Genomic DNA, 116,674 nt, shown 5'->3' on the forward strand with positions numbered 1-116,674 from the left:
ACCGTATAACGTTCGATTACTCGTAATGAAATTGGCTAGTAATCGCACCGAGCCCGTTTCGAATTCGACACATCCACACGTGCAACACTGATCATCGTCACTCCTGCATCACAACAGCATAAACGCGAATACGAGTGACAAGGGTGTCTACATCGCCGCCTCGGAGGGTGCGTTTCTCGCGTTAATACGTGTTTTATGTAAAGGAAGCGATGCACGTGTGCAGTGGAGGACCGAGGGTGTGGAAACCCCCTACTTTCCACCCTCCACATCCCAGGGTGGTAGTTGATAGCGGACTCGCAACGCGCTGCCGTCTGTTCTGTCACTGAGAAGTTACACAAGCCGCACAGACCGTAAGAGTTAAGACGAGCGATCCAGCGACTCCCTGACTCGAGCCATGCACCCTCCTCAAACCCCGTTAAGATCAGAGCCAAAAAGCCGCGCCGTCCTGAAACGTTCATATTATTCTCACGAGAAATCCTCCCACAGCTAGACGAGCGATTCAATGTTTACACAATGCTCAGAAACGCGACGGTTTATTTTTATCTTAGCAATTTACGCCGCGTCTCATGTCCTCTCTCTCTCTCTTTCTCTCTTACTTTCTCTCCAGCCACGTCTTCCCTAATTTTCGAAATGCATTTATTTTACTTGGTTTTTTTTTTTTTTTTTTTAATTTTTTGTTTTCCGTTACTTCATTTATTTTATTTTCTTTCTCTTCTTCTCCTTCTTCTCTCTTATCTTTCACTCGCACATGTCGTATTGTTTTTCTTCTCGCGAAAAAAATTAACTTGCCAACGTACGAACGGTTCGATGCGCATGCGCGAAACTCGGATAACGAAAGAGCAGTTGTTTCGTCAGGGTGACCAACATTCGTGAATTCATATTACGCGTCGCCGCTATTGTACGCGTATAACCTCAAAAATCTTTGCAATACTTACGAAACAACTACTCTTTTGTTTCGAATTTTTAGCGCATGCGCATTAAACCGTTACTCAGTCGTTAGCGATTCACTTTGTACATGTACGTATAACACATATTCCTACGTACCTGCTCACTGCATTGCGGCTATGTGACGGCTCACAATATTCACATTTCTTTCGACGCAAATAGTTATACACATATATATGTGTATAATATACGATATAATTCGGGAAGCCGGAAAAGTTGTCGGATAAATTTCACCTTGTTCCTAATCTCTTATTTTATTATTATTATTATTATTATTATTAATATTATTCTCTTTGTTGTTTTCTTTTTGTTTGTTTGTTTTTTTTTTTATTTTTTTTTTTTATTCGTATTTATTACACGAGAAGCGTAACTTTGGCGTAATCATGACCCGGGCATCAAACTCTCTTGGGAATCGCTGACGTTGGTCGGATATATGTGTGTATATATATGTATACATACGTGTATGTATGGAAGATATGACAAAGGTAAAATCGCGTGAATAAGTTATTACAAGATGACACGGATAAGGTGAAATTTGTACGGGATATGCAGGGAGTCGGTGTAACCTATAACGCGTGTAGCTCCTCGTATAATGGATGTGTGTTGTACGTGCGGGAATTTATATGTGATGTATATATTCTTATATAGATATATATATATATACACAATAGACTGTTTCAAAATAAATCGATAATTTTTTTTTTTTTGCTTTACACAATCTTAAACTATACTTGGACATCAAAAAATAATCCTCGCGAGAGGAGGGGCCGGTCCTTCAAGATTTAGAGGTGTCTCATCGGACTTTTGTCTTTTTTTATTTCGTTAATACGTGAATAATTAATTTGCATGGATGGAACAAACGTTTTTCTAATCCTAAAACGATGAATATATTCCAAACTTATATACAAATACTGAATATACTGGAAAAAACGATCTGGAATACCACTTGAAAACGGATAATCCAGGCAAATTTAATTGTTTTGTAATTATTTTTAATAAAGAAATAAACTTGTTACTCGTAAATTACTATCATTGTCGCTTTTCATTGGTACGTTGAGTTGGAATTTCGTTGCACGTTTTTTTAGCAATACAATTAACGATTCTACGCTGTGGAAAAAAACAGAATATATTCAAACGTTCGAATCTCATCTAAGAAACGATATGTTCAAAACTTTCATAATCACGTCACTTGAAACGTATAATTGATGAATATTTTCTCATAAATCAAGTTACCGTATAAAAATAACAGTCGGAAGAAAATTGACGAAGAACGAGAAGAGTTGGAGAAAAAAAAAGACAAAATCCACACGCACCAGAACAAAATGACGTATATTTTCGTCCGAATTTCGCCCGGTGAATTAAATCATAAAAATAATATAAGACGTACAGGGATGAAAATTGGTGGAAACGGGCTTGCGAAGGACTCATATATATATATATTTATTACGTGTAAGGAAATAAGCGATGCCTTGAGTATGCATGCGGCATTGCATGCAGGTATTAAGGTAGACGTAAGGTGTAGATAGACTAACGGTAAGGTGGTAGGTATAGGTATCAGGGTGCCGCTGAAAGGTTGGGGCGTGGTAATTGGCGGGCAAGGTACCAGCTCATGCCTTCGTTACCGAATAACTAATTGTAATCTTTAATCTCGAAGAGAGAGAGAGAGAGAGAGAGAGAGAGAGAGAGAGAGAGAGAGAGAGAGAGAGAGAAAGGAAGAAAGGCAAAGGCCGAAGCGGCAGAACGCTGGGGAAAACTTCCTTACTTCCTTTCTTCTTTCCTTCCTTCCTTTCTCACATATTTCTCATAATTTTTCCAGGATCGATATACCCGTGTGTATATTTATGCCCCGTGTGTCGTGTTATAACGCGAAATTCACACACGCGTTATTCCTCGAGTGCATGCAGAGTGCTAACCGAAACGCGAGAGCTAATTCTTACACGTTCTACTGAATATTCATACCCATAATTTTCACGAGAAGCTCGAGAGGGAGAAGGAGAGAGAGGGAGAGTGAGTGAGAGAGAGAGAGAGAGAGAGAGAAAGAACCGCCGCGGTAGGCGCATATCTTTAAACAGCTGCGACACACGTGCATGTCTCACTCGCCCTCGCCCTCCTCTCTACCCCCTTTTAATCCATTACGTTTTCCCTCTCTTGTGTATATAAAGTGTATATATATATATATATATATATATATATATATATATATATATATATATATATATATATATATATACACACACATATTACACACACACACACGCGCATATATATATACAAATGCATACGTGCAGTTACACGTATACGTGGGTATATATAGCATACACCGATCTCATTCTGTCTGCAGTCTCTCTCTCTCTCTCTCTCTCTCTCTCTCTCTCTCTCTGTCTCTCTCTCTCTCTCTCTCTTTCCCTCCCTTCCTCTCGACGATCCATCGGCCGCGTTCTCCTGGATTCATGTGCACCGTTGCAGGGAAATCCTGCACAGAGGGTGTCTCGCAAACCGAAACTTACACGCAGTTTCACGTTCATACAAAACAACCGAGATACGTTTGTTCCGCATTGTTTGTTTTTTTTTTTTTGTTTCTTGATTTTTGGTCGCCGTTCGACAGGGTAAAGACTAAAAGTCACGCGTGCGAAAAAGAAGTTTTTTCGCACGACTAAGCGTTGCGAAAAAATACCACTCTTTGAACGTGAAGATATTTTCTCGAGGTCAAAAAATCGTGCTTTTGACGACGGTCTGCTTTTTTTTTTTTTCTTTTTCTTTTTCCTTTACCGTCTGTCGCTGATGTTGCCGGAGAAACGAGTTGTTCGGAGGTGCGTGATCGAATGTGTCGCGATTAAGCGAACGTGAGTTGAATTTCACGTTTATTGGGCAAATCTTGTATACAAAAATTGTTAATTTTGGTAAAGAAGAAAACGAGCGTAACAATTTTTTTTATTTTTTTTTTCAACAAGAAGCTCAATTTCAACATTTTCGAAGTTACGCGTATGAAATTTTGGAGGCGTGCGAACGATCGTGTGAACGAAAAAAAAAAAAGCAAGAAAGGAATAAAATGAAAGCTCGAAGAGTGAAACTGAAATCGATCGAGTCGAATTTTCTTTTCACGTATATTTTTTACAACATGTGAAATAAATTTAGAACCCTGAATTAGCCTACAAGATGGAAACAGTTCGGTTACTGATATGAGTTTTGGAAAAAAATCACGTTATCGTTAACTTCTTCGTAATTGTTTATTCGAAAATCGTGCCGTTTCGTCAACCTATAAACAAAACGGGGATAATTTTACACGCGAATGAATTTTATAATAAATACTTTAATACGTTTCTTTTTTTCTTTTTTTTTTCAAACAATCGAGCCAAGTTTTTTTAATTCAAATCTATAACGCGTCGATTTTACACAACGACGTTTGTGGAAAACATATTGTTTCGCAGTAAAAATTGCGTCCAGGATATTCATCGCTGAAAAGCATTCGATTTTTCATTACAGCCTTGCAGCGTTTTGACCTCTGAAAAAAATTGTTTCATAAATTTTGAATCTTCTTTTTTTCTTTTTCTCATCTTGATAGAAGGCTTGTAACTTCAAGCGATATTATTTTAAGAAAGATCGCATTTACGCATCATTCGGAATTGGACCCACCGTACGTTATATTCATTTCGTCGATTCGATAGATTTATATACGTTATTATAGACGTACGTATAAATATGTAGTATGCACTGTGCACCTATGATATTATATATATATATATATATGTATATATATATATAGGTATGTATGCTCCTACCAGACAGAGGGAACCCTGCTGTTACTGCCGCTGCAGTCTGTCGCGTGCTTTATGAAAGCGTTTCGTTATACGAATCGATTCTAATTAACGTCTGCGCCGTTAAATTATTGTTGTATAGCTATTGAGTTTCGTCAAGATGGCGATACTGTTCAGTGACACTAGTCGTGAGAAGGAATTCCGTATGACATCGTCGATGAAGAATTTTTCATTAACCTACTTTGATTACACCGATCAACGCGAATTCCGAGTCTTTTGATAAATGAAAACATAGTTTTATTAGATAAGGTTTGCTTTCGTAGAAATCTGAACGATACTCTGAATGTAAAGAAAAATTACCCATTTTCTCGAATATTTATTGTAAATAACTATTATAATTATATGATATAAATGTGCAGTTGTATAATTGTCAGATCGTAAAAGAATTTCGAAGAAAAGTTAATTCCAAGATTTCAAATTTTGAAGAAACAATTTTCGTCACAACATCACTGGGGATGTTATTATTTATTCGTCGTTTGTTCAAGCTTTGTCCACTTGTAGGTATGTTTTATAAGATTCGGTTTAGGCTAGATCAAATTTTCCAAATTATAAGACGGTTAAGGATAATGTACACTATTTACAGAGGCTTTGGATTGAGAAAACTGTCACAGATATTTAAAACATATTTTAACTAGAATACAGTAGTTCAAAATTAATTCTGTAAAGCTCGATGTCAAGGTAACCGAAATTTTACCTACACATTGCTGTAATTATTCATCGGTAAAACTCGAATAATAATTATCTTCGTTGCCTAAAAATCCTCTAACCAACGATCGAGCGGTCAGGAATTCCGTACATCCTATACTTGATATTAAATCTAAAAAATTATCGAGTAAGAAAAAATCCCCGCAAGATTTTCATACACGGTCGCACAAGGTTTTACCGAGAGACATGAAAATCCCTTAAAAATTCTCAGGATTCTGCGACATTTCAACGTTATTATTACACCCCTAAGGTTTAAAAAAAAAAAAAAAAAAAAAAAAAAAACAAGTGTAAAGTAGCGGAAGCCGTGAGCTCAGCAGGTTGCGTGTACGGTCAGTAATATTCCACCATAAAACCGACCGATCACGGGATATTACATCCAACACGTTATGTTTCCGCGAAATAAGGTGTTCCAGGTATGTACATAGGTACACCCATATACACACACGGATCCACGCAGGTATATAAAAACCTCAGCCTCGTGGACGACGCGTTCGTGTAGTGTGGTTTAAAAAAAAAAAAAAAAATGCTGCGACAACGAAAAAAATAAACCAACCCTCATTTCTCCTTCCCCGACAAAAATTGCCGATAAGGGGGGGAGGGGGGGGGGGGGGGGGGGGGGGAGATTCGTGTGAGGCGCTGAAGAGTAGATGATTTTTAGGAATTTGTCTTTTTTTTTTTTTCTAAGAAGAAGAAGAAGAAGAAGAAGAAACCGTACAATTTGATTTTTTTATTACCCATGAATCCCTACAACGGACGCTAGACTTACACGCCAAAATCATCGCGCAAACGTCTTCGCGTCAATAAGTCAATTTCTAATTACCGATGAGGAAATATTTTTGATCGGAAAAAAAAAAAAAAATGCTCGAATTTCTTCGCTCAACCCAACTATTTTTTCGATCATGGAGAACAATCTTGGTCAAAGTGACCCTGTCCAATTTTTGATGCGATATCGTTTCAAATGTACCTACGAAGCCGATGTATGTACCTGACAAAATTCAGTGTTATACTTTCACTGTCTTTTAGAATATAATATAGCGTGGTTCAGAAGTATAAACATATCAGTCATGAATATCTGAGAAAAAAATTTTGGACGAAGAGAAATTTTCTCAACAATTACCGTTATAGAAGAAAAAGATACGGGTCTCACAATCGGATTAACCCGTTACGTTCTCGAACGGTTAAACTTACAATGACATAACCTAGAAAAAAAAAAAAATTTCGAAAGGATCAATTGTACATAAAATTTTGCCACAAATCGTCATCTTTTTGTCACGACACACGCGTCTTTCCCCTTCGTTAAAAAAAAAAACGATCTCTTCGGGCGGTTTCTGCGGGTGCAGCAAGCAGCAGCAGCAGCAGCAGCAGCAGCAACAAGCAGAGGCAGCTTAAAACATCTAGAACAGAATCGGCAAAGCGATCGTGTAATTGCTTACCCCCCCCCCCCCCCCCCTTGTAAAACCTCCTATTATCTTGATCGTTGAACGCGCGGAGAGCGAGAGCGAGCGACAGAGAGAAAGAGAGAGAGAGAAAGAGTGTAAGCATAAATAATCCTCCGGCCGCCTACATGCGACTGAAAACGACGAGACGCGACGCGGATCGCGGCTGCACGACCGTTCGCTTCGCTCTCGAAGCTATATGAGCCAGTCGCGAGCTCGGCGCATGCGCGTCCCCCCTCCACCACGACCGCCACGCGACCCACTCCCCACTCTGATCTCGCGCGTGTGTCGCGCCCGTCGCCCCCCCCCCCCCCCCCCCCCCCCCAGTCGACCCCCCGACTGCGGCCGTGAGGCAGCGGGGAGTTGGGAGGGGGGCGGTTGACTGGGTCGTGTGGGGGGGGGCTCGCTCGGCGAACGTCAGTCTCGTACCTGCGGTGCAACGCGACGTACGTACGTCGAGAGAAAGGTGCATCGCGGCGCGCGTATAATTTCAAGCGTAACGCGAATGCGTGCGGACGGAGAAGTAGACAATCAGGAGTAAGTTGGGTGATAATTCGTCGTGTTGTTGCGCGATCGTGTTTAATTATCGTTACAGTTTCGAATGTTTTTCTGACCATTTGGCGGTAGTTGGTGGCGGTGGTGGGGGGGGGCAGGAATCGTTATTTTTTTCTGTTTTCTTAAAACCACACGAAGTACGTGTAGAAACAAACAGAGCAGCCAAGTGATGACGGTGACGTGACGAGTGCGTGTTGTTCAAAATTGTCTTCACCTGCATCTGTACGGATTACTAACGATTACGCACCGCATGAAGATATTGTGCAACTGTGTGTGATGTTGTTGATATTTCAAGCTAAGTGCGATTCGTCTACGGGACAGAGGGTAGCGGTCGTCCTGCTCCCATGACTCGCGTTCGACGTTCGATATTCGAATTTTTCTGCTTACCTTTATAGGCCGGAAGAGTTCAGAGCTGACGCTTTCGGACTCGAGCCGGCTTTGTCGTCTTCGATATGAGCAACGGGGAATCCTTTTTCACCTTCAACAACGTCGACGACGACGACGAGATTTTAACTAGCGAATCATCATCGACGACCGTTCATCGCCCGGGGCTTTTCTAACGCCGGCTTTTTTTTACTCCATGCACCGTCCAATCATCCCCACTCTTAGAGAATTCATCGGATTGATCGATCGGCAGCTGTTTCGGTTATTTCGATTCTTTTTTCATCGTCGCAGCACAGTTTTGATGCAGAGTTATTCTTGTGTTCATTCGTGTTCATTCGATACATAGCGGTGTGTTTGATCATAGTGTGTTCTTTCTTCGGTACTATTTTTTTCCTCTTAGTCGTCATAAAATTTATATATATATATATATATATCTGGTGAAATTCATCGTTTATGCAGCACAAGTGATGAAAATAAAAATAATAATAGTGATGAGAACAAGAAGAAGTTGGCTACGGATTTGATTAATTACGCAAAGACGAAACGGAAAAACAAACGAAACACTAATGATATCCCGCGAATGCGAGGGTACAGCGAAGAAGAACGTTCTGTTAAGTAAAATATACAAGTTCTTGAGAAGGAAAAGTCGGTGTGTGTTTTGCCTTGACGATATTCGCTTCTATTCGCTGTAATTATCGTTGTTAATTCGATATTATACCTATTGTGTTTCATCTTCGTTAAATCTGTAGATTGAATTTTATTATTATCGGATTTGATATTATCATTATTACTATAACCTGTTGCTAAACAACGACAAAATAGATAAACGGAACGGATTAACCTGTATAGGCAAATTGTTTCGATCAGTCCGTCCCCGACCAACGTCGGCGATACAGTGTGAAATACGAAACAGAAACGAAGCGAAGAAACTCCCTGCGGAATTATTGGGAGTTGTGTGTGTGTGTTTTTTTTTTTTCTTCCCTTTTGCTTCCTTTCTTTCTTTCGTGTTTTCGCCGAGTGACGGTGTTTTTCGCGTGTGAACGTTGAAATTCGAAACGCGCGCGTTTGAATTCGAGCTGAGTGAAGTTGGCCGATTGTTTCTATGATCGGAAAACAATCGTCGCGGTGAATAAAGAGATGAAACAAAAGAAACACGCCTTTATTAATACACGACTCGCGGATTGATGCGATAAAAATTCAATTTCGATGTAAAAGATTGAAAAAAAAAAGAATAACAAAAAAAAGTGAACCTCGCAAGAAAGATGAGAAACGATCGTTGTTACCATTGCGCGGTAAACAACAATGAAAATGCCGCAACGGTTTCGGTGGTGATTCTGTGAGTGTTGTTCCGAAGATTCAACAAACCGCGCTACCTGCAATCTTCTTTCTGTTTTGGATTGGTGGTGATTTCGTGATATTCGAGAGTGGGTTTTTTTTTCTTTCTCTCGCACCCTCGGTGTCTTTGAATGAACGAAGTGAATATGTCGCTAATCGCAGCGCGACCCGTTCAAGTTATCGAGAATCGGAGAAAGAGGACGACGACAACGACGGCGTTTCATCCTGCACGGAGAAACCAGAGGCAAGTTGTCAATTAGCGCATTTACATTTATTTATTCTCGTACAATGTGAAGTTCGTCGACGTTTTCGTTCCACCTTCGATTCTCAACGATTATTTGCCCTTTGTTTAATATCGATCCCTAGGGATTTTCTTTTTTTCTATCTTGCTTTTTTTTTCCCCACCCGCCACCGTTTTTCTCCTGTTATTGTCACTAGAGGTCTGCGGAAATCCCCGAAGTTGATTTAATCCTTCTGGCGTTGCCTCGCATTCGGCGGCAGTGCGTGATTTATTGTAGTGGAGAATTTTGTGATGGTATTCTCGTGTAGTGTAGCGAATCCGAATGTAATCGCGATACTTTTCCAAAATGAAATTAATGAAATTTTTTAGGTTAATGTAACGACGCAAGCAATTGACTACAATTCGATCGTTTTCAACTTGCAAAGTAGTCATTATTTTTCTTACAATTTTAAGTTGGGTCGACGTTACGAACTTCAATTACCGTGTTCAGATTTTGGTGGCAAAAAAAAATCCCTAGAAATCTTTTTTCTCGCGTTATATAAATTTCGTGCCCCAAGAATTTTGTTCCCCAACGATTGCCGACGGCTGGATGTTTCTCCCTGAAACAAGCCAAAATTCTTTAGACCAGGACGATGAATAGTTGAAAGAGGTTTCTTTTATACACGCATTATAGATACTAGGGTGGTTTTTTTTATTCAACTTTTTTTTTTTATTTTATCCCTTCGTCACGTACCCCTCGAAAAGTTAGTTTTTAGCCTCAAACGAAGTCTCGTGAAAACGGAACTCGATTCCTAAATTCTAAAACTTGACTCATCCGGTTTGAATTTTTCAAACACTCGAACCGAAATATCTCGTAAAGTATACAAGTTGGAAAGTTATTTTTGAGTTTCATCTTCGTATCGTTCGTATCGAATACAAGATGAACATTTGCGTATATGGCAGCCTTGACTTTTTAGTTTTATAGAAAATTCGATTATCTGCAAAATGATACCAAAAACAGCTTTCCAATTTGCATAGTTTCTGATATATTTCGGTCAGAGTGTTCGAAGAATTCAAACCGGATGAGTCTTCTTTTAGAATCTTAGTTCCGGTTCACTAGGCTTCGTTTGAGGATAAAAACTTCGAAGGGTACGTAAGGAGAAAGAAAAAGTTTTGTAAAAGAAACCACCATTATAGATACATATGTACACATACATTAGATGCCATTCTTACATTTTTGTTTTGATTTCCTCGTATCGTGTGAAATTATTCTCCTCTCACATTTCAGTCTCTTCGAAGATAGTTTCAAGTTCTACTTTTTGATACTCGAGTCACGGTTGATGTCGCCGGAATTATCTTTTCTTCACTAATGGTACATACATTGTTTCCATATAGTTTTCTTTTTTACCCCTCGACTTTGTTGCACGTAATATCAGAGCTTGGTACAGTTGCCAATTAATTACGTTGTATCTTTGATTTGAAAATTGGCAAAAGTCGCGACTCTTCGTTCTTTCGAGACCAACTGTCGCGATAAAAAATAATGACGAAAATGAGTTTTAGGATATTAAGTGAATGAATCTGTACAAAAAAAAAAAACGCGCAAAACGCGGAAGATGAGGTTGATGTTGTTCATCGTCATCATCGTCATCATCATCGTCATCCTGAATTGTATACCTGAAATATAAATTTCTGAGAAAATTCGTCAAATTAATCAGACTTGTCAAACGATACAATTGTTCTTTATAGACCGTGTGAATATACCGCGTTAAATAAGACGACTAAATCGAATACCTAAACGATGATAATGTAGGTCAGGTCAGGTTGGCCGAGGGGTCGATAACGCGAGTTTGTTACACGGAACGTAAATTCCACAAACGGGCATCTCGTCTCTTAAACTGTATCAATGGTACGCTGCTGCTGCATTTATTTATTGAATAAAAAATGTTTGTACAAATTAATATCGTACATATACACGTCGTATAAAGTTTGAATTATTAGAAAATATATTTCGGCTGTTTTTTTTTTTTTAAAAAGCTCCTTTGGGTATTGTTTTTAAGACTAACCGTTGAAACAAAATTTGTCATAATTTTCACATTATATTTATTTATTGACATTTAAACAAACTTTGTCAATATTTTCGAGACGAAATAGTAAATAACCGCTCGACGTAGGGACGCGTGTGAAAAAAAAATAAAAATAAAAAAATAAACAGTGTAGACACGATATTTCAAAAAGCACTAAACCGATCTTGCTCAAATTTTTACAGCATCTTTGTTATACCCGTTTTTCTTTTACGAGCTAAACAAATGGAAAAAGTGACGGTAACTTGAAAACTTTTTCGTAAAACGAAAACTACCGAAGCGTTTTTTTTTTTTTTGTTCTTTTTTTTTTTTGTTTTTTTAAACACACGTTCCTATCAGGCGATATAAGTTAGGTTAAATTAACTATTTCGTTTCTGAAAAATGCACAAAGTTTGTTCGAATGTCAATATATATATATATGAAAATGATGAGAAACTTGGTTTCAATGGTTTGTTTAAAAAAAACAAAAAAATATCCAAAGAACCTATGAGAAACGGTATTTACGCTAGACGAGCCCCTCAATGCATTTTGAAGAGAGAAAAACCGAGAAAGAGAAAGAAAGTAGGTGGCGAGATATGGATAGAGGGAATCGAAGAAGTGAATTATAGACGGAGATGAGGTGATGCAGGTGATTTAATTACAATTAAATCCAACGACGGTTAGCCGAGGGTTCAAGTTGGGGTTAGGTATCTACTTGACGAACCGGAATGCAATTCCTTTCTCATTGTCAGAGTTTCTCTCCTTAAACGACAAAAATCTCTCTCTCTCTTCGGCAACTTTTATTTATTTATTAAAAATGGAAATAGAAAGATACAAGCCGGTGAAAGAAGACTTTCACGTGTCTGTCGTATTCGTTGATTTGGGGAAAAAAACAACAAAAAAAAAAAAAAAAGACCCCAAACTTTTTTCAATTATTTTTAATTTCACTCGCACTAACAACCCTCATTCAAGCACGCAGACTTTGAAATTGTACGTTAAATTATTAAAGCGATGTTGAATAAACGATACACCGACGGTCAAAAAGTCGAATAAATCAACCGATCGATCGGTTTGAATCATTTTCGATCATGGTGTAAATTATTTATACATAAATTGTGTGTCTAATAGCGAATATGCCCGATGGATAGGAACGGCGATATATTTTATTCATCGGTCCGCTTCGAATCGCAGCGATACGTAATAAAAATACATTGTTAAAATTTTTTTTTGCACGGAAACGTATTCGACGTTTTATTCGGTTACGTAACAGCGAATTCACCCTATATACGTTCGCTGTTTATTCAATTTACAAAACAATACATTAAATTTACCAACACAATATTGTAAATTCAAATTACTCTATTGCAGTTTCTCTTACAATCTTTCGCTCAAATCGATCATTTTTATTCCCATCAAATCAGATTAGTCAATTTTCAACGGTAAGTAAATGTGTAGTAAATTCACGAATCATTTCCAACAGTGCGGATGACGAGTAATTTTGTAAAGCATATTAATAATAACAATAATAACAACAACAATAAAAGGAAAATAGATAAATAAAAAGAAACCGCGTGAGACGTTGTTGTCTTTGTTTTTTTTTCTTGTTTTTTTTCTTTTTTTTCTCCAGTTCATTGAAACGCAAAAATGAAATGAGCTTCTTGAAACTTGAGTGCGGGCGGAATCATTGTTTCGACATCGATGATTCGTAAATTGCGCACGCACTTTAAACATGTTGATATGGCAGTGTGGTGAAGTAAATTTTTTTTTTTTTATATATTATAACAATTCTGTTTACGTTATTATACAATGACATAAAAACCGAATATCCAAATAGAAAAAAAGAAATTAAATTTCCGTACGAAGAACAAAGTTGGCTGTGTAATTCATTGGAAATATATCTGACGAACGATTGCGATTATTTATTTATTTACTTGCTTATTTATTTTTTTACTTATTTATTTATTTATTTTTTCTTACCGCCACCGCGAGACGAGGAAGAAACACGCGCAACGACGCGATACGATGGAAAGTAATTAGCTTTGAAATTCCTTAAAAGTAATCGGTTATTTCCAGTTGAGATTCTATTGTTTGAAATACCTAGTATTTTTTTTTTTTTTTTTCTCTCTTCCTCTTCTTCGTTTCAATTCTCAACCTCAGGGGTTAGGTAAAAAAACAGGTACAGTTTTAATTGAATTCCAGACGATTGGCATCGACTAATACGACTTACACGAGTTTGTCTCGACCTTATTTTACAATTTTCTTTTTTATCGACGGATCCTTGAAAACAGAACAACGGACATTCGTCACGTTCGAATCGGCGATCATGCATTGATCGATGAATCTTCTCCTCGTGTGCGTGTGTGTGTGTATATGTTATACATAATGTACGTGTAACAAGCGTATAAGATGGTATTGGGTACCCATCCCAGTTTTACCCCATCGGCTTCTTTTCGTCTACTCTCTTTGTTCGCCCACCCACCTTCCCCCCCTCAACGACTCTTTCCAATCGTTTTTCATTCTGAAATATCGGATCGTCAGTCAGTCAGTCAGACAGACAGGCATCAGTGACGCGTGTCGGGTTGCATACCACGCGTAGCAGGCGTAAATGGTCCGTGACGTATACGTACTACTGTACATATACATGTATTATATCTACGATATTGACGTGCAGGATGCGTACATTATGACGCAAGAAGATAAGGTTGACGGGGGTGTCTGAAACCGATGGTCGGTATTTTTTATTTTTTATTTTTTATTTTTCCTTGCTTCAACTCGCGGTGAAGTGAAATTCTAATTTTCAGCTACGCTTTAACGCGACGCGCGGCTTATATTTTGGTTTATAAAATTACTAGCGTCAGAGTGTGTGTGTAGATATTATATACTAGGGTGGTCCTTGTTTAGGGTGTTGACGAATTTTTACCGCCCCATCACCGAAATCAATTTCAAATCATTTGAAAAGAGTCGTCAAATTTTTTCAGATTCCTACAGCAAGTCTGAGATAGCCCGGATTGTGATCGAAGTTTCTTATGGAAATGACGTGAGAAAAACTTTTTTTCGCACTGTATATTTTATCGTGAAAGTAATAATGTTCCAAAAACAATCTGCAACTGCGAGGTTTCAGTCGGCGTTGGCGACGCTGTATGAAAAAAAAATAGACATCATCGTACGAGGCAATCTAGACGAATTGCACTTCCTCTGAATAAAAAAAAAAAGTCAGGTTTCGTGGTTGTGCAATTCGTCTAGATTGCCTCGTACGATGATGTCTATTTTTTCCCAGACAGTAGCACTAATTCTCACCAAATCCTCGCGGTTACAGATTATTTGAAACATTATCACTCTTGCAATAAAATATATACTGAGAGAAAAAGTTTTACCCATGTTAATTTCCGTAAGAAACTTCGATCACAATGCGGACCATCTTAGATTAGATGTAAAAGTCTGAAAAGATTAGGCGATTTTTTTCGAATTATTTGAAGTTGATTTTGGGGGATGATCTGGCAAAAATTCGTCAACACCCTGAATAAGGACCATATATATATATATATATATATCAATTGTCAGACCCAGGTTGAGTTGGTGTGGAATTCACCATACATATAAACGTAGGCATAGGTACGTTATAATCGCGTGGGATGATGAGATGATGTTGTTGTCGTTGTTGTCGTTGCTGTTGTTGTTGTTTTACCTCGTTGTACCGAGAAGTCGATGCTGTTCATGTCAGATAACTGCCGCAGGGTTATTAGCCTTTAGGTCCGCTGTTGTTGCTGATTATATAGATGCTCCTGCAACGTCCTCGATGTCGTCGTCCTAGACTGAACGTCGACGATCGCGATTAACATCGTCCTCGTCGTCGTTGCGTTGCGTTCGTACAAGAGCAATCATTAATACTATAAAAGTGCTGTTTCTTTCTTTCTTCTGTGATATCAAGATCGGCGGTCGCGCATTCCGCAAGGTTGGTTAAAAATTTGAAAACAAAAAAAAAAAAAAAAAAAAAAACGTGACCGACGCACTATTTTATTACCATGAACGGAAGCTTTTGATCTACACGGCGAAAATATTATATATATATATATATATATATATGTATTGTAAAGATCTGTTACTATTTTCTGATAAATTCACTATTGCAAAAGTTATTTGAAAGCCGTGAAATAACTTTTGAAAGTGTAGATTTATCGTAGAATGGTGTAAGAGAACTTTTTTCAAGAGCTTTCTGTTATCTAAAAAAGTATTTCGGTGAATTTTCTTTGCGACGCTTCGTTAGCTAGTTATAAAAATCAGAAGTAACAAAAATCATTTTTTCGATATTATTGTTATGGAATATAGAAAAGTGCGATGCGCAAACTCTTAATGTGTTGGTATTAGGGGGTGAAATTTTAACAGGCTTATTTTTATACCTAAATGGAACCTTTAAACTTGTTTTGAGGAACAAAGTTGGGTAGAAAAAATCGTGTAAGAATTACGCATGAATTGTATACGGGTTATACGCATGTAGGCTTCAAGTTAACGTTTATACGATATTTAGTCGAAGGGAATCCATATCGGTAGTTTGGATTTGTTATTTTAGAAAAGAGGTAATTTTTTTGATACAATAACAAAAAACATTAGGCGAATTTTGTTTCACGATATTTGTTGATTGCGGTTATTTCATGAATGAATATGAAAAGTTTAGTCAAATACTTTATATACCGGGACAATCTCTTGAAAACTTGAAAATCAACGGCGCATGCGTCAAGTAATTAAATCTCATTGGTCGGCGAAATCTTCACGCAGCGATATTCTTGTCTGCGACGCAGGCCGGCCAACTTACGCAAAATGTGTACGATTGAATTCTCAAAGAGCATTAAGCGTTAAATTCTGACCGTTTTTTTGAGGAATCAACTTTCCGACCCAGTAACAAATGCTTCCCAAACCTTTCCGAGTCACCACCTCTCAATCATTTGAGATTCTAACCTCGAAAATTCGTATCAACTACATCGCGAATGTTTCTAGCTACTATAACAAATGAAATTTTTCTCAGTGAATTTTTTCCGCAGAAATTATGTACCAGGCAGTAAGGATTTCGATTTCACTTCTTTTGGTTAAAATTTTTTTTTCCCCACGACACTTATCGTTGCCGGTACTTATCGGAACGTAAATTTTCACGCTGATACTTTCCACGTTCCAGAGTGAAATTTACTTGCCAGTTTACGCGTTAATGTACTCGGCGCAAAATTTTCGCACAAGAGATGCTTTTGGAAGGATTGATCGTACGCTGTACCGTAATAACAATTCCGCTGCGGGTTAGGTCAGGTTCGAAGTAAATCGGCCCTGAATTCACCCCTCGAATCTTTTGGTACGTTTTTTTAATTTTTTTATTCTCTCTCTCAATACACGTCACAACGTCATGTACGACCAGCGCGATTTACGTGCCGCGACACGCTACGTGTATTATATTTATGTACGTGTATAGGTAAAAAATACACAGGCGTGCGTAACTTACGCGTATAAACGCATAAGGAGCATAAATACGACGCGGCGTCGAGGGATCCGAACGAAACTCGTGTACGTACTTGTGTGTATGCTTGTTTGGATAAATAATGTGTCTATCGGGGCGCCGGGCCGGTGAATTTGATTTGATTCACCGAGCGAATGGCTGAGCAGCGTTCCGCGGCATCTATACGAGGCCAAGAAACCGACCGAGTAGAAGGACGGAGAAAGAGAGAAGGAGATGAGAGAGAGAGAGAGAGAGAGAGGGAGGGAGAGGAAGGTGGATGCCTCTGTGTCGGAACAAAAGAGGGACGCGACGTACCCGACGACTACGTTACGACCGACGTCGACGTCGGCGTCGCGGCGCTTTCGCGGTGCCGTCGTTTCTCCCCCCCCCCCCCTTGCTGCTGGTGCTGCTTGCTTGCTTGCTTGCTCGCTTCGTCCGGGGGTTCGCGCCCCCTATCGATTCCCGGAAAGTAAATAAAATTTCGCCCCTCGTTTCTGTTACCTCGCGAACCAACCTTCCTTCACTGAGCGAGCTACCCGGCGAGTGAGTGAACTTACGCCGAGAGAGATGGACGGATAGATGGAGGGATTTGGTTTTCTTTTTTTCTTTTCTTCTTTTCTTTTCTTTTCTTTTTTTTTTCAATGGTAATTAATTAGAAAAATATTTTATCGTTAGTAATATGGAAAGTTGTTCTGGTAGATGGTAAGTTATTTTAATTACAGTAACTGGGAATTTATTGCAGCGAATGAAAATTTATTGTAAGTTGCAGTAACTGGGAAATCATTTTAATTGTAGTAACTGGGAAATTGTTGCGGTAAGTGGAAAGTTGCTGCAAGTTGAAGTAACTGGGAAATCAGTGTAATTCTGCTAACATGAGAAGTTATTACAGTAAATGAAAATTTATTGCAAGTTGTAGTAACTGGGAAATTAGTTTAATTGTAGTAACTGGGAAATTGTTGCAGTAAGTGGAAAGTTGCTGCAAGTTGAAGTAACTGGGAAATCAGTGTAATTTTACTAACGTTAGAAGTTAGTGCAGTAAGTGGAAAGTTATTGTAACTTGTAATAACTGGAAAATCATTTTAATTGCAGTAACTGGGAAATTGTTGCATTAAGTGGAAAGTTGCTGCAAGTTGAAGTAACTGGGAAATCAGTGTAATTTTACTAACGTTAGAAGTTAGTGCAGTAAGTGGAAAGTTATTGTAACTTGTAATAACTGGAAAATCATTTTAATTGCAGTAACTGGGAAATTGTTGCATTAAGTGGAAAGTTGCTGCAAGTTGAAGTAACTGGGAAATCAGTGTAATTCTGCTAACATGAGAAGTTATTACAGTAAATGAAAATTTATTGCAAGTTGTAGTAACTGGGAAATTAGTTTAATTGTAGTAACTGGGAAATTGTTGCATTAAGTGGAAAGTTGCTGCAAGTTGAAGTAACTGGGAAATCAGTGTAATTTTACTAACGTTAGAAGTTAGTGCAGTAAGTGGAAAGTTATTGTGACTTGTAATAACTGGAAAATCATTTTAATTGCAGTAACTGGGAAATTGTTGCATTAAGTGGAAAGTTGCTGCAAGTTGAAGTAACTGGGAAATCAGTGTAATTTTACTAACGTTAGAAGTTAGTGCAGTAAGTGGAAAGTTATTGTGACTTGTAATAACTGGAAAATCATTTTAATTGCAGTAACTGGGAAATTGTTGCATTAAGTGGAAAGTTGCTGCAAGTTGAAGTAACTGGGAAATCAGTGTAATTTTACTAACGTTAGAAGTTAGTGCAGTAAGTGGAAAGTTATTGTGACTTGTAATAACTGGAAAATCATTTTAATTGTAGTAACTGAGAAATCATTGTAATTGTGGTAACGTGAAAAGTTATTGCAATAAGTGGAAAGTGATATATTATTTAAATGCGATTACGTTTCATAGTATGTATGACTCACCCTGTATTTTTTTTTTTTTTTTTTTCTATATCCACCACTTCACGGATGTACATGTTACCTACTTGATCTCTAAGCTTTTAATATCGCTAAAAGCGGTCGTTGGTTGTACGTGTATAGAACGTTTCACGACAAAACGAACGACGTTCAACCCTGACGACGATAACCTCTCGCATCTGTTTCCCATTTTTATTTCACATATCTTTTTTCTCCGACTCCGGAAAGGCGATCGCAATTCTTCAAATCGCTTTTCGTAATCGTCTCTTTTTATTCAATCCCCTTCAATGGGGATACAATGCAGCAGAGGAGAAAATTATAAATAATTTCCTCGTATTTTAATCGCACAGATTTTATCGCGTGTCGTGACACGAATCGAGTCGAATAAACATTCGTTGCTAGTTTGAAATATGGTAGAATAAAAGATTCGAAAATTAAATGAAAAGCAAAATGAATGAAAATTGAAATTGAATCGAGTAAAATTAGATTTTTTAATCAGGAGCGTTATTACGGTGTACGGTGTAACTAATTTCTTACTTCTGAGGATTCTTCTTCTTTTTCCTTTTCTTCTAATTTTTCATTTTCTTCATTTTCAGCATATATATATATATATATATATATATATATATATATATATATATACGCATAACTTAATATATCCAGGCGGTAAATGCGACGCAACGATTATCCGACAGTTAGAGATAATCTCTTGCAATATATCAAAGTCGGCAAGCCGCGTCGTTGAAGAAGGCTGTCGCACTTTGAAACTAATTGCAACACCTCGATGCGAAGCGAGTCTCTCGAGCCAAGGATTAGGAAAATTAGGTGAAACGAGGAGGTGAGAGATGAAAGTTTAGGGTAATCGAAAAAGGGAAAAAGTTTATATGCATCAAGTTATAATCCCTGATACATGAAACAAGAGCATGTAAAACTTTCCCCGGAAAATCATCTCCTCTTATTTTCTTGCCCTCCTTTCTATTTATTTTCTCTTCTTTTCTTTTCTTTTCTGCAAATCCAACGACTTACGTTACCTTCCTATTTTCACTTTCCTCTTCCCCCTTTACTTGTTTATATTTATTGCACACAGACTACGAAGTTTGACAATCGATTTACCACGCGGTGAAGATAATCAAACTTGCCATCCGCACTGATAGTAATTTCACAACAGCAACAACAATTTACACATATTTGTAATGACAAAAATTATACGAAAATATTAACTTATATGTCGTAGAAAATTTAACAGACGACGTTCGTAAAAGTTAATGACTATGAATGTAGAATTCAAGCGTACGTGGTACTGTGAGTACTTGATATTTTAAAGAGGTGAAAAATATTTGTTGGATAAAAGTTCTGCGACAGGGGGAAAAAAAAAAAAAAAAATTACGAAAATGGAAATTTAACGAACAACGCGTTTCGGGAGAAGAGAAAAAGCCTCTTGGATAAAGGGATTCCTTTTTTGCTTCCTTATACCTTTCTATATATATATGTATATGTATATATATGTATATATATATATATATACATGTAGTCGGCGAGGAATTGAAGGCATTAAAACAACCCAGAAGGTGAAATTTGGTCAGTCCTTCCGCCTTCTTTTCTTCCCAACATGCTGCGCATGCATGCGCCACACACAACCCGCGAAACTTGATTTATTTTGATGTTTCTCCCCTCCCCCCCTCCCCCTCCCACCGTTCTTCTACTCCTTTCTTGCTCGTACCTTCATACATACCTTACGGATAGCTGGTTTAGGGTCTTAGACGGCGTTGGTTATGTAGGTTGTTGTTTTGCAGGGATCAAAAATAAATTATACGTATATATTTATGTATGAATGTACGTATACGAGGGGCCGATAACTCAAGGAAGTGTTGAAAAATTTATAAGCTTTCTTGACGGAATTGCGTATGAAAGTAAATCGGATGAGAATGAAATAATGGTTGAAAAAACGAGATTGATATCGTTGAAATTCACACGACGAGATGGAAATAAGTGGAAATCGCGTGAAATCAATGTGAACGAATCGGCACCGTTCATCATTCGATTTATTTTCAAGTGAAATGAGGGTTAACGTCATGTGGTATTCCTACCCTTACCGATAGAGCAAAATCGCAATTTTTCTTCCTATATTAAATAAACAAACGAACGGAAGGGGTTGAAATTTCAACGGTGCATCGCTCTTTTGTAACGGAGTTTGGAAAAGTTATTCATATCTCTTTTCGTTCGTTTGTTTATTTAATATAAGAAGAATAAGTTTGAGTTTGCTCGATCGGTAAAGGTAGAAGTCTGCAGCTCGGAACGTCGTTATATTTTCAAGAATTTGAATGTTGCTGTTTTTTTTTTTTTTCTCTCGTGAAAATGCATCGTTTAAGTAACGTTACCAACTCCAACCTCATTCTGGAAAGAAAAAGAAACGAAAAACCGGAAAAATAAAACAACGAGAATGACACCTAATTGATCATGTGTTTTAAGGGATGATACCTGCCGCACACTTTTTTTTTTCTCTCCATTCTTTAAAAGCCGAATCAGGGGTGGCAAAATAGGGGAACTCTTTTTTTTTTTTTTTGTTCAACTCTGTTCCTTTGAAAATATATGTACTTTTTTTTTTCATCGTTCCTCTCCAACCCGACAGAACGACCAGTGATTTATCAAGATTTCCTTTCCTGTTCTCTCTCTCTCTCTCTCTCTCTGTCTCTCTCACTCCATCCCTTTCTTCTTTCTCGTTCCACACATCTGTATACATATTCACCATTTACGCCATACCCTCCCTACCTTCCGTTGACCCCTGCCACTCGATTTTCCACCCCTTTTCACAGTTTTTTCGCTTCCTAATTTTCGCCTGCTTGGTATTTTCCTTCCCTCTTTTTTTTTTTAATTTTTTTTTTTTTTATTCCGTTCATCCCTTTTTTTCATCAACCAGCTCTCTCTCTCTCTCTCCCCCTCTTTTCGTATTCCCGTCGGATTCGCCGGGTTCTCGTCCATTCGCGGTTGCGGCGGAAGGGTCGTTACGTTGCGTTGCGTGTGTTGCTGCTTCTGCTGCTGCTGCCGGTCTGCGCGTAAGGGTGGGTGAGAAAAACTGGGGATTTGGTGAAATGGAACGGGGATATATGCAGCCGGGGGTGGTCGTGCCGGAATATTATATTTCATTTCTTTCGTTTGAGGCGGCGAGGAATAAAAGGCGGGGGCGTGAGAATAGAAGAGAAGAGGAACGCCGAATTAGAGCGCGAGGCGTGGTGGATGATGGTAGAGAAAAAAAAAACAAACAAAAACGTTCCATTCATTCGCTTCGAAATTACTACGGGCAAAAAAGAAAAAACGAAAACCAAAAAAAAAAAAAACCACGAACAATTCTAGTCTTATTTTTTTCCCTCTCTTCTTTTCGTTCGGGCGAAAAAAAACAAAACAAAACAAAAACACAAAAACAAAAAAAAAAAAACGACGAATCAAAAGAAGGAACACGAGAGAAATGTAACGACCCCGTTTTTTTTGTGTCACTCGCTTTTTTTATTACACACCCCGTTTAGTTTCAAATCCTAAAATCTTACCGCGTTATTCATTGTCAGTTTTATTTTTGTATCTGCACGATCAATTGTGTTTCTTCTGTTTTATATTTTATTTATTTTTTTTTTCCACGTTCATTGTACTCGAGTGTGTCGATTTTGATTTTTTTTTTCTTCCCGTTCCGCGGCTTTGTTTCCTTTTTTTTTTTTTTTTTCACTCGCCTCCCGTACGGCTCGACAGAATCGAAATCTTGGCCCGTGTTAGATTATATAGCTATATAGTCGACAATTCGGAAAAATTTATCAACAATTGACTCAAGTGAGTTTGACAATTGAAAGCAACAGAAAAAGTAATAAAATCAGGCTTGATTCGCGTTACTTTTTTTTTTCATCGTCTAATTTTCTTTTACCTATTATTATTATTTCCAATAATGGTAGGAATACTTTTTTTCTACAACATTTTTACACGTCATCACACGCAGAATTATGATATTGAAGAACGGATAGAACCTTTTAAGTCGGAAGGATATCGTTGATGTTATTGTTTAAATCGCATCGTCGAAAATACTATGACTATGCTATGAATATATATAGCAATTATCGCATCATCGGATGATAATATAGGTGCATAAATGTCACGTAACGTTCACGTGTCGTAAAAACTCTCGCTATGGTATATTACTAGATGCAATACGAATGGGCACAAGTATGAGAAACAATTTCGGGGTTAAAGTTGTGGCTCTTCGGTATAAGCTCCAATCCTCCACACACAAACACACGCATGCTTCAATTCCGTTTTCACGACCCTGCGAATTGCCGGCACTGTTACAATATATACCTATATATATATATATATATATATATAAATTATACATACATATATAAATACATATATTGTAATATGATGTATATATGTATATTACGAACGGATTGAGCGTAACTCGAATCCCGAAACGTGGATATTTACGAGGCGTTCGGATTCGTTGTGGGGGGCATAAAAAAAAAAAAAAGAAACGATACGGAAACATACAGTAAAAATATCGATCTTCATTCAAATTCAGAATCGACGTTTTTATTTCAGTCGCAATAAAAGACAAAAAAAAAAGCAAGAGAGAAAGAAAGAAAGAAAAAAAAAACACTCGCGATTTTCGTGTATCGGGAATTATTTTTCTATACCGCGGATAATGTGAAATCGTTGTGTTTTGACTCATTGGGAAATTGGAATTACCTAGGGGGAAAAAAAAAAAGTACGAAACGAAAAAGTAAAAACAACAACAACAACAACAACAGCGACAAACATTTCGTGCGCCGCGGCGAAAATGTCTGCTGAAAAAAAAAAAAAAAAAAAAAAAACGTGTACCGTTTTTCGTAACTTTCGTGCAAATGTTGGTAGAATTTGCACGAAATCGCATAATCGGAATGTTATATTTTATTTACTCGTACGCACGTGTAATGTTTCACGTATAACGACTGCGTAGGGATTAAAAATTAAAACAAAAAAAAAAAAAAAAATAATAAAACGAATAGTAACTCAATTATTTACACTCGCGTGAATTGCGTTTAAAAAATTTTTGCGCGCAATCTCGACAAATTCGTCCAACGGACGAAAATTTTTCTCGGGTCGTTTAATTTTAACATTCGGAGAATGTAGGATGTCCTTTTTTTTCTCTCGTTTTCTGTTTTTCTCATACCCTTTTGTTTTTATTTTCTTACCTTCTCCTCCGTCTTTTGTCGGCGTTTGTAAATTGTTTTTTTTCAATCAATTTTAACAGCGACAAATTTTAGTTCGCAGCGATCGTCATATTATTATGCACGCTTCCTTTTATCTTAGATTTCTAATTCTTTTTCTGGTTTTGTAACAGATAAAATTTTTTTTTTTTTTTTTTTTTTTTTTTTTTTTTTTTTTTTTTTTTTTTGCACACCCTTGACTCGCGCGCATTTTTATACACTTATCAACGTTCGTTTGTAGGATTTGGTTGATTTTTCACGCCGCGTGAAAACAAAAAAGGAAAGAAAAAAAAAAAGAGGAAAAAGGCGGACCATCTCGTAGTCTCTTGAACTTGAGAGAGTTTTTTTTTTTTTTAAACCTTCGAGGGTTGCGCCCGCGCCATCAGCGCGACGACCCCTCCAAACTTCCCTCATCATACTTCTTTTTTCATCCTTCACCTTCGCGCGTTTATATCCGCGAACCCCCATCGACCCGTTCTGTTTACCGAAACGCGCTAAGCGATTTGCATATTGAAAGCGCTAATAATCGGTCGGATTATCTAGTTACTTTACGCTCGCGAATACGAATCAGCAGCCAATTTGCATCCCGCAGCTAATTTTCCTCTTCACGGACATGCGATTCTTTGATTTTCATCCTTGTTTACTTCTTTCAGTGTTTTCTTTTCTTTTTCTTTTTTTTTCAAATTTTTTTTTACGCTCTTTTTTTTTGTGCATACTTTCTTTTCTTTGAAATGATTCGTGGTTTTTTTTTTTTTTTTTGGTTTTTTTTCCGCAACCGACGGACCAAACGTCGATCATTGCTAAAAGTGTAGTAAACGCACTTTTTTTTTCGTTTTTCAAGTTACCGAACTTCCAACAAGACTCGGCAACGGTGGGCTGAAAATTTTTTGCTCAAAGTTTCTTGCGCGTAGTTTTTATTTTTTTTTCTTTTCTTTTTTTTTTTTCTCCACCGCGTGTAATAATACCTCTGACGTAAGTCTCGTTGGAAGGAATTTTCGATGACATATTTTTTTAGTAATTTGGAAAACGCAAAAACTCGGTGTCACAGAAATTTCACCGGAATTTCCCTTTAATGACGATTTAATTAACAATTTTTCAGACATATATATGAGTGTGTATTTGTTGGAGAAAATAAGTAAATAACGAACGAATCTTTATTCTTTTGTTTTTTTTCAAGTATACCTAGTATTATATTTACCTATTCTCATTCACTGCAAGTTCACGTTTCACTGTTCGTTAGTTTCCTTTTCATTTATTACACTTGACGGAAGTCGGCACTTGTTGGAGGGGAAATGACGAGTTAATTCCACATCCCACAATTAATTTTACAACTCTCGCCGGACATTCTCAGCGACAATTTTATCACGCATTCTTTCCGTTTGTCATTCTGTTTCTTTATCTTTTTCGAAACAGTTTCCTTCGATCAAATCTTGTTACAATCAATCGCATTGACGATGTCAGATATTAAGCAACCTTCGTTTGGAAATATTTTTCCCTTTCGCGGTTAATAATTATTGAGAATGTGTAAAAAAAAAAAAAATAAAAAACGAAAAATTCTCAATATCATAGAAATTAATAATTAATTCCACAATTTTTATCATTCTTCGAAGGAATTAGAGAAAATAAAATTATGTTCAACGCTGTTCATCCGTGATATGATTTAAAAATCGATTTAGATTCTTAAGACGGGGATGAAATTTTAATAACAATAAAACCGTAGCTATGAGGTGTGTGAAAAAATAAAAAAAAAAGAACAGGCATTTGACATAATTCGAATACATTTATCTAGCTGCCGTATGACGACCACTATATGCGTAAAAATGTATCTCTTCTCTTGGGAATGGGGGGGGGGGGGGAAAGGTGTTCAATTTCAAGGAATCTCTAGAATAACATACAAATAGAATTGAACAACGGTTACGTGGAGAGAAGAAGAAGATCTGTTTTATCGAATGAAATTTGATACAATTTATCGTCAAACGATATTACAGTTTTCTCTTCGGGTTTAAAGTTATATATATATATATATATACGTATAAGATATAGATATAAAATATACTTGAACATCGTTTAGAATAACATTGTTGAAAATACTATCTATGTATGGTTCTGCTCATTGTCAGTTTCGAATTTTATTATTTTTTCCGTAATGAAGGTTGAACGGTTATTTTATTACATTTCACAACCTTGACAACATTTTATATTTTTTATTTTTTATTCACCACTGTTCGTTTTAACTTGGTGTATGAATTGCGTAGCGATGGGCTGATTGTGATAAATAATCGCTTGTTGAAGTATTTTTTTCTTCCTTTCTTTTTACATCGATTTCATCGCTCGTCAAATCAAATTACAGTTTCTCCCGCAGATCATTTATTATCGATTCACCGTTGGGGTGAAAACTGATTTTTTATTTTTTTTTTTTGGTATTTTTTAATACTCGTAATTTGAAATGTCTTTGAATCTTCTTCGCGTGTATAAAATGTCTTGTGAAAATATTTTTCCATAAGTTTATAAATAAAATTCTGCATTTCACGGAACAATGTAATAGAAAATTATGAAAGTTTCGAGTTTACAATGTGTAAAGGAGAAAAATCGTGACAAATACGATTACTCTTTTTTTCATTTCGTTTGGGAAAAATTTCTGTAAATCTTGGAAACACAAAAGCTAGTTCAAACAAACTGGCAGTAAAAGCTACGTTACACGTGAATTGTAAAATAGTCGTTTTAATTTCAGTGCGGAAACGTACAACCTACATAAATTCACGCGTGGTACAAACGTGGTAGGCAAAATTGTCATTTTAAGACGAACATTAATTTCCATCAAACTTCTCAGAGGTCACAAGGAAGGGAGGTTAATCTTGAAATTTGTAGAGATAATTATCTTCGCCGTCGGTGGTGGTGGTGGTGGTGGTGGGTGGTTAAGATTTTGACATTTCTGTGACAGGGAAGCAAAGGTATGAATTCTCAATGCGCACATACACGAAAAGGTGACTACCTAACACACGGACACACGTACGTCGCAAATTCGCAATCCGAGTTCGGGGGCAGGGGAGGACGAAGCGAAGTTTCTATCCAGAAGCGTCTTGCCGCTCTCAATCCCGTCACCTCCTCCCCCCTCTTCTCCTCGCATCTCCTTTGCCGTCGTAATTAAATGTCTAATTGGCTCGACCTTGAGGTAGTAGGATTCTCCGCGTGCCTTCTGCCAGGCACTCACCGTTTCATCCACCCTTGAGTATTCATCCCCTTTCTCTTATCTACCCTCTCCTTACGATAAATCTTCGAAAATTCTGACGCATAGAATTTTAACCCATCCCCCGTACGTTCGGTTAGATTTAACGACGTTATTAAATTTGAATTTTCATTCGGGGTTAACGCGTTTCGTCGGTTATTTCAGATCGGAAGATTGCCGTATTCGGCACGCGGATTCTACGCTTAAAATTGATTAGAAACTTCCTTTACACGAATATCGAGAGACGTACCGTTAGCGAGTTATCGAAGCTTCGAATTGGACCAATCGCCGCCTCGCTCCTCTAGCAGACGACCCGAGAGGCGGGGCGCGCGACGCTCTTTTGTCCAACTTCACGTCGTTCCGCGGTTCTTCAACTTAAAAGCTCTCCAACTCGAAAACTATCCATCCTACGATTTCCGCGCAAAGAACATTTATCCTTGATTTTTTGCAAGGCATCTTGTCGCACTCGCCGTTGAATCATTTATCCCAATAATATTTGACCAAGGCCCGCTACGCTAAACTTGACCCACTTTCATTTTTCTTTACCAAAAGCATCGCTTCCACTCTAATCTTTAAATCGTGCGGCTGGTACCTGATTCCGTGTTCCGGAAATGAGGGTCGCTTACATCCGGAAATCACACAACGTGTATACGTATATATATACGTACAGATATACCACGCACGTATGAGGAAAAAATCATTCGGAACGTAACGAGTTCATTTAAATACAGGAAATACCATTTTTCGAGCAGCAATTTAAACCTCAGATTAAATCAAATTAGATCAGGTTGGGTTGGGTTTAACTTGAATCAGGTTATCTCAGGTCATGGGGCAAGGTTATCTACAATTAAATTGATACAGGTTAGGTCAATGGTCCGAATTGAAATCAACAAACGACACGGAGTATCGGTTTACGAATTGAATTGGCAGCCGGGACCGTGAATTAGCAAGCAACACCGACTACTTTCCGTCATCCCCGTCTTACCTGACGAAGAAGGTTAGGTTCTTTCAAGACGGCCGACTGGTAATGAGAGGGTGGTGGTGGTGGTGGTGGTGGTGGTGGTGGTGGTGGTGGTGGTGGTGGTGGTGGTTGGGTACAGGATACTTGTACAACAGTCCCATACTACAGAGGAATTACAAATGAAGGAGGAAAGGTCGGGGAAGATGAATGACGTCGGAAGACGCTCGGAGAGAAAGAGTGAGAAGGAGGGATAGAGAGAGAGAGTAGCTTTGGGGGGGGGGGGGGGCTTAATATGACCCAGCGGTCGCATATTTCTGGTGACAGGCCTCGTTGGGAAAATGCTTGGCGGTGGACGGCAATAGGCTAAGAGTTACGGGCCCACCATCCCCCAAAACCGCCGCAAGAAGTCGTCCGTTTCACTTGCCTCATGCTACCACTCAAGAGGACGAAAACCTTGGGGAGTCTTCCTCCTTTTCCTTCCCATCTCCACCTACCCTAACTCCCTTACCAACTTACACCGCTACGCGTTTCTATCTGTTGACGACGCTGGAAAAGTTTGCGAAAAAAATTTTTCTGATTCGATTTTTACTTGGAAAACATTTCAAACGGACATCGTCTTCTTCCTTTTCTGGCAAACATCTTGTCATTTCTTCGATACGCTTTTTTTTTTTGGGTAACGTTTAAATCATAATGTTAAGACTCCGGTTGATTTTTGAAAATTGCATCTCACGATCTTTTCATTATTGATTCAATCTCATAAAATGCAACGCTCACCTTTTTTAACAGAATCTTTCTTTTGACCCAAAAAAACTTTTTACGGTGGTTCAATGGTCGAAAATCGGAAACTTCTTCCTTTTTTTTTTTCCAACACTTCTTCAACACTCCAACGTATACGTATACACAATTTTTCCCACGGTGGTGATAAAAATCAAACATTTCACTCATATCGATCATCATCGTGACTCCGAAACGCGACAGCAGGAAAAAGAAGATAGAGAGAGAGAGAAGGAGTAGCGAGAGAGAGAAAGAGAGAGACAGAGAGAGAGAGAGAGAGGCGGCGCCCGCGACGTAAACCCCAAAGGAAATTTGAAATTCCAGCTAACCAAATATTGACGTGACTAAATTTTTTTTTTTTTTTTCCACTCTCTCCTCTTTTTACTCTTCCCCCTCCCCCACCCCCTTTCTTTCCTTTCACCTCTTCTTGCCACCCTCCGTCTTCTCTTTTACACTCAAATCGTGACAGTCTCCTCTCTTTTCACTTCTCTTACTTCTCTTTCATTGAGGCAATGTATATATATATACATATATATATATATTCTCTTTTTCCCCTTTATTCTCGGCTTTCCTTCCGGCACTAACGTCGCGCCGCGCATAAATTCATCCCCTTTTTTTTTTTTTTTTTCTCGAGATGTCTCTATATACACTATGCACACATTATACATAACGTAACTCGGCATTGGGTATATATTTATATACGATGCCTACTTTACGTATTACACCCCCTTGCACCCTTCCCCCTTTGAAATCGTACTTTCGAAAACGCCCCCCCTCCCCCCCACCCCAGCGACGACGTGACATAAATTAAATATGCGGTCTGTATGTATATTTTTTTTATCATGCGTACAACGCGTATCTATGTATGTATATATGTGCATACAATATTATACCTTACACCCTTTATATACGCACGATATTTCATATATATATATATATATATATTCATTCCTGTAACAAAGATGACTCGACATCGAAACTATACGCACGGATCTATCCCAAGGCGGTGTGCATACGTTACAACACCTGTTTTTACATTTTTCCGTTGCATCGCATTCAGCGTCGTTCGATGCCCGACGAACAACAAAAAAAAAATTAAAAACAAAAAATGCACCTATGTGTAACGTATACGACCTGTAGGTATAAAATGGTTGTCACAGCGACAGGTTTCAATAGTCAGCTTTACGAATAGTTTTTAATTTTTTTAATTATTTTTTTTTTTTTTCTTTCCTCTTCTTTTCTTTTTTTTTTTTTTTTTTATTCACATGCCGCGGGTAACTTTATGACAAAAATTGAACGCGCGCGGATATTTTGTGTACCGAGGGTATTACATGTGGGAAGGAATTATCGATACGAATCCGACCAACGTTTGATCCTCATCGTTTCTGATTTTGTTTGAAAAAATTTTCTACGATTTTCTTAACTCTGAAACAGTAATCTGAATTTTGTCAAGATTTTGATGTTTTTTTCTTTTTCTTTTTTTTTTCAATCGATCAATTATTTAAACAAATGTTCAAAGTGATTTTGAAAAAGGACCCTTTTTTAAAATTCTCAGAAATCGTATTTTCCAACTTCCAAAGATTTCAAGACGACCGAGTTCGCGATGGATTTGATTTTTTTTTCTTCTCATTTATTTTTCAGCATTCTCAAAATCAAATCAATCAAAACTTTTATCCTTCACTTTCATCATTTTTACACCGGTTCCATTATACACTAATTTTCGTCTATTTTATCAACACATTCAACCTTTTTTTTTACTCTCTTTCTTCATATTAACTTGAATTTTTGGTCACATTTTCACAACGATTTTCATCATTCAGTTGAAGTTCGAATTTTCGTATTACTTACAATTGACATCCGTGTTTTTTTCGTTCACTTATATATGTATATATATTGAAAATTGAAGCAAACTCTGGAAAAATGAAACGGTACAAAAACGAAAAAAAAAGAAATAGTTCAAATCCGTTAAAAGATCGGCAATTTTGTTTTCTCTCGTCAAGACGCCGCATAAAAATCATCGGGCTTGAGATTATGCCTTAATTTGAAACGAAAAGTTCAGCCGCTGCCTTTGAGCTTCGATGATAAAATTACCTTGAATCTGTAGTCGGAGTTATCAGCGATTAGCGTCCGGTACGTAGATTGACTGTGCGTTATACCTATACATATATACAAACATATATATTATATATGGGAAAACGAGGCCTTGACCTCGAGCCTGCGGGTGAAAATTTATACCCTAGTTGGTACTTTTCGAGCATCACCCCCCAAAACCTCCCACGCCACCCTTCGCGGCACCCCCGTCATTGATTTTAGCCAGACTAAAGCTAACGCGACCCGCGACGCTTGCAACCCTCAGCCGCCTTTTCACTATTGCAGGGGTAGGTATGGATTTGATGTGTATATATATATATGTATATGTAGCGTCACGGGTATTAACCCTGACGATCTCGGTAATTTGACCCATATATACGTATATACATATACGCGTGTATATTCTTTTCATTCCTTTTTGCGTCACTGACATCCGCCAACTTGGATTTGTTTTTTCTCGCAGTCACCAAAATCGTTTTTTCCTTTTTTTTTTCTCACTCCGCGGTACGTGTATTTTTGTCCGATTCTTCGGGGTTGAAATTTTTCCGAGCCAAATATTCTTCCTTTTTTGTTTTTTCTTCATCTTCCTCTGAAAAAAAAATGGTTTGAAAGAAATTTCTAGATTTCGAATTTTACAAACATACGGTATTTGAGAAACAGTTTTATTTCGTTGACATTTAAGTACGGGTAATTTCACACGATTCGTTTGTACATGGGGCATTCCACGCCAATTCGACTTGGGTTTTACCCTGACCTCTTGGAATTGCCGCAAGATTTTTTTTTACGATTGTTCTCACTTTTGAAAGGTACTCTGTTTTTTTTTTTTTTTTTTTTTTCTCTCGGTGCATCGTTACATCAACTTTACAAACAATGGATATATATATATATATGTATATGTATATGTTATAGTAGGTATATATTAAGGTTCCGGCTAACGAGGCGAACCTGCTTTTCCCGCGTAACGCGGACTTTACGGATGCCGTCGTCGCACGCTGGACAAAGTTTCGGGGATTCGGTCCCAATTACAACCTCCCAGTGACGGGCGGCGAGGTAGGGAGCGAAGAAGTGTGTTGCGGAAGTGTGCGGTGTGGTGGTAGCAGCGTGCATGCCGGCGGGGCAGGAAGGCGCAGGGGGGAAACTTCGGGGAAGGGGTCGTTGGGGGTTGATTTTGAACTCGCTCGGGAATACACGGTGAGCAAATATACAGCAGACAGAATACCGTCGCGCATTTCCAAGCTCCAGTTCACTTGATGCTGCCGATGCCGCTGCTGCTGCTAAATTTCGGTCTGGTGTATATTATGTATTTTGTATTGACACGTGTATATACTTGTATATATATATATATATATATATATATATATATATATATATATATATATATATATATATATATATATGTATATATATATATATATACTAGCAACCCATCCCGGCTTCGCACGGGCATATAATAATATTAAGTAATAATATAAATGTTATTTTTCTAGAAACTCACTGTAAACATTGTGTATTTTCTTTTATTATATTATTATATGCCCGTGCGAAGCCGGGATGGGTTGCTAGTTATGCTGTTAAAATGTGGCTTATATGACACGTTCGTAGATTTACCATAGCAGCGCCATCTATTGATTACTTACTCAACCCAGTCGAAAGGTATCGACATCTGTTAGAATCATTCGGAGTTAACACATAATTGTGACTGTCGAATAATAACAGACAAATAATTAGCAATATATTATAATTGCGACTATAATTTGAGATTTAAACTATCCTATCTCTCAAGTTGGATCGAACTGCACATGGTGTGCGTATTTTATTATAATCGGTTAAGTGGTTTAGGAGTCCATTGAGGACAAACATCGTGACACGAGATTTATATATATTAAGATATATATATGTATATATGTGTGTATATTGTATAATTTTATATTGTATATATATATGTATATGTTCTATTCTGCAGAAATAGACGCTTTGTGCTCACAATCAGACGTACCCTTTGTTCAAGTATTATACATATTTCTGTGTATGTGTTTTGCGCGTAACCGGGGACCGAAATAAATGAGGCACGGCCCTGTATGCGCCACATTAACGTTTAACCCCTCCGAGTCTCGGGTCACAATTGTGGATCTAAAAAATATAAGATTCGATTTTTTGTGAATTTTTTTCCTACGATCATTTGCTCTACAACCGAGCGCGATGAATGATTTATTATTTGTTTTTTTTGTGTTTTTTGTGTTTTTTAACACTTTTTTTTCTTCGTTACACCGAAACCCTACATCCCACGGTATAAGACGTGGTGTTACGGGATCTTCGTATTCGGGGTGGGGGGTGGATTTCTTAGGGTTAAAACTATTTCCGCAACGTTCGCATTCTTACTCCCTCACGACATTTAACATACATACATACATAGATATATATATATATACATATATATATATCCGCGTAATCTTGATCTTAATTCAAAACCCTAATCTTAATCCAAGGGTTGATCCCTAATCTGTTTACTGTTGGTGTAAGTAAGGCGGCCACCACCAGGTCGACTACACCAATATAATAATAACGATAAAAATGTTTGTAGTAACGATGACCATGACGATGACGATGATGATAATAATAATAACAACAACAATAATAAATACGCTCGTGTTGCAGGCTGCGTAAACGCAGCAATGATCCACCTCCTTCGACCGTGCTGCGGCTTACCGCAGGAGAGATTTGAACCTGAAATTTTTTTTTCTTACATTTGTTTTTTTCTTCCCAGTTTTCTTTTTCTCCTTCGTTTCGTCCAAGTTGTCACAGTTCTTTTTGGGGAGCAGGGGGAAAAGCGCGCCGAAGGTTTCGTTCGGTGTTTCATGTAGGTCGCCGAAGTGGGTAGAATTTGAAGTTTTTCTGTGTTTGTTTGCTGCACATAAGGGCAAAGAGAGGAAGATAGGGTGAGAGGGAGAGGGAGAGAAACGAAACCAGAAATGGGGGCACCGCAAACATTTATTACTGTATACATTTATATATATATACTTGTATATTCTACAGTAACGTAGAAGCCACATTATGATTTGATATTGACGAAATTGGTGGTAAAAAAACAATAATGATCATAGCGTGTACGCAAAAATCTAAAAAAATATCTATATAATTCATTGTATGTTATTTATAAGTTACATTGCAACATTTCTGTACAAGTCTAAGTTACGTCTTGAAGAATATGAGATAACAAAGAGAAAGATTTGGACGGGGAAAGTCAGATCTCTGTGTAAATTTCAATGATTTTCCAGCTCGATAATTTTATCATTCCGAAGTTTGGAAATTATTCAGTCTTGAGAGGTTTATATACGTTGGTTAGTCGAGGAAAGGTTTTAATTATCAGTTAACAATTATATTATGGACAGTTTCAACGATTTTTAGATTTCCACGGTTTTTTTTTTTTTTTTTGTTTTTATTATTTTGTTTTTTGTTTTTTTTTGATCTCGCGACCGCAGATTCCGTGCGTTGCGAATCGATTTCGAGGGATGCAAAGGGTGGTAGGTTATTTCACCGTCAAGTGAACAACTCCACTCGTCGAGTCAAAATGTGTACGTATGTGTAGCATCGTTTTCCACGATTCAACAGTTGCCAAAGCTCAATTCAAGTGCCCGGTCGAAATTTCGTTTATCCTATGTTTTTCGCTCGCGTCAAAAGATGTTTAAGCAATACGATTTCCATAATTTTCTATCTTATCGGGTGATTTTTTCACCCCGAATTCTCAAGCGATTAAGCAATGATCGCTAATAACGCTGATATCGTATCTAATTCACGATTTCATTTTCAACGATTAAGAAGATGCTTGTTTTGTTTGCGTATAGCGAGTCTTTACCGACCGAGTGTGTAAAATGTTACATTGTTTTTTTTTTTTTTTTCTCAACTACTTATAATCAATACCTGCGCATCACTGACGTCCAAATGGTAATCCCATACACGGAATGCCGAGTACATTGATAACAAACGGCAAAAACAAGTGACATCCCACGTACTCGGTCGGTAAAGACTGGCTCGACACGCGATGGCAACCTCTTAAATCCACGTTTTCACCGATGACCGGCGAATCCGGGCACTTTTGGTGAAACGCAGGGGATGGAAAAAGGGGCCGGTCGCTCCTCGCCGAAGGTGCTCGTCGTCGCGGGCGACGCGGCGTGGCAGCAGCGGGCTCCGAGTGCCGGCGAATGCCGGTGCCGCAGTGGTATCGAGCGACTCGACGCCCCCCCCCCCCCCCCCCCCCCCCCCACCCCCCTACCGACGTTTCTCTCCCTGGGTCGCCGGTGCTGGCAACCCCCGAACGTCCCGGTAACACCGTCCGTCGCTGCTGCACAACCCCGAGACTGACTATACATATATACACACACACACATATATATGTATATATATATATATGTAGATACATATGTATGTGCGTATGTACGTGTATAATTTAGAACCCGGTGAAGTTTACGTTGAAACAAATTTTCGTCTTTGGCGTGTGTGCAGCGAACGCGGTTGGACGTTCTCGCAGGGGAGCGAAACGAAAAATTAGTTGAACTGTATGAATCTGTAAGGAGGGGGAAGTCATTTAGTTATACGTGATGATGAAATTGAAGAAATATTTCCAAAGGATTACAGAGATTTCGGGAATTTCAAGAGATTGCGAAAGATTACAAAGAGTTTACATAAGGTTTGAAGTGATTACAAGAGACTCGATGACGACGATTTGAAACATATCGAAGATGCTAAGGATTTCAATGGGATTGAAACGATTACAAAAGATTTCAAATGATTTTGGTGGATTTCAAAAGATTTTGAAAGATTTTACAAATTACAAAGACCCTGAAAGATTTCAGGAGATTTCTAAGGATCTCGAACGATTGCAAGCGATCTCAAAAGATTACTAATGTTTTTTAGGAGATTTCAAGGATTACAAAAGATTTCGTGATTTCAAAGGATTTCATAATATTTTAAGAGACTCCGGAAGATTTCTAAGGATTTCGAAAGATTGTGAATGATTTGAAGAGATTTTTAAGGATCACAGGAGATTTCAGAATATTTCAAAGATTGCAAAGGATTTCAAAATATTTTGAATTATTTCGAAAGATTTCAGAGGATATTAGTGAATTTTAAGAAATTTCAGCCAATTTCAGAAGATTTCAAGAGATTTCATAGACTAAAAAACATTTCAAAAGATTTCAAAGATCTTAAGAGACTTTACAATATTTACGGAAAAGTGTACACCATATTTCAGAAGTGATTAACCCCTAGTTTTGAATCGTTGTTCGAAATGAAATTGCAAGTTTAGAGAAAGTTGTAAGGACGTTGTGTAATGCGGAAAAATACGTAATAGACAAAAAAAAAAAAAACCGTATGCAACGATATAATTTAAAATAGGGCTGTAATTTCAGATGAGATGAATAACACTTCTGTAGCACTTTTTGTTTATTTACCGTGTAATAATTAATTTCGATCCGTCACTTTTGAGGCACTACTCTTTTGGTCAGAGGTCACTCTTCTCACTTCTTTGAGCCGACTTGACTGCTAACAACCCTGTAATATGTAGATGTAAATTTACTAAACCGAGGAAATGATCGAAATGTGTGAGTGAATTTATTTCCAGTCAATTTCACCGATCTCAGATTGAAAAACGAATTGTTGGATATTTGGAAATCGGTTAACAAGTGATTTTTTAATTCATTACGACATTTCCTTGGTTCTCACTTCATCAAACTGATTACCATTTATTTCCAATGATTTTAATTTTTTTTGTAATTTCCTGCATGATTTTTTGCAATCTGTAAATAAACGAAAATCGCCTAAAACGGTCGGAAAACGTTGAAAATCAGGGGTGACATTCAAAATCAATTGAAACGGCTCGAAATCGCTGTTTCATTTCATTCTATTTTATTTCAACATTTTTGCCAGTTACAAACTGCATCTAATACTTTCTTCGCCCAGTTGTTACGCACTCAGGGAATCGTGCTTGCAAAAGATGATTTGTAAATTTACCATTTTTAAATATATCGTTTAAGGAAAAATGATATTTCATGTTCTGTTCTGAATTGATTACCTACCTACGTATTCGACATATATTCCTTATAACTGCAGATTTAAAAATTCTTACAGCGCACAAAAAAAAAAGAAAGAAACTCTTACAAAAATTTAATCCATCTTTAATGCGATTGTCCAAGAATAATCTAATAACAATAAATATTAAATTATTGAACGGAATTCATTAAAAGATATGAAAATTTATCCTCAAGGAGAGAATTAATTATAGAACTCTGTGAAAGAACGAGAATCATGCAGAGGACGATTGAAATTATATAACATAATATGTTTAATGATATCGATCAACAATGGATGAATATTTAATTGCCCAATTGATGTTCCCTCTGATTGGTTTAATGGGATTCATAATTAATATAAATCGTTCGTTAAACAGCCTTCGGTCTTTTTTATTTATTTATTTTTTTTTTTTCTACGGCTATACTGATTAAATTTTTGTTATCTACTTCGATGCTGTGACTATAACGTATAATAATAATAATAATAATAACAACATTAACAACAACAACAACAATAATAATAATAGTAGATGCGATATAGTTTTCAATTGAATGCTATTAATTACGATGTATTTCATCAACTGCATCAGCTAGTTAACCAGTTCGATATTTTCATTTATTATTATTTTAAACTACATGTGCACGAAATGTTTTTTCTCTGTTTTTCGTTTTTTCCAACCTTTATCTTCTCATCTTTTTTTTTTTTTCACATATCATTTCGCACAATCATTGTCACATGAACGAGACTCGAGAGAATCGTATGATATATAAACATATTACGTACAAAGAATGTGCAATACTTGCACCCAGAAAAAAAAAAAAAAAACATGCATTGGCACGATGACTTTTGAGCTCGAAATAAGCCCGCAAATAATTTCAGATTATTGAAATTTCTCATTTCTTATTCTCTTAATTTCCATGTTAAATAAAAATTTCCCTTCTTTGCATTTATGAATATTTCAATGTTTCACCCTCAAGTTTCTGGTCTGGAAATTTTTTTATTATACATATATATATACATACATACATACATACATACATACATACATACATACATACATATATATATATATATATATATATATATATATATACATACACTGGCTTTATAATTAGACAATTTTATTCAAGATTATATTTCTCGTATTATGATTTGAGATTGAGCTTTGATGCGTGTGTTATACACGTAAGTACCTACGTATTGTTATGTTGATGTTAAATTGAGTGAAATTAAAGAATAACAATAATACTCTCTTTCTCTTGTACATATACATACATAATTCACAATTCGTTTGTTATACCAATCACTAATTAATTGGAAAAAAAAAAATAAACAAATAACTAAATAAAACAATGAAAAAGAAAAAGATGAACGTTGATGAGAAATTTTTCTTTATTTTAATTTTTATTTTTATTTTTGTAAGTATATATATATCTGTGGAAATATTTTGGGTTACATACAAAATCGAACTTTTTAATAACCGCTCCCCCCCCCCCCCCCTGCTGCAAGTAAAACCTGTATAATAAAAATCTGCGATATATTGCAGGTATATATTGAAAAAAAAAAAAATGAAAAAAAAAAGAAAAAATTCCTCCCGTCGGTAGCAGCTGGAGTAACACGTATAATCGTTGGGGCACGATATAGGTATACATATATTGTACATGTAATCTTGCGTGCGGTCGGCGAGCATTTTTGTTATTATTATCATTATCATTGTTGTCGTAGTTAACGGAGAATTGGGTGGGGGGGGGGGGGGGGGGGGGGAAGTTAATATTATATTTAAATACTCCGCTTGTAAATTTGAAATTCCGAATTTCTATTTGACGCGAAATTCGCATCTCGCGTATATATATATATACATATACCAGCGGAAATAACGCATATAAATGTGTAATATTATAAATAATAATTTATTTACGGTCATGAATTTTGGCGAAGAGGGGAAACTGATCCGCAAATGAGAATTTATTGCTTGCGGTTTTTTTTTTTTCACTTTTATTCATTTATTTATTTATTTTTTTGTACTTTTCGCGTCTGCGGATTTGTTCAATTTTTGCTGTCGATGTTATCCTCTTTGATTAATTAACACTTTTATTTCAACTGTACAATTTTTGTAGTATTATTATTCGTAAGCACAACTGCTTTCGACGGAAAAAAATCGAATATGAAACACGCTACTTTTAACGCGAAGTGCGTGAATCTTTTTCAATACTTTTACGCGAAAAAAAAAAAAAAAATTGATGTAAGAAAGGGGAAGATAAAAATTTCATAATAATCCACTTAATTGACGGTAATTGCGATGGAAAGAAAATGATTTCGTCCGAATTGCGATGATTTGTGACTTATCGCTTTATCGAAATTCATAAAAAATTGTTATAATCAATATAACTGCGATTGAAATATAGTGATAAGAATTACTTTTCACCCGTACTGCGGTTGTCTTTAATTTCTTTTTGGCCAATTTCTCCCCCGGTATTTTTAATACGTATCATACGAAGAGGGGATATGAATTATCTTTCAACATTCTTCACATTTTACTTGAATTCCTGCAACTATATTTACATTTAATTATGAACAAACGAGTAAGATGAAGTAAACTTTGGGGGTTTACACAAAGTGTTGTGTTTTCACTGTACCGTTATAATACGAAACGATAATTGGCAAAATGTGCAGAATATTATTTTGCGAGTATTCACATAAAATGCTGTATGTATGTAAGTACGTTCAGTTGAATAGCAAGGAACAAAAGTAAAAAACAAAAACGTGGTACAGAATAAAACTAATATACGTATAAAAGTGCAGGTAAAATAGTCGACTGTCAAAAAGATTTTTAAAAAATTGAAACAAAGCATAAAATGAGAAATGAAATATCGGGAATCCTTTGTTTCAGTTTGTAACGGGCATATTGTTGCATAATAAGAATAACAGTAATAACGTAGCAATAATCGTTTTCATTTTTTTTTTACCATCTTAATTTTCGGGTTTAATTCAAACTGACGGAAAATCACAAGCATAACAAAAACAACAACAACAACAGCAGCAGCAGCAACAACCGGTCAAAAAGTAAATCCACTTTTGTTTTTTTTTTTTTGTTTTCTTTTTTAATATCTTGCGCAGTAGAAAGATTCGATCTTTTACACACGTTTCGACGACTTCCAGGCGGGGTTGAAGTTCCGATTTTGAGACCAAACTTTTAAGAAACAAAAAAGTTTCCAAAAGTCGGAAACCCGACGGCTCAAAGTTCCGAAATGCAAGATACCGAAAATTCAAATCACAATGGAGCAAAGTTACGAAAAGTAAAGTTTCGATAGAGTGGAATTTCGAAAAGCGTGGTTTACTCAACGAGGAAATGTTAAAAATGAGAAAAACCGTACGGATTTCCATACGTAAAAATATGGAAAATCCAAAACAAAGGAAGATCGAGGTGGTGAAATTTCACCGAGCCAAAAATTGAGGGAACTGAAAATCTTGGTTCATTTGGAATTTCGATGCTTCGGATTGTTTCATTTTTTCACTTTCCCACTTCCGGAACTTTGACTCGTCGCATTTTGTCCTTTCGGAACTTTGAGCCGTCGGGTTTCGGAACATTCGAAACTTTGACGTTTCCTCAAATTTTGATTTCCTTACTCTAAGTTTCGTTACGAAAAAATTCGGAATCTGGCGTTTTCGAAACTTTTCAAATTCCGAATTTCATCCCCGCTCCACGGCTTCGACCCTTGGCCTCTGACCTCGTCATTTCCCCCTCTCTCTCTCTCTCTCACTCATCCGTTTCCTCTCCCTGACATCGCGGTTCACGCGTCATGCGTGTAATTAACTCGGGTCCCGTGTGACACTCTGCGAGTCAGTCAACCCCTCTGACCCCACCATCACCACCGCCAACCAAACCTCGCCTGACATCAGCACAGCTGTTGCAGTTTAACTCGGCAAATTCATTTTTGAATATCTTCCTAATTACGCGCCTCGGTTTTAGCGTTAGTTTCAATTTTTTTTTTTGTTTCGTTTCGCGTGTTTTAGATTTTTTTTTTTTTTTGTTTTCCAATTTATTTTCACTTTTATTCCTCGGCAGTTGACGTCTGTTTCACACGTGCGCGTATTTTTAATTGAAAACGTATCGTTTCCTCGCCTGTAAAATTTTTAAATTTGACGACAATATTTTCCGTTTTCCATTGCCTTGAAATCAAATCAATCAGCAGCGTTGTCAATCTGTGAAAACCCGTTTACCTACCCGGAAACCTTGAAAACGTGCGATGTTAAGGAATGTTTTTTTTTTCTTTATTCTTATTACCTCACTAAATCGGGAAAAAAGTTGGTTAGAAATTTTGTCGATTTTCTTGAAAATTTGAAATTTGATAATTCAACGTTTATATTTATACTTATAAATGGAATGCAAAAGACTTTACCACGATTCGAAATATAATTTGTAAAGAACGTTTATAATTTTTTTCACTTTGTATTTTTATGTCAACAGACACGACAGAGGTTTCTGAAAAATTGGTAAATTCAATTCTGGAATGTCAGGGAATTTAATTTCTATTAATTAATCATCATTTCGATCTTGACTGAAATATTTCCTGCGGTCGTGTTTTTTTTTTTCTCCAGTTTCCGGCGGCAAAAATTCGTAATTGAGAAAACAAAAAAAAAAAAAAAGAGAACTACTTTAAAGATCATTTCGAAAAATGAATCGTTGCTGTTGTTGTTTCTAATATTTTTTTTTACCGATCCGCGGAAAATTTTTATAGACGTTCGTGTGGATTTTTTTTTTTTTTTGTTTTTTTTTAAATTCTATTTTTATTCTGCTCTACATACCCTTACGCATTAGATCCACACGTTATCCCTAGCTATATTTGTATGTATTTGTGTACACACATGGGCATGGCATGCACGATGCCCAAGGGCCGCATTTGCCTAACAAGTCCGTCGGCGGCGCGACGCGCAAAGCAGTAACATGTTGGGATAGATGGATACATGTATATATACGCATGCGTATACACACACACACACCAAAATCATCCCATTATTAAGCCCTGAAACCCCGAAGCACCATCCACTCGACTTTTCATCTTCGTACGATCGTTACGCTCTTTCCATAACGTATGTAACAAACTCTCTCAGCTTCGTTGCTCACGTGAGAAAAGCAAATTTGCATCGCTTTGGAAGAAATTTCGAAAATTAATTTCGAGTAATTACCCGCGCGAGAAAATTGACGCGAAATCGAGAATAAGCGACAAAAAAGGGCCCGGGGGGGGGGGGGGGGGTAAAAAAAATTAGGCATGCGTCTGAGAACTTTCAAATATATTTATTATCCATTATTTGTGACAATTTATTTTTCTGTTATTTCTCGAGTGCGAAAATTTATTTGTTTCATAATAATACTTCAATTCTTCGAATCTTTTATCCGATTAATTGATTGAACGATAGTTGAGATGCCAAAATTGGTGAAAATAAAAAAGAATTGTTGACGTAATATTGAAATCTATGGAAACTCATGGTTGGTTGTTGATTTTTAGAACAGAAAAAAAAAAAAAAAGAAAACACGTTCTTGTCGAGTGTGGTTTTTGAATTTAATCCGTCCTTTTGTCACACTTTGCAACAATGTCGTCGTCGTCGTCGTTTCGTCCGATTTTGATCGGGATCCTATAACGGTACCGCCGTTAGTAAAAACTTGAAAGAAATGTTGGAGCAATTTTTTCTCTTTTTTTTTTTTTTTAATTTTTTTTACTTCCACTTTATTTCCTTGTTTCTTCGTAATGTAAACAGAAATGGCAAAAAGCAGTCTTGAGGAATTAACTTACAACGAATGATAATAATAATAACGGTGGACATTAATGTATGTGTAATAATAATAATGATGATAACAATTAAAGAGAGGGAAAGAAAAATAAATGAAAAGAAATTGTCTCCCTCTTTTCCCGTGACGCAATTCTGCTCTTATCTCCTTGTTGGTTTTTTCCTTCTCTCTCTCTCTCTCTCTCTCTCTCTCTCTCTCTCTCTCTCTCTCTCTCTCTCTCTCTCTCTCTCTCTCTCTCTCTCTCTCTCTCTCTCTCTCTCTCTCTCTCTCTCTCTCTCTCTCTTTTTCGCCCCATTTTGCGTCATTTTGTCTTATCCCCCCCCCCCCTTTTCCTTCCTTTTCTTTTCTTTTACTTTCGTTCAAATTTGCGAAATAATTTGACGAAACGTGAAACAATTTTCTGCGCCTTAGAATCAACCCTCCTCCCTTCTCTCTCCTCCTTTCTCTTCTCGTCTATCCTTAACTACTACTACTACTACTACTACTACTACTACTACTACTACTACCACCACTACTACCACTACTACCACTACTGCTGCTGCTGTTGCTGTTACTACCCCTTGGGAAAGTAGCTATCGTAGAGCACCGGTTGCTGTCTCGTCTCGTCTCGTTTCACATCCCTCCACCCCCTCGTCCTCCTGCTTTTCTCCGCCCTTATCTCTTCGTCTCCCTTAATTCAACGCTGTCTAAATTTTCATTTTCGCTCTATCAAAGGACGGGTAGCTACACCCTATCTTGATACGCAATATACCGGTGTTATATCCAGCGTGCGTATATTATATGTATCCGACAGTTGTACATACATACATATACACACACACACACACATACTTATACTGCATACACGTGTCACTGTGCTCTGTAATTTTTTTTTTTTTTTTTACATGTTTCGAAAACCCTCCAGGTCTTATATAATCCTGAAGATGAGATGAAACAAGTAAAAAGGTATCCCGGGAGACATATACAAAAGTTGAAAAGTATTTCGAAGAAGCATGAGTAAAAGGAAGAGAAGATTCGTGACAAAGGGAAGGAAGCTTCTACGATAAAAGTCGGGAAAGAACAAATCGTTACTCAGGGTTACTGTATGAATGCTAAATGATCCTGCAGGGAAACATGGATTAGATTTCACGTAATTTTCGAATTTTCCTTAATTATTTAATCTGCGAAATTCGCTAAATGATGGAAGTTGCAAATTTAATTATTGAAACCGTTTTTAACGAATTTTCCTTTTAATTCGAATGACATCAAGGTGACTTTGTTACAACTTTAATTAACTTTCAATATTTCGATGAATTAGTGGGATTTTAAATGAAATCGAACGACATCAACTGAACTCAAGTAACTGGGTATAGTCTTTGAACTCGAATACCTTGTATTCGATTCAAGTGAGTGTAAGTGCAGAATTCTTGATCTCTTACGTGACATTACTTGAAGTGAATTCATGCGATGATGAGTTATAGCATAATTATGCAACGTACGAAATGAATCGATAATCAATCGGAGAAGCTGAAGAAGAAGAAGAACAAGATATCTTGTGATTTTCACGCTTGTGAACATTGTTGCAGAGTAGTATATAATATTCGGCATTTGTCTTGAGGGCGACATCCGTACCTCAGCATCCACGGATGAATTATTCAATCGAAAGGACATTACGGTAGATGGCGTTTCGGAATTGGTAACCGATTGTTGCGTTTCCTTGAAGTGATGACGAATTTCTTCGCCATGTGCGAAAATGCAGATAACGCGTTGCGAATCCATCGCTTCTATCATCGTCGTCTGTTCATTTCAGTTGCTTCGTTTTCGTTTTCCCAATGTAACCTACAATAATATCTGTTTAATATTAGAAACTTTCCACTCAACGCCAGCGGATAGACAATCAGAGCTACGTTACGCTCGTCGATTTTCGGTATTTCGACACCCTGTCGATAATTTGGTATTTTAACGATATTTTGGTACTTTGTCGGTAATTTAGTACTTCGATTTACCAGCAGAGCAATGTTTCGGTAATTACCGGCACGAGCGGTATTTCGGTAAACTGAAAATACCGAATCGGAGATCGATATAAAAAATCGGTATCGAATTTTTGACACAGCACAGCCTTACGGTGTGATGGTTCGGTGACAGGTACGTTCAGTTGTTTGCTGCAATCAGGTGAAACAGTTTCTAATTTTATACGCTCTTGGAATTTCAGTTTTTCTGTATTTCATTTTTGCTTCAACATTTTATCGGTATATCAGCATCCTGTCGATAATTTTGTATTCTGTCGGTAATTCAGTATTTCTATATTTACCGGCAGAGCAATATTTCTATAATTACCGACAGGAACGGTATTTTTCGGTAAACCGAAAGTACCAAATACTAAATCGACGCAGAAAATCGGTATGAAATTTTCGATACCGCACAGCCCTACTAATACTGAATTCGAAATGTAGCTAAGATTGCCTATTTGCTGGGACTGAGTGGTGGATTTCACAGAAAACTTTACCGATTTATTCGAACATTTGAAGAAACGCGGGAATCCTACTTTGGAATTCAGAGTCCGAACAGCCGTTTCTGCAGAGGGCCACTGACATTTCTGAAATTCCGAACAGCGCAAATTCAGTCTGGCTAGGGTATGTATGTATGTACGTATGTAGGTATTATACTATAGCCCGTATGTATACACAACCTTCTATGTACTCTCCTCTCACAAAGCCTTTTCCCGGAGATTGGCGACCCAGCGCAATTCGATTTACGCACTGTGTTGTGCTGATGTGCCTGTTTGCCGTGTGGAAAAGAACTGTATGCATGCCTACAACAACTGCTGGAAAGGATTTCACTGATACGGTTGAAAGGAAAAAGGAGAAAAAGAGGGCCAGACGCGGCTGAAAATTTTATTTACCGAATGGGTGAAGATAAATTTTGAAAATTTCATTCCCCCGCGTGATCGACCCTCACCTTTCGGGTTATTGGCCCACTTTCCCAATTCACTCTCGTGGAATTAATTTGTCCCAGATTTCGAGACTATCCTGCAGCTTATTTTCGAGTGCCGACGGCTATTCATACGTCAGGAATTGGAATTCTTGTTTAAATTAGTTCTCTTTGTTTCGAAAATCGATGTCTGGCAGCCAAGCGATTGGCAGAAAAAAATCGAAACGATAATTAAAATCAGTTGGAGTACGTCGACATTTGCGCGGTAACAATTTGACGCTGAAAGTAAAATCGAGAGAGAAAAATCTTAACATTGCGCTTTGTATCGTTACGTGATCATTCCTTGTGATGTTGAAATCAACGAAACGATCAGAATTCTTGTTAGTTAATGATTACAAATTTTTCTCTCGAGGTTCTCGAAGTACTTATCGATTTTTGTATTCATCGTACGTATCAGGAATGTGCAAATCACTTTGGCACTACTGCCATTATTTAAGTTGGAAATCAAAGTCCCTCGTCGGTAAAAATTTCGCCAAGAATCCCGTCGACACGAGCACTTGAGTCATTATGAATCGTTTATTGCGAGAAAAACGGCCCAAGAAAAACCTCCCCAAACCGAACAAAGAATCTTTGAAAAACGAGCGACTCGTCGAATCATGCGATCGAAGTGGTTTATGACCAATTTACTCTGAAGCTTTAGGACGTCGAGTCGTAGAGCGAAAGAAAGAGAAAGAAACGGCTCTAAAAATCGGGGTTCTTTTATCGGTTTGTGCGGGTACGGCGATCAGTCGCTGCCAAACTGGAATAAAATTCTTTTCTTACCAGGCTCGACTGCCTGCCGATTATTATTTTCACCGAGTATTCTCCTAATGAACGAAGATAACAAAGAAAGGTTGCATAATAATCCTTTATTCACAAGTGTCTGACAACCTCCTTTACGATTCGAACTCAAATCTTATTCAGATCTCGAGGATTGGTGGCCTCATACTTATACTATAAAACTGAAAAAATTATCACAAGATCCCGCAGAATCCTTATGGAAATTGGCTCCTGATCGAATTAGCTGAATTTTCAGTATGCCATAGTACATATCGTGCCAATGAAAAGTTCTCACGGACACAAGTCGCAAAAATCAATAGTTTTCGAGGTACAGGCTTCGGACTAAAGGTGTTCAGATTTTTTTACATCTATGGATCTCGTGATTTTCATGAATTACAAAGCATCAGGGGGGTTTGAAATCAAACAAATGACTTGAAAAACTGCACGGTTGATTCTCAAAGATGGACGGAAAGCTGTGATTGATTCCATCCATGAACTCCCTGGTTTACCGAGAGGATATACAACGTTAATATTTAATTTCAAGTCGCCCTCGAAGCTTTGTAATTCGTAAAACTCGCGTGATCCATAGACATAAAAAAATCCGTCGACCCCGTTTCGAAACCTGTATCTCGGAAATGACTGATTTTTGGGACTTGTGTCCATTAGAAGTTTTTATCGGGAGAATATGTACACTTGGGGACAATGAATTTGAGACGGCTAATTTTTTACACTAGACATTTATGTTGGCAACACTGAGAAACCTACAGCGCCATAGTGGGCCGAGCGCGAAACAAACCCAATCTCAATAAACATAACATGATCTGTGACCGTCGAATCTAACCTTAGAATACCTCGGGGATAATCACTTGTTAGATTGACACGTATTATTTTAAGGTTAGATTCGACGGTCATGGGTTATGTTATGTTTATTGAGATTGAGTTTGAGTTTATTTCACGCTCGACCGACTGTGGCGCTGTAGGTGTCTCTGCGTTGCCAACACAACTGTCTAGTGTAAAAAATGAACCGTCTCAGATTCATTGTCCCCAAGTGTACTATATCGTATTGAAAATCTAGTTATCTCGACCGGCAGCCAATGTCCATAAGGATTCTGCGGGGTCCTTTGGAAAGGAATCCCTAAAAACTGTCAATGAAAGCTGAAACCTCGTATCTTGGCGATGAACAGTTCCTAAATCCACTATCGAAAGTATCGCGATTCGTCGAGAAATAAGGAAATGCCCGATTCGAGTTTACATAAAAATAATGTGGCGCCCTCTTTTTCGTACCTGTAATAGCCGAGCTTGGGGAATGAGGTCGGTAAGTTCGAGAGCATGGTCTTATAGTTTCCTCGTTTATGGCAGTGTTAACTGAGGGGTCCCGGCGACCTGCGACCCTAACATGGGGGGGGCAGCCGGGCGGCGTTCAACCTTCGACCTTCGAGCTTCGACCCAGAAGCCCCTCAAAGTTTTAGAATCCAAAAATACCGGTAGCAGATTATATTCGCTTAACGGCTCACGCGTCGCCCATTAACGCGGTAAGTATGAGAGACCCTTGTACATAGTTATACATACATACATTATATACATATGTATCACGTATAATGTGTACGGGATGGTGAGGCATCGAGGATACCTATACAGCCTGTGGATTTTACGATGTAACCTCTGCATTATAGGGCACAACCAGCCTCGATTTAATGTATATTGAACTTTGGCCAACTCTTAAATATGTAGGTTACCACCATTATTCCCGAATCGATCTTCAACGAAACCACCACCGTTTCCCTTTATGGTAACTCGTTACAGAAAAACGTTTTCACTCCTCGTTCCTAAAGCCGAAATTTATACGACTTTATCTACGCTCGATAAAGAAGGCAACACGTCTCTTTAATTTTCGTTTTCCGCTACGAGATCAAATAGTATACAATTTTAAACGTTGTTACATTTTACCCTGAATTGAATTGAATGTCATTTCTCGATCAGGTATAAACGGCACAATACTTTATTGCACGTTCCCTGCAGAATTTCAGTTTTTTCAAATCGGTATCCGTATTAAAATCATCTTGATGCGTTTTTTTTTTTTTTTTTTTTTTTTTTAACTACTTATAATTTTAGTGGTCCATTATTCATCGTGAGATTCTTACGTACACATGAACGTTATTCAAACAAACTGATGCACGAAATAATTTCACTACTTCGCTCTATAAGATTCGAATATCCGATTACGTATATGGTTGTAAAGAATTTGGAATTCTATGGTCAATCACTCTGTTCGAATAGTAGAATTATTTTATCCTGATCTGTTGCGCACAATCTACTATAACAAAAAGGCGGTTTACTAATTAACCTACCCCAATTTAAATGCGAGTACAATCATTATCCAGACCATCGATTGAAATAATACTCGCAACAAATTTCATAAATTACTAATATTCGCTAACTAATCCTCGTGAAATAATACCAACTTGCATAACGTTATTCCAACAACTAATTTCAATGCTGTCAATAATCGTCAATAATTGTATCAAATAATTAGCAGTAAAAATCAATTCGTAATCGCATCATTCGATTTTAGGATTGTATTTGACTTTCCTTCACGAAGTTTGAATAAAATGGGAAGAGAGGGGGGGTGAGGGGGAGTCAAAGACACTTTTTTCTTCCCTCCTATTCCCTTTTTGTTTCAACCCTGCAAATACTGACCTGCGTCCGCATTCGCATGACTTACAAAACGTCGCGCTGCACGCGACAATGTACGTATACGTACATAGGTGTGCATGCTGTATAGGTATACGTTCAGGGTGGCATTGCGGACTGCAGGGGTGATGCCTGTTTCATGTCTGCGATCGATCGGAGGGGATGCAGCAGCCAGCAGCAGCAGGCAGGCAGGCAAAGGACAAACGCATACATACATACACATATAAATATATATGTATGTATATATTTATATATACATGTGTGGAACTGGTAAAATTATCGGGAATAAATTCCACAGGAACCGTTCTTATATAATATACATTTGTATGAAGAAAATTTTTTTTCTTTCACCGCTTAAATGGACTCGGAATACTAAAAAATGATTTTTAAAAATGAAATCCTATCTTAATTTTAATATTAACCCCGTGCCCCAAAGGCCCTTTAAATGGGTTGATGTAGTCTAGAGATGGATGCAGAGCTATTCTCGTGCTGTACTTTCGAGACTCGTTCGGATCCACTTATTCAGGTTAATTATTAACACGCAGATTGACGGAAATGGTTCATCGTGTTACACTGCTTCACTTACAATTATATTACAATATATATATATATATATGAAGGATGCAGTAATGCCAATTTCACTGGAGGATAATTCAGGTGGGAATCGAGTCAAGAAATTCAAACTCAGAATATTAATAGATGGAAAAAGACACCGTTATTATAAATAACAGAATTATGTGTATGTTGATGGTTCGAAATACGTTACTTGATAACATTCAATTTCTTACATCGATATTATTATTTTTAATTTTTTTATTTGCCAAAGTTCGTTGAAACAATAACGATCTACACAGGTATACGAATACTGAACAGTAATAGTAAAAATAATAGTAGTAATGATAGTTGCCAATCGTTTAGGAATCGAAAAACGTTCGCTTCTGCGTATCTTTGTGGATACTTCTACTGCGTGACAATCGCGACAATATAATATCACCAACGAAAACTATATCCTACGATTGTCCTGAAGATATAGAATGTAGATACGGACGTGTACAGTATACGGGTAGTTGATAAATACACGTTGGTATAAAGCATATATGAAGACGATGGCGGAGAGGATTTCGCCTACAATTCATGGCCGAACGAGTAGATATAGGAATCGTGGAAATAGAGAGGCTAAGAATAAGAAGAAGATGAAGAAGAAGAAGAAGAAGCTTTGCGAAGATGGCCTAGATACACAAGATTATAAGAAGAAAATCTTTTTCCATATATTTTTCTCCCTCTCTCTATCTTTCATTTTTATCCTTATTTTTCCGTCTACGGTATCCATCTTTATCATTGTTGTTATTCCTATTATTACCATCGTCGTGTGTTCATCCCCTGTCTTGTTATTACTTTCATCTCTGTACATAGACAACGTGCAACAAACCCTTTTACGTGTACTTCATGAAACACATAATAATCATTTATGCCTCGTGCGTCCCAAGTATTGTACGTAACGGGTTACAATCATCGATGCGACAGCACGCGCACTTCGTTAGTGGATAAACGTACATTACCTTGATTAAAACATTGTTGTAAGGAAATAGAGAGGGAAAAATATGTGTACACGTTTTTAATGTAAATTCATTTGGCACGTACGCAATTCTACGCCACGCGCAACGGTCAATGAATTGATAAATTCAAACGAATTTAAATAATCGTCGGCGAGAACCGGAAATCAGTGATTGAAAACAAACAAAAAAAAAGACGGAATTTGCACATTGAGTAATCGTCGAATTAATATATTTTCGTAGGCCACGGTGATTTTTTTCATCAATAGTTCGAGTTCAAGAAATGATATAATATATGGTAGACTCGTTTGGTTAGGTTTTTTTGATCTGAAAATTAGTGCAAATGAAATATTTACAGCCCTTACAGAATTTGTTATCGCAATGTGTTTTTTTTGTTTTATGTAAAAAGGATTCAAAATGAAAATTCTACATCTACAAAGCTCGTCTTCTTCGTTTATAACTTGCGTGGACTGTATTTTTTTTCTTTTCACAAACTTGCAGGGTAAACTTATCCTCAAAATTTACAAATCTGAAAATTTAACAAATACTGAATTACGTTAGGCTGACCGATAATACGATTACCGAAGAAACATCGATCCGTGACTTACGAAACCAAGATTTTTTAATCATTTTGACGTTGGTAAGTTTATCGTAACGATACCTGCTTAGGAAAAACTTGTTGTTTCGCAATTTTTGAATTGTTCGAAAAATTCACCGAAACAAAAATCATTGTAAAAATAAAAAGAAAACATAGTCATTTTTTCCGAATCCATCGTTACGATAACGTTACTAACTTCAACCTCGTGATTTGTACACGTAAAAAAGAAAAAAAATTTAAAAACGTAAAAAAAATTAACGTTCCAACAGGGTAGAAAAGCTTCTGCCCATTTTCTCTTGTCTTCTACCCATTAGCTCTCTTCTCCCTCTCTCTTTCTCTCTCCCTTCCCCTCCCTTTGAATCCTTTTCGTTTTATGACCTGCGAAGAAGAAAAAGAAACACATAAACAAGAAGAAGAAGAAGAAGAAGATTAGATTGGACATCGATGTAGAGAGGATTACGTCGTCGTCGATACGAGTATGGGAGCTTCTTCTTCCATATCCTATAGGATACATCCCGCATTAATATGCCATATCCATATCGCGCAGTGATCCGGCATGGCATGGGTCTCTCTTCCTCTCTCTCTCTCTCTCCTCTCTCTTCTCCCTTCTCGCCATTTCTCTACCCTGAATCAACGATCATGTTTTTCTTACGTCCGATTAAGCCGTCAGTCAATATTTTCGTTACGTCTCCCCTCGGCCGCCGCTAGGGGTGGCATGGGGGTACGGATATACCAAAAAGGGGTGGATGGGTGGTTGAGGAGCACGGGGGAGGGGGTGGCGGAAGAGGGTTTTTATTATTCTTACCCTTGTTGCTGGATAATATAAAAGATGAAGCCTCCGCGTTACGGGAGTAACAGAGGCGGAAAGATCCATCCCTCTTCTCTTCCTTTTCTTCTATCCCTCCAGCCTGCTCGCTCTGCCTGTCTCCTATCCAGGGTGAGGAAATCGATGCCCTCGTCGCTTCCCTTCCCCACCTTTTTCCACCCCTCCCCCCCTCCTCGTACGTGCCCGCGAACCATCCGTAGTGTACGAGTGTATAAACGCAGACGGAAGGAAAGGGAAAGGGAAAGGGAAGGGGCAGGGGAGGGGGGAGGGAGGGAGCAGGAAGAGGTCCTGAAGGGATTCTCGCCAGGACCCCGCGGACTCTTCCTCGACCCCCCGAACCTCGGATTTTCCTTTTCCTCCCTTGCTCTTGCCGCCCTCGTCGACTCGTCTATGTCTATGTTTTACGGGTTGTCGATGGCGAATGGGAATCGTGTGTCGAATACGAGGACGCGCGGAACGTTTGTAGAGAAGAGGTGAAAAGGAAGGGCATAAAAGAAAGAGGACAGGTTGTGTTGGTCGGTACGTCCTGCAAGGAGAGAGGAGAAACGGTTCGGTGGCTGTTCGCTCGTTCGCTAATATTATTGGGACTCTTGTATCCGTTGTGGGAAAAAGAAAAAATTATAGTAGACAAGGAGACGAGTAATTGGTTGGGAAAAACGGCGGATTTTTATTACCCGTTACCGCTAAGTTCATAACTATTTTCATTTTTTATCACAATCTAAAAATATAGTTCTAGGTAGAAAATGAAAATTAGTTTTCTAGATGTTACCGGAAAGTCTAGTATCCGTTATTATTCTTTCTCATTACCATCACTGTTGCTATATTTTCTTGCAACTGTTGCGAAAATTTAATGCTTGTGCAAGAATAAATTGACGTTGATGCCTTGTTTATCTAAAAAAGTAGAGTAAACCGAACAAAATAATTTTGCGTTGCAATTACCAAAAAAGGATCGACGATAGCGGAAAATGTTTAAGCGTACCTCGTTTTTCGTCATTCCAACAATATTAGAACAGTTTTTTTTACCGGTACCTGTTTTACTGAATTTTTCTAGGTACTGTAACAAATGAAATTTTTCTCAGTGTAGGTTTACTCCGCCAAAAAGTGATAATTTTTCATTAATTTCATTGAACAATAATCGCGCTTTGAGTATTCGTGAAATTTGTTCACGTTCGTATGAGCTTTGAAAATTAGAATTATATTTGTTAAATTTGAAATCGTGATTTTAAAACGATTTCCGAAAACTAGCAGATTCGTTAGATTTCATTCTACGAATACCGGGGATCACTTTTATTTGTAATACCTACTACTTTTTACAAATTCAATGTAAACATTTTTTTTTCTTTTTTTTATTCAACCATATCGGCATTGTTAAATGTTTAATTTCACAACATTGCACCGACAAATGTCAATTATATATATATATATATATATATATATATATCAAATTGACTACTAGAGAAACAAAAAAAAAAAAAAAGAATACAAATGAAAATCTGGTTTTTTAATAAAATTGATAAAAAGTATCAAAGTTTTTGGCTCTGCCACCGAGGTCCACAATTATCTTCATTTTTTATCCTCTGTACGCGTCACGCGTTGCAAAATCATCCCCAAACCCATTTTCTCCCGCTCTTTGTCTCCGTCTTTCATCCCTCCCGTGCTCTTCCCTGTTGTCGAGTTTTCCTTCATCCACGAGTCGGTTTAATTTACCATTCATTACCTAATGGCCCGGACCCGTCATGTTCCCATTTAGACCTCTTTAGACTTCGTAAGAAATAGCTTATGAGCGAGAAATGGGGGATATTTTATCGGTGCGTTGTCTGTATACATATATACATATAGTATGTGTGTACAGTAATGTTGGTTAACCCTTTGAGTCACGCTTTATCGTGCTGAGTTAACTTTCACATAAAAGATAGTAGTTCTGTAGTTTTTGGGATCGCTGTTTGAGAACCTGAAATTAGATTTTATTCGTAAATTCTTCGTTCTCTCGAACACAAAAATTGACGGAAAAAAACAGCGCAATAAAAAAAAAATTTGTTCCTTTTTCTAAGGTCTGTAGATTTGATAAACCTTGGATATTAAGAAAAAAATTCAAACTTTTCATTCAAGTATTGCCTTTTTGAGTTATGTATGAAAATTTGGATAAAATAAATAATTGTAGCCAATTTTGAAAAACTGAGCTTACTCCTACGATCGTTGGCATCGAATCATATTAAAACTACCCAAATATCAAGGGCTACAAAACCACTGTTGACCAGTGTAATTGATGCTAGTGAAAAATAGGAATGATATACGTCTAAAAACGATAAACGTCGAAACAAAAAAGAAAGATATATTCAAAGAAAAATACCGAGGAAAAACGAATGATTCAAGGTGTGTGCAGCGATAGCGGTAAAATTGTATGAGGAAAATCGCTTGGGATTTTATACGTCAGCTATTATATGTATACATCAACCAACCATCGAACGAACGAACAAACGAACGGACGAACCCCCAGCTGCCTATATCTATATCCAAAACGTTTATTTGTTACGGATACAATTACGTTATAACAATGACAGCTGATGAGCCTGGGGTAGTATAATTGGCTCGCCTGGCTCAGTATAGTGTATATACTATTATAGGTATAGTCACAGAGCACATCGACCCCTTTTACCTAACATATAAATACATATATCTATTATCCGGAAACCGGTGATTTTATTATATTATGTTAGACTGTGCAGAAACAGGTAAAAGGAGGCGACATGATATAATATACAATCTGTTTGCGCAGTGTGTTTGCGTGTGAATGTGTTTTTTACACACGATTTAACGTGATGGATTGTTAATTGGTGAAAATTGATACATATATCATGTTCACCAATCCTCCGCCCTGTTTTACCCTGTGAGCGTGTATAATTATTACCTACAAGTGATCAAGGGTCGATACGCCTGCACAACTTCATTCCCCTTTACCAACTTCTTCTTAACTAAATTGACACGCGATTATTGTGCCATGATGCACACTGAAAAGAAATTCATTTTTTCTACAGGTATTACAGAGAATTTTAGTGTAATGGATATATATCGTGACAATAACGTATTCAATACTATTAAAATTAGAAGAAAATTTTGTGCAAGTAACTATTTAGTATCATTGTACATGTGAATACTAGATTTTCTGCTTTTTGACGACGTTAAATCTCTTCGCTTAGTTGACTAAATATTTTTTTAGATCAGCGCGAAACGAATACTAACACATATATTTTGATTCACTGCTTACAGTTACAAAACTCCTTTTTCATTTTCTACTGAGAAGTATAATTTTCACTTGCGGTAAAAATTGAAAATACAAAGTAACGAAAATTAGGAATTTGTTTCTGCGTGGTACTTTCTACGTAATCGATATAGGTACCCTACTTGTAGACCATTTTTCCATTTCCTTCACATAACTTGATCGTCCTTGATTAATCACAAAATTACTGTAACACTTCATTTTTATACCTGACCGCGTATTTTTGTGATTCGTAAAATCGTTGAATAAGAAATGAATTGCAATAATTCTTAACTGCAATCCGAGGGTAGAAATTAAAATCAAACGCGAGTTAAGGGGTTATACGCAGTTGCGAGGCTCAAAAATAAGGTTTTTTTACGATTTTTTTGTGGACACAGCTTTTATTTACTAAGTACAAGTAATAGTAATTCTGAAAGAGCACACTTTGAAGAATATAATTTTGTATTACTCGTGTCAAAATATTGATGTGCACCGCCTCTGCAGATGATATCCTGAACGACCTCCAAAAAAAGGCGCTCGGCGGTGAGCACGATTTTGTCGGTTTGGATTATCTGAAATAAAAAAAAAAGGTGAATTCTTTTAAAGGATAGATAAATGCAGGTATTGAACGAAGGAATAAACAAAATTTTCATTTTTAACAAAATGGCGGCTATTTGAAAAAAATTTTTAGTTTTCGATGAAAATTTTCGCTTTAAATTGTCCAAAAAAAATAGTAAAAAATTTTGTACATCTTATTCCTTCGTTCAATACCTGAAGAATGTATCTAAAAAGATTGTGTCAAAATTTCAGCCCGATTAGTTGAGCCATCTCTGAGAAATCTTGCTCACCGACTCTGAAATGACAGTTTTGAGATAAACGCGTTTAAAGTTTCAGAAGTAGTTTACACATAGGTAAATTTTTTTTTTTTAAACTTACATGGTATCATCGATTCCAGGGCCATAAGAGGGACCTTGTGCAGGATCCCTAGCTTCCAGTAAGTCCAGCTGGTGTTGTCGTCGAGCCATTCTTTCTTCGCGCGTGCTCTCTAGCGCTCTCGCGTTGGAGATCATCACACGCTCTGCGTCCTCTTTCTCAGCATAATTATGAGCTGAGGTGCCTAATGAAAGCCCTAATGCACTCATCATGTGTAACAATGATGTTGTACCTTCATTATATGTTACAGCTGCAATGTAAGCCGCTATTTCAACAACTTTAGAGCCACATGGAATAATTTTCGGACAGCAGTTTCAAATTTTATGTTTCCCTTACAAGACTTACATTGCACATATTCACTTATCGCAGCAAATACTGTAATGAAGTTTAGAATTCTATATTCAATCGAAGGATCACGTGAAACTAAAATCTCTTTCTGCATTTTAAATTTTTTCGCAGACGCACTAAAACTACTTTCATCCGTTTCAGTAGTCTTTGGATTAAAAGTCTGTGTTCTCTTTTTTCTTCTAGATAATTGGACATTTTCGGTACTTCTGCGAGATCTCGAACATTTACGAGGCATTTTTTTAATGTTTAAATAAAATTCACTAGTAAGTCACTGTGTCGTAAGTTCACTGAACGCACGACTTTACCACTCAGCAGTACAATTTAGACTGACGAAACACTTTTCTTAGGTTATAATATAACTGCACGTGACCTTCAAGTCTTTAGTATATCTGACTATTATACTCGTATTCTACAAGAGAACAATAGAATAAAGGGTCTCAGGTAGCGCGCCTCATGCATGCAGCTGCTCGTCCAGTTCTTACTGACCCTACTTTCTAACGCTCTGACGTGGCCTTACAAATTCAGGTAAATCTCCGAAAATATTTATCGGATTGACTTCAAATTTTCAGAGAATATACTCAAATATATGTACATTCCGAAAATGCAAAAAAAAAAAAAACGATTTTTTGAAAATTCTAACTGCGTATAACCCCTTAAAAGAGGGAAAGAAAGAGAGGGGGGACGAGAGGTAGGAAGAAAAACTGTGATCATAAATCCTGAATCATAGACGCACACCTGAAAAGTGGGGGGAAATAAATCGTGGCAGTCGTATAGCTATGAGAGTTTTGTTTGAGTCTGGGTAAAATGTCGGTAACTGTCGGTAACAGGAATCTGGACCCAGAACTCTGACAGCTATACTACTCGTGCGTGATTTTTTGAAAAAATATGTGTCATATTGTGTAAGAGAAATGCAGAAAATATCACAAATGTAAAGTGAACTTACTGGAACATTATTTTATGTTAAATTTTTCTAACATTGATAATATCTGTTAACAGTTTCCCGTGCATTAAACCCCTGCAAACATATAAACCTCAACCCTTCGGAATTTTACACACGAAACGATGCGATCCACAGAGGAAAGGGCGATTATTCCTTCAACTTGAGTCGTCGGATCCCTGATTTAGGGGTGATTTGTAGCCAGCCACAAGCCACGCTCGTGAGTTTCTTCGAGTTTGCGGGGGTCGTTGGGGGTGTCGGATACGGATTGATCGACGAAAGGACTTGGGAGATTTTTCACCGGGTCCCCATGATCTTTATGGCTCTCTTTCTCTCTCCATTTTTTTTTTTTTTCTTCCTTCTTTTTCTCTCCCTCTCTCCAACCTCCTAGATAAAGGCACAGCGCCCCGAGTTCCATCCGGCACAATAAAAGCCCTCCTCCGCACCTCGTGACGACGTTTATCAATGTTCACAGCGGAATTCTTGCAGCACCGAGAAGACGACACTGCGGTGTCCACACTCCTCGTCCCGACTATTCGTCTTCCTCGTTTCAACCCGAGAAACCCTGCCGCAAGCTCGAATATACCAACCATTTTTACCATTCTTTATACCCGTTTCCCCCAGTACGACGTACGCGTTTGCTTGAGTGAGAAATATCGCAAAATTGAAGACAAGTTTATAAAAATGATATGTGAAGAAAAAAAAATCGTGATATGAGGAAAAATGTTGATAAAAATCGAGACGTTGCAATCACGTCTATCAACAATCATCATTTCATCGGTGTTAAAATGTTCGTGGACACCAATTTCACGTTTATTTAAAAGATCCTAGTTCACATATTATGATGCCAAAAAATACCGAATCTAACGGAAGTTTTACACAATCGTGCCATTCTCGCGTTTTCCAAAATTGACATCACATTATACGTTTCCTTCGTGATTTGGCCATTCTACTTTTCCGCGCCCCTTTTGCAACCGAAGGAAAAAACGACTGTCAGGTTTTTGCTATAACGTTACTCGCCTGTGTGCGGCGCAATATTTTTCTTTTTATTACCAATTTTTTTCTGCTTCCTCAACTTTTTCCTTTCACCTCGTGTTTCCTTTCACCCCAACCCTCTGTCCCCCTTTTTATAATCACTATTTTTTTTCAAACCCCTCCACCCCCGTCATCTGGGTGTGTCAGGATAACTTTGTTAATCTGAAACCATACACGATACAATGCCGAGATTGGCTTATACTCTCCTGAGACCGAGGACAAGGCTGTTAGTCGATATTATACTACGCTTGATTTAATCGCTTATTACCCGAGAATTTATAGAGAAAATAATAAATTCATTCTTCTCTCGGGTTAAACGGTGCGTTTAGTAAAATTATTTTAATGAATACGAGAACCCGTGTATTTGAAAATTTTGTCAAAATTTTGTTTTGTCGTCGTACAACTGAAGAGTATTTCTTACAAGTTAAAAGAAAATACAAAGCATTTGAATTAATCCCGTCTGGGAAATTTCATCTCATGGTCGGTTAACTAATGGAAAAAAGATTTTACTCCCGGAGAGGTTGATTTCATCATTCGTATGAAAATTTGACTTTTTTTTTTGTGTACTACAAAAGTTTCCAAACAAATTTTTTCTAGAACCAATACTGCACGTCGCACTGCTTTAAAGCAAAGCAAGGCAAAGAATGATGATAAAACGCCATTCGAAATATGACATGAAAATGGCACCCGAGAGAAACTTGTGCATTAGGCCAACAATACGTTTGGAGTTTGTGCGCCGGCGCAGAGCGGCGCGAGATATTTGTGTGTTGGGAACTTTGTCAGAAGCAGCGGTATCAAGAAGGGATGAGTTGGCTTGAATTTGCGGCTGGGAAAAGTTGGGAAATGGGAATTCGGTTAATTTGTCGACACTAGGTTCGTACATGGATGCGGGTAGTCGGAATCCACCGCGAGCTCTGCGCCAGGAAGTTGGAACCTTGGCCTCCTCTATCTATAGCCCGGGATTACGAGGGTGGTCGATTTATACATAGCCACATTCGGACACTGCAGTCTACAAGGGATGAAGGAGCAACCCACGAAGCCAAGCCAAGCCAAGCCAAGCCAAGCCAGTCGTCGATTCGAATGAAATATTAATTGCAGAACAACGAGGCGCGGCCGTTCCGTGCCGACGTCTGAATGCCATTTCCCAGGGAGTGTGAGCCAAAGTTGAAATTCAGGGAATACTTCTACGTTAATATCACCTTATTCAAGGTGTATCGTACAATGTAAGCTGAATAACCGTAATTAGGATTAGTAGGGCAATTATTTCTTCGTTTTTTTTTTTTTTTTTGGTTTTCTTTTTTTCAATGCAACACGTTATAGATTGAACATGCAAAGAAACGAAGAAAATTGTCCTGTAATATCGTAACAGAACATTTCGAACGTTGAAATTCGACTGGGTGACGATTAATTGAAAAGTTACATCGACTACGAGAAAGAAAGTGACCGCCACGCTGCCTGGTGGCGAAACGCCGTACTATTCCGTTTTTCGTTAAACTGTAACACAGACGCGGTCGCGGTTGACGAAATCATGCAGAGAGAACACCTGCAAGTAAATGTCGATTAATGGCAAATCAAGAAAATTACAACTAGGTATCGATTTCTTTGAATCGGAAAATTTCGCCGTTGTATTGTGTAAGCAGACGTCGTGTGAATTTAGAGGGTTTAAATATTCAAATGATTCGTTTAAAATTCGCCACCCTGTCTGTCGGTTTAACGGTGTCCCACCGTCATCGGAAGGCGCGTGACTTTCTCCGGGCGTTTCCGCGTCCCGAAAAGAAACGAAGCTTTATGCTGATGAAATATGACGAGAAGCGGGGGGAGGGCTAATGCTCCCTGGTTTTCAACGGTTAAATTAATTTCTGAACATAGGAAGGGACTGCCCAACCCTCGCAAGCACCCTTATTCCGAAACCATCCGCGTGAACCGGCTGCGTGGCTGATGGCTAGTGGTAGTCTTTTACTTGGAATTTTTCACAGAGAAACCGGGTTGGGTTTACGGGGGTGAAAGCCAGAGGTGTGAAAAAAAGACAGCCAGGTGTCAAGGAGCGGGTGTCACGCGACACGCAACAAACCAACCAACTCTCACCCTTCACTTTTCAAAACACGCCCGAGACCCCAATGAGTTACATGAAAGCTCCTGCCGTACAAACTCGCCTTGTGCACGCGCCCCTCAAAACGAGAAACAGCTTTCTTCCCCGAATGGAATCACCCTTAAACACAGTCATTCAATACCGACCGTAATTGTGTTACCGATTGTTGGAAAAAGGCACGGGTTTTTTTTTTTACGCCTTTATCGCACAACGCTCTGAGAGATGAGTATTTTTAATCCACGTAGTCTATAATTGACAGTAATATTGTAAAATTCGTGAAATTTTTATATCAAAATATTCACCTGGGAACCTTCCAAGTTTAATGAGATATTATAAATCCATCTATGTTGTCGTAGACTTTCTCTCCAAAGTAGGTTTTGCTAGCGCATAAATGATGAAAAAAATTGTTGCATAAATTTGTCAAAACTGCTTAATTTGTGAAATGAAAGCGTTATGATTTTTTACTGTAAAAAGTACGTAAAAACTGGACTGGACGATGCCTGCATTGCACAATGAGGCGATAAACCCAGGGACATATCCACGTGGTAGGTGATCATAAATGCCGACTGCCACCACTGTTATGCATAATGCCAATTTCAGGTGACTTGATGAGCTCGTTTGGACTTCACTCTCTGCTCTGCTCTGCTCTGCTTACCGTAGGTTAATACGTATCACACATGCAGGGAACATTAGTTTTTCGTAATCAATGATATATTGTTGTTACGTTTATCGTCACTCGAGTACTGACTGAATGAGCCACGCGAAAATGTTCGTGTGGATTTATGTATGCCGTGCTGTGGGATACATAGACCTCTACATATATACATATATACATACATATATATATATATATATATACATATATATATATATACACATACACGGTACAAAGCACTTGTTACGCGATACTACGCATAAAGGTGATTCAGAGTAGTGTGTGTCTGTGTCTGTATATGTATATATACGTTATATCGTATCCAGTTTGTAGTTTACGGGGAGACGAGGGAGTGGGTTGCGTTGCCTTACACCGGATTAACCTCGCTAATTAGGCCACGCTGTAATTATTAACCCAGACGTAATTGGACGCGGATTCGACGACGAGCGGAAACAAACCGCGATGCGCAATTTATTATGTATCAAAAAGAATTTGAAGAGGAAGAGTAAAAGAAAAAAAAAAAATTACGAAACGAAAATGAAAGAATGAGAAAGAGAAAGAAAATGTGAAGTTAAAAAGTATTCGAAAGTTACGAGGATGATACAACTGATAAATCCTTGGTGTTTTGTTTTTTCAGTTTTCACACTCGGAGATATATTAGTTGGTTTTGATTTTCCATAATCGGTTTAGTTGCAAACAATATACCAAACGAATTCTAAACTCATCGGGTGATCACGCTCGAGTAATTCGATTGAGGAGAAATCGTTTTTGTGACTACCCTTCTAATCTAATTAGAGGAGAGTCCTTTAATGATAATTTTCTCATTTTGACCTGACCGCCGACTTTGAGAAAACGAAAACGTAGTGCTCGAGAAAGTTGCGAACCCTTTCATTCGTATTGACGGTAATTAGTTGTCGCCGGTTCGAAAAGCAAATGAAAAAAAAATTGTGGGCAGGAGGGAGGCAGGGGGGGGGGAGGGGAAGGCGAGAAAAATAAAAACGATCGAGTTCCCATTTGAGAAGGTAAAATAATTACCACGTGGGGGAAAAACTGTGTGTCGGTATACCTATACGTATATTTGCCCCCATTCATCAGAGTTACAAACTCGTACCGGTTCGACCCCTTAACTTCTACGGCTTTTCACGCAGCGCCCGCCCTGCACCCGGTATAATAATATGAATCGTCGGAGAGTTTTTCAACCCCAGCAGAAACGGGCGTGTAGATGCAGGCAGAAAATACCGCGCGTGGTTCTGCAGCTGAAAAGCAAGCCAAGCCTTCCCTCGGAAACTCTCTGGGAATCTTGAAATTTGTGCAGTATAAACTACGACTCGCGGCGTAGGGTTCCGTCCTCCCAACTCGAAACCTTGCCAACGGCTTTGATCCAGGCTGCCAAGAGTGCCGGAAAGTTTCATCATGTCTGCTCGGTGCTTCCCACATGTGAGAATTCGCCCCCATATTCCTCACGCAGCCTCCAAACTGCACTGTTAGTTGAAAACTGACGTGGATGGTCAGCCTTCTTTAATACTCGGCTAGAGGGTGGTTTCTTATAAGCTGCCTTTCTATCGATCTCGAAGAAAAAAAAAAAAGAAAAAAAAGTAGAAGTAGAAGTAGCAGAAGGATGAGAAAAAGTGACTTCCTATCCAATTTAGACCCAGGAGTTGATTTGCTCGTTAGACTCTGACCGAACCGAATACCCAGACCAGCTCGCAACTTTTTCGGTTCAACGATATGACGTCGGCTCCGTTGTATGGTTGGATAGAGAGGGTGAGTGACTCTTGTACTCCGCATAACTAGGTACCCGCAGCGTGGAGGCTGCATCATCGTACCGGAAGTAACTCGATAAAAAGTATCGGTAGTTAACAACGTACAAATTGATCGTTAACGTTGATGGGTTCGTTACCATTCTTCTGGTCCATGGACCGCGGACGGACGGATGCTGTCTGAGCTCCATTAAATTACCGTAACGTCGCGCCGCGGCACGGACCTGAAGACGTTCAGTTTTATACTTCAATTCCGGCGCGCTCCCTCGATTACGATCACCTTATACGTACGCGGAAAAGCGAACAGATTACCAGATGATAGGATAACTAGTTATGGTTATCGGGATTCGAAGGGTGTTACGTTAACAGTTCGTGAAACGAAGTTATCGCACCAATTTAGAAATGAATGATGAGACGTTTGAGTTTCATTAGAAAATGAAACGCAAGGTTGTGATTATCGAAGGGTACGGAAATCGGAAAGCTTAAAAATTTAGGATCGAATCGAATGTACTTGACCGTATACTAAGAAGTCCACGGTTCCAAATGTGGGTAACAAAAAAAAAAATCGTACCGATAGAAGAACTGTCATCTCGATATCAAAAAAGTGAAAATGTAATATTGCACTGTCGGATAAGAAACGTGATTGAACAGCTGAAGTAATGATGCAGGCAAAACGAGAGATGATCTTTCTGAAAAAAAAAATTGGTAAAAAAAAAAAAACAAATAAAAGCAGTAGGGATAAACTTGTTCAAGAAGAGGGGTGAAAACCGCGTGGCGCAGGTATATTTCTTGAAAATTGTTTTACCAACAAGCTTCGAATCCAAGATTATCTTTGAGGGGTAAAATTTCCCCTGAGAGATCGCGAGGCGGAAAACGAAGAGAGAAGTTGGAGGTGGAACGGAGAGGAGAAGAGGGATGGTCCGCGAAGACGGAGATCTTGCGGGAACGGCCACGTTAATGGTTGGCTGGCTGGTGCTAATTGATTGTTTACTTTCGAGGGATCCGTATAGTTTGTTTACCGGAAAGCCAGACTTACCCTCAATGCCGGAGGAGCCACGGCTCTCGGTCCACTGCCGTCACAGGGATGGTAGAGCAACTCCCCAATGGCATGAAGGCGGTAATGCTCACCCATACCAATACACGTCGATTTACTACGGACCTAACGACACAGACCAGAATTCCTTAACTTCCCAGGGGACTATCCGTCACGGAAATCAACGGGATCGACCCGCTGGAATACGCGGGCAAAGAGAAAAAGAAAAATGAAAAAGATACGGGAAGTAATGAAAAAAAAAGAAGCTCTCAAACGCGCCTCATACTGACTTCGACAAAATTGCCAATTTATTCATATCATTTTATATCCAACAGATTCCGGAATTTCATCAAATTTAAACCCCGACTCATCAATATTCATGATCGTTTCTAGAAATTACGACAAAACTTGGGTCAGAATGTCGATTTTATTTTTAGTTTACACCTTCGGCAAAGCTTCGTCGTGCAAGCATCGAATAATCTTTATCATGAATTATTCAATCCTTTTAAATAATTCCAATTATAAATCCAATCTTATAGTCCCGAGTAAGCGATTCAATTTCCGATCAGCATTTCTGCGAAGGTCTCCATTTTTCACTCGGCTCATCCTAATCCAGGTGATTAACCTTCCAGCAATATTTTTTCAGACTGTGTAAGAAACAACTGTGATTCAGGATGAAAAAATGACAACTGGTTGTAGAAATGGTCCAACATAACTTAATTGACTTGAGTATCGATGTGTTCGATTGGTGTGACTCATGGGCAGGTTATGGTGGTGTACGAAATTAGATCACAACTCGACATAATTTTTACCCACATCCCATGAGACTAGATCTTTCTTCGTAATGAATTCCAGTTAGTGCTTAACGCTTGTACCATACAATGTACCTGCAGAGTGTGGTTTAATGAAAATTGTACGCACCGCCAACGTCCGTGTGCAGATACTTCCCGCCTAGACAGCGGCGACTAGCATGAGCGTCTTACAAGCTCAATAGGATAATAACCAAGGCGAGTAGTTGGTGGTTGAGCGTTTGAATAGGTTTTGAATAATAAAGGATAATTCGAATAATTGTACTTGTGCGGTGTCCGCCGCCCGAGTTACGACTCTGGTGTTCATCCGGTTCGGCATCGTATTCGTTATCGTTGCATATTGTAGGACATCACGAATTAACGAACGTGTCTTATCGTTGCCTCACGAAATGATAACACGCTTAGGGAATTCCCGCGGGTCGTCTTCCCGTTTGTTGATTGATACAATCTGACATGCGTACCGAAAAGAACAATTCTCTTCGTAATATCGATCCGCCACCTTCCATCAGCTATTCACTTATTTAATACACTCACCGGTCGAACGTTGAGTTCCCTCCTCTTCTTATCTGTTATAAACATCGTGCGTTTCCAGTATACGAGGCTTTTCACGTCGACTTATAAACCCCCTTCCGACCCTCACCATCCTCGATTCCTTTTCCTCTCTTCCTTCCAATTAATAGGCCGTGTCGCGTGTGGAAAGAAAGTCCTCGGAGACAGTTTTCAGAGTATCCAATACGAATCTTCCATGTGTTGCGTTCTTGAGGCAAAAAGTCCGCAAGGCGATGACTGCGGAATTAGAGAATAAATCAAAAAGGCGTTGCATGTCTCCGCCAGCAATAACCGTAATGTTCTTTTTCCACCCGTCCTAATCTGTGTCCTTACTTTTTATCGTTGCAGGAATCGATGGGGTGGAATCGTCGGCAATTCGATCCTCTTGGTGGGTTGGATCCTATTGACGTTTTGCACGTCAAAAGGGAGAGGAGACGAATTTGCGGGAGGTGCGACGGGACACGCGAGGTCCGGATGGTCATCGTCGTTGGTCACGACGTCGAGGACAGTGTCAACAACGGAAATGCTTTTTCAGAGAATTGTAACCGACCCGCAAGATCAAACCGCCGTCGTCGGATCCGAAGTCACTCTTCCCTGTCGCGTTGTCCATCAGAAAGGTCCCGTTCAATGGACCAAGGATGATTTCGGTCTTGGCGCCGTGCGGAACCTGACCGGATACGAAAGATACGCAATGATTGGCAGCGACGAGGAAGGTAAGCTAGTAGCGGGAAAAGAGGGAAATTGAAGAATTGATGGGATAGCTTCGTCACGAGTGACGTGGTAGACCAGTTTTCGAAGATGTCAAATGTTATTCTGAATTTCTCGCGGCATCGTCACACTAATTCCAGCCACCAAAGTGCACTTCGCGTGTTGATAACCCAAAAGTTTTAAAACGTTGATGCGACGGACGATCGTAATTTGTCAGATTTTAGCAGGTTGGTAACCGTTGCTGAACATGATCGTGAGATGAAAATTCTACTGTCGGCCTGTCAGCTGCACGCACAGGCATTCAATACTTCTGATTCTTTCCGGCTTTGTGCTCCTCGCGGGGCTGACGGACGCGGCGGTGGTGCCGTAGAAATCACTCCATAATAACTGCGGGTTTGTTCTGTGGAGTGAGCTGGCTGCCAGCAGGGCTGAAAGCTCATAAACGACGACGTCAGAGGGGTGCCAGCCAGCCAACCAACCAACCAACCCTTGTGAAGAATCCTCACGTGCCGACCCCTCTAATAACTGTTCACACTGAACAAGAGCAACCTATGAGTCGGCGCTCGACTAAGCAACTTCCGACTCATCCCTCAATCAACTCGATCACCGCATCTCCTTCGTGTAATAACCGGGAAAAAATGGTCGAGTCCTTCGAGATTCTCGCGAAGTAAACTCCCAGTAAACAACTATTCATTATCTATTTGGTCATGCTCTTTAATGCAAGCATGTCCGATGATTTTCTGGTTTCTTCCAACCACCGTCGTCTTTGAATATAATAATTTCTACGTTCTAATTTGACAATTTTCACGATCACTGAGCACATTAAAGTAATCCAGGATAGAGAAAACGCCCTGGTATACGTCCGTTAATCCCACCGGGGTATAGTGGAGCCGAGCCGAGTGGTGCGTTGTTTATCGAATGAGCCCATGAACCGCGAAGTCAATCGATATCGACGCTCTAGCCCAAAATCTACTCTCGACGTCGTTGGAGCTCGCTGCTTCCTCGCTAAGATATTGGTGTCTTTACGGCATCGATGGTTTAGTACTTAAACGAGACGCACGCGCACGCACGGGAAGGAAGGAAGGAAGGAAGGAAGGCAGGCAGGCAGGCAGGCAGGCAGGCAAGAAGGAAGGAAGGAAGAACCCTCAATCCTGGTGGTAGTAACACCACGGTGGGATTAGTTGGATTTGCGGTATAGCCGGTACGATCCTCTTCCTCTGATCTCATCGACTAGTTCGTAACATCCACGAGATTAGTCCCAAATTGGTCCTTTTCTTCGATGCTTTTCCCTTTGTATTCAGCCAGATTAGACCGAGGCGAGGGCTCAGTTTATTGAATCGTAAAATGAAGCGAAACTAGCTATGCCAAGTGAGCATATAATTTGTTTCCAAAATTCCGTCAGCATGTATGATCCTGCAAACAATTCAATTCATCGAGAATCGAGTTAACGTCCGAGTAAAAAGTCGAACACTTCATTATACTTGGCCTAAACCAAACTAACTGTCGGGGGTTTTGATTGGTTGAAATGCGGAAAAAAGTGTACAAGTTACAGCAAAGTCCATTTTCGACGTTGGAGTAGTGATATTGGGCTGGTAATTCGTGGGAAATTGGCCACATGCGGGTATCAAAAGTTCTTCAAATTAACACCGCTTGTCACTGTCATTTCGCGTCTATTGTCTTCACCCGAACTTGTTACACGCGAGGATAAAACTATCGACAGACGGAAACAACGACGACGAGGATTAAAGGAAGTCCCTTTGGAGAGGGGTTGGAAGCTCCGAGGTATAAGAGGGATAGACGAGCAGCCGGGAGGGAAACGTATCAATCAATTTGTACGTATCGAAGTGGTTTCTCCGACTCGTTCTATCTCTCTGCCCCACCTCTGCAGATTGTGTCTCTCTTTCTTTTACCGCTCTCCACCCTCACTGTTCTTCTTTCTTCTACCTTCTGCACGCAGGGTGCGTCAACGAATTCAGAGGGGCCAATTGATTTTATTCGACCCCCTTGGCACTGCGCGATGTAGCCACCACCGAATTACAACCCGGGACAGAGGCCAGCCATTCCACCACACTGACGATGAGTGGACGACGGCGACTGCCTAGCTAGCTGGGTTCGGCAGTTTCACGTTTATAGTACCATGCTTGACCCCGACGCTTGATATAAAAATATCCCTAATCGCTCGTCGTTCACTTGTCCGAAGAAAACACCCCAGTATAACGCCTGTAAAGCACCACGATCAAGCTATAAAACATCATTTTCATGATACCACACGTTGCAAATATCTGCAAGAAACGACGTACCTTCGACGGTCTTCCACTACCATGATTTGGATTAGCAACCGACTTTCCTAACGGTGAAACAACTCTTCCGCATCGCGTTTTAAGTAATTTGGCAAAACCGTTGAAATCCCCATAGCGAGTTACTCGACAAACGAATTTTGCACGCATGATTCATTATCGAAAAACTTTTTTCCGTTGTACATTATACCCTGGTTTATTTTTATCCATTTCACATCAAGGCTACTTGGGGCACGAGGGTGATTTTAAACTGTAGGAATACATCGTGGTTCCTGATGCCGTTTGAGGTTGGTAAGTATAAAAGGGAGGTAGAGGAGAGAAGCCGAGGGATCTGCGAAAGCTTGCTACTTTAAGCCGACGTCGTCCCGGAATTGCACACCGAAGTTTAAATTAGTTCTGAAACATTTGGCGCACGCTTCAATGCTTAATGGTTTCATCCATAAATCAATACAACTCCCTTGGTGCTCGGTTACTGCTTTGTTATACCGGCACCTTAACCTTACCACCGTTACGTGCCAAGATGGCGATATATCTTACCTCATACCTGCCTGCGGGCGCCGCCACGCCGCGTTGTGTGTCTCCTTCTGTCGCGCCGGGCTGCTTGCGAAATATCAACTATTTATACAACGTAATTCCCTTGCAGAGTCACCCTTCATCAATTATAAATCCATACTCATTTATCATCCCGGTCGGTATTATCTCAATCTGTTTTTAATTCCTTACGCTCAATTACGCACCGCCACGCACGCACTTCCTTATTGAACTCGAAACTTTTCTTCAACCCAAGTTCAACAATTATACAACGCATAATTTTATAATATTTATAGTTGACCGCAAAACTTGGTATGGTCAGGTTAACCTTCCTCCCGAAAATATATCGCATACTGAAACCATAAACGCGTAGTAAAATTGTTTCAACGTTGAATACTTTCTCAATTGCGTTCTTGACTTATCAAACCATTCCACACAGTTCAGTGTTAATGATTGAAATCATATCTATAAGTAACCAGCATCAATCATCTATGATCGGTAAACTTCAACGCGTTTTATAAAGCCAAAACTTTTGTTCATATCCCCAGTGATTGAAGCGATTACACGGTGAACTGATCGTAAAGTGTGATAGAGAAGCAGAAAATCTCGTGAACTTTTCACTCTTTAGGAACACGTCAGAAGAGAAGACAAAAAGAAAGAACAGTCCCCAGACACACGGCAAATGGGGGAGAGGAGAAAACGAACAACTCGATGGAAGTGATGGAACGAAGCTTCCCCAATAATCCAACTCGAAGTTCGCCCAAGTGTCTGCTGGTAGCAATTTGCCATGGCGTCGTCGTCGTATAATCAGATGATCAGTAGATTCACTCGGCAGTAGGTGGTGGGTGTTAACAGACAAGCGTATAGTATACCTCTTATACCTCTAACCACCATTCAGAAGACACCTGAAACTGGCGTTTGTATCCCGATATGTTTTCACAGTAGCTGCTACATGCCAAGAAGCGGAAAGGTACGAGGTCAGCGTGTCTTAGAATCGTTTCTTAGCTCCCGTGTCAACGATGCGTTCTCGCTCACTTTGAAACGGGGACATTTTCCACCACTTGCAATCAGTTTTGGCCTTCCGTGGCGCTTCCGCAATCTCAACGATCACCACCAGTAGCTCGCTTGCTGTTCATGATCGTCGCGATAAGTGCACCATGCAGAGTGCTGGAAAGTCTTCGCTCCACCTCTTCGCACACTATCTTCGTTGTTACAAGCTTTGAATTATGCATGGATACCCGTGTACGCGACGCTGAAGGAACACGTTGGAAATGCTCGCCCATGATCGTCCGTATCACCGTAATCTCCTATCGTGCCAGCGTATCTTACTTACAAATTAATTTCATCACATTATTTTGAATGTATAGATCGCGGTGTGTAGTACTTGAACTAACTAATGGACCAGCCATCCATCGATCCAACCACTTCCGTACTAATGATCTAGCCGAGAGAAGAAAACTACTCGGCGATTATTTAAATCGACCACGATAATCCGCAGCCGTCATCGAAAAATAACCACGTCAGAAAAGACAAAGGATGAAACAAAACTTGATTCAGCAGATGAGTAGCGTTATTGCAGAACGAGGGACTGACGTCACTGTCTCGGCATCTTTCAACCGCGTATCATGAATTACCTCAGTCGGTTGAGATGTGGTTGTAGGATCAAATTCGAGATCTCTCGAGTGTTCATTTTCCGGAAAGGTACCTACTTTAGTCTGCACTCCATACAATCGAGAGTCACCTTCTTGCTATAAAAGGTAGCCTGGTTTACACAGACGTCTTTTCTCCACTCAACTGATTTGAAAATTGCCAAGTATTGGCCGAGATTCGATAGGAAGCAGAGACGAGAACGTGGGAAAGAATGATTCCGCGATGAGTTTCTAGCATGAGTGGGAAACCCTTCAACATCCATGTTGGAAAACCACCAGAATCTCGGAGCTTTTGCAATCGGGGACTTGTGACTTCAGACATCGTATGTCAAGTGACTTAAATTGACTTCATCACGTGACATCGATCAAAACATGAAATGAATTGGTCTGGTTTGAATTAGCAAATTGTTCAAACATACGAAACGTGTCTCAATTGAGATGAATAATTAAAGGAACTTTACTGATCTCTTATGTACCTACGTCGCGACAAATTGCATCTTAAATTTATTTATTCCATAACTGCGCGGAACGTTAAGTGCACTGCTCTGGAGAAAGGAGGCTGGCTGGATGGCTGCTGAATGTTCATGCAGGTTCCTTATGATACTGTCACACATAGGGTGCGAAAGGAGGTCACGTTAAAATTTGCGAAAGAGGTGCAGCATGCAAAGGCGTGCAAACTCCCCTAAAGTGCAGGAAACCCGCTTTGAGATCTACGACTACACTGAAATTTCCACAAGTATATACACATCTATGTAGGTGGTATACAAGTACGTGCAAAGAATATTCACACGCTTTTAGAATAATTTCATCCGTCTATTCATTTTTAACATTTCTTATTTTTCCTCTCGCAAAAATTATTCCACATCTTCACATCTCTCTCTCTCTCTCTCTCTCTCTCTCTCTCTCTCTCTCTCTCTTTCTCTCTCTCTCTCTACCTCTACCGCATTGATCGAATTTTTCATCACCAAAGTGTACACCTTGTACATAACCTGGTACATACATATATTATACGAAAATTACAAACGTGCGTGAATTCCTTTTTGCGTTTCACTGCGAGTGATGAGAAACAAAGTGTCGAGTGTTAATTTCTGCATGTGTACTGTATAGGTTCGACAGCATTGTAGAACGCGAGTTGACGAACAGTCCGTATGAAATACTATCTACACAACTGTCTGCCGGTTCAAATTAGTGCGAGTAGTATCGAAATCGATACATGGATTATGTAATACATGCGGGAATTATTGCGCGAAAACTTTAACCGAACACAAAACTATATTTTATCGCATGCATATGCCGTTAAACAGTGTGGAACCAAGCACAGGGAAAATACTTGGAGTACTTAGAGGAAACTATAACGTGACTGGATGTGACAAGTGATAAATGCGAAGGTCTCTTGTTATTGCGTATTATAACGATCCCAATGACTATTTCAACTCAGCGCCAATTTCAACCGTTAATTATCTTCAATTTATACAACGACGCGACTTATGGATAAAAGGAAAAATAAGAAACAAAAGAAATTTCGCATGTAGTGATTGTACGTGTTTGCATCGATTCGTCTACTACCACCGATGGTAGACACAAGTTCTCTAGTTCTGTGTCTGAATAGGCGTAGAATGTCGATAACCGAGGGCATATTCTCGATATCGTTTTCCCCCCCGTTTTTTTCATAGTCAGATCGCCGTTGGGATAAACGTGGGAAAATATCAGTGTAACGTAAATGCTTTCCAAATGTGGGTATACCGATCATTTACCCACGTTCTATTTATTATAGGATATGTATCTGCGTATTTCTCATTTTATACAACCGTAAGATATGCGAAACGTAAAAAGCCACATCGCGCTAGTTAGAAGTAAACGAAGAGACGGAACTCAACCGCTTGAAACGAAGCAGAAAATGGCGGAGTTGAAGTTTTCGTTCAAACATTCTTCAAATATCTTATCTCAAACACTTACGTTGATTCTATAACTTGCAGGAGAAATGTTCGAACGCAGCTCCTCAATTATTTTCTTTTTTTTTTTTTTAATATATAATGGATTACAGAACCTTTGCAATATGCATATGATTTATGGCATATAAAACGTACATGTTAGATAAAAATTAGACTTTAAATTTCTCCATCGTAAGTTAAAATAGGTCAATGTTTCTTTCGGTAAAATTTTGCTTAAACTCAATTGCCAAATATATCAACAAACACTCAAATTTGAAGAAACTAATGAAGGATTAGGATCGGACATCCTTTCGATACTTGAAGGTAGAAACATCAATCTGATTGTGAGTATATTAACTGTTTGTAGTACTTGTTTATAATATTTTTCATAAATCTTACATAGTGCTCATCATCAATTTATCAATTCTTGAAATTTTTCAATAAACTATATTTTCCCTCACTTAAACCCCTGAATTTTTTTACAGAGAGTAATTATCAACATTTAAAAGAATCTTACAACAGTGAGAAAGAACATAGAAAAATTTCAGCACACGGTGTTTGAATTTTCTGACATCTTCCAGTATTTTTCACACGCATACAAATTCCCTGACAACTCTCGAATTTGTTATTTTACCTTGACAGCTAGACACTCTGGGTAATTGTGGAAAAAAGAGTGTATAAACTCGGTCCACATTTAGTCCAGGTATAATAATCGTGAGGGATTTTCAGGGGCGACAAACTTGTAACAAGGGGAAAAACCGACACCCCCAGTTGTCTGGTTTGAAAATTGTGGGTGGGGGGCAATTGACTGGTTTGCGAGAAAAAGTGAAAAACTCTGAGTTGTTGAACTTTTAGGTGTTTAACATCCGTATGCGTATACTCTAAACTTAAAACCCCTCGCACTTGGAAACGGGCACCCGCACGAAACTTGCGGTGCAAAATTATTCGTTCTTGTATGTGTGTGCGAAAAACCTCAAGCTGAAATTCCCGAAATAAAGAAGAAAAGTGGAGAAGAAGAAGAAGAAGAAGAAGAAGCATGGGAACTTTTGAACGTTGCAGAAACTTGGAACTATTGAAACTCGGGAAAAGAACTGCAGTAACTGGCGAAAACCGTCGGGGCAGAATTGATCGCCCACCCTTCAAATTCACCCCGTAAACTTTTAACAGGTGCTAACACCCGCCAAACACTTCGTCGCCTGTAGGATTTTACCCATATATAACCTATCTACTTAGGATTAGTTTCTGACTCGTAAAATTTGAAGAAAAATAAAACCGATCTGAGGAAAACGAAGAGAAATGGAAACAAGCGAGATTTTTTCAAATTTCTAACACCTTAAATTCAAATCTCACGCATTTAACAAACGAAGAAATTATCGAAACAAAAGGGAAACGATGAAACAAAGGTTCGAATTCTCTCATTTAATATTAAAGAGATGTCTTGGCAACTCAGAAAAAAAAAATTTTTAATCCCAGAATTTCAATAAATCGTAGATTATTTTGACCGTCAATGAATTCTCTATAAAAGATCTGGACTGAGTTTTTTCCCTAACTCTTTTATTCTTTACAAATAACCTTGCGAATGAAGTACATACTGCTATTAAAAATCACACCAATAGTACTGAAGATTCAGGAAACTTATAGTGAATCGCATCACAAGAAAAAAATGAGTCCGTATTCATGGAAATTGACGTAAAATATGCTTTTGGTATGAAAAAAAATGGAACGATAATGTGATGTTTCAAAAGTTATGAAAAATCAAATTTTTTTCGATAAAATCAGCGATATTCAAATCTTTCCCCTAATTTTCAAAAGAAATTTTTTTAAATAAAATTCGACCCATCCAACTTAGGTTTGTCTATACCTTAGTCGCATTATTTCCTAACGATATGGTACAAATTTTTTGCAACTGAATCGTGAACGAATCCTCGCACGCAACAATTTTCAAACTTCTGTCAAATTTTTATATTTCAGGTGACTTTTCGCTGCGCATACACCCGGTCGAGTTGGAGGACGATGGGAAGTATCAGTGCCAAGCATCACCGACCAACGACGGTCAGCCGGGTCTCAGATCGAAATTCGCATATCTCACCGTCCTCGTGCCACCCCAAAAGCCGAAAATTACTCAAGGGGACTTTCTCGTGACAACCGAGGACCGGGAACTGACCTTGGAGTGCGTCAGCGTCGCCGGAAAACCACCGGCTGAGGTAAGTCACAATTTTCCACTAAATTTACTTTCCCCGATTTCATTGTAAAAGCTGCTATGTTGAAATTGAACGACGCGGAAATTTATTGTAAAACATCTTTCGTAGTCGATTCGGAAATTTACCGTCAGATTACAGTGTTGGATTGACGTTAGATGGCGTCAAATTAACAACAAATTATATCGTCGTCTTTACTTATAACAATTTTTCGTATTCCTCATCCTCATCGGATCTCTTTTCAATCCTTGTCCATTTTACTAGTCGCCCAAAGTTTAGCATCTTGTTAATAAAATGGTTCGAACCGTTTGGGGGACAAATGATATGATTTGGTTGTTGGCCGAAGATAAGTGAGTTTTGAAACCAGTCAAGATTCTTACAATTAGCTCTGCGAATTTTGCGTAACTTGATTGCGCCTAACATTGTATACTTGGTTATAATTGAAAAACTTGCAACTCTTTCCGATGAATAATAAGCAGCACTTTTTCGCGTCCACGTCGTCGTCTCCGCTCAGGGTTTACCTCAGGGAATTGTCGTCTCCTGTTATGAGAACCTACCTCAGGGAAATCCCAATGGGCTTTTACCCTAAGTGAGCTTATATCGGTTACTGATACCCAAAGACGAGCCTCGGCGACATGTTTCTTCTTCTCGCAAAGCACCATCTTCTTTTTTATGGTAACCATCTTGTATTTTCTCAGTAGTATTTCGAATCCTCACAACAGTTGCACACGCTTTCCTTTCAAGTACGGAAAGAGTCTTCTGGAGCGTACAACGCTTTTTCATTTTCCACATTTCCCACCATCCAAGCATTCCGATTGGTCGACTAAACATTGCAAACTAATCAGAATTGACTGGGGCAGTCCGCTGCCCGAGGTCTGAAGGATTTCATTACATCCGGACAGTCAATTGGTTTGCAAAGTTTAGCCGACCAATGCGAAATGTGAAAAGTTAAGAACCGTAATGAGCCCACCGAATCGTACTTCAGCAGGTTGATGAGGCGCGGTACGTAACCCGAGATGAATGAAAGTCGCGCGAAGTCGTTTGACGGCGACACTGGAAACGTTTAAAATTCATTCACTGTCCGGAGGTAATGAAATCCTTCAGGACTCGGGCAGCGAACATGCTCCTGTCCATAAACAGGGTTCGAAATGGTTTCCGCAAACGTGATTCATTAGACATTGATCCCATCTCATCCCTGCGTGAACAACGTTCTCCGAGTCTTTCAACTCTGCTGTAACGACGATGCCTCCCAAGAAGGGTAGGAAGCACGTACAACGTGCACACATGCATGATGCATACACGCGAGGAGTACAGAGATAAGTGAAGGGGGCCAAAGAGCCAGAAGCTCGAGAGCTTGAGAGGAGGGCTGAAACGCGACGTGGCGTCGCGACGCTGCCCTCCTTCTCACACACGCTAAAAAACGTACGAGGATACACTCCCAACCAAACTAGTCAGTCAGTCAGTCAGCCTTCCTTCTCTTTCTCTCTCTGTTTCTCCCTCGTGTCTTCCGCCCCTTTCTCTCCACCAGCACAGCCACTTGCTTTGAGCTTTCTAGCACTGTGCCATTTAAAGTTTCCCCATCACTGTGTAAGCAGTAAACAGCAGCAGCTCCGTTTTCCTATACTCATCGCAAATCTTCCTCCTCCTCCTCCTCTCACTCTTCTTCCGCGGCTCTTTTTTCCACATTCGTATATTGTTTATACGACGCGCGTTCCCATTTCTAGCTTCGGTGACATTTCGTTTCCTTCCCTTGGGTCGGTCACTCGCCCTGTCTCTCTTAATGCACGCTCTTCTCCCTTGGAGATGGGTCAAGTTTCGGTAGTTTTCTCTTTTTTTTTCTCTCCCCATTTTTATCTCTTGGACTTGCAGGGTCCTTCCATTATTCTTACATTTACTATACTACGGAAAGAAGAACTCTGGTAGGTTTCTTGTTGTTTTATTACTGAGTCTTGGGGGTTCGCACGAGGTAAATTATCGCTGCTTTCTGCGGTTAACCTTTCAGAGAATTGTTTCGAGTTTGTAAAGCTTCAAGCTCAGTCGGATGGAATCGTTTCACTTCTCGAGGTTCTTTCCAAATGGTTAGCAATATCACGAAATGATGATCCAACGAATATTATGATCTCCGTCGAACCTAGAAACCCAAATGTCAAAGAACTTGGACTCGGTCAAGTGGTCGAGACGAAATGATAAAAATTAGTAAACTACCTCATAAGTAAGCCATCATTTTTTTCTTGATATATCAGGCAATCCCAACGTCTTCTCTTCTTTCACTGAAATCATTATCAAGGTGTCCAGTTATCGTGGAAATTCTGGAATCATGGAATTCTCGTGGAATTTCACGTCTGTAAAACAATTTGACACACTGATTATGATATCAAGAATATCGATGGATATTTCGAAACGAGAACAATGGATAAGTCGGGCAAATGATCTGTGAAAAAAAAAGAAAAAGAGGAAACTCCGCTTTACGAAAAATGAAAATCCAATTAACTTGAAATAAACCACGGAATGAAAAACCCATCAGTTTTTAAAAATGACGAATAAACCAGATCTCCGATTGTCCGATTTTGTATTGCTTCGATCTACTACCATCGTTCTGTTTAAAAAAAAAAAAAATAATAACAATAATAACAATTTGATTTACACCTACCATTTTCCGTTCGGGATATAAAACCGTTGCGCTCAATCTCGATGATTTGTAATATTATGGTCGAACACTCGGCAACGGTTCATTATAGGCATAATATCCTACAGCTTGGCGAAAACGTGAGAGCGGATGTATAAAGTAGGCGTCACCAGCAGCCCTGGTGATATGAGATCTGAATTCATCGTTTTAAACGTAACGCCAAATCATATCTCTCAGCAGGCATATTACACGAAAATTCCATTAGCCGTGGTGGTCTGCTGCCACGGACGCAGCTCAGGCATCGATATCAATTTCGGTACGCCCGTGGAACCCTCCTCCTCCACCTAGTTTCATCCTCGTCCTATTTCCTCCTCTCTGGCTCTCTTTTATGCACATGTATGTAATCAAGTAATTATACACGTAATATGAAAAATAATTACCCTACTCGGGTTGTACGATTACGATTAGTGTACGACCTACACTTGGACGATGTACGCGTCGCATTGCGGCGAACATTCGTTGCGAGTTCATCGAGTCGTTTAACTTTCTTTTTTTTTTTTTTTTCTTTATCTCGTTTTCATGCTCTCATTCACGAGGTTGGAGTTAGTAGCAAGAAAAAAGAAATGTGCACATTTCGAAAAGTCGTTACTCGAAAGTCGTTTCAAAGTTCTGCAACAACGATTTTTTCCATCATGTTTCGTAACGCAAACGTTACTGAACTTCAGCCTTGGTCTTATTCTTCTCGTAACCTAATTTTTGAAATCTATGGGGTTTTTTTTTTTTTTTTCACAACCGAATTCCTGTATCAAATCGTAAACAACTTATGAAATTTGTGTCCGTAGATAATATGTGAAAATATCTGGTAGTTGTTGAAATTCATCGTGAAACAATTTCAGTACAGTCAACTCGGAAATTCAATATCCCGACATGTACCCGGTGTTACATCCACCGGAAGTTGTAGTGTTTAGAAATCCGAACCGTCGTTTACGTCTTTGACAGTAAAACGTTACCGAGTCAAAGCTTCCAACATCCTGAAAATAGTATGAAAAAAAAAAAATATACCAGAGTTGAAACGAGAAACCGGTACGATTTTTCTTTTTGGATTTCAACTCTTCGAACGAGAAAGGAAAGAGACCTCCTCCCCCTCGCGTACAATGACGAAACACTGGCATCGACAATGTTACTCGGATGATTCTCAGATGGCGCGCAGCTGAAAAGCTTCCAAAACTTCCGTTGTAAGAAGAATAACCTCGTCCGCCTTCACCGCCAACCGATTCGGGTAGTATTTGTATTAACGACTATTAAACCGGTTGTTATTTTTCGGCAAATTGGTGTCCCGCACAGTCTTCCTAATTAGCCTTACCGGGGGGTGTTTATTCACCTCGAGACGGGGGTGAATTTCGTTTGAGGTTCCCTCTTTCCGGTCTCTCGAGGAGCATTGGGGGGGGGGGGGGGGGGGGGGGGGGGTTGGTTCTAAGAGTGCCTGCGTCGTTTATAATGCACCGCGTCCTGCAAAGGCGTCGTATAGACCTAAGAATACATCCATCCCCATTATAAGGAGGAAGAATGGGTAACCGCGACGAGTTTACTTTAACCGTTAGGTATAAGGTACGGACGCGAAAGGGGTTGTCGAAAATACGACGCGGTGAAAATTCCGCCCCTATTTTTAACATTCGCGGGAGGGCTCTGTTGTACCTGCCAATCTGCTGGCCCCGCGGTATAATAATCGAATCGCAAGTCGCGCCCCCGTATTTCGGTCTCAATTGCCTCGTGATGAAGAAAAGGAAAAAGAAACGGAAGAAGAGGAAGAAATATTTCTTTTTTTTCTTTTTTTCTCCACCGTTAATATTGTCAAGGCGACAAGAAGGGCGGCTAGGGTGGAAAGCAAGCGAGGTTATTAAAGCCGATTGTCTTTATAAACCAGGATAAAAGCGGCACTCGAGATTATTACCGTATTAAAAAAGAAAGGAAATAAAGTATACTACGAATGAGCGATAAGGAAGAAACAAAAAAAAAAAGAAAAAAGAAATGAATAGAATAGAACAAAATAAACAACCGACCAGATGATAATGATTTTTTGAAAGAGAAGAAATGAAACAATCGTTTCGCCGAAAAACGAAACTTTTTTATTTATTTATCGAGAGGGATATTACAATTTGACGAATTGCTCGATGTACGCGCAGGTCACGTGATAAAATTGATAGAAAGTAACTGGTAACAATTTTTGGTTAAAAAAAAATCTTTTTAACACTCGTGCATTTTTTTTTTTTTTTTTTTTTTGGAGCTTTTGGAGTCGCTTATTACGAATCTGAAATCGAAGTGCACGAATTTAAAATGCCGGATATAATATGGCGGACAAACGAAAACAAGAAGAATAATTTTTAAAGAATTGTGTAAAATTTTTTGGCGTGTATTGAGTTCGTGTGAAAATTGGCTTCCGGATTTTTGTGGTAGATTAGCAGAAATTGCTTTTTCTTATCGTGGAAAAATACGAATTTCGAACATTTGCTTAAACGTGCTATTTTTGCAATGATCAAGTAAATAAGTTTGATACTTTCTTTTTATACTCAGAAATATTTCAGAAATTATGTGGAACCAAAAAAAAACTCGGCAGTTGTTATCAAAATGTAGTTTAACAAATAAAAAGGGGGAACGCTCAGCGTCCCAGCGTAAAATGAAGGGTTGAACAGTTTTTGTTTTTTTTGAATTGGACAGATTAAAAGACAAGAGGTGTGATAAAAAAAAATAAAAAACACGTATTAAAGAAAACCACCGCCCTTTGACAAATCGGCGAATCAATAATTAATTTATAACATATTGATGAAACATTGCCGTCACGAGGTTAAAACCGAGACTAGGATTGTCGAAAACCGTGGATTTAGGTTCGTCTCTCGGGTTTGCAAAACGTAGCAAAGATCCCGTCGAAATGAAATGAAAATAAAAATGAGTTTAAAAACAACAAATGAGAAATAATTTTACCGAGTATACGTAAACTCGGCGAAACTCGATTATACTCTTAATCCCCGAAGCTTTAACCACAAATTCAAAGTAAACGTAAAAAAAGAGAGATAGAGGCTTTGACATTTTGTTTTCATTAATTTATTCAGTGATTTCTGGGTCTCTAAGTTTATTTTTTTTTTTTTCCATCCCGTACTGTCTTGTTTTTTCTTGTGCCATAAAAAAACCCAAGAAAACAAGCGCGGAAAAAATTGGGACGCGTTTTTGTTTGTTGGTCGTTTGAAGTTTACCTTGGATGATTCAATCGCAGAAACTGGTACGTTTCCCAAAGCGCTGTTTTCCTCTTTCACCGAACCCCGAGACATTAATCATGGATTTGCATAATTTTAATTAAAAACTGAGGGTTACAAATGCGAAAACAAATTTGATTAATTTTTCAGTTGAAGCTGCAGGTTTAAACCCCCCCTCCCCCCTCCCTTCCGACAGGCACACAGACGTGTCTAAATTTACGTGTCTGTGTATGCGTGTGTATAATAAAACCGCATCGCGAATCACATTACCCGATCCCTCTTTTCCGCGAGTAATTCTGCAACCTTTCTCGCAATTCAATTATGCAAAATACAGAGCGATCCGATATCTTCCCGATAATTACTTTCTGAGATCACGTTGCGAATTAAACCCCCACTCCCTACCTGATCAACGATACATAAGTACCGACCACAACAGATATTTTCAGTCTCGTTATGTGCTCGTCGGCAGGTATATAATGTGTACATATATATATATATATATATATATACACATATATATATATATATATATATATAATATAGGTACAGGGAGTTCGCTTACTCGAATAAAATAACCACATCTTCTATATTAGAAACTCGGAATTTCCTTAATGAGACGCGAAATTAGATTTCAGATAGCGTGTAACGGGTTATATTATATACTATACAGAAATCGTTATCGATTTATTGGTCGTAGAATGAAGAAAGAAAAAAAAAAAAAAAAGAAAAAACTTGAAAACACACGAACTACCGACTAAAAATATCTGCCAATAATAATCTTGTAAGAGAGTACCTGATAACAACGAAATATATGTAAATGCACATTTTTATTTTTTTTTATTTTTTGTCCGCTCATACCGGAAAATACACAATTTGTGAAATTCATTCGCGTACAATTAGTTGTCGAATCAACGACTTTACCACAGATGTTCTTTGTTACTCAGATAATTGTATTTTAAAATAATCATTGCAGATTGTAATATCAATAAACTTGAGCTTCGTAAAAATAAAATGAAAAAATAAAAATATCACACTGTAATATAATAAGTATAATAATTCAAATAATATATATATATATATATATATATGTATAGGATGTTTAATACTATTAGTAGAAAACCGCAAAGTTACCAAGTACGAGCTCGCGATTAGAGCGTGGTGTATTTCTGTATAAAAATATGCGAATACCCTCCTGTAACAGAATATTGCAGCGGATAAACAAATTGTCAGTCTCGTGCACTGCGAAATATTCAAGACACCGCAAACCCTTGATCCAGTTTCTCTGAAAGTTTTCTCATAAGCGAGCATACGAACGACGAATGATCGGATCGCATTACATATATATACATATATGTGCATATGCATATACATATAACGTACCTTGCCGGGAATCTAGAACCGTCATCTCTCTCTCTCTCTCTCTCTCTCTCTCTCTCTCTCTCTCTTTCTGTCGACGACGACGACAAACGAGACTGCTGCACCAGAAATAAAACTGCAGGAGCTATCATCGTCCTCATCTTTCCCGAGAGATATTAAAATTTCGTGGCACAAGTTGTTTCCACGTCGCGTCGTTCCGGAAAATCTACCGCATTCGCTGTTCGTATGGATAGTGTAAAACTTGTTGAAACTTTAGAATCAACCGCGCATGCGCCAAATAATTAAATCTCATTGGTCGGCGAAATCTTCACGCAACGATATTTTTGTCCGCGATGCAGGCTGGCCAACTTACGCAAAATGTGTACGTTTGAATTTTCAAAGAGCGTAAGCATTAAATTCCGACCGTTCTTTGAAGAATCAACTTTCCGACCCAGTAACAAATGCTTCCCAAACCTTTCCGAGTCACTACCTCAATTATTTAAGATTCTAACCTCGAAAATTCGTATAAACTACATCGCCGCCAGAAAACAGTGTTTGAGAGCTGAAACTCGGGTTGGCCAGCCTGCGCGAACAGCTGATGAAACTGGCGCATGCGCGGTTGATTTTCAATTTTTTCAAGATATTGTCCCGGTATACGCATTAATTTAAGTCAGTCAAGGGGCGGGGTTGTAATGACAAATTTGAAAAGTTCCGAGAGGGCCAAATTTCGAAATATTTAGTGGCGAAACTCAAAGTAAAGAAACAAAACCTTGGCAATAATCACGGGGGGATTTGAGTCTGGTAAATAGAGAAGATTTGTGGAGTAATCGACTCAAATTCGCGACGTTCTTTGAAATATTGAAATATTCGAGATGTATAAAGGAAAGCAATCATCTTAGGCTGGATAATTTGAGACAAACGGTACTTTATCGAATGTGGTAGAAGATTGCTTTCATAATTTGTTTGCTTTTTTTTTTGTTTTTGTTTCTTTTTTGTCACTTATACTGCGAGTTATGTATACATTTTTTAGGATATTAAGAACGATTTATACCATAAGAATATACAGGTTTGTACAATTGATCGAGTAATTGAAGAAACCGTTAATTAAAGGGGCCGGTTAATCGATTGGTCGATAAAACTATTGGGAAAAGAAAGAGCCGATTAATCAATTCATCGAAAAAGCTTTAAATCGAAATTGTCGATTGATCGATTAATCGCAAAGTGATCAGTTGAAAAAGTCGATCAAAAGACACAAAAAAGAAACGACTCATTGAAGAGGCCGATCCATGAACGATAAATTAAAAAGACAATGATCGATTAATCCAAAAAATTATATATTTATATAACCAGGATAAAAAAAAAGAAAACAGTTAAACTCGACGATCAATCGATCAATCGCGAATAATATCTTGTAATAAAGATGAAAAATTTGAAGTCGAAACAATTTTGTAAATTGTATAAATTCCCTCCTATCATCAACGTCCCGTGTACATGTATAACAGTTGTGTACGATAAGTTTGATCTGACGTTGAATACCGGCGAAGAACAAGGACGAGAAGGATGAGAGAACGAGGTGATCGTGAAACGATAATATTTGCTCGCCATGGCGAGAATGATGGTGAGGAACGAGGGGGGGGCAGAGGAGGGGGGAATTCCCGCCCGGAGTAAGAATTCCTTTCTCGTATCGACGGGGGACGCGGCGGTTTTTCCCGACGAACGGTAAAGAAGCTCGTCGTTTTTGAATAGCCCGAAATGCCTCCGGGCGTCGTCGCTTCGACTCCCCCGTTACAGACGATTCTCGAATTGCCGCATATCGCGCAGCAACTTACACAAACTGGTTTAAAAATAACTTCTGATCGGCAGTTAGCCGTCCGTCTTTCGCCCCGTTCCTCCTGTTCCGTTCCGTTCCGTTCCGTTCCGTTCCGTTTCGTTCCGTTTCGTTTGGCTTTCTCGGGATGCCCCGCGGCACGTTCTTCGATTCGCCTGTAGCAGCGACAAACTCCTCGGGAAGCTGCATCTACTACTACAGTTTTCTATCTCTCTTCATCTCCTCGTCCTACCCTGCCCGACACTAATTAACGACGTTAGTTAATTAAGCACGCCCTAGAAACCCGTCTGAAAGCTCCCAGGTAAAAGCTTTCTCCCTGAGACCGTAAAGAGACACGTGCGCCCAGTATATACCTATATCTGCATATATATATATATATATATATGTATTAACGTGACTCGAAAAAAAACTTCTTTTTTTTTATTCTCCCACCGGCTAAAACTCAAGTTTGAGACCTCCAAATGCATCATGAATTTTTGTAGAACCGTAAAAAAATTCTTAGAGGTCGCAAAATTGCATTTTCGATTTCCCATTTAAACAACATGGGAAGCAGCCTGTTTGTTCTGTCTGTATTTGATAAGTCACGAATCCGAAATCTTACAAAAATGACCAATGCATGTTCTCACAGGAAATTTAATGCTCTGCATAAAAGGTCTCTTGTCATTTTGCGATAAACCTCTTCGTTCAAAAGTTATTCAAGGTCAAAGTTGAACTCGGAGTAAATTTCAACATTTTTCAATTTTATGGCAAAATTATCAGACTTGTCGCTAATGTCACGGGACTTTTTTTTATCGTGACATAATTGCGTGACATTTTTAAGTCCCGTTTATGTATAATATATACGTACATATATTGACACATTTATATCTATATATATAAATATATTTACATTGTACACATATTTTAAATATGATAGGTGCACCTACGTGGATAAAATGTCCGTACGCTGTATAATTGGTATAAAAATTTGCCCGATAATTTTCTATTAGCTAGATTGTAGCTGTGAATTTTTAATTTTTTTTTTGTTTTTGTTTTGTTCCGTCGTAATCCACGAATTTCGATAATGCGACATTAAATTTGAACGAACCATTTGTTTGGGTGGGGGGAGGATAACCTTTTTATCGAGAAATAAAAATAAGAAACTTCAACGAATCAAATTTTCATTACTTTTTCTATTTCAGGCAAAAAACATTTTTCCAATTTAGTTTTTTTAACATTATCTATCTGTAATATGTGTAGCAAATAAATAATACCGTATTCACTTTGTCTGATATGAAATAAGACTGATTTTCAATTCTCGAAATTAAGTCTAATTGCGGTTGAATAAATAAATTTATTTCAGTCCAACACACTTCTGGTTTCGTGTGACGGAAAAATATTCTCAATTTAAGAACTTAAATTCCACACGCTGTTCATGTAAACGCGAGAAGTTAGAATTAGACTATTCCTTGAACGAAATTAACACTTGTCTCATCGTACACTTACGATACAACGTTCGACAAAATATTTAACCAATATCTAATTCATTCATAAGCAACAATAGTTGAAAATTTATCTATTTGTTTTATTTACCTTCTCTTTTGCGAATCAAAACAGAACGGATCAGTTTACATTGATAAATAAAATATCGTTTACAAGTTGAAAATATTTCGTTGAATGTTAGGTACGTGAGGTTTGTCGAAGTTACGACGCAGCCCTGGAACCGAGCCGGAATCTCCCATATATGTATACCTTCATGAAAAAGTTCCCAATTATTTTTAGTCAAACTTCAAAGGAGTGAAAAGTTTGTTAGAACCGGGGGAATAGTCGCTTTGAGGTATGCGGCCTTTTCCTACCCTTCATCTTCCTCTTCCTCCTCCTCCTCTTCTTCTTCTTCTTCTTCTTCTTCTTCATCATCTTTTTCAATTATCGCACTCCGTTGGTCGAGAAGAATTTTCAAAATTGACGACGGAGCTTACCGCGTTAGATATGTATATTTATTCAATATTTACTCCTCAAGGTATGCCGGGCCTTATTGTAGGTGTATACATGGGTCATTCCACGCCAATTCGTCCTGGGTTTTACCCTTGATCTCTTAGAGTTGGCGCGCGATTTTTTCTATGATTGTTCTCACTTTCAAAGGTACTCTGTTTTTTTTTTCTCGAATCAATTTGAATTTTCTACAATTTTTAGAAACGATTTTATCGACCGTCAAAAATTAAAAATTTGGAAAAATTGTAAAAACATCCTGCGTCGGATATCAAAATTTTCAAGCTTGGACCCGGAGTGGGCCGATTTTCCCTTCTTACCGTTTTCAAACTTCTTCCGAAAAAAAAAAACGTCAAAATAATTAGTAGCGAAAGTAATTTTACTATGGATGGTTGCTGAAACATTTTTATAATATTTATATTATTTTTATATACCTGAGATGTTTGAAAATTTTTTCAAATTTTTCGCAAGATTTTCTTTTCCTCCCTATTTTGTCAATAAAAAAAATAACAAATGGCAAAATGGTTCCGAAAGGTGTAAAAAAATTTTCAAAAATCCCATGTTACATATAAAAATGTTTCAGCAACCATCCATAGTAAAATGACTTTCGCTTCTAATTTTTTTTTTTTTTTTTTTTCGAAAAAGCTTGAAAACCGTAAGAAGGAAAAATCGGCCCACTCTGAGTCCAAGCTTAAAAATTTTTATATTTGACGCAGGATTTTTCAGAATATTTTGAAATGTTCATATTTGGTCGGTCGATAAAATCGTTTCCAAAAATTGTAGAAAATTCAAATTGAGTCGAGAAAAAAAAAAAAAAAACAGATTACCTTTCAACGGGAGAACAATCATAGAAAAAATCGCGCGCCAAGTCTGAGAGGTCAAGGGTTAAAACCCAGATCGAATCGGCGTGGAATGCCTCATATATATATATGTATAGTATATATTTATGTATGTATAATGTACATCTAACTAAATTCTGTTTTTTTCTTCGTCTTCTTTGTCTTCTTCTTCTTCTTCTTCTTCTTCGTCGTCGTCTTCTCGACGGTATAACAGACAGGGGGCTCCTCGTCGGAATTGGGTTTGAGGATTAAAGCGCGCCGATGAGAGAAGAGTGGAGAAGTTGCGGGAATGAAGGAAGAGTAGAGGATTACCCAGGGCGGCTCCCTCGCGCTCGGCCGCAGCTTAATTTGGCTGCATTTTAATCGGATGCGTCATGAATATTCGTCAGGAAATAGATTTTCACACCTTCCCATCCGCCCGACTCCTTTACACATACACACCGTAGCATCGCCAGGCCGAATGCAACCGGCAATCTTCTAGAATCTGGAATCTAGATTTATACCACCGTGATACCAACGCTCCCTTCTCTCCCTCTATATATATACATATATATATAAAAATACACAGGCTGTTAAATTAATCCCTGATTCGACCGCGACCCCCACGAGGTCGATGCTCCATCCAACCAATGCAGGGTAAAAGTTTTTTTTTTTTTTTTTTTTTTTCTGTTCCAATGCGCGAGAACACAACGAGTTGTGAATTGGCTTCAAGTCGAATACGAACAAGATCCTAAAATTCATGAAACTTGAACGTGGACTGATACCGATCTAGCAATATCGTTGTTGTTGTCGTTTTTTTTTTTTTGAGAAGTTTTGAATCACGCTCAACGCCGAAGGTGCTAAAGTCCTCAGTTACAATCGAAGGTAGATAATTGTTGAACTAATTTTACTTTGGCTATAGTCTCGAAACGTCGTCTTCGCAGAATATTATTAATTCCTTTATATAACGTGTAAGAGAATTCAGGGGTTGCTATGGTAGCAGCAACGGAAGAAAGAGCCCGAAACTCTGTATAAAATTTTCATCAAAATGCTCCGAGAATGATCCGCAGAAATATTCCGTCAATTCCCTGAGAAAATTCTTCGAAGTTAATTAAAGTGTTTTGAAAACCCTGTGTAATTCGCGTAGAAATATCCCTATATGAATTTTCGCTACTCGGACGACGCTGGAATGAATTTCCAATGAAAATGATACTTGGAACAATTCACGCGAAATCGTAATCATTTCATACAAATTTTCTACGATATTATGTGAATTTTTTTTTTTCTTTCACACTCTTTCATTCTATTTGTTTATTTATTTTTCGAAGAGAAAGAAAAAAACAGCGGGTAATAACTCGTCTAATTTCAGTACCGCAGGGTGTCGGTATAACTTCATTAGGTATGGATAAGTATCGAATTTCTTGTACGACAGAAAGTGAGAAACTTTGAAAAAAAATTTAAACGCCAGTCAACGCAGCTACGAACCGACCGGATCTCGGATCGATCGATCATCCGATCGCAATATCGGTCATCAGCGCGTTGTCGTCTTAGCGCCGGAGCGAAGCTGATTATCCGTTATCGATTTCAGACCCGATACTCTTTGCGTGGATAGAGTATACATGTATATACCAGGAAATCATTTGATTTCAGGAAACTCAATTATCGCAAAATTTCCGTCTTCTATACCATGGCACAGCCTATAAGCCTCCTACTGCTGCTGCTGCTGCTGCAGTGCTGATGCTGATGCAGCTCTCTCTCTCTCTCTCTCTCTCTCTCTCTCTCTCTCTCTCTCTCTCTCTCTCTCTGGCCTCTGCTGCTGCAATTGCAACCCCTTTATGAGCTTACATAGCAATCAATTTCACGTCCAATAACAAATCCTCCCTTCTGACTACTCGAGAATATTATATATATATATATATATGATAGTCCACATAAAGATCTTGATTAAATAAAAAGTATCGAGGCCTTACAGTATTTCGCATTATTGAAAAAACACAACAGATATTTGGTTTGTTACAAAATTTTATCAGGGCAGTATAAAAAAAAAAAAAAAAAAAACTAAATATCTTTCAGAATTTTCCAAATAGTAATATTTGAATATCGTTGTGGTTTTTTTGTTTTCCATCTTTTCTGTACATTCCGCTGTTCATTTTTATTATGATTTTTATCCTGACCATTTTGAATTGATGTTGGATAAAAATGGCGTGTGAAAAAAAAATTTCTAGGACGAAGGTATAACGTTTTCAACTGCAATATAAGCGCGACTTTTATCATCCCTGACCCATTGACGTATATCGTTATACTTTTACCAATTATGATGATAAGAAGGGTCTTTATATACGAAAGAATTAGATGTAGAGAGCTGCTCGGAAAACGTCGGATTACGTCAATAACCTGCGATACATAAACGCGTTATATTATACATGGAGAAGGTGGATATGTGTCGAGATATCGGAGAAAAAGTTACTTCTGTCTGGATCAAAGCGAAAAGAGGGTATTTTCATCCCTCTTGCAATACTTTCCTCCGTCATTTTCCTCCGTCTATACATGGTATATGTATATGTAATTTCAGGATGGATCGACGAGTCTAAGCAAAGGAAATGGTACTTTCTTTTTGGAAAAACGGCAATATACCGAGATAGCAGAGTATTTCAATCGTTATTTCAGGCACTCCATACATGATACAGAATTTCATGAGAAAAAAAAAACGTTTGCGACGAAGTTCAGGAATTGACTATTTACTCCGACCGACTTTTTATCATGGGTTGAAAATTTTTATACTGAATTCGTTTGTCTGACTTTCACACCTTTGATAAAAATGACGACAAAATTGTAAGAGAAAAAAAAAAAGATTTCGAAAAATGTCGGCTCTTCGAATGGCTATATTTTTTTTTTTTTTTTTTTTTAACCGACTGAATTATAAACTGCAAATGCATAATTTCGCGTTTGATGAACCTCCTTCAACAATGGTGCGAATTTTCAGAGAAAATTGATCGTCCACCTGCAGTTGCCGCAATGCCTATAAATATACTATATTCAACACCCCATCGCGGTGTACTTCACCCTCCGATGATCCCCGGGAACAACTCTTGCGGTCGAACAAACAATAATTTCCCGTGGGTGTAAACCCGCGGAATGCTGCACCGTCCAGAATGAGTCCAGAGTAACGCGGGTAGGTACAGGAATTCGAAGAGCCAAGAGCCAAGAGCCAATCGGTTTTGAGGCCATCGGGTCCACCAGCGCAATCCTCGTTTTATTGGGAAAACGTTACAGAGCTATGTTCGATGTCTATATCTGTGTACAGAAACGTGTTATGCCGAGGATTGTCCTGACGTAGTTTTGAATTGTGCTCGTTGAATTCTGTATTTCGCTCCACCGTTGCTGGATACAGTATACGATGCTCCGCATTGCAGTAATTCCGCAGGAGATGAAATATACCCTGATTTGACATTCTCTTGGTTCTATCGTTTCAGATCACCTGGATCGACGGACTTGGCAATGTTCTTCGCAACGGGATCAAGACTCACACCGAAAAATTTGAAGGAGGACCTCTCGTCACTGTAAGATCGGTGCTCACTGTCATGCCGAGGAAGGAACACGACAACACCACATTTACTTGTCAAAGTCATAACGCCGCTGAGCGAACTCCTCAAAACGTGAAACTGCGCGTTGAGGTCAGTAAGATTCATTGGGTTAATTAGTTTAGAAAAAGAAGAAGCGCGCGATTACAAGTTGCAAAACTATTATTCAGGGTAAAAATGGGGAAAATCAAACTTTGGAGATTTTCATTCGTATGGACTTTGAAAAGTACCACGACAAACGAGTTATAGTTACAGGAATGAATTTTCCGTACAGTCTGAAACTGGTTAATTCTTAAACATGATTATCTTGGTTGTGGAATCAATTTTACACAGGATGTTTCCGAGTAAACGTCGCAGTCTGTTGGGTTGCCTACCACCGAGGGGAACAAATATCGGTAAAACATACCTACCTAGTTATCGGTACCTAGCGCTTTAAAAGTCCTTACAAATGAGCTGGGACTGCACTTGTCGTCAAGTTGTGTAAATTTGGCCAAGCAGTTGTTTCGTCGTTTGCAACCTACTCTGAAGAATTCTGTAATCGCGTTCCGCAGTCACGTTAAAGTGATTATATGGCTCGACATGACTGAAGTGATTATGACCCGGTAGGTCTGTTTTACCGATATTTATTCGCCTCAATGGTAGGCAACCCAACATACTGTGGCGCTTACTCGGAAATACTCTGTACATGTTTAGTCTAAACAGTAGTGGTACGCAGGTGAAATTAGACAAATTTCATAGTGAGAAACAAAGATACACCCTTTGAAGCGAGTTTCACGACGTATCTTGAATGAGAGGATTCGGAATATTCGGAGTAACGGAAGTTTGCCAAATTCAAATCGAACGGGATAATAAAGGAATGAATTCATTAGGGTAAAATTAGATGCCCGCGATTAACCTTGGGGCAAAATTGATAGAGAGAAGGAAATGATTCTGTGTAAAGGTGGAGAAGATATCATTAGAGAAATTAACCAGCCGTTGGTGTTCAGTCTACCATGGAATAAATTTTACTGAATTTCAGGTACGGTACGCCCCAAAAGTTTCGCTCAGAATCCGATCAGGATTATCGAAGAACGGTAGAATAGTCGAAGGCGCTGAGCTGAGATTCAAATGTCGAGCAGAGGCGAATCCTTCAGACATGGAATACAGGTAAGCAGTCGTACCAATCCCCCTTCTAACAATTTTTCCACTGAACCAATCGTACCGTATCGAGTATTTATCGGGACGTGTGTTATAACGCGGCACGTGTATTTACCTACAGACTGGTTTGAATTTACGATTTACTTTGATTCGCGAAATATAACCGACGACGTCTCGGCGAAATTGGAACTCCGCTCGGATGCGGAGCGATACATACAGAGGACAACATCAAACACCTTAACTTCTTCCATCAGGAATCAATATCATCATCGAGGGTTGCAAATTCAATCTTTCCTCTCTCTCTCTTTCTCTCTCTCTCCCTCTACGCGCCCCAACCCCAAGAAATCCAACCCCTAGCGCTTTTTCCTCTCTTCTTCTTTCCTGCTTTCCGTCCTTCCTTCCTTCCTTCCTTCCTTTCTTCCTTTCTTCCTTGCTTGCTAGCTTTAAATAACGAACGTCGTTCTCGTCTCGACGACGATTATTTATTTTCAGGTGGTACATAAACGAGAGAAAGGTGATCGGCGATTATACGACAGAGATGATTATACACAACGTTACGAGGCACGATCACGACGCTATCGTTAAATGCGAGGTCCACAACGACGTCGGGAAAAGCGAAGAAACCGAGACACTCGACATCACTTGTAAGTAAAATATACACTGTATTGTCGGTAGAGGCGATCTCTGCATTGCCTGCAATCGCGATTATCACAGTGCAGAGATTGTGATTTTACATAGGGAAGAAAGAATCGTTGAAAAGACTGCTGTAGCATTTGTGAGTCAGGGCACAAAGAACGTATTTTTTATATAACAATATATATCGTTAATTTATTACAGTCTTATACTGTCCATGTTACCACAGTTGTAGCAACACATCGTAAAATTTTTACAGTCATTAATTACGATTAATTAGATATGTGAATTTTTGTTTTCTCTCGGTGGGTAAAAAAATTTGCAGTTCTTCCATCAACTGTTTTTTTCAATTTATGGAAAAGTTTGGGAATTTAGTATTTGAGATTTTTCTCAAATTTTCCAATCAACTCTTTGGAAAATTTGGAAAGTTTATCAGATATTTATATCTTTTAACGGGAAACTCATAGCTAAATGTACTTTAGACATTTTTAGAGAAATTGTCACTTAGCTTGAAAACAATCAAGTTGTCTACAAGGATTTTCAATTTTGCCGAGAAATTCGAATCCTTATGTTCGTTGAATACTATCACAGCACATTATGGTTTTATAATTTTATGGTTCTGTTGAATAACTTTGAAGTGTAATAAAATTCACGACATTTCCGAATTTTTAAGAAATCTTTTGAAGAATAATTTAGAATTCTACTAATTTGTGCGATCCTACTCAGAGATTAGGCAGTAAAAAATCATTCGATCATCTCAATTTGACATGATTAGCAAATATGTACAAAAACTTCTGATATAGTAAAAGAAACCAAGAGAAATTTCTAAATAACTAGCAAATAACTTAGTCAATACTAGGAATAAAAAAAATATAACTTGTAAACAAATGTATTGCACTATTAAAATAACTATTTATAAGTTTTCGATCGCTTCTAAAAATTGATCCTATTTCATGTAGAATTAGAATAAAACCGTAAGTCGTCCTTTATCGCTGAAAATTTTTTATAGCTAGTTACAGCAAGTAAAAAAAATTTGTTCCAAAACATTTGAGATAATGTTTAAAAAATACATTTATTCAATCCCAACAATATATCTGAAGAACTTATAATGTATATTATAATATCATTCTTGTTAAAAACAAACATGGTAAAATTTTAACAAACATAGTGCGAATGCAAAGCCTCTAACAGTCTCTACAACAACATGTATTAATTTGAGTATTTAACTAGTTTCCTTTACTATACGTCTATTCAGTGTCTACTTTTTTCACTGCAGATGTTTTTCACGAAATGGTCTGAAGGAATAGCGCTGTCAAGCTGTTTCGAAGAAGGAAAAAACGAGGTTCAACTCTGTGACAAATTTTTCATATCGAATTTTGTTTTTTGCACAGATGGGCCACAATTTCGGCACCCTCCCCAATCGGTAGAGACTCACTATGATGCTACTGAAATCCTGCAATGTGACGTTGACGGTAATCCAACGCCAGAAGTTCTCTGGATTCACGAAGAAACCGATCGAATCGTAGCGAGCAGTCCTAACATCAGCGTTCATGTTAACCCAGAATCTGCTGGACGATATTACTGCAAAGCGCATGTTTCTGGATTCCCAGAACTTACTGGCTATGCAAATATCTACATCAAAGCTGCACCTAGCATCGTTTCTCAACGCACTCAATACGTCCCAGACGAAGGAGTCGTCAAGGTAAAAACTAAAAACAACTGCAGGCATAGAAATTTTATCTGTTCATATAAGATACGCTACTTTCCCGATGAGTCAGGGATCTTGGCCGTTGAAATCAGACTTACATTCAACTCAATATTCTATGATAACTGGCAATGCGTCATTTTCCCGACATACTTAATTTTCATCTGGAATTGAAGAAAAATATTCTCATCCCGCAGGTTGAGTGCACAGCTATTTCCGTACCAAAGGCAGATACGGTGACGTGGAGCTTCGGAGGTAGAGAATTGAATTTCACATCGAACAGCACGCCCTATCTTGTCCAGGAAGAATTCACGCCTGAAGGAATAGTCAGCACCATAACACTTCTGGATCCAGTATCGACTTACTTTGGAGACTACAATTGTACGGTGACAAACAGTTACGGAACTGACTCTGTGATTATCAAGCTCACCACTCACGGTAAGTAATAAAAACTTTGTTCTCTTATTTATACCTGGCCTCGTTACACGACAAGAGCAAATACTGCCTAAAGAAGAACCGGAAAACGTACTCGAACAGCTTGGACTGTATCAGAAGACTTTGTTGTAATCTTTGTACCCTGCTTTGAGTTTGACAAAATGTCTCCCAAACCTGATCACGCCCAATAAGTAAAAACTAAGTAAAGATTTGGAATTTTTCTTACGGACTTGACGCATAATTGTGTTCCTTCAATGCAACGTACTTTTCGTCTTTTTCCTCAGAGAGTTCCAACGTCATATGTAACTAAATTTTATTACCCTTGTAGCGCTGATTCCAGTCGATTGGCAGCTGATTCTTATCGTCGGAGGATTAGTCGTATGTGTGATCCTCGTTGGGATAATCGTAGCTCTAATACTGCACTGTCGAGATCGTATCAAACAGCCTAGGCCACGTACTGTACAAGCTCAAGACAACGATCTTCGTGAGTAAAACATTGCAATTATCAATTCTTTGAAAATTCTTTTTTCTCCGTTGTCGATTATCATCGGAGTATCGATGATAATATCCTGAAAAATGGTCAACTCTTCTAAATGTGCAATAATTTTTACCCTCAAATTTCGAGGTCTGCATTCATAATCTCTTCTTCGTATGAATTTTCCAATGCATTTTACAGAAGAGACAGATTCGAACAACGAGCGATATCGCGAAAGCGATCGTAGCAGCAATCTTTCCGACGTCAAAGCGGATATTAGAGCTGGATCAAGTGTAAGCAATGCAGAGAGCGTCACTGCCCTGGATAGCGAAGGGGAAGGGAGCACCAGAGGCGTCAACGCGCTGGCCTTAGCAGGTCCGGTTCCTAATCCGCTCGGATTCAGATACAGCGCCGATTACACAGAGCCATCATTTCCGCCAAAGAACAATGTAAGAAGATTTTTTTCAAAAATCAAACATGATCGATGTTCAGATCTTGCAGAAAATAGCTGCGCTCTTACTTATGTAAATTGAATCTTGGATAAAATTAACATTTAAACGATACAGGATGGAAGCAACAACAACGGTTACGTGCCATACGTCGACTACGCTCGTGACTACACGCCGCCAGTTGCCCAAGGAATGGGAGCATCCAGAGAATCCCTGAGCAGGATACCCTCGGGAGGTATTCTCGGTTCTAAAAAAATTGGTCTCAGTTCGGCGAACCTTGGTAACAACACGCAACAGGTCAATTCTGTTATAGATCCAAGGTTTTCAGCCACTTATGGAAACCCTTACTTGAGGTGAGTGATCGATTATATATCGGACAAACGTATACTGTAAAGATTACCACGCAGATAAAGGAAATGATTCGCTGGTGCAACAAGTTTTAATGTCAATACGGAGATAGCAAGAGAAAAATATATTGCAAAAGCTAGAATCTTTCAAGTTTAACTAACGACCTTGCTAAATTGGGAAGCCCATTTGACTACACTTGTAAAAAGTTTGCTACTGCAGTGAAAATTCTTAGTACAACAGCTAAAACACTTTATGCCTTTATTTTAAGGAGATTTATAAGGGTGGATGGTTGAAAAAGTGGGAGAATTTTGCAAGTTTATATCTCATTAACCAATTAGTCTGTTTGATTGGATTTTTTTTATTCAAAAGTATGTAGATAGAGCTTCATTCGTGCAATTTTTCAATAGAGTCATTCAATACGAAGTATTTCAAGTAAATCGGTTCAGCCTTTTTTGTGATATTGTAGAAACCGCATAACGTGTCACCGAGTCAAATGGTTGACGTTAATATCAATAACAATGCTTCCTATCCACTAACTCTAATACAAACAAAACAACTGTAAATAAACCTTGATATACATAATTTTGCATAAAACAAAACCCAATCAATTTGAAATAATAGGTCGTTGAGACATATATTCCCAAAGTGGAGCCCATTTTTGAACCATACTCATACCTACTTCTTCAATACTAAGATTTGCTGGTCCAGCGAGAAAATGCACCAATAATTATCTTTGACGAATATACTAATCAAAACTTTTGCTCGATTAGAATGTCAGCGGCAGAGCAACTCAGGCACGCACCTCACACGGCGATACCTGGTGTAACTCCAGCCCCTCCGCCATATACTCAGGCGATGCGAATGAGTAATATGAACGCGTTGAACGGGGCAGGTCCGCAGGTAAATATCATCATCAAATTACAGTAGCCTGCTATGTAAAAGTACATCGATAGACGTGATAATGGAGGCTTGCCGTACCCAACAATGTGAACTAAAACGAATGCATATTGTGCGATTTTTCACAGGCTCCATTATCTGCCCATTACATAACGGGGGGGCCGAACGGAGGCGTTGCAACGGTGAAGCGTACATCAGCAGTTGGAAGTCTGGCGACGCATGTATGAGATTGGAATTCTACAGCTGGAATAGTCCCTGCTAAATATTAGAGGATTCGGGTTTCAAGTGCGCGTCAAGAGTATCGTCGAAACGATTCGTCGCCCTGTTGACCTTTAAAAAAAAAGGACACACTTGATGATACGACGATTTTCCGACGATGATATGACCGAGATTGTCTGCCCAGATCGCAAAATCTCTACAGTCTGAAACTGCTTTCAAAAGATCTCATGGCGAGGATCGATATTGAGATTCCACGAATATTGAAAGTTGGACACGCAAAGGCTATTGTAAGGAGTGATAAAAATGTATTAGAAGAGGTAGGAGATATTTAAATAGGTATATGATCGGTAAAAACATGATGAGAGAAAGAAGATGTAATGTGCAAAAGATTTCTAATATAATAATTCGTTTCAAGCGATGCCTTAGATCGTTATAAAAATAAAAAAATTTAAAAGGAATCGTATTTCATCTTAAGACGCTCGATCTAACCTGTGATAAAGGCAATATAAATAGTTGTAAAGAGAAGCCTAGTGTTTCGGATTTTGAAAATGATGAACAAAATATAAAGAGATAAAGGAGAAAGTTAGAGAAAAAAAAAAAAGAAATCTCGAAAAACAATATGACCGCTATCGCGCGTGAAATAAAAAAAAAATAAATAAATAAATAAATAAAATAGTGACGATCTGAAAACGAGCATGAATGTAAAAAAAGATGATAATTGCCACTGCAATTCATGTATCGATAACAACGTCAACGTACATTATATATTATAAAAAAAAAAATAACGAAAATGTTATAAGCAAGTCAACTTGTATACAACTGTAAGAAAGGGATCTGGGTTTTCTCTCGAATACTTGTATAAAATGATTATCTAATCGTTATTATTATTTTTGTTTTTAATTGTCAATCATTTTTCTACCTACTCAGTAGATGTAAGTAGTAAGAATTGTCAGCTAAGCAACTTGAGAAACTAGCGTCAAAACGGACAAAACTTATCGTGTTTGTAAAAAGTAATCTTTTTAAAAGTTCCCAAATATGTGAAAAAAGAAAAAGTATTCTTTAGATGTAGTCGATGATGATGATAATAATAATAATAATCATAATCGTCATACGCGAGCCTTCTTAGTCTTACGTTCTGTTGCATAGATTTAAATTGACATGTTTATCATTGTTATTTGGACAACTTTCAAAATTTTATTCCTTAGAGATAAATGAATCGTAAGATTCGGTAATTTTCACAATCTTTGGCTTTTGATATTGTTCAAAATACGTCTACGTTATTAATTAATTAACGTGAAGTAAATAAAACGAATACATACATATACATATATATATATATATATATATATATATACAGATGTATGTATGTATGTATGTAACAAAATTTAGGAAAAAAAGGATTTAAAAAAAAAACGTACGTAAATTATACCGAAAATGTATTGAAATTAATGCAGTAAGGTTGAAATTTATACCGATGCGTGTGATAATGATGATTATCGTTATAATACGTGTCTCTTCGTAATTAGCAGAAGTAAAAGAACATTTTAAAATATAGTATCAAAAATACACGTTGTATATATAGACGACTTGAGATATTGACAATCTTTTGATTAAAAAAAAAAGAGAGAGAAATGATGAAAAGAAACAGATACCAACTAGATATCAATATTGTAAGCATTTATTTGAGAATTGGATAAAATCTCCGCCGCGCGTCGTTTCAACCATTTTGTTTTTTCTTTTTTTTTTCCTGCAATGGAACAAAAAAAATCTCGTACCATAATCAAGCAACGGGCAATACAGACAGTCCCAGAATCACAAATCGAAACTAACGATGAAACATATTTACCGAAAATACGAAACTTAACGAAACAAATTGAGTGATCGCCAGTTCGTTGAATGTATCGAAGAAAAAGGGGAACAAAAAACAGAATGAGTAAAACAGACCAGGATACAAAGTATTTTATTTTTATTTATCTAAACGACGAGCTGAGCAAAATCCTCTTTACACTCTTAATAATCATTCTATAAGAATTTTATAAATGTAAAACTGACACTTGTTTTTCTGTGTCGCAATAGTTTCCATTGGCCTGAAATCGTTATACGAATCGGAGAAATGATAAAGCAAGGAATGCTTTTGCATATTATAAAAGAAACCCCAAATGTTAGGCCACGTTATGAATATATATATATATACATATGTATATGTATGTATATATTATATATAGATAGCTAAATAATTAGATATGTTAATCCACTGTTGTTAATATGAACATATAGAGCCTATAGTTCAATGGCACTAAAGTGAAACAAACAAGAATAGTAATAACAATTTTATTATCGAAAAAAACCAACGTTTCGAGCAAAACGAAAAACGTAAACAATTTACGCAAATAATAACGTATACATGAAAATATACATATACAAACGTATATGTACGTCAATGTATATTGAAAAAAAAACAAACACTTCATTTTCAAAACGCAACTGAATTTTTTTAATCTAAAAAAAAAAAAAAAAAAATCTTTTATGAAAATATTCTTCGCGGTGCGTTATACGTGCCTCGAATAGATACGTGTATAATATGTGTATATATATATATACACACACAAAATATATATATATATATATATATATATATATATATGAGGCGTTTCACGCCAATTCGACCTGGGTTTTACCCTTCACATCTTAGATTTCGCGCGCGATTTTTTCTATGATTGTTCTCACTTTGAATGGTACTCAGTTTTTTTAAAAGTTTTTTCTCGACAATTTTATCGACTGTCCAAAATTAAAAGTATGAAAAAATTCTGAAAAATCCTGTGCCAGATAACAAAATTTTCAAGCTTGGACCCGGAGTGGGCCGAATTATTTGAAATTTTTAATTCTGGTCGGTCGGTAAAGTCGTTTCTAAAAAAATCCTTTAAAAATCGCGCACCAAATCTAAAAGGTCAAGGATAAAACCCAGGTCGAATTGGTGTGGAATGCTCCATATACACTTACATTATATTATCTTTATGATTTCCGTACGTAAGAAGCCGCACCTATACTACACTTGTCCTATTTATACGTTTTTTATAAGTATACTTCACCCTTTCGCTATGTATTTGCCAGTCTGTATAGAGAGACTGACATGGTTTCATACTTTTTCGTAAAAAAAAAAAAGAAAAAGAAAAAAAAACGTAAGAAAAATGCATTATTAGGAAAAGAAATAATAAACTGTACAAAGGATACATTATACCTAATACCTGGTGAGGTAAACAATACACGGTATATATTCTCACGTATCTCGTTATAGGTATGAAAAAAAAAAAAAAAAAAAAAAAACCCTATTTAAAATCATCCATAAGATTAATAACTGTACGGATGAAGAGGAGAAAGCTTTGCTAATTAATAACGAAACAGGGTCGCCTATCAATTATTTAAACAGGAATATAACCACGAAGCGGCGTTACGCAAACAGGGCAACCCTTCGTCGTAGCGAGGTAATTCATTAATACGAACGCGTATAACAAAATCTTGTCACACGATGTAAAATTGACGAGAGCGGGGAAGTGGAAAAAAAAAAAAAAAAAAAAACAAAAGACGACGAAATTAAAAGAAGATAGATAGGTTTAAAAAAAGGGAGAGAAAAGAAGCAAAAGCAAAAAAAAAAAAAAATAAAAAAAAAATAAATAAATAAAACGAGGAAAAGAAAATATCTTTATATTATAACTGAGAACTCTGTAATATAACTTTGTGTAAATAGCTGAAGTTATTGCTCACTGTATCTTGTAAGTTTAATTAGTTTTATATCATTAATACTTATTGACTATATACCATGAGAAGAAAAAAAATATATATATGTATATATATATATATATATATATAACGATTATACGAATCGTACGAATAATTTAAGATATCTACCGGTGTATAATTAAGTCTTTTTTTTTTTTTTTTTTTTTCGTTTCATCTCCACATTCACCGATGCAACTTTACGTAATTATTCAATGCATGGCGGTCAAATCCCTAAAGCTCTACCGCCGTTCTTACGTACACAAATCTTTCATACTTACAAGTTTTAATTAACGCAAGAGAAAAGAAAGAAAAAAGGTGAAATTAATTTAATTTAAAAAAAACTTTCGTAATTATTTGTTGATCATTGTTTAGTTTGATTCTTTGTATTCATTCCGAGTAATACCGTCGGGCATAGAAATTAAGTTTGTCGAATCGTCCCTTCGTCAATTTTGCGCACATTTTTTTACAAAGCGTAAAGTAAAAACTTCTGACAAAATCAAAGATTGCTTTTTGCCACTTGACACCGTTGAAAAATGTACATACATTTAGACACTTTGAATTTATTTAGTTTATCTCACTTTTGCCATAATTCCATTATGGATAACAGCTTAAGAACAGTATAATTACGTGTTAAACTAATTGCATGGTTTCTAAACACGAGTTACATAAGCCTGTAATGTGTGTGTAAAAGAAAGAACCGAATGATGAAAATTGATCGAAAATTTCAACACCGTTTCGCGCTTCTAATCTAAACACACGATACGAATACATATTTCACTAATTCATCGACAAAATTAAAAACATAAAACCATAAATCTCTGTACATATATACTATATGTGTACATAAACGTTTAAAAGCCGATAAAATATAATAATCAATCAAATCCAGATCTTGTATAATAACTTGTATAAATTACGTAAAGAAGGTGAAAACTAGAGAAAAAAAAAAAGCTAACAAAAATTATGCAACATGGAATTTACTCACCATGAATGTATTCAAAGCCTACAAAGATTCGTTACTTGCTTAATTCCTTTTTATGCAACTTTGACTTTTTTTTTTTCCTGAATATCAGTCAGTTTATACTCCGAATATAAGAATCGCAACAATTAAAGGGTGGCCCGAAGCAATGGTTTTAATTAGAAAATTTCGTTGCTTAATACTTAAAAATATTTAATATAAAACGTACATATATATACATATATATATATGTATATAATTGCTTGGGTCATTCTACGTAAAAACATAAAACGTATTCATTCATTATTTGTCAATTATTATATTTAACGTAAAATAGTAAAGATTCGTAATGATAATAGTGATAAAATCTCGTAATATCCGATTGTCTCTGACAGTTTTGTTTTTTTTTTTTTTATTTTTTCTTCCGAACCGATTCGTTTATTCAAACGCGTCGAGTCAAGTTAACGTATATCGTAAACATTGTAGTTCCTCAACTAATTCGTCGTAGATATGCTTTTTTCTTCAACTATCCGAATGTACGTTGGATATAAATATTTTAAAATGTGAATTTAACACATCGGTATACGAGAAGTAATTTTTTCAGTCTTATTAGTAACGCGACGATTGATAGAAATCTAACGAAACAATTCGTTTGACAAATTAGCTTTTCTCTTTATACATTCAACGATTATCAATGGCAAGAGTATAATATTCGCGCAACGCTCGTAATTTTCAATACTTTACAGAATTAGGAAAATAACGAATTCGTTCAACCCGACAACCCAACAATAAACAAATTACAAATTACTAACAATAATCAATCTGTCGCCGAGTGAAAAGTTACTTTACAACACGTTCCGTGCTTTTCATAATACATCAAAATAATCAGTGTGGTCGAAAAGTGGAAAATGCGGGATGGTGTTGAATAAAAAAAAAAAGAACAAACATTTAAAGCGTACAAAGACTAATCGAAAATACAAAACGTATCCGATACTAGTAAAAGTGATCAAGCCGTGTAAGTTTTTTTTTTTTTTTGTTATTTTTAATCGATTAATGAGATCAAACAGATGACGCGATATTAGAAGAGATTAAAAATTATCATATAATAATTCATTGAATCTCCGTTTTAAATATCGTTACATTAAGTAGAAAAGGTAACGTTTTATAGGAGACAGTGAAACCTTTTGTTTAATAACTGTAACTATATATATATATATCGTAATAATATTGATACTGAATACTCTTTAACGAATTTGACTGAACGATTAGAAAATATAATATATCTGATATTTTTCTCGATGTTGAAACTATTTCTCAGACATATATAATAGACGAATTCTTAAATAAGGATAAGAAGAAAAAAAAAAAAAATAATAACGGAATCTAATTAAAATATAGCGTTACGATATTCCTGAGTTATCGTGTATTCACACACACACACACACACACACGCGCGCGTAGATACGTTATAGAATTTATCTATAATTAAAGAAATATCTGATCGAAGATCAGATTTCGTTTGTACATGGTAGGCATAACGATGGTAATTAAAGAATGAAAAAAAAAAAAAACGGAGGATATCGAAAAATTATATAGCGCGTTCGAAGGTGTTGAATTTTAGATGGAGAAGAATGACTTTAATGAAATTTGTTTACCTGTGAACATCTTCAGTATACGATTTCAATTCGCAGGGATCGCGACGAGTTCGAAAGTGAAGGGGGAAAAAAAACAACCTTTTTTTCTCTTTCCTGAAAAAAAGTTTCAAGGGTCATTTTTTTTTTTTTTTTTTTTCTGAGAAAAGGAAAATGTGAAACAATCAATTTCTGTTAAGCAATCTCGACTATAGAGAGCAATGATTGGGGGGGGGGAATGATTGATTTTAAAAAAAACACAATTCAATGAGATACATCTACATAAAATATATTTCGCATCCTTTTTCCTGGCATACTCTCTAAGTGTTTGTGATGTGTTAACTAAATGATACAAGTCTCCGTAAGGCTTGCTTGTGAAAAAAAAAACAATTTGAATAAAAAATTTGTTACAAAAGGAAGAAGAAAGAAAAAAACAACAAAACAAAAAAAAAAAAAAAAAACAATAAAATAAGAGACGAAAAAAAAAGAAAGAAAGAAAGAAAGGAACCGACAACTTCGAATTCATAAATGTTAATTAGTATTTCAAAATTTTACGACTCACGGTATAATATTGTAAATAAACTATCCACGATCTCTCTTCTATTTTATATTGAAAATGAAATCGGCGTATTGTATACGTTGAAAAAATAACGCATTGCCGACAATATTTCATCTGAACTGTTTCATCGATCGGAAAAATTATTTTCAAAATATTAGGCTTCGTATTGCTTTCGACGAAAGAAAGAAGAGTGCATAAAAAAAATTTAAAAAAAAAAAAAAAAGACTGTTCGCCATTTTCGTTAGATTACGCTTTAACGATCAATATCTATGTAAACATATAGGGAACGGAGTTTAACGTAAGAGATTTTATAACGAAATAATAACCAGAGATCGGTACAATTAATTTTTTTTTTTTTTTTTTTTTTAAGTAAATATTGGATTCAACAACATAACTGGAATACATGAATTTAGATTTAATTGTAACGATCTTTTGCTACGAGACAATGATAAAAATATCAATTATCGAACGGTACATTTAACATAGATGAGAGCAATGTTGAAATATTTTATTAAAAGTTTGGGTGTAATTTTAATGAAAATTAAAATTTTTATTACCATTCATTTTCATCGACGATATCTGAATATTAATTATTTCGCCGCTGAAACTAATCATGCTATGTTAAATTCTTTTAACGACTTTACGTGCAAAATATTCATAAAGTTGCCGTATCAATACTACGAATAAAAAAAAAAAAATCATCCAAGTTCTATAATAATGGTTTTCGATGTTGAGGTGAACTTTTCACCTCAGGTCTAAAGAGACGAAAGTAAGTTGAGGCGAAGTGAAGATTAAGAAAAGATAATTGTCTGAAATACATCTGTAATAACGAAAAGAAAAGAAGGCAAGAATATCCAAATAACTGTTAAAAAATCGCGAGATCAAAACGCAAAAACAAAAAAAAAAAAAATAAACTAAAATAAAAATAAATAAACAAATAAAATAGTAATAGCGTGTAAGGTAACGATAATTAATATCTAATTTTGCATTGTAAATAACGCCGATCGTAATTGATACTTGGTACTCTATTGATAAGAAGAAACTATACATATATTACAAATATTGTATAATAAATTTTTTTTACGCATCTACGAAGTCATATTTTCACAATTTGTACGATACGTAAAATGTGTATTCGTATATACGTAAAAAGAAAGAAAGAAAAAAAAAAAATAACAGTAACAATAAGAGTGGTGTGTAAATATTATACGATAACGATAAGGGTTTGAAAACTTTTGGTGCACGGAAGGATTGGAAAAGGCTGTTGCTTTTTTCAACGGCTACCCGACTGCTCTGTTCTAAACATAAAACTACGTCAATTTTTCAGTAATAATAATAATAATAACAAAAACAACAACAACAAAAACTATCAATTACTCGATCCAATCGTGCTAAACAACTTCTGTTACGTCTGTCACATTTTTTTCATACTTTATAATCTACCCGCAGAAGTTGATTAGTATTTTAAATATGGATAACCGTATGCATGTAACTTATAACACAATGGGAAAAGAAAACGTTGTTAAAATTTGTTCGCCGATTCGTTCAAATTACTGTATTAATATTTATCATCATTACGGTGTATCCCGTTAGTATGAAACGACGAATCGTCGCGAATCGGTTCAGGTGTTGAACTAATTACTCAAGTACGACAACGGTGTGCCAATAATTTTTTATTTCTCTTTATTTATAATTTTTTTCATTACAATTCCCAATTATTATTTTTTTTTTTTTTTCCATCGCACTCGAGTTAAACCGGTCGGTATTGTTATCGTTATTATTATCATTATTATTATTATCACAGATACTATTATTATTGTTTTGTCACATACGTATTGCAAATGAATCCTTACCCGACATTCATCTACGCGTTAGGGGAAGTTTAATTTTTTTTTTTTTTTTTTTTTTTCTATAATTATATTAATGCGCCTCCGAACGAACAAGCATAATTGTTAACGGTTTGAAGAGGAGGCCGGAATACATACTTTTTCTGTTGCCAAAGAGAGTTTTATATTTTACTATGTTTTATTATGTAATAATTTACCCGCGTTTACGTAAAAGCGCGCATGCGATAAATACGTTCATACATACACACACATATATATATATATGTATATAATAATATATCTATATATATATTTATATACATATGTATGCAATATACCCATAATGCATAGTTGTTAGATTTAAAAACATAATCACCGAGTGCTTTAATTTGTTTTAAATATTATCAATGTCAACACAAGTTTGAATAATATTGTTTATTTTATTTTATATTTTATTATCTCATTTTTGCAATACAACATTTACTTTCCTGTGTTACTTCAAAACAACACTGTACATTATTTTGCAATTATAATATTTTCTCTATACTTTCTTTTATATTAATATTACTATCATTATTATTATTATTATTATTATTATTTATAGTCTATATAAGCATTTGAATAAACGTATGCATCTAAAAATGAATAATCTATTACGATAGCCATTATTTTATATATTTTTCATTAAATAATGTATAATCTATAATGTTATTATTTTATTCAACTCATGCCATATTCATCCATACACGAACGAAAGAATCACTTGCATGTATATTTTAATAATAACCCCCTTGATATATATATATATATATATCGTTATTGAGGCAAAGATAGGAATAATGGAAAATAGGAAGAAAAAAAAAACAAAAAAAAAATCACGGTAAGTTAGTAATCGGACTGTTGTACATATTTGTAAGATATGTATTTAATCGTCTTTCTCAGAGTGATATATATGTACATAGTCATACATATATATATATATATAAAAACTTGACAGACTCGCGTCGGCGTCGTGTAGCAAAATTTTGAATAAATGGGAAAACAAAAACAAAAAAAAAAAAAAAGGCAGAGTAAACGTATAAAATTATACGTGCCTCTTTAACTCTCTTTGTTTCACTTCTGTAATTCTTGTTTCCGGTGTAACGGTGATGTTTGTTGAGAAAAGAAAATTAATAATAAATAAACAAATTGAATAAATTAATAAATAAAGTTAAGATTTCTCTTTTTACGTTTGCAGAAAAAATAATTGTAATGAATATTTTGTAGAGAAAAAAAAATCTTGATAATAATAGGTAAATATAAAGAATATCGTAATTAAACTACATATATTATACGAAAATTGGATCGTTTTCAGAAATTTCAAATCGTTGATTACCGCTCTCTAACTTGCGTGTTAAATTTGAAATCTGTTCGTAACAAAGTGTGTCAACAAAAAGAATTATTTTTTTTTGATCAATTATGATTCAATTTTCAATTTATTCTTTTATTCCACACACATAACACGATACACAGGTATAGAATATTTTTATGCAAATAGAAATGCTAATTTATTCTGTTAGAACGAAACCTGTCCCATCGTTTTGATCTGTAGTTATCTAGACATTAATAAGATTACTATGTTTTGGGAATAGATGGAGAAGGAGAAAGTGTGAAAAACGTCAATTTTATATTTGAATGATATTTCTGAATATGGTCCAAGGTATGCCCTTGCTCATGGTTAAATCTAGGCTAGTAATTTAGATTTACTATAACGATATTACCATTACTATTATACTTAAAATTCCTACTAAGAATCTGTCGCAATTAATTTGCAAGAAAAGATAAAAGAAAAAAAAAAAAAAAAAAAAAAACCTATCTGTAAATAAGTATTTTGTATTCCTGCAAGAATAAAATCGAGAAACATCAAGACAATGATGTGTTACAAATGATTAATCAAACTAAATAAAAATATAACGAAACGCTTCCTACAATTTGTAGGAATAAACTAAAGATGCTCTTTGGGTATGTAATGTTGACTTTGAAAATCTTACTGACTTTTTTCAACATCCATAGTTGAATGGTAACTATTCATAACGTCAATCAAAACTTTGATATTAACGATAAAAAATAAAAGTCCGGCTAGCCATATGTAGATAAAAGAATTGAAACCTTTGAACTCTAGTAAGTAGGCAGCGAAGAGCCAAATACTTTGCGCGATGATCCATGCGGATGTCAAAACGACGCATCTTGAGATGCTCATTTTTAATCGAGGTAAGCACACTGGCAACAGGGATAAAAACCAGAAGAAATATTGGGACGTCATAACGGGATTATAAGTTACCATGACTATGGCTTGCGTTAGCATTGAAAAAGATAGATTCCGCTTTGAGGAATACGAGAAGGACAAACCGATTAGTAGAATTAATTGGGGTAAAAATGTGAAGGCTCTTTGCCATATGCCGGGAGCATTGTTGGCGGAAAGATAAAGCATGTAAAAATAGACGGAGAAATTGTGTCGAGCATCTTTGCGAATTAAGTGATACAATAAACTTTCGTAAAGGAATTTGTAGCCGTAAAAATAATAGCTCAACGAAGTCCAAGTGAGAAGCGATAAAACGCAGCTCAGAACCAAGGCTACCTGCTTTTTGTTCGGAACAATTATCAAACCGCTAGATTTTCTCAATGCCAAATACATCGCCAAGCTAAAAGCTAAGGGATACAATCTAAGATGTATAGAAAATCCGTGGACGATTCCTGCAAGCCAATAATTATCCTTTTGCAAATAGTACGCTACCAAGAGTACAAAAAACACTGCCAACGAGTCAGCGTTTCCTCGTGTCGATATTACCATCGCCAGAGGATTATAGAGCCACAAAAAACTGCAGAAGCTCGAAGTTTTATCGTTAAACTTTTGTCCCAGCAGTATCTGCCTTATAAGAATACTGATCAGTATATCGAAGAAGGAAAAAACGATTTTACCAAACTCCTGGCAGATGATAACGTTAGGAATCAAAATCATAGCGATAAATGGAGTATAACGATAGGTGTCACGATCGTAAGGTGAATTACCTTCGGTGATGTGCCTTGCCGCATCGGTAAACACCTTATAATCAACGTCCGTATACGAAACGTTGAAATTTTTGTCGTGGAAATTTGAATAGGCGACGAGAACTAGCCTCGCTGCCAGGGCAGCGCAGCAATGAATCGCGTAACGTTTGTCTCCCATTTTTTCAGGTTTTCATGTATTAGCACAAGGTGATAGTTGGATTGAATAGGCAAAAACAAATGGAAACAATCGTTGCTAGTGTTTCATGTATTAAAATGCAAAACGAGGCTACATATCAAGGATTATGCTTCACCTGTCGATAAACATCTGTGCCTAACTAGTTAACTACAATCTAGTGTTGGATGCGGCAGCAGCTTTGATCAAGCACGCTTTGAACTTGTCAAATTCAATTTGGCAGTCACCCTTTCTGAGGTTCTCCTTGCTGACTACGCAACTGGCGTAAGCTGCTGCTGAATCTTTACATTGAGCCAACAAAATTGGATATTTTCTAAGTCGAGTCTTAGCCTTGTTTACAACATCCATACTTTCGTCACTCTCACCGATGCGACCTATGAAAACTACGTCGATGGATTGGCTGGCGGTTCAACGACCGTTCGATTTCGGTTCGGTTTGTATTTTCTTTCGGGTGGTGGTATGGGAATCTCAGGATATGGTCTGAGAAAGGCGTCGTACAATGGTCGACTGAAGAATATCAAAAGCAACCCGGTTGTAATTAGTGATACTCCGGCACGTGGATAACGTTGCAATAACGAACGTTTTCCAAGCACTGCACGTCTTGGTTTCATATTCTTTTGGTACTTTTTCTCTGCAATCAGAAAACGAAATTGAATTAAGCAGTTTTTTCAGCAATTGATCGATTCTGTATTCTTCTCTTTTGAATTAAGCGTATCAAGTACTTTCCAGTGTTTAACAACATCGTTACAAAACAAAATCACTTTTCATAAATAGTCGATGTGAATCGATGAAAGAAGAATATTTAACACGGTTCGTTTAGTAAATAACTTTAATTATAAGGTTTGATGAACAGCGGAATGTGAGATTAAAATCCGTCACATTCAACGAAATTTCAAATGTTTTGATTATCTGTCTTTCATAGATTCGCTGGAATACCAGTTGGTATAGATTTTTTAATTATATAGAAAAACTTTTTGGCTCGGTCTAATTCGGTTGGTCTCTATGTCGATTGATTGAGTATCAAGTAATTTTTGGTGATACAAATCGTCTTACGTAATCAATGGTGTTGTGCTCGTAGGGTTTTGATGTATCTATACCATCGCAAACGAGGGATTCGGAAGCGTGTTTAATACAACACTGGCGTAGTTCTTCTATCACTTCCTCACAGCGAGCCGGTTGATAAACGTTCTCTGAAACATGGAAAATAAGTAATAGAATTTATGCTAACGATTTCTAACCTATTTCGGCGGTCTAACCGGCGCCACGAAACGCTTAGCGGTATGAATTTGTATCGCTACCGTGAATACCTTTTAAACACTTCTGTAGCTTGCACGCAAACTGTTTGCAGGGATCCTTAGTTGACATACATTAATCCGTGATTATTCAGGCTAGTTAATTTCAAACTCGGCTCTAACCCCACCAAGATATTAGAATTCCCGTGAAGCACACGCTTCAGGTGAAGTTGGGCTAAAACGAGACAGTATCGATACTTGGCGGAGTTCAGTGTTTAAGACGTAGGGAAAACCACGGTCGTTGAAAACACATACTTTGTTATCGATATCTCGATAGCAAGTTCAGTGGAAGGAACGCCTGATTTGCTCAGGTCACGGCTCGCGATGACGTAGGTATTAATGCCTATGCTGCAGGCGCTACAGATTCCGTATGGGATTATACGTATATACGCCTACAGGCGTAGAAACAGTACACAAGCAGAACCTAGGGGGACCCGGTGGTCTAGAATTTTCGGAAAATCGATTTTTTTCTTTCAATATTTCAAAAGTATAGTATCTTATGAATATACTGTAAAAATTTGGTAATGATATTCACAGTATTTCTACTTTTACAGCCCATTGAAGGTCGGCGCGAAAATAAGTAGAAGGGTCGGTCCGCTCAGTGAATAGTTCTGTTGTTCGTAGAAGAGCAGCTGCTACCTGAGTTGTCTACCTGAGTTGTAGTGAAAATATGAGAGAGGAGTATGAGAAGACTGAAGGGATATTGTGTGATGTGGGAACTGCAGATGAATGTAAGTACACGTTTAAATATAATTTTTTTGAGAAAATACTTACTTGAAATTTTAAACGCGTTTATCTCGAAACTACTTTTTTCGGCACAGCGGGGGTGAAAACAAAAAACTATCCAACCGAAGCACTTGAAATTAGATATGATGTTCACAACAGGTATGGCTATCTTCGGAACTAGAATCATAATTTTATTGGAATAATGTCCTATTTTTTACACTAAAAAATTAGTGAAAAAGACCCGACTTTACGAACTTTTTATTCAAAAGCGCGCCATTTTGTCAATTTTTAATTTTTTCGATTTGTTCTAGTTCCGACCATAACTGCACTATTTCTGATTAAGAAACTTCTTCAATTTTGTGTTTCAGACGAGTAGAAGTCTCGAAATCACCTACGCCGTCCAGGTCCGATTTTTCGAGAGGGTCATCTTCAGCGGCATTTTTATAATGATGAATATTGTATTTGGGATATGAAAAAAATTTTTGTATGCTCAATAAACGTAGTGATAAGCCCAAAAAGTTGAAAATCTGTTGTAGATTTTTAACAGTGAACAAAAAATCGTAAAAATAGTTTAAATTTTCGTGCTCTAGACCACCAGGTCCCCATGATTCTAGAACGGCTGAATTTGCTCCATTAACAACGGAACTGACCAGTGATAAGAGTGAAGTAAAAATATTTGGCGAAAATTTGGAAAACTGAGGATTGTAGCAAATGGGCGTATCAGTTTTCATGTAACGACGTATGCTCGAACATGATACGGTTATATTCACATCCACTTCAGTTCTGAGTTCTCTGCTGTTATGATGTTACTTTGCGAGGGTATCGATTGGGCGCAGTCCCAATACGCTGCGATCAACGCATCTAAAGTTACAGCCAGAAAACAAGAACCTGTGTTTTCGACATTTTTCAGCAGGTGCTTTTTCCATCGTGATTTCTCTCCTGTTGGTCCCACGCTCTTTTCGCTGCGTTTTCTGAGTTCCGGAGGGTCCACTTAGTCAGAAAAAGGTCATACAAATCGAATCGAAGACCCAAAATTTTTGGTCGAAAAATGAAGAAAAAGTAAGGCTAACCCCTTTGCATTTTTTGCGAAAATTTTCGCGATTTCCAAAAGTGCTGGAATCAATTCATTCTGGCACTAATCCGACGTAATTTTGCGAGAGAAATCGATTGGGCGCAGTCCCAATACGCTGCGATTATTGTATAAAAAGTTACAGCCAGAAAACGAGAACCTGTGTTTTCGACATTTTTCAGCAGGTGCTTTTTCCTTCGCCATTTCTCTCCTGTTGATCCCACGCTCTTTTCGCTGCGTTTTCTGAGTTCCGGAGGGTCCAATTAGTCAGAAAAAGGTCATACAAATCGAATCGGAGACCCAAAATTTTTGGTCGAAAAATGAAGAAAAAGTAAGGCTAACCCCTTTGCATTTTTTGCGAAAATTTTCGCGATTTCCAAAGGTGCTGGAATCAATTCATTGTGGCACTAATCCGACGTAATTTTGCGAGAGAAATCGATTGGGCGCAGTCCCAATACGCTGCGATTATTGTATAAAAAGTTACAGCCAGAAAACGAGAACCTGTGTTTTCGACATTTTTCAGCAGGTGCTTTTTCCTTCGCCATTTCTCTCCTGTTGATCCCACGCTCTTTTCGCTGCGTTTTCTGAGTTCCGGAGGGTCCAATTAGTCAGAAAAAGGTCATACAAATCGAATTGGAGACCCAAAATTTTTGGTCGAAAAATGAAGAAAAAGTAAGGCTAACCCCTTTGCATTTGTTGCGAAAATTTTCGCGATTTCCAAAGGTGCTGGAAACAATTCATTGTGGCACTAATCCGACGTAATTTTGCGAGAGAAATCGATTGGGCGCAGTCCCAATACGCTGCGATCATTGTATAAAAAGTTACAGCCAGAAAACGAGAACCTGTGTTTTCGACATTTTTCAGCAGGTGCTTTTTCCTTCGCCATTTCTCTCCTGTTGATCCCACGCTCTTTTCGCTGCGTTTTCTGAGTTCCGGAGGGTCCAATAAGTCAGAAAAAGGTCATACAAATCGAATCGGAGACCCAAAATTTTTGGTCGAAAAATGAAGAAAAAGTAAGGCTAACCCCTTTGCATTTTTTGCGAAAATTTTCGCGATTTCCAAAAGTGCTGGAATCAATTCATTCTGGCACTAATCCGACGTAATTTTGCGAGAGAAATCGATTGGGCGCAGTCCCAATACGCTGCGATTATTGTATAAAAAGTTGGAGCCAGAAAACGAGAACCTGTGTTTTCGACATTTTTCAGCAGGTGCTTTTTCCTTCGCCATTTCTCTTCTGTTGATCGCACGCTCTTTTTGCTGCGTTTTCTGAGTTCCGGAGGGTCCAATTAGTCAGAAAAAGGTCATTTAAATCGAATCGGAAACCCAAAATTTTTGGTCGAAAAATGATGAAAAAGTAAGGCTAACCCCTTTGCATTTTTTGCGAAAATTTTCTCGATTTCCAAAAGTGCTGGAATCAATTCATTCTGGCACTAATCCGACGTAATTTTGCGAGAGAAATCGATTGGGCGCAGTCACAATACGCTGCGATTATTGTATAAAAAGTTACAGCCAGAAAACGAGAACCTGTGTTTTCGACATTTTTCAGCAGGTGCTTTTTCCTTCGCCATTTCTCTTCTGTTGATCCCACGCTCTTTTCGCTGCGTTTTCTGAGTTCCGGAGGGTCCAATTAGTCAGAAAAAGGTCATACAAATCAAATCGGAGACCCAAAATTTTTGGTCGAAAAATGATGAAAAAGTAAGGCTAACCCCTTTGCATTTTTTGCGAAAATTTTCGCGATTTTCAAAGGTGCTGGAATCAATTCATTGTGGCACTAATCCGACGTAATTTTGCGAGAGAAATCGATTGGGCGCAGTCCCAATACGCTGCGATTATTGTATAAAAAGTTACAGCCAGAAAACGAGAACCTGTGTTTTCGACATTTTTCAGCAGGTGCTTTTTCCTTCGCCATTTCTCTTCTGTTGATCCCACGCTCTTTTCGCTGCGTTTTCTGAGTTCCGGAGGGTCCAATTAGTCAGAAAAAGGTCATACAAATCGAATCGGAGACCCAAAATTTTTGGTCGAAAAATGAAGAAAAAGTAAGGCTAACCCCTTTGCATTTTTTGCGAAAATTTTCGCGATTTCCAAAGGTGCTGGAATCAATTCATTCTGGCACTAATCCGACGTAATTTTGCGAGAGAAATCGATTGGGCGCAGTCACAATACGCTGCGATTATTGTATAAAGAGTTACAGCCAGAAAACGAGAACCTGTGTTTTCGACATTTTTCAGCAGGTGCTTTTTCCTTCGCCATTTCTCTCCTGTTGATCCCACGCTCTTTTCGCTGCGTTTTCTGAGTTCCGGAGGGTCCAATTAGTCAGAAAAGGTCATACAAATCGAATCGGAGACCCAAAATTTTTGGTCGAAAAATGAAGAAAAAGTAAGGCTAACCCCTTTGCATTTTTTGCGAAAATTTTCGCGATTTCCAAAAGTGCTGGAATCAATTCATTCTGGCACTAATCCGACGTAATTTTGCGAGAGAAATCGATTGGGCGCAGTCCCAATACGCTGCGATTATTGTATAAAAAGTTACAGCCAGAAAACGAGAACCTGTGTTTTCGACATTTTTCAGCAGGTGCTTTTTCCTTCGCCATTTCTCTCCTGTTGATCCCACGCTCTTTTCGCTGCGTTTTCTGAGTTCCGGAGGGTCCAATTAGTCAGAAAAAGGTCATACAAATCGAATCGGAGACCCAAAATTTTTGGTCGAAAAATGAAGAAAAAGTAAGGCTAACCCCTTTGCATTTTTTGCGAAAATTTTCGCGATTTCCAAAAGTGCTGGAATCAATTTATTGTGGCACTGATCCGACGTAATTTTGCGAGAGAAATCGATTTGGCGCAGTCCCAATACGCTGCGATTATTGTATAAAAAGTTACAGCCAGAAAACGAGAACCTGTGTTTTCGACATTTTTCAGCAGGTGCTTTTTCCTTCGCCATTTCTCTCCTGCTGATCCCACGCTCTTTTCGCTGCGTTTTCTGAGTTCCGAAGGGTCCAATTAGTCAGAAAAAGGTCATACAAATCGAATCGGAGACCCGAAATTTTTGGTCGAAAAATGAAGAAAAAGTAAGGCTAACCCCTTTGCATTTTTTGCGAAAATTTTCGCGATTTCCAAAAGTGCTGAAATCAATTTATTGTGGCACTAATCCGACGTAATTTTGCGAGAGAAATCGATTGGGCGCAGTCACAATACGCTGCGATTATTGTATAAAGAGTTACAGCCAGAAAACGAGAACCTGTGTTTTCGACATTTTTCAGCAGGTGCTTTTTCCTTCGCCATTTCTCTCCTGCTGATCCCACGCTCTTTTCGCTGCGTTTTCTGAGTTCCGAAGGGTCCAATTAGTCAGAAAAAGGTCATACAAATCGAATCGGAGACCCAAAATTTTTGGTCGAACAATGAAGAAAAAGTAAGGCTAACCCCTTTGCATTTTTTGCGAAAATTTTCGCGATTTCCAAAAGTGCTGGAATCAATTCATTGTGGCACTAATCCGGCGTAATTTTGCGAGAGAAATCGATTGGGCGCAGTCCCAATACGCTGCGATTATTGTATAAAAAGTTACAGCCAGAAAACGAGAACCTGTGTTTTCGACATTTTTCAGCAGGTGCTTTTTCCTTCGCCATTTCTCTCCTGTTGATCCCACGCTCTTTTCGCTGCGTTTTCTGAGTTCCGGAGGGTCCAATTAGTCAGAAAAGGTCATACAAATCGAATCGGAGACCCAAAATTTTTGGTCGAAAAATGAAGAAAAAGTAAGGCTAACCCCTTTGCATTTTTTGCGAAAATTTTCGCGATTTCCAAAAGTGCTGGAATCAATTCATTCTGGCACTAATCCGACGTAATTTTGCGAGAGAAATCGATTGGGCGCAGTCCCAATACGCTGCGATTATTGTATAAAAAGTTACAGCCAGAAAACGAGAACCTGTGTTTTCGACATTTTTCAGCAGGTGCTTTTTCCTTCGCCATTCCTCTCCTGTTGATCCCACGCTCTTTTCGCTGCGTTTTCTGAGTTCCGGAGGGTCCAATTAGTCAGAAAAAGGTCATACAAATCGAATCGGAGACCCAAAATTTTTGGTCGAAAAATGAAGAAAAAGTAAGGCTAACCCCTTTGCATTTTTTGCGAAAATTTTCGCGATTTCCAAAAGTGCTGGAATCAGTTTATTGTGGCACTAATCCGACGTAATTTTGCGAGAGAAATCGATTGGGCGCAGTCCCAATACGCTGCGATTATTGTATAAAAAGTTACAGCCAGAAAACGAGAACCTGTGTTTTCGACATTTTTCAGCAGGTGCTTTTTCCTTCGCCATTTCTCTCCTGCTGATCCCACGCTCTTTTCGCTGCGTTTTCTGAGTTCCGAAGGGTCCAATTAGTCAGAAAAAGGTCATACAAATCGAATCGGAGACCCGAAATTTTTGGTCGAAAAATGAAGAAAAAGTAAGGCTAACCCCTTTGCATTTTTTGCGAAAATTTTCGCGATTTCCAAAAGTGCTGGAATCAATTCATTCTGGCACTAATCCGACGTAATTTTGCGAGAGAAATCGATTGGGCGCGGTCCCAATACGCTGCGATTATTGTATCAAAAGTTACAGCCAGAAAACGAGAACCTGTGTTTTCGACATTTTTCAGCAGGTGCTTTTTCCTTCGCCATTTCTCTCCTGCTGATCCCACGCTCTTTTCGCTGCGTTTTCTGAGTTCCGAAGGGTCCAATTAGTCAGAAAAAGGTCATACAAATCGAATCGGAGACCCAAAATTTTTGGTCGAAAAATGAAGAAAAAGTAAGGCTAACCCCTTTGCATTTTTTGCGA

General features: G+C 37.7%; 3 protein-coding genes across 3 annotated transcripts; 1 reads left to right on the forward strand and 2 right to left on the reverse strand.

Annotated features, from left to right (window-relative positions):
- The first annotated feature begins 7,346 nt into the window (after positions 1-7,346).
- LOC124308813 (irregular chiasm C-roughest protein-like) lies at positions 7,347-97,633 on the forward strand. Its single transcript, XM_046771920.1, has 13 exons — positions 7,347-9,419; positions 66,136-66,500; positions 74,875-75,107; positions 90,419-90,619; positions 91,545-91,672; positions 92,156-92,307; positions 93,688-93,998; positions 94,199-94,439; positions 94,765-94,920; positions 95,113-95,360; positions 95,478-95,713; positions 96,479-96,608; positions 96,734-97,633. Exons 1-13 carry the CDS (start codon positions 9,307-9,309, stop codon positions 96,830-96,832), a joined length of 2,613 nt encoding a protein of 870 aa, XP_046627876.1. The 5' UTR covers positions 7,347-9,306; the 3' UTR covers positions 96,833-97,633.
- A 7,400-nt stretch (positions 97,634-105,033) lies between these two features.
- LOC124309315 (GPI mannosyltransferase 1) lies at positions 105,034-108,937 on the reverse strand. The gene has a single exon (XM_046772860.1). The coding sequence runs from the start codon at positions 108,778-108,780 to the stop codon at positions 107,602-107,604; it is 1,179 nt and encodes a 392-aa protein (XP_046628816.1). The 5' UTR covers positions 108,781-108,937; the 3' UTR covers positions 105,034-107,601.
- Positions 108,938-109,387: 450 nt separating this feature from the next.
- LOC124309317 (cx9C motif-containing protein 4) lies at positions 109,388-110,292 on the reverse strand. The gene is made up of 3 exons (XM_046772862.1): positions 110,103-110,292; positions 109,849-109,985; positions 109,388-109,426 (listed from the first exon to the last, which is right to left on the reverse strand). Exons 1-3 carry the CDS (start codon positions 110,158-110,160, stop codon positions 109,403-109,405), a joined length of 219 nt encoding a protein of 72 aa, XP_046628818.1. The 5' UTR covers positions 110,161-110,292; the 3' UTR covers positions 109,388-109,402.
- Between the last annotated feature and the right edge of the window lie 6,382 nt (positions 110,293-116,674).

This window comes from Neodiprion virginianus, chromosome 7, assembly GCF_021901495.1.
Source record: "Neodiprion virginianus isolate iyNeoVirg1 chromosome 7, iyNeoVirg1.1, whole genome shotgun sequence".
Classification (NCBI taxonomy): Eukaryota; Metazoa; Arthropoda; class Insecta; order Hymenoptera; family Diprionidae; genus Neodiprion; species Neodiprion virginianus.

What these genes read in the sequence shown, in the direction of transcription:
- LOC124308813 (XM_046771920.1), top strand. Translation starts at nt 9,307, where the DNA reads ATGAACGAAGTGAATATGTCGCTAATCGCAGCGCGACCCGTTCAAGTT. An exon ending in CAGACGAAGGAGTCGTCAAG is followed by an intron (nt 93,999 to 94,198) that starts GTAAAAACTAAA and finishes CTCATCCCGCAG; the next exon opens with GTTGAGTGCACAGCTATTTC. An exon ending in AGCTCAAGACAACGATCTTC is followed by an intron (nt 94,921 to 95,112) that starts GTGAGTAAAACA and finishes TGCATTTTACAG; the next exon opens with AAGAGACAGATTCGAACAAC.
- LOC124309317 (XM_046772862.1), bottom strand. Translation starts at nt 110,160, where the DNA reads ATGTCAACTAAGGATCCCTGCAAACAGTTTGCGTGCAAGCTACAGAAG. An exon ending in GCTACAGAAGTGTTTAAAAG is followed by an intron (nt 109,986 to 110,102) that starts GTATTCACGGTA and finishes TCCATGTTTCAG; the next exon opens with AGAACGTTTATCAACCGGCT. An exon ending in AGCACAACACCATTGATTAC is followed by an intron (nt 109,427 to 109,848) that starts GTAAGACGATTT and finishes TTCTGATTGCAG; the next exon opens with AGAAAAAGTACCAAAAGAAT.
- LOC124309315 (XM_046772860.1), bottom strand. Translation starts at nt 108,780, where the DNA reads ATGGGAGACAAACGTTACGCGATTCATTGCTGCGCTGCCCTGGCAGCG.